The sequence below is a fragment of the Cryptotermes secundus genome, unplaced genomic scaffold, assembly GCF_002891405.2.
Source record: "Cryptotermes secundus unplaced genomic scaffold, Csec_1.0 scaffold643, whole genome shotgun sequence".
Taxonomy (NCBI): Eukaryota; Metazoa; Arthropoda; class Insecta; order Blattodea; family Kalotermitidae; genus Cryptotermes; species Cryptotermes secundus.
In genome coordinates this window covers 574,684-718,862 of record NW_019731276.1, presented here as the reverse complement: position 1 = coordinate 718,862, position 144,179 = coordinate 574,684, and the positions used below count along the sequence as shown (strand labels likewise).

Here is a 144,179-nt window from a genome sequence, read left to right as displayed (position 1 = left end):
TTCCACCTTAAACATGGATTCCTTCTCCCTAGCCTGGTTGGCAGTATCCAGAAATGTTGAAGACCACAACTGCAGGTATTAAGAACAAAAGGAATCCTGTTAAATCCTTGAATGCAACACCCATTTCCACTCAATACATGAACCTGAAACTGTGAGGTTCTCACAGTGGTGGTTATGAAGAATACTGCAGCATGTAGAGCCATGTAGTCCACTGAAAGTCAACTGACATTTCAGAGGAACACATCACCTCCATCTTCAAGGCTGAAGAATAAGCCCAGGAAGAGCTCTGTTTGTCACCTTCTTTCACAATGGTATCTCACTCAGATCATTTTTTGACATTGAGGACAGAGGCCATATGTTCTTCTGAAACATCAGCTGATTTCAACAGACTATGCAGCAGTATGTCTCAGAAGACAGTACTTTCTAATGTTTTTTTAAAATCGGCTGTTTTTAAAAAATCTTAAGTAGTAAGGAATATATTATTATCAGAAGGAGGGTGATGAAATTGTTGTAAAAGGCAGAGTGCCCAAGCTTCCTGTCATGACGGGATTAGGGGATGTACAAAGGAGAAGCTCAAAGTTTCTCCTATTGCCAAGCTTCACACCATGGATGGCTTCCAGGTGTTATAAGTCTTCTTTCTTTTTACTTCACGGAAGGTCGTGGGTTCAAGTCCCGATGAGGTCATTGGATTTTTTCAATTGACCTAATCCTTCCAGCCACACTATGGCCCTGGGGTTTACTCAGACTCTAACAGAAATAAGTAGCAGGAATTAATTAAATAATTTTCCTGGGGAGTAAAGTGCAGCCGGCGCATAAGGTTGACAACCTTACCGCCATTTTTGAGCCGATTGTCTAGATAATGTGGGACCCTCAACGTCTCACAACCCTATGGGCCTTTACGGCCTGGTACAAGGATAGCTTTACTTACTTACTTTTTACATATAAAGCGAAGTTCTGTACAATCCATTGAATTGAGACATGAATTCATGGGGTGAGGAACTCACGTCATCCTTAACACTTATAAGAAAAGAAAAGGAACGACGACTAAGATGATTTACATGCTGTAAGCGTCACATCTGTCCACATACATTATAACTTGCGCAACTTGTACATCTGAAATAATGAACAGAGCCTTCTTTTTCAACCAAAACTTCCACCCAAATTTACCACATGCCTGAAAGCCTGCCTTCCCAGTGAGGCTCATGTGGTGGACATCCTAGGAAGGAGAAAGGAGCAGGTGGGTGGAGACTATTACATAAAAACAGAGCTTCATAATTTGTACTCACCACCTATGATTTATTATTGTAATCAAATCATGGGCTGGGAATGTAACATGCAAGGGAGAGATGAGAAATGCATACAAAATTTTATTTGCAAAACCTGAAGACCATTAAGGAGACCTAGGAATAAGTGAGAAGATAAAATTGAGATGGGGTGTGAGGATATGGACTGGTTCAACTGAGATCCTGTGCTTCTCATGGACATAATGATAAACATCATGAATACTATATATTTCAACTTGTTTTAAAACCACTATTCAATGTCTGAAAATTTCCAACCTGACATTCAGTTCAGCCTTAAAAAGTGTGAGTTTGATGCGATGTGTTCTGCAGTCTTCCTTCAACAAATTTTCACTGAAATTTTCTCCATTTAATTTAAAACTTCAATGTGTTGTGCTTTTCCTTTCTTGACTCCTATTTTTTTAATTTTGTATTTAACAGCTTTTCTCATACAAAAAATCTATCAAAGGTTTGTGTCTGAGTGATTAGTGCACCTGTTTCATAGCTCCTAGCATTGGATATGATTCTAAGTCTCAAGACCAGCTACTATGATGTATTTCATTGCTTTCTTCATCCTTCCAAAGTGAGCTAGCAGCTTCTATAAGCCTCATCATCTGTAATTCATTATCATCGTTTGATTTGACACTGCATAATGCACATATCGGTGACAGTGTCGCTAAATATCTTATATCTATAAAGAAGATTGTGTGCCTGCTTCTTCTTTATACATTTCCACACCATTTCACCAATTTCATTCAAATATGGCATGTTGGTACAGAACCTCACAAGGGAGGTTTTACACATTTGAACCCCCCCCCCTTCCCCTCAAAATTTGTTTGCTCTTTGTTCAAAAACCTTTCAGCCCAGCATTTTAAATTCTTGTTTGCATTCAACACAGCTTAGAAAAACAAAAGAACACATCATTTATTCTATAGGTCTTCCCAAAAATAGCCACTTTTATGATTTTTACAAAAGGTAAAGATTTGCACTGTAGTGAATTAATTAATTTCCTTTGAATGTATTACTTATATTAATATTATTAAGATCAACATTATGACTTTTCAATGTAATACACTTCCTAATTATAAGATCAGCTTATAATTCTGATCAACTTCCAACTTTCTTTAATGCCTCCAGTTACCTACCTCCCTGGCCTCCACCTGCCAGCCAAAAGCAGAAAAGTTGTATCGTGAGCTTAGATTTACTCCTGAAAATCATGGCTGACAGAGGGATCCAAGAGCTCAACACAGTCAGTCCTTAGTATGGATCTGGAAGGTAAACCAATTCCTTACCTGTGTTCTACAGAGTTTCTAAAACTTTCAGATCTACTGCAAACATTAGTAATTCTTAATTTATCTGCCAAACAGCAAACTATTTGAGCCAATATACAAGGCAAAAACATGGCAGGAAAAAAAACATTGGAAGAATTCTAATAATTACTCTATAAACATCAACTAAAATAGACACAGGTACAAACACCACACCACATAAGGAATGTTTTAAAAAATTGAATCTAGTGTTAAATATCCTGATACATAACATTATGACAGGAATGGAGAAGGTGTACTTCATAATATAACACATGAAACTACCAACAGTGTTCTCAGAAGTATGTTAAGCACACTTAAAACAGGAATAATGAAATACAAATTAGTAAAAGTCTCCCATATTGATTTCCAACAAAATGTGTGAAACAGTTAATGAAATAAGTGGAAAACTCCATTCATGGCCTTATGTAAATTCAGCTTTACTATTGATTAATATGGTTTAAAATTGGAATTACTGTCAACTTCTGAAGTCTCCCATATAAAATTTCAACAGAACCTAAGATACAGCTTCTGGGGTAAATGGAAAAGTCCATTTGTGGTCTTAAGTAAATCAGTCTTTATTATGATTCAATATGGCTGAAAACTGGAAGCGCCTGTCAAGGTTTAATTAGTCTTATGTACTGAATTTCAACAGTATCTGCCAAATGCTTTATGGGATATCTGAAATTCAATTATGGCCTTACTCCAATGTACACCAGGATTTATTATGGAACAATTTGGGTGAAAATCAGAATTGTCCATAACTTTAAGAGAAAGTCTTCCAACCTGCATTTTAAGAGAACCTCTCAGATGGTTCAAATGCTGATAACAGGTCATGACCCCCACATAAGGCATTCTACCTTTAATTTGTAAAGAGTGCCTAAAAATATTTAAATTTTACTTTCAGGTACATGAAATAACACTAGGCCCACTGTTCTTCTAGACACATAACATGTGATCATGATAAAACAATGGGAAATTGTACTGCAGGAGACTGGTTTGACATGGACAGTGAGCACCTACTTTGATATACTGCTACTGCTCTTATGTGGTGGGTGGGTTGGTCTACTTACAGGAGCTGCAGCTGGTGCTGATATGCTAGACTGTTTATCTGCAGCAAGCTGCGGCGTGCATTCAAGCTGCCAAAAACACAAAAATTAAACCGAAAAATTAAAACATCTTGCTTTGGGTGAAAAAATAAAACAAACACATTCAAAACATAAGAAAGCAGTCAATATGTCCTTCTATTTTAGTTATGGGTGCAATGGTAATGTTTCTATTATGTCATTATTTTTAGTCTTCTTAGTTTTCATAGATTAAGCCCTGTGGCCTGTCCTGATTTAGAATTAACTCTGTAACCATTCAGTAAGATTGGATGGGATATCAGCTTCTCACTACACAACATAAAGAAAAATGATAACATTCATACATGCACTCAGTTGGATTTGAGCAATGACAGACCATATGTCACTCAGCAGAGCCATTCTGTCAGTTACATCGTTATAACTCTCAAATAACACATTCAGAAAAATTACTCAGTCCTGTATAGGATAAATGACAAACTTGGAAGTCAGAAACATTTAGAAAGTATATAATCCACTTCCAGGTCCCTGAAAACCCTTACAGTCCTTGTATCCCACAAACTATAAGTAATTAACTCACTCACTACATCCCTGTGTGGTATAAAAATGACAGGATAAATTAAATTTGGAGCTTTTGACCATGGAGTTACACACTGTTCAAAGCTATTATTTTGGACTTTGTCCATGGCCTTAGCTTATTATAGCCACAACATTTCAGAAACATATTCTATTTCTGTCTTCAGGTAAACAGAATATGAAAGAAAACATACTCTGTTAGACCTCCCAGTAGAGCTATTCTCTGTGGCTGCAGACTAGATCTACCAAGAGACCCATCACAGTAGGGTTCACTTCATACCCTGTTCAAATGGAGTCTGTGTGCATGTGTGTGTGTGTGTGTGTGTGTGTGTGTGTGTGTGTGTGTGGAGGGATGCATCAGCATTTATGGTTATCTGCCCCTGAACAGAAATCAGACTAGATAACCCCAGTTTAATCCAATACAAAATCAAAATGCATTTATGTCAAACTGTAAAATGGTCCAACACCACACAAAAAATAAATATAATCTGCAACAAATAATAAGTTAAATATCTTCATAAAGCAAACTGTGTACGGGCCAGCAAATGACACCCCTAATCATAAAGGAATGCCATAAAGTTAGATACAGTACCAGGGTCATCCTGACTTACACTTATCATAGCTTTTCCCAGACCTTACAGATACAAAGAATTTACAAGGTAACTTCCTTCCCTCACCCCTCCCAATTATGATACAAATCACCCTCTCCCTTATTTGATATTGTACCATGTAGACCCACTGCTAAGGACATGAACATGGGCGCTGAGGAAGATATGGCATCACCAGCCATTACCAGGTGTCAGATTGAGTCATAAAGCCTCAGTCCAGAAATTCTCTACTCTCCAAGCCCTACACTATTAAAAAATGCCAGAACAAGAACAGACAAATGCAGCCACAGGTGGCTTTAGAATGCAGTATAATGGCAAAGAGTCAACGCACAATTCCTGTGCTTACTGTCTCAGTTTCCTTAACCCACATCAAAACATTCACAAACATGGAGTGAGAGACATGTATCAAAAGGAGCTGGTTCTTCAGCAAGTTTCTCTAAGTACTGAGATGCCACAATTCTGGGAATCACAAAAAAAGCAAATCCTTTTAAAATCTGTAATTAGTTTCTTCACTGTAACAGGCATATATACATATATTTATATGAATAAAAGTTATTCTGCATGCCCAAACAAAGAAGTGCCATGCCACATGTATACATGCATCTGTTCTATACAATATGAATTGCCATCACCTAGTCTACGTGACCAGAGCAAGCAAAAGCAACCAGCTGGCACCCATTTTTGTCTCTCATTCTGCTATATGGGCTGACAATATGCAGTTTTAATGGTAAACCTCAGTCAGAAGGTAACCCCTTTCTCTATGTTTAAAATGAGTGAACAGTAAAATTACAAACTACAAGAGTCCCCTTTTAATGTTACTCTATTTAAGGTTTTTCTTCATTTAACATTCAACTTTAATATTATTAAGTCAACAACCTCAGTGCTAAATTTCTTCCATTTAAGACTGTCCTCAATGTAATGTTCAAATCAATGACTGTGCCCCAAAGAAACAACTGTATTTTATGCAAAAAATTTCAATATCCTCCATCAACATTTTTGTTCCAATATATAATAATTTTCAAACAGGTAATTTTAAAAAGGGCTTTTGGGCTAATGTCCTTGAAGCATACCAATACTGCAGTGCCAACCCTTTGCGGAGAGGGGTGAGGAATACATGCGGAGTGACTGTTTCACTGGTACACACAGTCACAAATTCCCCGCCCAGAGACAACAAGAGGCTCATCTGTTTTTCCTTATTGCTCATGCTTGCTAAGTCATATGTTGGTGTTTGCTTTACCTAGACTTGGCAATGGCTCTCTTCAGGTCCTTCTGTAGCTGCTGTACACGCATCTCAGAACGGTGGTAAGACTGCGAGGTGCGGCGATGTTCCAGTTCACTCAGTGTTCGCTCTCGCTCTGATTCATTAACCTGACAGAATAAATAATCCAACAAATCTTCTAGATTCCTTCACACAAATACAACTTACCCTAATTAATGCCTTGTGACTGCAGTACTGTGTACTCTTCGCGAACTGCATCTATTCTCATTGTTTTGGAGGAAGGCTTATTTGTAGTTCATTCAATGACTTTGTCAGTAACTCAGACCATATAATGTTGAATGACTGGATGACAGTGAATAATGAATTAGAAAAGATGTGAAAGACGGCAGTCATGGACTAATTTAAGATGATATCTCACCATTACCCAGAGAGGATGAAAATTAATATTATAAACCTCAGTCATAACAGTTGGTGTCCCAGCCTAGGTTCAAATTGAGCACCTCCCATATACAAGTAAAAGCATCATCATTTGAGCTAACCTGCTCATTTCTGAGGGAAGTGTATTCCGATTTGCTTACTGTTTGTTCTTTATAAGTAGCAAGAAGACTGGGACTAGGAACTGTAAAGACCACAATACATGTGTGGCAGCCACTGTTCTGCTCAGGCCAGAGAGAAGAAATCATTCTGATATGCCTCAAAATATGATACATCTGCTGCCAGTGCCACCTAGTGGTCAGGGCCTAATTTGTTACTATCCTAGCATTTATATTGAGGGACTGAGGAAAATGATGAAAAACCTCAGTCAGGATTGCCAGTGTCCTGGCTGAGATACTCGTACAAACCAGTCACTTCCTGAACACAAATCAGGAGAATTGCTTGGTGGAATTAATAAATGTTGGGTGATACTTGAATTATCCATTCTAGGTTATACAGTGTCAAACAGTAAGACAATTGTGAATGATACATTAGAAAGTACATAGAATAAAGAAGTTACGTCTTATTCAAGGGTACTACCGCAGAATTTATCTGGAGGGAATGAAGAAAACTACAAAAATTTGCAGTCAAAATAATCATTCTTTATTGTTTGCATCCTGTTGTGTATTACTATATAATATAATAAAATACTATAATATAAAGGAGAAAGAACACGGAACATACACCACTTACATACAGAAAACTGCCATATAAAATGTAAGTAAATGTTTACATCACATCATATGACTATACATCACTCAAAACCGAACAATATTAGAACATTTACAATTTAGTTCTGGGTACATATAATAATTAAAAAAATGACGTAGCCTCCCAGTATACATCATAGGCCGCCCCCCCCCCCCCACCCAGAAAAAAAAATTCAATTTTAACTTTTAACTTCTGAGTTATAACATTTTACATTCTCTGACTAATATTCGAATGTAATGAAACACAAGAATTGTAATGAAATTTATATTTACGACCACTAATATGAATCCACATTAGAAATACAATTCAATAAGAGTAGTACATTTCATGACTGGGGTATGCTGTAGTGTAGTTGGTTGAGGCACTATGCTACAAGCCGGAAGGTCGCGGGATCAAATTCTGATGAGGTCATTGGATTTTTTCAATTGACCTAATCCTTCCAGCCACACTATAGCCCTGGGGTTGACTCAGCTTCTAACAGAAATGAGTACCAGGAATATTCCTGGGGGTAAAGGGCGCCCGCATGTAGGGCTGACAACCTCACTGCCATCTGTGAGCCGATTGTCTAGAAAATGTGACAGCCTCAACTTCTAACAACCCTATGGGCCTCCATGGCCTGTTACAGGGATACCTTTACTTTTTACATTTCATGATTATTGCCTGATGATGCACCAGTGGGATCGAAACATGTAGTAAATATATATGATAAACAAATGTTAATACAGTAATACTCATACTGGTTTATTTATTATGAATTTACTGTGTTGATGATTGTATAATAATATTATAAAATAATTGGTCTTTGGCCCAAGAGTTGATCCTGAGACCTACTAATATGAAATAAGTGTGTTAACCACTGTGATGTTTGGTAAACTGAATTAACACGAATGCATCCTACACATGTCATACTTATACAATACAACTGTGACATATCAAGTCTTATCAGAACCTATCAAAGGACTCTAAAGACATGAGATCAATTATGCCTGGAGTCCTTACAATGAATTACAGTGAACGATATTTATGCGTGGCAATATCTGCATCATCATCATCAGTAATCTGTCAAGACGACAGGTCCACAGTCTCTTTCAAAACAATTCCTCCACTTAATGCGATCTAGAGCTTTCTCCTTCAAATGACAGTATCCTCTTCTGTCCCCAAGGTCATCCAGCATCTTCTTACGTCTTCTTCCTCGTCTTCTTGTCACTTCTATCCGCCCATCTATCTTTCCTTCGATAGCTTCTTTTAGAAGGCAGTTTCTGCGTAAAACATGACCAATCCAATTAGCCTTCCGTTTTCTTATTTCATGTAGGATATTCCTCTGCTCACTGACTCTAATTAGCACTTCTTCATTTCTCACATAATCGGTCCAACTGATCTTCTCCATTCTTCTCCAACACCACATTTCGAAACTTTCCAGATGTTTCTGATCTACTGCCCTAAGTGTCCATGTTTCAGCCCCATACAGAGCTATGCTCCAAATGTAGCATTTCACTAGTTTCTTCCTCAAATTTAAGTCCAATTTGCTGGTAAAAAGATTCTTCTTCTTGCTAAATGCAGCTTTTGCCATGGCAATCCTGGATTTAATTTCACAAGTACACCTTCCATCATCTGTTAACAAGCTACCCAAATATTTAAAACATTTCACATTCTCCACTTGTTTTTGGTCTATCTTTATTGTGACTGGGGTTGGTTGTCTCGAAATTTTCATTACTTTTGTTTTCTCCACATTCATTTCCATGCCATAGCACCTTCCAATTTCAATTAGTCTATCAATCATGCCCTGTAGCACAGTTTCTTCCTTAGCCATTAACACAAGGTCATCTGCATATTTCACAGTTTGAATAATTTGCCCTCCTACTTTGAAGTCACCGAGCCCATCCAGAGCTTCCTTGGTAAGGCATTCGCTGTACAAGTTGAACAGAATTGGTGATAAACAGCATCCTTGTCGAACTCCTCTTCCAATCTGCACACTTCCTGTCTCCCCCCTGTCCAGTCGTACTCTAACTTTCTGATCCATGTACAATTTGCTAATCAATCTTCTTTCATGCCAATCGATACCTGTTTCTTTCAGGATCTGCATTAATTTGGTCCAGTTTACCCGGTCAAATGCCTTCTGCCAGTCTATGAAGCAAACACACAGTTCTTCATCTATCTCCAAAGTTCGTTCCGCTATAATTCTCATCATCCCAATTGCATCCCTGGTTCCTTTTCCTCTTCTAAATCCAAACTGATCTTCTCCAAGTACATCCTCTATTTTCCTTTCAATTCTTCTTTTAAGTATCTTTGCTATTATCTTTGCTGTATGTGCAATAAGACTTATTGTGCGATGGTCGCTGCATTTTGTAGCTTTTGTCTTTTTCTTTAAGGCAATCATTGTAACTTCTGTAAAGTCCTTGGGCCACTCTCCACTTTCATATATGGTGTTCATTAGTTTTGTCAGTGTTTTCAAACCACCTTCTCCCAGTAACTTGAGCACATCTCCAGGTACATCATCATCTCCTGTAGCCTTTCCCTTCCTCATTTCCTTGATAGCTTTTTCCACCTCACTTTGTAAAATATATGGTCCTTTCTCGTCTGTATCTACTTCTTCTTCCGGTTCAACTTCTAAGGTTTCTGGCCGATTAGGTCGATCATATAGTTCTGAAATATAATTTTCCCAAATTTTCAGCACTTGCCTCTGATCTACTATTCTATTCCCCTGGGAGTCTTCGATAACAACATTTTGAATCCCGTGATTCTCTTTCCATCTGCATAACGTAATATAATAAAAATTCTATCTATTAAATACAGTAAGCATCTGCCAAATAACTAAATACATAAACATTTAATTTGGCCCTAACATGTATGACCTCTATATTGAATTAAACTGAAAGTTACATATCATCATCTAAGTATCAGAGTTTACAATATCCATCAGCACCCAATTTTCAGGAAACTGGATTTGAAGTTTGAAAATCTGTTGCAATTTAAATGTAACTTAGACAAAAAAAAAAAAAACAACATTCTGAAATCTCACACTTGCAAGTAGATAAACCTATGGAAGTATATGGAGACAGTGCAACAGAATATGGACAATCATCTTATTTTGCTTGTGGAGACAGAACACTCCAATTCTTGAGCAATGATATGATAGTAACCATAGAGTAGAAATATTTAAATTTTCAAAAAATCTGTCCATGACTCAAAAGATACATGTAAACATTCATTTATACCCCTTACTATATTTGCCATAAAATAAGACACACTAAATGAACATGAAAGAGGACTGACACAAAATACAATGCATGTCCACTGTACTGAGTTTGTGCAAGATCAGTGAGGTAGTTTGGCATTGCTGCTTATACACACATACACATGAAATTATTAGGTAATATTCAAATTTATTACACACCTTCAGCTTCTTAGATTTACGCAAGTCTACTGTTTTGAAGTTTCATAGGTGCTATCAGAAAGTTTCTGGGCTAGGCCAAATAAGAAACTTGCTCAATTTTGGCTGCCATCTCTTTCAAAAATAAAGAGGTGCACCATCCTGTTGAAGAATAAGACTGCTGCTCCTGTTGAGCTGTGAAAGCAGGTTTTACCAACGTGTCTAGGAAAGAATTTCTTGTAATTATGTCCTCATCAAACAAAAACAGGCAATGCCTCTTCCATGTGTCACTGCACAGCAGATGCTCACTTGGGGACTATTCTATTTTCAAGGTCTAAATGTTCTCTGAAAGGCTCACTGTCCCATATGACAGTTTTGCCAACTGACACTTCCAGAGACATGAAATTTTGCCTCATCAGTGAAGACAATATGATTTAAGAAATTATCACTTTGTGAGTATACGTGTGCCACAAACTGTAATGTAAGCTATTTATCATGTGCTGTAACTTTCTGGACTACCTACAATTTGCATGGTTTTAGACAATAGGCTCCTGCAAAGAATTCTGTGGACAGCTGTATGCAGCATCTGTAACTCTGCATTTGCTCAGAAGATTGACTTCTTCGGACTCAATGTGAACGCATGCCTAACACAATCCACATCTTCATCACCCTTCACTGGCTGCCCAGTAGAATAGTTTTTTCTATATTTCCAATCTCTCTAAACTGCTCATACCATCTCTAATGCTCCTGGCAATAGGTGGTCTCAAACCATACTCACGCCTAAATTCACACTAAACTCAAATAATGGATTCAAATTTTGTTTATCACAACATGGTTTGTGCTTTCTGCTGTATGGCAGACATTGTACTGATCACACAGAACATATAATCAAAGCTGCTGTCCATTAATTACAGTTGGGATGCATGAACAATTTGTGTCAGTAAAACTGTTTATTTCATATTTTATGATTATACCGGCAGTACCAACATCATACCTGTTCTTGTTCCTAAGTTGCAGGTGTTTAAAATAATGGCATTGTACTTGGCGGACCCTGCATTTTAAACATACAAGGGGAACCAAAAGTGCCATACCAGAGATCTGATTAACACATGGGACTTATCCTCTGCAAGGTTGCCTACTCAAGGTATGACATACCCTCAAATAAGTTTCAGCCTGATAATAATGGCCCTGTGAAAATCATGGGTTTGCCACAAGCCAAGCAAACAAATAACCCTGTAGATTCCTCTCTTTTTCAAGACATAAAATGCCTGTCTCTTGCAATCAAAATATTGAAACAAGGTACATTAACTGAAGTACTTACCCTCATGGTGGCATGATTAAGCATTTCCTGCCATGCATGGTCAAATGTTCGCCCTTCTGTACTGAGTCCCTCCTCTGCCAAGTACACCATCTCCTTTGCTGCTGCATGTGCAGAATTTGCACGCTCAAACCTCACTGCAGCTTGCTGAGTCTCTTGCAGGGCCTGCCGCATTATGAAATTGTTCACACAGGACACACATGTTCACGTATAATTAACATTATGTTTAATTCAGTGTGACAGATTTGAATAACAGGAATACTAATATACGCTGGTCACCAATTTCTCACAAAATTTTTAACTCTTTTAGTGACTATCAGTGCCAGTGTGCATGTGTTACATAGTAAATTCTTCCTCTGAGGTATGTCTGCATGATCAAGCAACGTGCATGTGCAAGCAGGTTCTTTCTATCCTAAAGTCCTCATCTCTGTCTCTACTGATCCCAGCCAAAGCTACCCACCATCCTGTGTGACCTTACCCAAAGGACTGTACAAACCTTTAGCCATCAGACCAATGTCTACTGGGGCCCAACCATCCTTCTACCTTCCCACCCTGTCACTATGACAACAGAGAAAAAAGAGCAGGGAAAAGAAATAAGGACGGTACCCCAGACAGATGAATCATCAGCATCATCATCCAAGGAAGGCAGCAGTTACAACTAACATCTACAGATCACAGCGGTAGTGAAACAAGAAGTAAGTCCAGTAGAAAGCGACTACACCCCTTACATTTCAAATAATGGGGAATTTACTGCAATGCAATTGGAACAGACTAGAAGCCATTATTATTCATCACCTATATGATCAAAATAATAGAGAAAGGGAGATCAACTGGACACAGAAACATCTCAACTACCAAAAACTATGCTACTTGCAGAAATCTGGTTCTTCTGAAAATGATATAGAATAATCAGTACATCATCCAAATACTGCAGCTGCATATTTAACACAAGAGTTGTTCAAATGAAACCCATTTGTTGGTTTTCCTGTGAATACTACTGGTGGATGGTTGCAGGTGATCATGTGGCTGTGTATATGACACACCAACAGTTGAGCAGCTGTGCAGGAACAGCATGACAGGTTTAAATACAGCATTCCAAGTGCAGAATCTATCCAAACAGAACCAATGACCTGTCATTCATTTACTTGGTGTCAAGGGCGGTAAACCAGCTGAAATTCATGGAAGAATGCAGGCTGTGTATGGAAATGCCCGTGTCTCAAAGAAAAAAATGCTGCAGTGGCACTGGAAGTTGCATTCGGAAAGGCAGGCATGACACATGTCTTCATACCACATAAATGTTGCAAAAGTGGAGAAAGCTGTTCATGCAAACAGATGTCAGAGCATTTGTTCAATATCCACACAATCTGATCATCATTGGTACAGGGCACACCATCCTGTGATGCCTCTGCATGCTCAATGAGTCTACAGATGATGAGAAGCCGCACATATTGTCCTACTGCTGGAGCACTTGCATTGCTACCTGGCAGAGGGCTATGCATATTTGTGACGAGTTTTACTGGGCGATCAGACATAGTGCCACCACCTTTGGCCAAAAGAAAAAGCTGTAAGCATGCAATGCATGAAATTCAAGTCCAAACATCTCCTTGAAAGGTCATGCTGACCATTTCCTTCAAGTTCAATGGACCACTGATACTGGCATTCAAGGACCCTGATATTACATCGACACATAGCATTACTTTGGAACCATCCATGACCCTCATACCACCAAGAGAAGAAGATAATTTGGCATGCTCATGAAGGGTATCATCATACTGCATGATGCCAGTGCCCACGTGGTAAACACTGTCCAGAACATGCTGCACTCCATGCATTTGAAGATGCCTGATTATCTCTCATGTAGCTCAGACTTATCATGATGAGAATTTGATGCATCTGGCCATCTCAAAAAAGTGCTAAAGGGTCACAAAGTCAGGTTAGATGAAGACATCAGAGCCACATTGGTGCAGTGGTAGCAGCTCAGAAAGTTCTTTGCAGAGGGGATCCATCAGCTGGTGGGTCAACAGGATGCCTGCCTCAGTGCCCATGGGATCTATTTTTTAGTGAACTATGCTCCCTTCCCCAGAACAGTCCCCAAGTTTGTTTAATCTGAATAATGCTCATATATTCCTATTTATTTTCTGGTACTACTAAAATGGCTAATGGCTTTAGGCCACAGTTGTTCATATTATTCTGTTAATTCGCTTAGTGGGGGGTGGAGTCCAACTGTGTCCACTTGGCACAGTGGCCACTTATTGGCCTATTGTACCTGCCCTGGGTGATTATGATGATGAAGAATTTGGTGGAATAAAGATTGGCAGGGGAAACCGAAGTACTCGGAGAAAACCCGCCCCGGCACCACTTTGTCCACCATAAATCCCACTTTACCAGACCCGGGAAAGAACCCGGGCTGCCACATTGGGCAGCCAATGGCCAACCGCTTGAGCTATGGTGCAGCCTATATTATTCTGTTAGTGAACACACATTTAACAGGGGAAACAGGAGGCAGACTAAAAGCTGACTCAAATATTCAAATATGTCTTGCACACATGGAGATGCGAAATGAAGAAGCAGAATATATTGCCGTCAAATTCCTCTAGTCAAGCTTAACACATCAACACATCATTTATTGTCAAATACAGCAAGGCACCTAAATATTCTTATAATAACCCAACCTGATGGGTCAGAACTGCTGGGTGAGGCTGCAACAGTCACTACAATGCATTGGCTGTGTTACCACTGTATCAAACCATGTCTCAGTTTGCCATGTAGTGAGAGAAGAAGCAGATATTAGAAGCTTAAAATAAGTGGCGAATGTTTTTAGCTCACAGTGACCCACTTGATCTACAGTTGATATTCACACTCCCCATGTCGTCACCCACACCACATGATATGCTGAGTACAAAATACACTTGTTGCCAGTAGCTATGCACACTTGCCAAGAGGAAGCTTACTTTCCCATTTGTGCTTCTGGCTGAAGTATGCTTTCAAGTCTCTTAATCAAATATCATTCTGCAATGACATGGCTGGCACTGGGTGAGCACACACTATACTGCACTGCTACTGACTCACCTAACATTGTGTTCCTCATTACCTCTTTGGCCTTCATGCGGGCCTCATAGTAAGGTCGCGCCCTATCCACACAGGCTCCAAGTTTCTTGGCTAGGCTGTCAATACGAACTGTTGACTCACACAGGAGTTGACGGAATGTAGCTCTTGCTTCCTGGTGGCAAAATTGTAAGTATCTCATAAGAAAGTTGGTAATGTCTATGTAAGAAATTAACTTCTCTCATCTATATGATGGCAGTAAAGGTAAAGTTATCCCTGAGCTTAATTAAACATAATGCCATGATAGGTGCCAAATTTATGCTATTAGGGTCATGCAAAAGAATCATTCAATAAATCCTTAGCACCCAGAGTATTTCATTTATAATGTAACATCATTTAGTTTACAAATATTACCATTAGGATTGTCAATCAATTGAACAGTGCCATTAATCAGTAAATTAAATTATTAATTTGTTAAAAATAATTCTATCATAACAATGATAACTCTTATTACTATAAGCGTAGGAGACAAATCATTTGCAGTATTAATGTACTCAATATGTCTAAACTTACTGATCTAAAATTCAATGAATCACATTTGAGTTTGCAACCTAAAGCCACTAACTTTACAAGTATCAATGTGTTAGTTATTCCAATGTTCCAAAAAAGAAATACTAAATCTAATACAATGGCATAATACAGAATATTTCAAGGGGATGTGAACAGTCTCAAATGTTTACATCAATATATTTAATTTAGAAGCCTTAACCAATCGAATGTTGTAGGTCTTGGACAAATACAAAACTTCCTGCAAAGGGAACAGTTCCCTTTTTGTCACAGACTGGCACTGGATGTGTCAAGGAAGGGTGTTGTGCTGTTTCCAGTGCAACTTTACAAAACCTACGGCAACATTTACCTAGGAGATTGAGGAAAGCCACAAAACTGCTCAGTCAGGACAGCTGGTTTCTTAGCCAAATGGGGCCAAATGAGTAAGAAATGCCACAAACTCCATTGTGGCATTCAGTATTTTCAATTAAGCCTGTACATTACCTGTGTTTCCATTCTAGTTGCATGTCTCAAGTCTTCAGACAAATGCAACAATATGACAAGCTACTATTACATTTTTATTTAATATATTTAAATTCATGTGAAGTGAGTGCAACTTGCAAGTCTAATAATGCAAGAAGGTAGCATAATGTTGCATTAATAAGAAACTCCAACATGCTGTAAAATAACAGCAAACATTCACAATTATATATATTATTTCTGTTTTGACTTTGTCAAAACTATAAAAATACAGTAAATTCCTCCTAGTTTATCTACGTTCCAAGCAAGTTCATGTAGCCGTAATGCTCTAGTTGCATATTTGGGAGATGCTCAGTTCAAAAGTCAGAAGGTACACTAAGTATCCTCAGGTTTATTGAACTCTTCTCAGTCCCTTTAGGCAAATGCCAGGACAGTATATTGCTTAAGCAAAAAAACACTCCCTTCCAATTCATTAGTTGCCAACCATCCTACCATCCTACCATTCAACACCCTGCAGTCTTAGATACAGATAGAAACAAATAAACCCTCTGTGGTCTAGTGGACAGAGATCCTGTCTACAGATCCAGAGGTCCTGGGTTTGATTCCTGGCACTACCATATTTTCTGAGAAGTAATGGGTCTGGAACAGGGTCCACTCAGCCTCATGAGGATAACTGAGGAGCTATTTCAAGGAAATAGTGGCTCCAGTCTAGAAATCCAAGATTAACGGTCATGGAGATCTGTTGCACTGACCATGTGACACCCTCTATCTGCTTAAGTTGGCACTAACTTCGCCGACAAGCGGAGGTCGCTCAGTCGGTATAGTTCACTTGCAGACTACAGGCCACGGAGTTTTATTCCTACTACTGGTCAACACTTAATTACAACAGATCTCAAATTAGTCAGCAAAGTGGTTAGTACATTTTGTTTTTTAGAGATCCCCCATTCATGAATTAGGCACAGGTTTTTTTTGTACATAAGAGAATCATCTCAGCAGTTAAGAGGGTAGAGTCTGTTAGTGATAGGATTTCATACATAATGCTATGAGGTCGCTGGTGTGATATCATCATTCTGAATGTTCATGCCCCAACGGAAGATAAAGTTTATGATATGAAGGGCAGGTTCTATGAAGAACTAGAACATGTATTTGATAAATTCCCTAAATACCACATGAAAATTTTGATAGGAGATTTCAATGCCAAAGTAGGTAGGGAAGACATTTTCAGACCAACAATTGGGAATGAGAGTTTCAACGAAATTACGTAGTAATGCTAATGAAGTCAGAGTAGTAAACTTTGCCACATCCAAAAATCTTATTGTCATAAGTACAATGTTCCAACATCATAACATTCATAAATTTACTTGTACATCTCCTGATGAAAAGAGACACAACCAAACTGACCACATTTTGGTAGAAAGGAGACGGCATTAGAGTATACCTGATGTCGGATCATTTAGGGCAGCAGATTGTGATACTGACACATACATATCTGTTGGTGGCAAAAGTTAAGGAGATACTAGCAGTGAGTAAGCAAACAATGCACAGACTTCATATGGAGATGTTCAATCTCAAGAAATTAAACAAGGTAGAAGGTAAAGAGTAGTAGCATGTTGAAATCTTAAATAGGTTTGCAGCTTTGGAAAACTTAGACACTAAGATGGATATTACTAGAACTTCTAAAACTATTAGAGTGAATACCAAAATTTCAGCCAAAGAGACTCTAGGTTATGAACTCAACAAGCATAAGCCATGGCTCAATGAAGGATGCTCAAAATTATTGTATCAAAGGAAACAAGCCAAACTGCAGTGGTTACAGAATCCAATCAAAATAAATGGGGCTAATTTGAACAATATAAGACATCCAGAAATCAGGCTTTTCAGGAATAAAAAGTGGGCATATCTGAGAGACAAAATTAAAGAGAAAAATTTACATAGGTATTCCATCACCTTGTTGTGGTTGTTACTCTTGTAACACTTATTAAATTGGTTCATATATATTGCCAAACAATGCTTTAGCAATGATTTAATGGCATGACAAGGTCTCAATATCTGGTAGGTAAATGTAGAACTGTCCCTGTGCTTAAACAATGACCTTGCCATGAGGGATGGAGGCATGACTTTACACATGCAAAACCTCAGCACTGTATGGAAATGAGTGGTCAACTTCATGGCCCAGTTTCTTTAACCCTGCGGGAATATACCCCAGCACCCAATAGACAGAAGGCAGGGTGGGGTCCAGAACTGGTCTAGGCGCTCTTTGTTACACACATTTAATTCAATACCCCTGCTATGAAACACCACGACCACAACACAAATAAAATATATATTTCTAAATACTTATTCATAAAACTTCTTTGTAAACATGAATGATTTAATATTATCATAAATGGCCTACGTTTGGTCCCTACTTACATCTAAATCTACTTCAAGTTTATTAATATCGTCGGTAGCAGTGTTCAGGCGTTCCAGTTCAACCTGTAACAAATTGCAGGATAAAATTAATTCAACTGATGAACCACCTTCAAACTAAGAGAAAATATAAGTTCATTATTTTGAAATATCATGAACATTCATTATTATTACATACTGGTACTGGTGATTCTAAAATTAAACTATTCTCATTACTGATGGCATCTGACTTTAATGTTACTATCTCGTAAATACAGCAGCATTAGTTCAGATCAAATTGAAGTGGAAACGTGACCTGCACCCGTGGATCCACTTCATCAGTACATTTATCTATGTCCGAAACATCGGAAGAAACACTAGATTGGGTTTTAGTTGTCATTGTGGAACATTAACAATATTTCCAACCATTTAAGCTATTTTCACGTTGCCTGCAACATTTGTGGAAGCCATGTTCACACAGAACTACGGCGTTCTGAAGGCTTCTGCAATGTGAATTGATTGCAAGTTTGTGTCTCGGAATTGGTGGGCTGCGTATCTTCATAATGGTGTTATTTATTTATATATTGATAGAATTGTGCAGATTTATGTTAATTTGAAGAAGAAAATTAGGGAACATTTGTTTGTTTCAAAAGCGCAACTCTGTGTGAATTAAGTTCCTATAAAAGGTAAAGTTGTCCTCATAATTAACTAATTAAGCACTACATCATGAAGACCTTTTGGGGTAGTGGATGTATAGATCCACGTATTCTTGATTTCTTGATCTCGACACTAGTTTGAGGTGAGTGGTCAGCTTCACTCCCCGGCCGTTTTAACCCCCGAAAAAGTCCCCGGTACCCACCGGATAGGAGGTTGGGTAGGCCTCAGAACGGATATCGACAACTAGGAGAGGAAAAAGTCTTGTCCTTACTGGGACTCGAACTCCGACCCCTCGACCGTCCAGCCCATAGATAGTCGCTATCCCTGCTCCTAGTCAGTTCCTACGCAAGAACCCATTTGTTTAGAGCATATTTTGTCTGTAGTTGTTTTTATCTTTGATTCGAGATTGAAAATTATAAGATTTTGTACATGTCATTTTCATTGGTTGCATCCTGTTGTGTATCTCAGACAATATATAATATGTTGGACCTATGTTACCGTCAGCACAACAAATTTTTCAGTATTACATTTAGATCTTTATTTACTGCGACATGTTTCGGTCATAGTTGTTAATACCTTTTATATACTTCTAACATACCTTCAATATATTTTAATAATATTTCAAAAAATTTTTATATAGTACACCTTTACTCTGTTTTTTAATCTTGATCATGTATTTGCTATTTTAACTATACACTAATCTGAGGCAAAGTTTTTATGTTAATTTTTCATACGGCGCGTTGCACCGATAAGGTTCCGTATCGGCATTTCAACAACTATACGTATTCCTGCCTGATGATGGTCGTGTATGACCGAAACATTTGACTGTATATAAAGATCTAAATGTAATACTGAAATATTTGTTGTGTTGACGGTAGCATAGTTCCTACATATTATATACTGTAAGATTTGAGGTTTTCACGGCGGTGACTATGAAGAAAGCAGTTTTCTGGGATGTGGCACCGTGTATATGTGGTGTTAACCGACGGTTCTCACGGTCTCTTCGCTTGCGGATTTCTTATATTTTTCTTTCTACCCTGAAGATGGAGGCGATACGTTCTTCCGAAACGTCGGTTAACACCACATATACACGGTGCCACATCCCAGAAAACTGCTTTCTTCATATTATATATTGTTTGTACATGTCCCTTAGCAAAGCCTTAGGTGCCTTAGTTATATTGCGAATTTACCGTAATGTAGGAAATTACGAAGACCTTGTACTTCGCCAGAAGAGAACCTTCCTATCACTATCCTTTACCGTTTGTAGTGGGTCATGTTGTGCTAGTGCTGTCATCTATCGGAAAGTTATGCCGGAAGCAAGTACCACAGGAAATGATCAACAGATCGGTGAAGAAAAGTACGTGTAAATCGGTGATTTAGATACAGAAGTGCACATAAGTCTTACTATCGGTTACCGTCACGGATCATCAAATGCTTGCTACAGACACGAGATGTGTTGCTCAGTATGTTATTGGACAATAACATACTGTACTTAAATTATAATTGACTTTACATAATGCGTTAACAAAACTGTGGTGTGCATGCAAAGGATTTTAACGATCTCTGCACAGATGTAAAAAAGTGCGAAGTGGTTTTCGGTACGTCATTCCAAGCAGTCTATGAAAATATTAATTATATGAGTTTTCTAAAATATTTATATTATTATTATTGGCATTAAATATATTTCCAATATAAATTAAGTTAGTGTTAAGAATTATTGACACATTACCGATTATAATGAAAATGTTTGTGGGATGTACAGTATAATCAGTAATCTAGGCCGAGTAGTAATTGGCTGCAGTTTGTGGATTGTGGATAGATGGCAGTGCTGTCCTGCAGTTCAGTAAAAGGCAGAAGTGTGCTGCGGAGTGGACCGGGTTTGGGAGCGACTGAGACCGATTGAGACTCAGTGCCGCAGGAGGCGAGACTTGGGTAGTGCGAGTGTGACGTTCAAGTGTTGACAGGTGCGCCTGGGTCTCCGTTATTTTGCTGGTAGGCACAGTTTGTGTATACTATTCTAGTCATGAAGTGCTTTATGAATAGCTAATGTGAATTGATATGGGCATTAGTGACCTTACGTAGAAATTAAGGTAGTTTTACTTCTGATCATATCGTTTTCTCGTGAAATCCACTTTCAAAGATTGTGTCTGAGAGGTTTTGTTGGCCTGAACAGCTGAATGGAATATGGGACAACAGACCTGTTGTCATTTCTTTGCATATGTTGCTGTTATTATTATCATCATCACAATCACCATCACCATCATCGATGTTACTGTATACCATGTATAAATGATACGCGACGAATATGTCTCCATACGCTGAAAAACAAATCAGTCGCAATCATTGTTATAAAGGTTGAAACTGTGACGCATGTTTTGGGATTATATACTGTATGTTGTGGTAGGGTACGTATTAGGCAACAGTTTGCCCATTATTGTGCCTTGAGTTCGGTCGAGAAACTTTTTTGTAATAAAAGTCAAAATGCAGGTAAGTCGAGTGGCGAGGCCCCTTTCTATTTCGTTGTCTTTGTATGTCTCTAACAAAATCTGGTGTTGCATTGTGTAGCAGGTCAGAACGACTCGGCCGATTTATGTACAGTTAAGTCGGTACAAATGTTAGACATGTTTATATTATTAATGATTTGGTCAGGTCTTGTATATGAACCCCGAGCAGTCGAACGTCAGCAGTCTAGTGAATGGAGCTCATGCTGCGTATTTGGGAGGATCCAGCTTCGAACCTCGGTCCAGAGGTCAGCCATTCGTTGTTTAATTCTCCCTGCAGGCAAATGCTGGTGGGATAGTACCTCAAATTACGTGCGGGCCCCATCCTACATGGTCGTTTCCGTTTGTTTACTCATTCAACCGCACCACGACATGTAGTCTGAGCGACAGGCATCATAATGAATCATAAACAGGTAAACAAAAAATCCAGTAATTGCTTGTTACCAGGCTCCTGTCCTTTTGAAGTGGTATAATATTTTATTTGCCCCATTTATCGACCCAAGTGAACTGTTCTGCTGCAGTCCTGTGGCAAGGACACATCCGGGTGCATAATACCATCACGCGGTTTGTGTAGGGCAGCCTTTGTAGGAGGAGTTTCGCTGCGCTTTTTAGTTCCACGTGATTTCTAAACGGTATGGCAATGGCAGAAACTTTGATTACGTTGCATAACGATACAGGCACAGCACTTGCGAGTACAGACTATATGGCGTGATTGATTAGTATCATCTTCTAGAATGTTATGCCGTGTAATCTGATACAAGTTTACAGACGTTTCGAAGGACTTACTACATCCATCTTCAGGACCGAATAATAAGGCAAATAAGTATCAAGCAGTTGACAGGGCAAAAGCGGTTTAGTCATAATTTTGTTATTTAGTGTAAACTTGCATAGAGGGCTTATAGCAGTTTCCCCAAAACCGTTAAATCTGAGGTTCCCTTGATGGAAAATAGCAAGTTTGATCCCCCCCATACATTGTACACTTAATTTAATTAATTCGTCAAAATTTCGATCGGAGTATTGTAGGATTAAAATTAAATCATCCTGTTTATCGACCCATTTTTCGACGGACTCCGGAAGCAGCTTCGGGGGCCCGGGGGGGGGGGCAACTCCAAATTTTGGAAACTGTGCGCTAGAAAAGTGTCTGCCTACTGAGGCCTATGGCATCAGGAAAGAGTTATGATACAGGAAGTTAAACCACCGTTATTTTGACTATGGTTACTGGCGCTATACCTTCATGAACGTGGTGCCTCCTCGGTACTGCATACGCTTGTGTTGGGTAGGCTCTATCCCAGCAATGGAATGAAGTTCATCAGGCGCCCTCAACGCTGCTTGTGTGTACTGCACTGCACTTCTACGAACAGTTCTCTTTTCGTATACATGCAATATTACAAGCTCCCATCCTAGTGACAGCACTGGCCTGATCTCCCTTCACGAAAGCAGCTATACGATCACATACAATACTATAGGTGGGATTAGTTGCCGTTTATCAGGCGACAGCGACGGAGTAGACCTCCTTCCGAACGTAGGCCACATGTCCCTGTCCCGACGCAGGACATCCCAAGAAGAGCCCCATCATGTTGAAGCAGCAAATATAATCATGATGAGATCTTAGGTATTCGCGGCGGTGGAAATTTCTTGAGGTACAATCAAATGTAAGCGAGCGAGACTCTACGAAAGCGAATAGTAAGGTTATTAATCATCGCCAGGAACTTCGAAAACGCTTCTTGCGACCAGGTAGACACTGAAGATGACCATTTAAAGATTGAAACCTGCATGGCTAAATATGGAAGTAAATATGACCATTTGCTTCCATATTTAGCCATGCAGCGTTCAAGTATACTTGATGTCCGATCATTCAGGGCAGCAGATTGTGATACTGACCACTACCTGGTGGTGGCAAAGGTTAGGGAAAGACTGGCTGCGAGTAAACAAACAACGCACAGAGTTCATATGGAGAGGTTCAATCTCAAGAAATTAAACGAGGTAGAGGGTAAAGATCAGTATCATGTTGAAATCTCAAATAGGTTCGCTGCTTTCGAAAACTTAGACACTAAGGTGGATGTTAATAAAGCTTGGGAAACTTTTACAGAGAATATAAACATGTCTGCCAAAGAGAGTCTAGGTTATTATGAACCGAAGAAGCATAAGCCATGGTTCAATGAAGGATGCTCAGAATTATTAGACCAAAGAAAACAAGCCGAATTGCAGTGATTACAGGATCCAAGCAAAATAAATGGAGATAATCTGAACAGAATAAGACGCGAAACCAGCAGGCGTTTCAGGAAGAGAAAGAGGGAATATCTGAAGCACAGAAGTGATGAGCTTGCATCGAACTGTAAGAACAAAAATATTAGAGGAATAAATGACTAAGTGGGGTTACCAACCTAGAAGTAACTTAGTGAAGGATGAGAATGGTGATCTGCTTGCAGATTCCCACAACATACGGAATAGATGGATGAACTAGTACTTCTCTTAGTTATTGAATGTACATAGGGTCAGTGATGTTAGGCAGATAGAAATATAACTGAGCCGTTAATACCTGATCCTAGCCCATTTGAGGTTGAAATTGCTATTGCAAAATTGAAAATGTATCAATCGCCAGGTAATGATCAAATTCCTGCAGAACTTGTTCAAGTAGGAGGTGAAATATTACGTTCTAAAATTCGTAAACTAATTAAATCTATTTGGAATAATGAAAAATTGCCTGATCAGTGGAAGGAGTCTATTATTGTACCACTTCACAAGAAGAGTGATAAAACTGACTGTAGCAATTATCGGGGGATATCACTGCTATCAACTTCATACAAAATTTTACCCAATATTCTTCTCTCAAGGTTTAGTCCATATATAGATGAAATTATTGGGGACCATCAGTGTGTGTATCGACGTAACAGATCATCTACATATCAGATCTTTTGCATTCGTCAGATTCTTGAGGAAAAAATGGGAGTACAGCGAGACAGTACATCAGCTATTCATAGATTTCAAGAAACCCTATGATTTAGTTAGGAGGGAAGTATTGTACAATATTCTGATAAGAGTTTAGGATACCCATGAAACTAGTTAGGCTGATTAAAATGTGTTCAAACGAAACGTAAAGTCCGTATACGTAAACAGTTATCTGATAATTTCCCTATCCAGAAGGTCTAAAAGAAGGAGATGCTTTATCGCCACTTATTTTCAACGTTGCTTTACAATATGCCATTAGGAAGGTCCAGGAAAAGCAGGTGGGACTGAAATTAAATGGGACACATCGGCTGTTGACTTATGCTGATGATGTGAATCTACTGGGTGATAAAATAGATACAATAAAGAAAAACAAATTTTAATTGACGCTAGTAAGAAGGTTTGTCTTGAAGTAAACACAGAGAAAACTAAGTATATGTTGCTGTCTCGTCACCAAAATGCAGGGCAAAATCATGACATAAAGATAGGAAACAGATGTTTTGAAAATGTGGCATCATTCAGATATCTGGGAACAACGATAACAGATCGAAACCTGATTCAGGAGGAAATTAAGAGGAGATTGAACTCGGGTAATGCTTGCTACCATTCAGTCCAGAACCTTTTGTCTTCTCGTCTGCTGTCCAAAAACATAAAAATTAGAATATACAAAACTATAATTTTGCCCGTGGTTCTGTATGGGTGTGAAACATTGTCTCTGCCATTAAAGGAGCAACACAGACTGAGGGTGTTTGAGAACAGGGTGTTGAAGAGAATATTTGGATCGAAGAGAGATGAAGTGCTAGGAAGTTCGAGAAAACTGCATAATGAGGAGCTTCATAACTTGTACTCTTCTCCAAGTATAATTAGAATGATCAAGTCAAGGACGATGAGAAGGGTAGGGCATATAGCACGAATGGATGAGAAGTGGAATGCATGTAGGATATTGGTGGGAAAACCGGATGGAGAGATACCACTGGGAAGAAAAAGGCGTAGTTGGGTTGACAGTATTAAAATGTAAAAATATTATATTTTTGGACATTATCCATCGTCTTGACTTTATCTAAAAACCGCCCTGTTTATTTTTCAAAACACGACGCTTCGGAGACTGGATACTGTCTCCGGTTTCAGGTAAAACCTACTCATTTGGGCCCAATCGATAGAGCTTCCTGACGACGGAGTCAGTATCCAGTCTCCGAAGCGTTGTGTTTTGAAAAATAAACAGGGCGGTTTTTAGATAAAGTCAAGACGATGGATAATGTCCAAAAATATAATTTTTGTACTAATGTGCTATCGTCACAAACTTTTAGATCTTATTNTCGGTGATTTAGATACAGAAGTGCACATAAGTCTTACTATCGGTTACCGTCACGGATCATCAAATGCTTGCTACAGACACGAGATGTGTTGCTCAGTATGTTATTGGACAATAACATACTGTACTTAAATTATAATTGACTTTACATAATGCGTTAACAAAACTGTGGTGTGCATGCAAAGGATTTTAACGATCTCTGCACAGATGTAAAAAAGTGCGAAGTGGTTTTCGGTACGTCATTCCAAGCAGTCTATGAAAATATTAATTATATGAGTTTTCTAAAATATTTATATTATTATTATTGGCATTAAATATATTTCCAATATAAATTAAGTTAGTGTTAAGAATTATTGACACATTACCGATTATAATGAAAATGTTTGTGGGATGTACAGTATAATCAGTAATCTAGGCCGAGTAGTAATTGGCTGCAGTTTGTGGATTGTGGATAGATGGCAGTGCTGTCCTGCAGTTCAGTAAAAGGCAGAAGTGTGCTGCGGAGTGGACCGGGTTTGGGAGCGACTGAGACCGATTGAGACTCAGTGCCGCAGGAGGCGAGACTTGGGTAGTGCGAGTGTGACGTTCAAGTGTTGACAGGTGCGCCTGGGTCTCCGTTATTTTGCTGGTAGGCACAGTTTGTGTATACTATTGTAGTCATGAAGTGCTTTATGAATAGCTAATGTGAATTGATATGGGCATTAGTGACCTTACGTAGAAATTAAGGTAGTTTTACTTCTGATCATATCGTTTTCTCGTGAAATCCACTTTCAAAGATTGTGTCTGAGAGGTTTTGTTGGCCTGAACAGCTGAATGGAATATGGGACAACAGACCTGTTGTCATTTCTTTGCATATGTTGCTGTTATTATTATCATCATCACAATCACCATCACCATCATCGATGTTACTGTATACCATGTATAAATGATACGCGACGAATATGTCTCCATACGCTGAAAAACAAATCAGTCGCAATCATTGTTATAAAGGTTGAAACTGTGACGCATGTTTTGGGATTATATACTGTATGTTGTGGTAGGGTACGTATTAGGCAACAGTTTGCCCATTATTGTGCCTTGAGTTCGGTCGAGAAACTTTTTTGTAATAAAAGTCAAAATGCAGGTAAGTCGAGTGGCGAGGCCCCTTTCTATTTCGTTGTCTTTGTATGTCTCTAACAAAATCTGGTGTTGCATTGTGTAGCAGGTCAGAACGACTCGGCCGATTTATGTACAGTTAAGTCGGTACAAATGTTAGACATGTTTATATTATTAATGATTTGGTCAGGTCTTGTATATGAACCCCGAGCAGTCGAACGTCAGCAGTCTAGTGAATGGAGCTCATGCTGCGTATTTGGGAGGATCCAGCTTCGAACCTCGGTCCAGAGGTCAGCCATTCGTTGTTTAATTCTCCCTGCAGGCAAATGCTGGTGGGATAGTACCTCAAATTACGTGCGGGCCCCATCCTACATGGTCGTTTCCGTTTGTTTACTCATTCAACCGCACCACGACATGTAGTCTGAGCGACAGGCATCATAATGAATCATAAACAGGTAAACAAAAAATCCAGTAATTGCTTGTTACCAGGCTCCTGTCCTTTTGAAGTGGTATAATATTTTATTTGCCCCATTTATCGACCCAAGTGAACTGTTCTGCTGCAGTCCTGTGGCAAGGACACATCCGGGTGCATAATACCATCACGCGGTTTGTGTAGGGCAGCCTTTGTAGGAGGAGTTTCGCTGCGCTTTTTAGTTCCACGTGATTTCTAAACGGTATGGCAATGGCAGAAACTTTGATTACGTTGCATAACGATACAGGCACAGCACTTGCGAGTACAGACTATATGGCGTGATTGATTAGTATCATCTTCTAGAATGTTATGCCGTGTAATCTGATACAAGTTTACAGACGTTTCGAAGGACTTACTACATCCATCTTCAGGACCGAATAATAAGGCAAATAAGTATCAAGCAGTTGACAGGGCAAAAGCGGTTTAGTCATAATTTTGTTATTTAGTGTAAACTTGCATAGAGGGCTTATAGCAGTTTCCCCAAAACCGTTAAATCTGAGGTTCCCTTGATGGAAAATAGCAAGTTTGATCCCCCCCATACATTGTACACTTAATTTAATTAATTCGTCAAAATTTCGATCGGAGTATTGTAGGATTAAAATTAAATCATCCTGTTTATCGACCCATTTTTCGACGGACTCCGGAAGCAGCTTCGGGGGCCCGGGGGGGGGGGCAACTCCAAATTTTGGAAACTGTGCGCTAGAAAAGTGTCTGCCTACTGAGGCCTATGGCATCAGGAAAGAGTTATGATACAGGAAGTTAAACCACCGTTATTTTGACTATGGTTACTGGCGCTATACCTTCATGAACGTGGTGCCTCCTCGGTACTGCATACGCTTGTGTTGGGTAGGCTCTATCCCAGCAATGGAATGAAGTTCATCAGGCGCCCTCAACGCTGCTTGTGTGTACTGCACTGCACTTCTACGAACAGTTCTCTTTTCGTATACATGCAATATTACAAGCTCCCATCCTAGTGACAGCACTGGCCTGATCTCCCTTCACGAAAGCAGCTATACGATCACATACAATACTATAGGTGGGATTAGTTGCCGTTTATCAGGCGACAGCGACGGAGTAGACCTCCTTCCGAACGTAGGCCACATGTCCCTGTCCCGACGCAGGACATCCCAAGAAGAGCCCCATCATGTTGAAGCAGCAAATATAATCATGATGAGATCTTAGGTATTCGCGGCGGTGGAAATTTCTTGAGGTACAATCAAATGTAAGCGAGCGAGACTCTACGAAAGCGAATAGTAAGGTTATTAATCATCGCCAGGAACTTCGAAAACGCTTCTTGCGACCAGGTAGACACTGAAGATGACCATTTAAAGATTGAAACCTGCATGGCTAAATATGGAAGTAAATATGACCATTTGCTTCCATATTTAGCCATGCAGCGTTCAAGTATACTTGATGTCCGATCATTCAGGGCAGCAGATTGTGATACTGACCACTACCTGGTGGTGGCAAAGGTTAGGGAAAGACTGGCTGCGAGTAAACAAACAACGCACAGAGTTCATATGGAGAGGTTCAATCTCAAGAAATTAAACGAGGTAGAGGGTAAAGATCAGTATCATGTTGAAATCTCAAATAGGTTCGCTGCTTTCGAAAACTTAGACACTAAGGTGGATGTTAATAAAGCTTGGGAAACTTTTACAGAGAATATAAACATGTCTGCCAAAGAGAGTCTAGGTTATTATGAACCGAAGAAGCATAAGCCATGGTTCAATGAAGGATGCTCAGAATTATTAGACCAAAGAAAACAAGCCGAATTGCAGTGATTACAGGATCCAAGCAAAATAAATGGAGATAATCTGAACAGAATAAGACGCGAAACCAGCAGGCGTTTCAGGAAGAGAAAGAGGGAATATCTGAAGCACAGAAGTGATGAGCTTGCATCGAACTGTAAGAACAAAAATATTAGAGGAATAAATGACTAAGTGGGGTTACCAACCTAGAAGTAACTTAGTGAAGGATGAGAATGGTGATCTGCTTGCAGATTCCCACAACATACGGAATAGATGGATGAACTAGTACTTCTCTTAGTTATTGAATGTACATAGGGTCAGTGATGTTAGGCAGATAGAAATATAACTGAGCCGTTAATACCTGATCCTAGCCCATTTGAGGTTGAAATTGCTATTGCAAAATTGAAAATGTATCAATCGCCAGGTAATGATCAAATTCCTGCAGAACTTGTTCAAGTAGGAGGTGAAATATTACGTTCTAAAATTCGTAAACTAATTAAATCTATTTGGAATAATGAAAAATTGCCTGATCAGTGGAAGGAGTCTATTATTGTACCACTTCACAAGAAGAGTGATAAAACTGACTGTAGCAATTATCGGGGGATATCACTGCTATCAACTTCATACAAAATTTTACCCAATATTCTTCTCTCAAGGTTTAGTCCATATATAGATGAAATTATTGGGGACCATCAGTGTGTGTATCGACGTAACAGATCATCTACATATCAGATCTTTTGCATTCGTCAGATTCTTGAGGAAAAAATGGGAGTACAGCGAGACAGTACATCAGCTATTCATAGATTTCAAGAAACCCTATGATTTAGTTAGGAGGGAAGTATTGTACAATATTCTGATAAGAGTTTAGGATACCCATGAAACTAGTTAGGCTGATTAAAATGTGTTCAAACGAAACGTAAAGTCCGTATACGTAAACAGTTATCTGATAATTTCCCTATCCAGAAGGTCTAAAAGAAGGAGATGCTTTATCGCCACTTATTTTCAACGTTGCTTTACAATATGCCATTAGGAAGGTCCAGGAAAAGCAGGTGGGACTGAAATTAAATGGGACACATCGGCTGTTGACTTATGCTGATGATGTGAATCTACTGGGTGATAAAATAGATACAATAAAGAAAAACAAATTTTAATTGACGCTAGTAAGAAGGTTTGTCTTGAAGTAAACACAGAGAAAACTAAGTATATGTTGCTGTCTCGTCACCAAAATGCAGGGCAAAATCATGACATAAAGATAGGAAACAGATGTTTTGAAAATGTGGCATCATTCAGATATCTGGGAACAACGATAACAGATCGAAACCTGATTCAGGAGGAAATTAAGAGGAGATTGAACTCGGGTAATGCTTGCTACCATTCAGTCCAGAACCTTTTGTCTTCTCGTCTGCTGTCCAAAAACATAAAAATTAGAATATACAAAACTATAATTTTGCCCGTGGTTCTGTATGGGTGTGAAACATTGTCTCTGCCATTAAAGGAGCAACACAGACTGAGGGTGTTTGAGAACAGGGTGTTGAAGAGAATATTTGGATCGAAGAGAGATGAAGTGCTAGGAAGTTCGAGAAAACTGCATAATGAGGAGCTTCATAACTTGTACTCTTCTCCAAGTATAATTAGAATGATCAAGTCAAGGACGATGAGAAGGGTAGGGCATATAGCACGAATGGATGAGAAGTGGAATGCATGTAGGATATTGGTGGGAAAACCGGATGGAGAGATACCACTGGGAAGAAAAAGGCGTAGTTGGGTTGACAGTATTAAAATGTAAAAATATTATATTTTTGGACATTATCCATCGTCTTGACTTTATCTAAAAACCGCCCTGTTTATTTTTCAAAACACGACGCTTCGGAGACTGGATACTGTCTCCGGTTTCAGGTAAAACCTACTCATTTGGGCCCAATCGATAGAGCTTCCTGACGACGGAGTCAGTATCCAGTCTCCGAAGCGTTGTGTTTTGAAAAATAAACAGGGCGGTTTTTAGATAAAGTCAAGACGATGGATAATGTCCAAAAATATAACATTTGTACTAATGTGCTATCGTCACAAACTTTTAGATCTTATTTAATATTAGAATGGATCTTAGAGAGATAGGATGGGATAGTATGGATCTNGTTGACAGTATTAAAATGTAAAAATATTATATTTTTGGACATTATCCATCGTCTTGACTTTATCTAAAAACCGCCCTGTTTATTTTTCAAAACACGACGCTTCGGAGACTGGATACTGTCTCCGGTTTCAGGTAAAACCTACTCATTTGGGCCCAATCGATAGAGCTTCCTGACGACGGAGTCAGTATCCAGTCTCCGAAGCGTTGTGTTTTGAAAAATAAACAGGGCGGTTTTTAGATAAAGTCAAGACGATGGATAATGTCCAAAAATATAACATTTGTACTAATGTGCTATCGTCACAAACTTTTAGATCTTATTTAATATTAGAATGGATCTTAGAGAGATAGGATGGGATAGTATGGATCTGATTGATCTGGCGCAGGATAGGGACCAGTGGAGGGCTCTTGTGAACACGGTAATGAACGTTCGGGTTCCATAAAATGCTGGGAAGTTCTATACAATTGGGGCTTCTCAAGAAGGGCCCAGCTCCATGAGTGATTTATTCATATAATGTGACAATAGTAGCTTCATAGGAAAATAATTTCGTTGTGTCACTGAAGCCACACTGTATGAGACTCCCTTCCAGTCTACGCCCTATACACTACCAGATGTGTGTACAAGTGGGTGCTCTTTTCGTCTGTAATGTATTTTATCGTAATGTTTCTAATAATGAGCTACTTACGAAATGAGTTTCATTTTTATGTGTTAAAAAAAGGTAAAACTGCCCCTATAAGAGGCAGTGAAGGCTCATAGGGATGTGAGAGGTCGAGGCTTCAACATTTTCTAGACAATCGGCTCACAGATGGCGGTGAGGTTGTTAGCTTTACGCTCCCACCCCCCTATACCCCCCAGAAATCTTCCTGGCACTCATTTCTATTAGAGGCTGAGTCGACCCCAGGACCATAGTGCGGCTGGAAGGATTAGGTCCGTTGAAAAATCCAGCGACCTCATCGGGAATCGAGCCCGCGACCTTCCCGCTTGTAACATAGTACCTCAACCAAACTATGCTATCGCTGCTGTATTTAAAACCATGCAAATGCCCCCAGCTACCAACAACAATATTCCGCTACTCCTGTAACATGTCATGTTATGTGACGTAACATTATGTTGCTACGAGGGCTGTCATCAATGTGTTTTACAATAGCCAAGATATGTAGCATATTCCGTCTTGTCATCGCCGTTAAATTTCTTTTATGCAACTGGCCAGCCGGTGCTGCAAAATTGTCATCACCCTTCGTAGTCTGAATAATATTAATAATAATGATGATGATAGTGCTGCGACAGCCATAGCAGTAGTAGGGTTACAAATCTATAGGTTTTGTCATATCGAGCCGGCCCACTATTGTCGATCAGCTCGAAACAAAAGCGCTGTGATAGAGTTACCATGACAGATCCGTTACACTAACACCCCCTGTTAGTGGCAACTTAATACGCTCCGCCTCCAAAAGTGTCGGGTTGCGAACGAGATAATTGTGCACTTGTGTTTAACCTGGGGTTGTACATGGACCTTTTTTCGTTGGCCGATCAGAGACATCTGAAATTCTCAAATCTAGAGCAGAAAAAGACGACGACCCTCAACTACTGCATTCCGAACCACATGGACATACACTCTTGTTTGGTAAGCTTGACAGTACTCGAAGTGAAATTGGCAATGTAACTGAAAGTTTCCCATTTTGTAGCACTCATCTAGGCCCACAGAAACGTTCGGCACAAAATAATGTGAAGTAGCATCTGTGGTCTAGTGGACAGAGTTCCTGGCTACAGATCCAAAGGTCCGGGTTTTCTGAGGAGTAGTGGACCTGGAATGTGGTCCACTCAGCCTCGTGAGGATAATTGAGGAGCTGTTTCAAGGAAATAGCGGCTCCGTTCTAGAAAACCGAGGTTAACTGCAGTGGGGATCCGTTGCTCTGACGACGCGACACAGTCTATCCACTAAAGTTGGCACTGACTTCACCGACAAGCGGCGGTCGCTCGGTCGGTATAGTTCGCTTGCGGAATACAGGCCACGGAGTTCGTTTGATTAGCGGCTGAGGAAATGTTACGTAGGATCTGACGTTCTCACAACTGTGGTTATGAAGACCTCTCTCTTCTGGGATATAACGCCGTGTAGTCCAGTGAAAGTCAACCTACGTGTTAGAGGAGCATGTCATCTTCATCTTAAGGTTGAAGAGATAAACCAAGCAAGAAACCAACACGGAGCAGGCAGCAAGCAGAACTTCTATATCCTGCTTCATGTTGGTTTCTCGCTTGGTTTCCTCTTAAGCGAAATGTCAGTTCAGATGATAAACCGCACACTCTCTTCACACATAGTACATTGTGGGGCCATTTAAGTGTCACGGTGTTGCTTCGGTCATTTCATGCATGATACAGAACTCGGTCCCCGCGATTTCTTACTGAAATGAGCACAGACGCATAGGGAGATGAGTGCAGGATTGTGTTGCAAATTCTACACTCTTGATTTTTCACGTTTTGCTTTACACATAACAAAATCCGGGATAGCTCAGTCGGTATAGCGACTGGCTGCGGGCTGCACGGCCGAGGGATTGGAGTTCGGAGTTCGAGTCCCAGTAGGGGCAAGATTTTTTCCTTCCCAACGCCCAAACCGCTTCTGGGGCCCACCCATCGAGTCGGTATTGGAGGCCGTTTCCCCGGGGGTAAAGCAGACGGGGTGTAATGTTGACTACTCACCTCCAGCTAGTGCCGAGGGCAACAGTACGTGGATGTATACCCCAAGTCCCCCATGCGTCGTCATGGCGTAGTGCTTAGTTAAACACAGAGACTACTTTACCTTTTTACCCTGTTTACAGCCCTTTTTGGAGAAAGTGACCAAGTTCGAGAGAAGTCATTAATGTCCATTGTTGCTACAAAAATTGGCTTCGGCGTAATACTTTGTAATGGACGACAAAGCAAAAGACTGCGCGTAATCACAGAAAAGCAGAATTGATTAGCCTTACTGGAGTTTGAAGGTTGGATGAAATGTTCAGTACATCTGTATTATACGTTATGCATTTTCTTCAGTCGTTGGTTAGGCTTTGATAGTGTACTTTCAGAACCTTTTAATTTTTCCGTGTACCAGCTTAAGTATTTGTTTAAACAATTACCAAATTATTCTCTCAGATACCACGTTTCCGTAAATGCACGATGCAGTCGCGTGTTGCAGTTCTCTTTCTCCCATGCGTGCTACTTGTTTAGCACATCTTTAATTGCCTCACCGATTTTATGAGAAGACTAAATTATGCACGAAATTTCTCATTATGATGTAACTTTCACCATTCTTTAGTTACGTCATTTCCATGAGGAACAAACATTTCCTCCTTAAACACTGTCAGTTTCACTTCTCTCTCATTTTCTCATGCCCTTTGTTCCCGGAGAAATTAGCAGAGGCTTGGGGGGGGGGTAACGGCTCCACCCGGGGTCCGATCCACAGGCAACAGAAATATGAATGTAAATGTTATTAATATTTCATATTTATCTCTCTGTAATATCACTTACTGTAAGCCTGTTTTTTTTTTCTCTTGTAATTATATTACGTAATAAGTTATTAATTGAAGTCTTTAGAATTACCAAGTACAGTAGTTGTAACTTCCGTAAAATAATATAAAGCGAACAAGTGTTTTTTTTTCTAATTTAAATTGATGCCGCTCGTCTGAACGGTTCTGCTTTGTTCGGGGTGTTTTCTGGTTAAGCCGCAAGGACAGGCTTTCCGCTATGCACGAACACTGCGTTGGTTGCCGCATTGCCTACTCAATCAGCTCCGGTCAAAGTGAAAGTGCAGCAGAGGTGCTGAAAACATTCTCCGCCCCATCTGAAACAGATTTTGGGTCACACAGTATAGTTATTCTCTGAGTATACGACGCAGATGAAGCCGTGTGTGGACTGGTTCCGCAGACTTCATCTCCTAGATATCCTACAAATGGAGAATTAAGCGGAGTAATGTCAAGACAACGACATGGCCGTAAACCACGACTTATAACCTTTTCACCCAGTCCTCTGTTCAAGGCTTGCATTTAATGCCAGAGAGTATGCGCTGTTGTAGAATCCCGTTGAATTGTCCTTACTGTTATCCTTCGTCTGTCAATTACCCGAAAACTACAGCAATATCTGCCCGGAATGTCTGTCAGAATTAATAGGTTCTCCATAAAAGCATAGAGCCATTTATCCTGGTGTTAGGGCGCACCGAAAGCCAAGTTTTGTATCACTGAGAAGAATTTCGTAGTAAAACATTCCTTCTTATAATGAACGTTTACATGTCCATTTAAATAAAGACAAGCGTCGTCTGGAAAAAAAAAAGATCAAGTCAAGGAGGATGAGGTGGGCAGGGAATGCAGCACGAATGGGGGCGACGAGGAATGCATATAGGATATTGATGGGAAAGCCAGAAAAAGGAGACCACTGGGAAGACCAAGGCGTAGGTGGGTGGACAATATTAAAATGGATCTTCATTGAATAAAGCCGGCCATGATTGCAAATACTGCTCCTATTGATAATACATAATGGAAGTGGGCTACAACGTAATAAGTGTCGTGGAGAATAATAGAGATAGGTTGTGATGGTATTGTTTGGATTGAAACTCCTGATGCTGTGATGTAATGGTGTTGATGTCCAGCAAGGAACAACGCTACAATAACATAGCATTCGGGCCGCGCCATAGCTCAAGCGGTTAGTCGCTGGCTTCCCACCGCGGCGGCCCGGGAAAGTGGGATTTGTGGTGGACAAAGTGGCGCTGGGGCACGTTTTCTCCGAGTACTTCGGTTTCCCCTGCCAATCTTCATTCCACCAATTGCTCCACTATCACCCTCACCTATCATCTGGGGCTGGTACAATAGGCGAGAAGTGGCCGCAATACAAGGGACTTAGTTCCCACCCCACTAGCAATAAAAAAAAAACATAACAGAGTTCACTTACTCTTACCAGCGTTGCTGGTAAGATCGTGATCGTGCATAATGGAAAATCCGTGCTTCGGCTCAGTCCGCACCTAATCTCCGCCAATAATAGGATAAGTAGGACGATTTTCGTTGATCGGAGACCGTCGGCGTCCCTGCAGTTGCGTAGATCATAATTTCACAGCAACCGGATAACATTGTAAGCTGAAGAGTTATTGTTTTTCTGGGGTGTAACATTATGTAGTCCGTTGAAAGTCAACTGCTATATCGGAGGAACATGTCGCCTCCTTCTTCAGGGTAAAATGTTAGCTAAACAAGAAACCAACTTGAAAGAAGATGGCAAGTGGAGTGTGGAGTGTCAACGGACTACAGCGAGTTAAATCCCGTTAAGATAAAACTTTTCATAACCACCTCTGTGAGATCCGCAGATCCCACGAAATTATGAACCACTTTCGTTGCGTGTGAAGTCTACCGCGATTAATCTTGGAATTTTTTTTGTGTGGTGAGAAATGACGTGACTTCGCACAAACTTCTTTGCACTTGTGTTGAGATTCCTACTGTTCAGTTTTCCGAAGAATGCTTGCATGGAAAACGCAATGAATTTCCAAGGTTTCTCGAATTATGTACACTTGGCTATACCATTCTGCGGGTTGTGTTGCCACGTGAGGACATATCACATTTTTGTGTGTTTCATTGTAATAAAACCGAAAGACGAATAGTCTTCGCGTTGTGAAACGAAACTTGTGCAGTCTTCTGAGGACGCCAAGGGCTATCCTTGCTGCTGACATCACCTGCATGCACGTAAACTGAACCGTTACTGTGTATCACTGAACTTGTAACTTAGCGTCACTGCTAAATACATATCACGGGTGTAAAGGTACATGACCCGTGGCATATCATTTTCTGTTGAGAGGGGTGCAGTTGTACTAGGACTCTGAGCTCGGGGGCGGGGTGACTCACAAAGAGAGCAGAAAAATACTTTATAAAAAAAGTCACATAAGATTAAATCTTTTCAGATGTATTTAACATTACGCATCTCATGTAGTGAAATTAATATATTTAAAATATATTTGTTTATATCACAACCAGTGTATCAAAGGAAACAAATTCATATTTAAACGTAGTTTGATGTTTGGATAGACCGCCTCTGTGGTCTAGTGGGCAGAGCTCCTGGCTACAGACACAGAGGTCCGGGTTCGATTCCTGGCGGTACCAAATTCTCTGAGAAGTAGTGGGTATGGAACGGGGTCCACTAGGCCTCGTGAGGATAATTGAGGAGCAATTTCAAGGAAAGAGCGGCTCCGGTGTAGAAAACCGAAATTAAAGGCCGTGGGGATTCGTTGCTCTGATCACGCGACACCCTCTATCCGCTAAGGTTGGCATTAACGTAAGCCCAAAACAGTTTTTAAACATTCGTAGATGTTAACGTTAGAGTTTAGGCGAATATGCTGTTCCGAATTACAGTTTCTTGCTATTGTTAGTGAGGTTTACGCGTACTCGCATATTCTGAGTGCCAGTAATACCAACCTTTCTTATGTATCAGTGACCCAGGTCGGGTGAGTAGACCGGCTTTAGGAAATTTTAACTTTATTATTATTATTATTATTATTATTATTATTTTATTATTATTATTTTTTTTTTTTTGTAATTAAGCTCCTTACTTCCCTTCAGTGCAGTGGAGCAGTTGTGGGAGACATGAATGAAGCCGCAGAAGCGCTAGTCATGCAGCACGTCTTTTCAAGGTATCGCAGAGTAATTATTTAGGGCAACATCACGAATTCGGAAAATGGCCAAACCGTATTCACCCCTGGGAACAAGAACCGTTCGGCTTTGTGAAGTAGTGGTCATCCTATTCACCCATTTTCACTCACTGGCCTTCGGGTGGATATGACAATGTACAGAATCCCCATAATTCGATGCAGCACTTCAGGTTGGAGTGCAATCGCAGCGGAGTAGATACGTGTTATGGGGGAAGGGCCAGCCCTGCTGAACATGGCGAACTATCTGATTTTCTTTTTTTATGGTCCGATTCCTTTTAATTTTACTCGTCAGTTGCAAACAAATTAATTTCCTCGACGAAGATTCGAACTTGTGACCATCTGTTAATGCGTGCACCCCCCCAAACATGTGGAGTAAATTTTATGTCATTGGATTGTAAACTGAACATTATCTAAATGTGTCGGTAAGAACGCGAAAGTTGTAGAAATGAATGAAATAGTAAAGTAGGCTTTGTGAGTTCTGCCCCAAACTTCTTGTTTACTGAATTACAGAACGGGAGACACTCTGCGCCTTAGTGCTTCCGAATGCAACCCGCCTGCAGTAATTCTTGTCATTAGTTTGTAAGGCACTTTCCAATTTTGTTAAGACACTTGCATCACTTTGTGTTAGTAACTGTTATTATGATTATTAAGATTTAACATGGTGCGAAAGTTACTTGGTATCGTGGTGCAAAGTAACCCCCATAATCTATAATTTGCGACTCCACCGAAACTCATTTCTATTTCTTCTGATATTAAAAAAATCAACACGTGCTCGTTCGTAAGGGGGAGGTAGATAATGTACACAGTGGAACGGAGTAGAGGGCCGCTGGAGATGAAGGGTTTACATTAATTAAGTTTGTGTTCGACAATGACTTTACTTGTGAAGTTATCTCCAACTTCAGGATGCAGTTGAAGGCTGCATGTTCCTGACCGACTACACGGCGTCACGCCTTGAGAACCTCAGTACTCGCAGGAGGGTACGAGACTACGTTACTTGGTGGGACATGCAGTGGAAGGTGACAGTTCGCGCATGACCAAGTAGAGCATTCGGAAAGTTTTCCGTATATAGTGCAAAATAATCTTCAGAGAACCAGAGGAGTCTCCGTCTGAGGTGCTCGAGAAGTTTTCGCTTCTGAAGTCTTTATCACTGGCATTGGGGTTTATATTTGAAAGCAGTGCTAGTAAGCCAGTCCTCACAGTGGGCGCGTACTGGTTTTGAACCCAGATCTTGAGAATATCCATATGATGCATCAGTTAACAAGAGCCTGGATAGCTCTCGCATTGTAGTTACTGGTTATGGGTAGGCCGCGCCATAGCTCAAGCAGTTAGTCGCTGGCTTTCAACCGCGGCGGCTCGGTTCTGGTCAAGTGGGATTTGTGGTGGACAAAGTGGCGCTGGGGCAGGTTTTCTCCGAGTACTTCGGTTTCCCCTGCCAATCTTCATTCCACCAATTGCTCCACAATCACCCTCACCTAGCATCTGGGGCTGGTACAATAGACCAGAAGTGGCCGCAGTACAAGGGACTTAGTCCCACCCCACTAGCAATAAAAAAATACTGGTTATGAGTTGTGCAACCAGGGTTTGATTCCTGGCAGAGGGAAGGATTTTTCTCTTCGCCGTAACATCTGAGACCTGTGCTGGGGCTTCATCAACCTCACATCAGTCATTACAGGGCTTTCTCCCCGGGTGTAAAGCGACCGCAGCATGAAGCCAGTGACTCACGCCCATCTAGTGCCGAAGTTAAAAGCGTGTGGAGCTGTACTTTCATTCCCCCATGCGTCTTCGTTGCGTGGTGCTTAATTAAGAACAGGGGCGTCACTTCTACTTTAGTGAACGTCTGTAACTCTTGCACTATTTGCGAACGCTGTCGAAAGAATGTTACCTTGTGAGGCTCATCTGTTGGGTTTCCCTACCAGATGGCCTTGTGTAATGTAGCTGGTTTTTCTCATCTGACGTAACAGCCGGAGCTACAGGCGTCCACACGATCTTGACTTTTTTTTTTTTACATTTTTATATCACTGTAAAATTGGTGTGAAATTGAAGTTCCACTTAGTCAGCTTAAATACTCTAAAGCAGATAAGGAATTTTCTCTTTTTGTACTTTTTTAAATGTTTCGTGACCGTTTCCATGCTACGCTGAAGTTAAGACCATTCTGCATTTATTTGATATTTGAGATCGGTGGAAGAAAATTGTCCTGCCATCTTACAGAGGTCTGAAGCATTTATTCGTGGCTTTTCAATTATACCCTTAAATTTTGTTACCGAAGAAGTAGTATAACATGAGATTTGTTTGTTATAAACCAATATGGGAAGTGTGAGAAAGAAAGGGGGGGGGGGAATGGAGTCGCAAAGAGCTGACATGAACCTAGTCCTATAGGCATCCGAGGCTTCTTGAACATTTTCGTAACAAGCTTATCTTTTACGGCGAGGAGGAGTTAGCCTCGCGTTCAACCCCCAAGCTGGAGAACCACCCCTTGTCGGCTGTCCGCGACTGCTTATTCAATATATTCGCAGCTTCCCTCCATACCTGGAGGACGTCTCCATCCGCAACCTGAGGACGCGCCATGTCATGGTGACAGGGACCCACCGATCACTACCTGACGATTTATAACTTCAATTTTGCAATAGCATTTTGATGTTGAAAATGCTATTGCAAAATTGAAAATATATAAATCACCAGGTAGTGATCAAATTCCGGAAGAAATTATTCGAGCAAGAGGCGAAATATTACGGTCTAAGATCCATAAGCTATTTACGAGGGTCGTACTAAAAGTCATGAGCAACAATTCTTTGTAAATTAACATGCTTTATTATTGACAAACCAAATACACCACCTCAATCTACAGACCTTTCTTTATTTTTCCACATAATCGCCACTTCTTTGTACACATTTCTCCCAGCGTTCTGGGAGTTTGAAAATTCCCCTTCTGTAAAATTCCGTTCCAGCCATCCGAAGACACTGACGCACTGCTTTCTGAATTGCCTCCCTTGTCTCAAAACGTCCACGCAGCTGATCCTTCACAAATCCGAAAAGATGGTAGTCGGAGTGTGCCAGATCAGGCCTATAGGAGGGATGTGGAAGAACTTCCCACCCCATCTTCGCAGTTGCTTCCAATGTAAGGCGATCGTTGTCATGCAGGATGATGATGTTTCGTCCCGGACGTTTATGGCGCACTGCACGACGGAGCTTGNTGGTGAAACCAGCTTTCTTCACCTGTCACAATACAGAGCAAAAAATCATCGCCTTCGTGTCGATATCTCTGCAACAGTTCTGAGGTGATGGCTTTTCGCTGACCTTTGTGGTCTTCGGTCAACCGCGGGACCCAACGAACACAAACTTTCCTATAACCCAAGCTTTCAGTCATCTCCTGTACTGCACTGTGCCCTATTCCAAGTTTTCGGGCTGCTGTGTCCACAGTCACACGCCTGTCATCTTGAATGATCTCTTCCACTCTTTCCTTGTTGCGTTCAGTTGAGGCTGTTCGAGGACGACCGCTCCGAGGCTCATCTTCGATGCGGGTGTTCTCATCTTTAAAATGTTTCACCCATCTTCGAACACAGCTCGCACCCATGCACACACTTCCATAAGCACGTTGAAGTCTGGTGAATTTCTGCAGCAGGGATTTCGTCTTTCACAAGAAATTCGATGACAGTGCGCTGGCGAAACGACATATCGTTGTCGGCCATTTTGTTAGGAGTGATACTGGTCACGTGATGCAAGCTATTGACGTCACAAGACACTCAGGGTTAGCACAACAGCTGGTTCCACCTACCACCATACTCTCCTTCGTCTGATGTTCCCAGGTTGCATGCAAAAAAAAAAAGTTGCTCATTACTTTCGGTACGACCTACGTACTTCTGTTTGGTATAAGGAAAAATTTTCTGATCAGTGGAAGGAGTGCATTATAGTACCAGTGAACAAGAAGGGTGATAAAACTGACTATAGTAATTATCGGGGGATTTCTTTTATTGAAAGCCGTCACAACACAGCAATTAATAATATATTGTGACACATTGCGCTATGAAGGACATCCCCTCCCCTGCCAGCGGTGACATGGTGGCTTCGGAGCGCTGTCACTACTACGGTAACAGGCCAATCAACACTCCACCCCCCTCCCCCGCGGTGACGTGGCAGAGGAGCGGTTGTGTCAGGCAACCATTGCCGCTGTGACGTGGCGGGGGATGCCGCGGTTACTGCACGATGTTTTCGAAACAGGAACAACGGAATTGGATAAAGATTGAATGTACCAGAGGCCGTACAGCTCGACAGTGTCATCAAGGTCTTCAAGAGGCTTGCGGGGAATCTGCATTGCCTTACAGAACAGTGGCAAGGTGGAACCACCACGGAAAAAAAAAAAAAGATCGTCAGAACCCAGCAATGTGAAAGTTATTGTGATTCTCGTATATGGCTGTGATGGTATTATCCTAACGCATACCGTTTCCCGACAGCAGACCGTCAGTGCGCAGTATTACTGTTCATTTTTGGAACACAACCTGCGACCAACTTTGAGAAAGAAGCGGCGACACTTTCTGCAGAACCCACCCATCATTTTGCAGGACAATGCTCGGCCGCATGCAGCACAAGCTGTGGCTGGGAAGTGCTGTACCATCCACCATACTCCCAGGGCTTAAGCCCTTGTGACTTCGACTTGATTCCTAAGATGAAGGAGCCACTTCGTGGCATTTGCTTCAGAACTGTTCCAGAGATTCTTCAGGCAGCAGACCGCTCCATTCGACTATCAACACAACAGGCGCTGCTAAAGGTATCCTACGACTTCCACATCGCTGGCAACGGGTTGTACACAATGAAGGACAGCAAAACTTCGAAACATGCATCTATTTTGTATCAGTTGTAAATAAATAGTTGCCACTATCAAAGTTCCAACCCTCGTATGTAACATAGTTCGTGCAGCATGATAATTTTCAGCAATGCGTTGTTATGGTAACCCGAAATTACGCAGTTTCAGAGCTTCCATCTCACAGGTACATAATTTTTATACATATACGGTTCTAAGATTGTGTAGAAGTTCTTTGCATGAAATGCATAAAAATGAAGAGATAACAGGAAAGTTGAATTGCTTCGTCTACTTATGTAATCTTTGTATTGAAGCCGTATGATTCATGTTCTCAGAACTCTGGTTATGTAAAGTTCTGTCTTCTGGGACATAACGTCGTGCTGTCCGGTGAAAGTTAACGTTCGGAGGAACATGCGGCCTCCATCCACAGGACAGAAGAATAAGCCAAGCAAGAAACCAGCATGAAACAAGCAGCTTCCAACTGACTTCATGCTTGGCTTGCGTCGCTGTATCCCAGAAGACGGAACTCTCTTATTTAAGCTGATTTAGATGAAATCCCATTTTTTCTTTTTTGTATCGAATTTTCTACAGAGACTGGATTTTCCATTTATACAATTGAATTCATTGAATACCGTAGCTCTCAATTGATTCTTATGAGATAGTTATGGAGGAATGGCGATAAATACGCTGGATCGTAAACCTGACCACTCTCCTCCATCCATACACGGGTTTTGGAGACATGGACGTGGGTGACGGGATTGAAGCCGTCCGCCCGAACTCTCGCTCTGCATACCTTCCGGGCGTCAATGTACTAGGCTCACCTTCCCAGCAGTAGAGGTTGTCAGTGTTCAGTGTTATGTTACTGACACTGATTGTAAAGAAGTACAGTACATTATAGAGTAAACGTAATTAATTTCAATAAAATGAAATTGCACGATTTGTAAAAGGAAATCTTTAACATACAAGGCAAGCAGCGGGTGAGTAGCTGTTAGATGGACTCATGGGATAAGAATTTGTGTTCCTTATTTCCCTCACATGACTGCTTGAGGTTAAGAAGGCGGGGATCTATATATTCACCTTGATATACCTCTTAAAGCCGGTCACAGAAGCCGAGCGGTCTAGAGCATGTACTGTCTTCACTCACTCGGAAGCCGGGATCGTGGGTTCGGTTCGAATCCCACACAAAGGCATGGATGTTTGGTGTGTGTATGCGTTTATTATTTATTTGTGTTGTCCTGCGTTTAAGTAGAGGCCTTGCGACGAGCTGATGTAACCGTCCATTCTGACTGGAGGAGTGTTGTGTGAAAATTAAATTTTGTATTAAGTTAAGATTAACAATATTACAAACAAAGAGATCCGGCAGATAGCCAGCTCTTACACGCGGAAGGGACATAGTTCAAGTTTTGCTATGTGAACAGGAAGTAACATCTGGTACTTTCCTAGAATTCTGGCAGTTTCAGCAACGTCGGAAAGGCTTTGAGAAAATGAGAGCTGACAGCTTGGGACAGCGATAACTTAGAAGTGGGACGGCCGGAGCCTCACACCCTGACCGTAATGCATCAAGGGGCTGTCATCCTTAGCGTCAGGTCAGCATCTGCCAGAATCACATAGCAGAGCCACATGATTGGGAATTCAAAATTTAGGGAACCTCCTAGTTTGAAAAATTAACCAATGGCAGAAGTGGAGGAGTGGATTTCTCTTGGAGTCTGGGGTTCGTGGACCTCAGAATTCAGAGAGAGGGCATTCCACCTCGGGGAGTCTTGACACTACTTTCGGCAAAGTCGGACACTAAATTTACCACTACGGCCCTTCCGTAAAATAGTATAAGTACAGTTCAATTCAATAGTATTAATAAATTCAGTTGTATGCAGAAAGCTGGAAGGGATTAAAGGACTACTAAGTGCAACCGTCGAAAGGTGGGTGATTGTAGTGAAGTGTTCTTCCTGCCCTGTCCGAGCCAGACCCTTATAAGACCCTGGGATAGGAACCCAGCTCTACTGATTAAAGTAAAGAACCCAAAGAAGTGAGCGGTGGTGGAGTGGCGCACAACGAAAAGGGCACAAGGGAAGTGAGCGGTTACACTGATCACCCGTCCAAGGAGTCCTACCGCCTCATGAAACAGAGAAGTCAGCCCTATGCTCTAAAGTTGGAGCAAGAGTAGAGAAAAAATAACTCTTAAACGTGGATCTATACATCCTCTCCCCCATACGTCTTTGTGGCGTAGTGGATGGTTAGTTAAGCACAGGGACAAGATTATCTATTTATACCTCTTAAAGGGATGGCACTTAGGCACACAGGAGCACTTCTAGCATATAATTTTACCTTACACACAGAGTTACGAGACATTAACGGCAGTTCCTTCGACAGGTGTACCAACCGATGAATGACGGCGTTGTGAAACTTGACTGCGGATTTCAGTCGCGCTTTTCCACGATTTCTGTTGTTACGTCTTACAGTTTCACTTAGTTTGTAGCTGAACGGTTTCGTTAGATGTTAACTAATAGTTTCTATGAATTAGAGATAAGAAAAAAGTGACTTCTAACTAAGCAATTTTGTTGACGGCAACTTAAGTATTTCCGTCTGGTGAAGATAATGGAGTAGGTGTTTCTTCTTTTTCAGACCTGTATATTTTAAAGAAAACATACGACACTGATTACGGGTAAAGTTGTCCCTGTGCTTAACTAATTAAGCACTACGCCATGAAGACGTTATGTATAGATCCACGTATTATTGACCTCGGCACTAGTTGGAGGCGAATGGTCAGCTTCGCGCCCCTCACTGACTACGGACGAAATTATTCTGCTTCCGTGTGGCTTACCGAAAGCCGTCCCTTCTTTTGCGAACGTCCCCAGGTTTTAACAGACCCCAATCTTTAGTTCTTTTATTAGGGGCAGTGAAAATATTTTTGAATTGCTTCAGGCTTACTAACTAATCACACTGATTGTATAGATTAACATACCGACAACAGATATCGGTACTTGAGTGAGAAATTACTTTGTGGCCTGATTTTCTTGCATGAGAAGGAAATAGAAAAGAAGCATCTGAAAATTCTAACTAATCCAGTTAGAAAACTGGGACTCGAATCACTGTACCTCTGAAATTTTCTACGAATACGAGATCGTTTCTAATTCGTATTATGAATCTGACAAGTTAAAAGAAAAATCCTGATTGTTTTGAGGGAACAAACAGACATTGAAAGCATGGCAGGACAGAAACAGATGTGAAACGCAAACCGCTAGTCACGTATGGTATGGTTCTTTATATTCAGGAACGCACTGTCTCTTGCATGTAAACATCGAGTGCTCGAAGCACGGACAGTTCGAGCGCACCTGCTATTTACGTTTGCCGGTAACAGCGGCCGGTCAAATGTCCCTAATTGCGCATAGAATTTGAATGGGTTACTCGGCAGCGAACAGGCCTGAAACCTGAGATTTGAATTGTGTTCTGGTCTTTGTAATGTCCATGCAGTCGGCAGTTGTAACATACATAAGATCAATAGAGGATGTCAGTTTCCCGGAGCTAGTACAGTTACTTAAGAGACGTCTTTTAAGTGCAATACTGACATCTTATGCGATTCAGATATTTCTTTTGATAACAGTTTCATGCGTTGAAAACTTTAAAATAGACAGACTTGTAAAGCATACATAACACGAAGCAAAACCATTTGACGTCTCAAAATCGTCTTAGGACAACTTTAATTCAAATGGGCTTCAAACGGGACTTAGGGGGGAAAATAAACTTAAGAATTTCTGCTGTTTATCTGCTCTAAATTTTCCGTGACGTCTACGAAACTAGATCTCATAGCAGGTTAGAAATGTCCGTTTAAAATCGGAAGGAGTCTACAGAAACCTGCTTTTGTAGTTCCGAAGGGACTGGAATTGAAAATATTAGCCAGGTCTCCTTGCCTCGGTCAAGCTGAGGTAATGGTGAAACCCTGGACTTGTATCTGGGAGATGCTCGGCTCGAATCTTGTCCCCGACACAAGTGGTCCGGACTAAGGTTTTTTTTACGATTATCCTGTCACTTCAGGTAAATGCCGGAGTATTATTTCGATTTGGCCATGCCCTCTTCCTTATAAAAAGTAAAGTTATCCCTGTGCTTAACTAATTAAGCACTACGTCATGAAGGCGTATGGGGAAGTGGATGTATAGACCCACGTTTTCTTGACCTCGGCTCTAGTTGGAGGTGAGTGGTAAGCTTCACGCCCCTACCGCTTTACCCCCGGTGAAAGAGCCCCCGTTACCCTATGGATAGGAGGATGGGTGGGCCCCAGAGGCGGTCTGGACGACATGGAGAAGTGAAACTTCTTGACTGTGCTGGGACTTGAACTCCGAACCCTCTGTCGTCCAGCCCGTATCCAGTCTCTGTACCGACTGTGCTGTCCCGGTTGTTACAAATTCATCATTTGTTAAGAATCCTACCATTCTTATCCGTATAATGTAGACACTGACAGCATCCTCAAATAGAAACAAAGCTAAAGCATTTGACAAACCACCATAGTCCTCTTTACAAATTCATCGCGAGCCATTGCCAGAACGCAGTGACAAACGGATAAACCGTTACAAGTAGAGATATCATTTCTTTATGTGGTGCGGGAGCGTGAGTATGCGTAAGTTTCCTGTCGATAAACATCTCAAGTTTTCGGGGAACGGAACTCAGCTTGTACGAGATTGGGCCCTTAATGATCTACCTAACTTCTACACGTAAGAAACGTATAGGCCTACTTTCCCATCTCATTAATTTTTAATTTGGGGAGAAGAGGCCAGCGCTTGTTTCAAATTGTCCCAGCAGTTGCTTGGTATAACGGGCCATGCCACAAATTTGAAGCTTCGCGAAAGGAACAGGAAAAGATGACAGATATGGCTGTTTGGCATAATCTCACAAAAGAAGCTGCGTTCAGGACGAGATGCAGTCGTCAGCAGCAGTGTTCCGGTCCAAAAACAGAAAGTCTGTGTGTGTGTGTGTGTGTGTGTGTGAACCTGCCGAGCTAGCTGCTAGCTGCCTTGCCCATCAGCTGTTGTGATGTTTGGTGCTGCAGTCAGTTGCGGGCGGGGCATAGAGGAGGCAGGTTGTGCTAGGCGTGTGTGCAGGAAGCCTTGTATTCTTTTTTGCTTTTCATTTTTTTTTTTTGCGTAAAAGTGAGATAAAAACCCATGCGCAAGGCTTAAGACACAAACTGTGACATGTTTTTCATACTAGGACACTGATAAATTCATCTCTAACGGAATAAATCCTTTGTGTTAGCGACGTATGTTCTGAAAATTATATAAGGTTTGCTTCAAATATTCTGTGCATATTTCTGTTACAGTTTAGATAAATATTTACGAGTTGAATGAGAATCGTGTTTGTGGATAGTGTTTTGTTCCTGATTGTCAGTGCAGCCGTGGGTATCAACAAGACTGTAATCTCAGGTCAGTGTCACCAATAGTGCAGTACATACATACGTGTAAAAATGACGTCATTCCATGCTCCTGCGGACTAAAGCGAGATTATTTAAGTCACCGTGTAATAGTTGTGAATCTTTCATTAAAGTTGTGTGGTAGACCGTAAGTGGAATAGACTTTGTCCACAGATTAATACGAGAGCGGGGCTTGCTGTTCTGATGGATGCGTCAGTATTCTTTGTTTGGATGTCTGCTCGAAGTTTTATTTTAGGTATTTCACTGTTCTCACATAAAGATATATGCAGATTTTTTTTTGTGAGCCGGGATAGCTTAGTCGGTATAGCGACTGGCTACGGGCTGGACGACTGAGGGGTCGGAGTTCGAGTCCCGGTAGGGTCAAGAATTTTCACTTCTCGTTTTCGTCCAGACCGGCTCTGGGGCCCACTCATCCTCCTATTCAATGGGTACCGGGGGTAAAGCGGCAGGGGCATGAAGCTGACCACTCACCTCCAGCTAGTGCCGAGGTTAAGAAAATGTGGATCTATACACCCACTACCCCATACGCCTTCGTGCTTAATTAGTTAAGCTCAGGGACAGCTTTAACTTTTTTCTTTCGACTAATTGGCAGAGAGCATAATAACAGACCGTTAACTTTAGGGAAAATTGTAGTTGAAACGTCATATGTACGTGTGTTTCTCGAAAGAGGAGCTGATAAACTACAGCTTGGGAGGAGAGGAAGGTAACGTAAACATTCCAGCCCGACTTGTGTAATAGAGTTCCGCGGGCGTTTCTTTGCAGCGGCTTTGCTGCAGGATTGACAAATATGTACCCGTACAAGCAGCTTTTTTATTGTGCGCCCAAGGACTGTCAAATTACAAATCCCGAATGCTGCTTTATTGAAGGGAAGCATCTGGGTTTAAAGTGTAGCATGGCATGTTTGACTCTGGGTTTGAAGTGCCTCACACTTCTGTCAAGTATTTACTGCGAACGGGTGTAGTGATTGTGCTCTGTTAACCACAGTCCCATATAGCGACTGGCTACGGGCTGGATAGCCGGAGTTCGATTCCTGGTAGAAGCAAAATTTTCTCCTTTCCATATCGTCCAGACAGTCCATATAGCGACTGGCTACGGGCTGGATAGCCGGAGTTCGATTCCTGGTAGAGGCAAAATTTTCTCCTTTCCATATCGTCCAGACCGGTTCTGGGGCCCACCCAGCCTCCTGTTCAATGGGCACCGGGGCCTCTGTCCCCGGGGTAAAGCGGCTGGAGTGTGAAGCTGACCATGTACCTTCATCCAGTGCCGAGGTCAAGAATACGTGGGTCTTAACACCCACTCTCTCATATGTCTTCATGTTTAGTGCTTAATTGGCTAAGAACAGGACAACTTTTTTACCACAGTTCTTTAGGCTGAGTTGATAACGCCATTCACCTGTACACAGATTCTAATCGGGTGGCTTGTTGAAGCCTCTGTTCGTCAGTCTTCCTTCGTTATTCATCATCTTAAAGATATTACAGACATTTAAGCTGACCACTCACTGCCGCCGATAGGTGCCAAGGTTAAGAATGCCTGGAAATTTGCCTTCATCCAGAAACTTCCCTGGGGCAGAGCTTAGGCAAACAACTTTACATTTTCCTTGTAGTTCATTGTATGACGAAGTCAGAGCCCCCTGAAATCGTACGTTAGACGCACAGTATGTAGTCACGTTAAGACTACAGTGGCACCATGTAGTCTAGTATTTTTTTATTGCTAGTGGGGTGGGACGAAGTCCCTTGCACTGCGACCACTTCTGGCCTAATGTACCAGCCCCAGGTGATAGGTGAGGGTGATTGTGGAGCAATTGGTGCAATGAAGATTGGCAGGGGAAACCGAAGTACTCGGATAAAACCTGCCCCACCCTAAACTCGTATTGGGAATATGTTGGGTTCGAATCTGGACCGAATTGTCGGTTGTGCTGACTGAGGTTTTCCGTAGTGTTCCTCAGTACCTCCGGGAATATACTGGTGTAGTACTTCGATTAGACTTCGTTTGTCTGTCCTACCGTTCGACGCAATATAGTCTGGCAGTGACGGCGTTGTTAGATCTCCCGCAAAAGCAAAAGAAAGAATATTGTGAATTACGTTCCTGCTTTATGCATTTTACTTGCCTCGTGCTTTACGTAATGGGTGTTCTTGAGTTAAGTGCACTGAAGATTTGGTATACCATTTTTTTTTTCAGTTCGTATTGTCACGTGCATGAGTGACGATAGACGGGGTTCGGGTTGGAGATTGGATTTATTGGCCGCTTTGACACGCAACTTAGTGCACTTAATTGTAGCACCATCGTTGATCTCCAAACTTTACAAATCACTACAGCGTACGCTAAGTCTTTTCAGTCTGCTGTCTTTTCACCAGTCGTTCCCTGATAACGGCTTCTAACAGTTGAGATTTTTTCAACTGCACCGACCATGTCTTCCCTTCATACACTCCCGTACACCTGTTGAACTATTCTCGGTTATAACATCTCGGACCGCGTAGGAAATACCGCTCATTGTACTCCAATCGTTTCCGTGGGAACGTGTTTGTAAAATCGTTACCCAGTAACGGCTATATATACTTAATAAGAATCTGTTTCCTAGCAGCGAATTTTGTTTCGTTTTTTTTTCCGAGGTTGTTACCCAGTAATGGGCCCCACGCTACAGTATGTTACGTGATTGTGTTGAGCGGTTTTTGCGTATTGATCGTATAATGAGATCGTGTCCGTCCACAAGTTTCATAGGTTAAACTTTTAAACTATTTCGATTAAATTTGCTACAGGTGATCTTCGCCAAATATGTCTGGCTAATTTAATTTCCGCTGGTATCGGCCTCCTGCTTGACGTTAAGCTGAATAAAATTATGTGAGCCTAATAGAAATGCCTTATCATGCGAGGAAGTGGCACGTGATGTGAATAATAGCGCTCATTGAGGTCAAGTTTTATTTAAAACCATTTTGACGTGCATATTTATCGAGATACAAGTGAATCAGGTTTCTCAGTCTCTAAAAATAGCCGACTAATAGACGCTTTACTTTCCTCTACGTTACGAATTTTTAGCGCCAATTTGTGCCACAGAGTTCAACTTAAGTTGAATAAGACGGAAGACGTAGAAGCAGTCTGTTTGTGTCTGTAACAAGAGAACATGATGACCACAAGAAAGTGCAAATGCACAAAGAACGCCTTAGGAAAGTGGGTACTCCATGCAAGTTATTTTACGAGTTTATTTAGCGTCTAAGGGTGTGATGATTGCGACTATTGAATTGGAAAAGGCTGGACAGAAGTGATCGGCATACCATTCCTGAATTTTCCTGAAGGGGCTGAGAAAAATTACGAAGAACGTACCAGGGCAGTCGGTGTCTCGTCAGAGATTCGAACCGAGAACATACTGAATACAAGTACAGTGCGTTACCGCTACACTAACCCAGTAGTCACCCGCTTTTCGATTTCCTTTTTCTTTAACACTGGAAATGCATGTCTCTTGGATGGAACTGTACGTGTTTGACCCCGTTAGGACTCGATCGTGTGAAATAGAACATAGGACAACTTCATGTTGTTTAGAAGTAGGCTCACGACCGGTGCCCGCAGTTGCTTATTGTGAAGGCTGCATTGATGTGTTTCGTATGATTCACGGAATAAACAGCGATTATTTCCCTAAAGTGCATTAACCAGTTGGCCATTATAATGGAAACGCAGTGTATTTCCTGTGGGACAGAAGCTGAAGCCATGAATGTTATTGAGAAGAAATTCGTGCTTCAAAATGTTTGTGTGTGAGTGTGTGCCCGCGCGCACGCGTGATATATATGTGTATGTATATATATATATATATGGAAAATCTTTTTCTTTCTTTTGGCACTACCTCTTCATAAGTCGGTTTTAGTGAGGTTGCCTAGAATAAATTGCTCTAGTTAATCATAACCTATTCAAGTTTGTTGGATCTAGACCCTTGGATAACATGTGAGACAGTAAATTAAGCCGATGATGCAGACTTCTTGATGGGTTAGAATTGACCGCCCTTATGATCTAGTGGTCAGAGTTCCTGCCTACAGATTCAGAGGTCCCGGGTTCGATTCCCGGCGCTACCAGATTTTCTGAGAAGTAATGGCTCTGGAACGGGGTCCACTCAGCCTCGTGAGGATAACTGAGGAGCTATTTCAAGGAAAGAGCGGCGGCTCCGGTCTAGAAAACCGAAATTAACGGCCGCGGGGATCGGTTGTGCTGACCACATGACACCCTCTATCCACAAAAGTTGGCACTAACTTCGCCGACAAGCGACAGTCGCTCGGTCGGAATAATTCGCTTGCGGACTACAGGCCACGGAGGTTTATTAGTTTATAATTGACAGTTTTTTTGTAGTTGAGAACCCTCACCATGTTGCTTCTGGTATCAAATGAAATGTATTTTTTAAGATTATCTTCTGTGATGTGACGCCGTGTAGTGTGGTATACATGTACGTTCTTCCTATAGTCTATATCAGCCAGACTATACGGCAACGCATTCTAGACGGCAATAAGGATCCTCATAGTCTCACCAATCTACACTTTTAGTTATATAAAACGACACGATCAGGTTTAATGGAAGTTCGGATAGCCCAATAAGAGGCAGTGTACGTATTACGGATCTCCTCAACCGGCTTGAGTTCCAAGGAATTGAAAGCAACGTAGTATTTCGAACCTTGTCGTCCCATAAGCTTCGTTTACCTTAGCGGTATACCGGCCATTGCAATTCGGTAGCCCAGGCGGAAGCGTGGAGAGGTGTTACTGAACAGCTTTGCTGCATTTCACATGACGCGTTGCCACTTAACTATGCGTATCATCGAAACGGTATGAATAAACTTGCATGAACACAGAGTCGCTGTGTTCCGTTTAATCTGGCGTAAAGCGTTTAGGCGCCTTTCAAAATTGCGAAACAGTTCAGTACTTACTGGGGATAATAAATACACAGGCCGTGATCACTTTTCTTGAAACGTGGTGTAGGATGTGAGAGATTTTCTTATAGCGGTAACTGTGAAGAATGCCATCTTCCTTGATGTGGCGCCGTGTAATCCGCTAGAAGTTTACAAACGTTCCAGCAGCCTCCCAGTTTAACTGTAGAACTCTATTGTAGAATGTATAACCGTTGAGGGTACTGAGCAAGATTGCATCAATGTTGCAGCACTTTCCCCCTTATTTTGGAGGTACCTGGTACGCTTTGGAGTGATGATTATTCAGGCTAAACTACCCAGTTAACTTAGATTCCAAAGGGTTCTGACTGTGGTGCTTAACACACGGAATTGCTACGTATTTTATGGACTTTGTCCATCGTCCGGTCTTCTAAAAAAGAACTAAAGAGCACAATGTTTCAGAAAGATCAGTGATTGAGGAACCCAACAGAATGTCTCCCCCCCACCTGAGGGTGCTAACAAATTCAGTTTCTGAAACGTCGTGTTTTGTAGTTTTTTAGAATACCGGATAAACAAAGCCCAAAAACGCAGTTATTCTGAGTAAAAAAAAAGTAAGTAAAATATCCGTGTAACAGGCCATGGAGGCCCATAGGGTTGTGAGATGTTGAGGTTCCCACATTTTCTAGACAATCGGCTCACAGATGGCGCAAGGTTGTCAGCCCAAGCGCCGGCCACCTTTTGGCCCCCAAAACATTCCAAGAATATTCCTGGTACTCATTTCTGTTAGAGACTGAGCCGATCCTAGGGCCATAGTGCAGCTGGAGGGATTCGGTCAATTGAAAAAAGTCCAATGACCTCATCGGGACTTGAAACCGGGACCCGGCTTGTAGCATATTGCATCAACTACGCTACCTCCTGCCCCCAGTAATTCTGAGTACCGAGTTAAAATTTTCAAATAAATTAACGTTGTTTCTAGACCCACATGAACATGACTTGTTGGCGATTTGTGTCCAGTACGAGCAAGCTGGATGATCGGAAACCTGAGGTTGAAGGTTGCTCTGTGACCGTGATGAGTTACAGAACGCCTTGTTCTAGTACTCGAGTCCAACTCCGCACACTGCGTGAAACTTGAAGACTTAGGCAAACATCACGTTGCTCTCTCGGGTGCTGCTTATTTTTGCATCACGTTTTGTGTTGCTGATGATTCCGAAATGTGAGTTGTGTAAACAAGTGAGAAGTTATTGTACGCAGTTAGTGCGAAGTTGTGGTTTTCTTTTGTGTAGCCCCTTCTGACTGGATGTACGCTTGCGCGAATCACAACATGCTCGGCACGTTTTTTTTTTGAGACCTTCATTTTGGTCACTGTTCTGCACCGCAAGTTCGGAAAGAAAGGAAGGAAAAAACTTAATACTTTTTACAGTGTCGCAGTAGTCTTATTGTTGAGCAGCCGCCATTTTTGAACTGAACGTACTGTCTCATGATTTGTTTGTTGCTGTGTATGAAAGGCGGCCAAAACGCTGTGACCGCGCGATGTTTGGAGCCCATCGCTGCAGGAAGTGACGCAAATTAACGCTGCAGTGAGGTCACAATATTTAGAAATCTTGGGCAGTAATTACGAGACTTGCCCTGCCAGGCCTCAGATGATAGCCGTAAGATTGTCGCTGATTACTCGGTGTTCACGGGGCAAATGTAAAACGTTGGTCCGCTAAAGCAGCAAGAAAAAGAAAATAAATAGGGTAAAGCGTTGCCGATGTTTATGTACTCGCTTATTGAACCTGTTTGTAAAGCAGCTTATTTCTGTGTATGATTTGAGGCTCTCACAGCGGTTGTTATGGAGAGTTCTGTCTTCTGAGATATAGCGCCTTGTAGTCTCTTGAAAGTTAACAGACGTTTAGTTGGAATACGTCGCCTTCATCATCAGGGTCAACGAATAAGGCAATTAAGAAACCAGCATGAAGAAGGTAGCAAGTAGATGCGAAGGCGGAGGCGACACGTTCCTCCGAAACGTCGGTTGACATTCGACGGTTTACATGTCGTTATATCCTAAAGGAAAAATCTCGGCTTGCTTCCAGGCCTCGAAGAGAAACTAACAAAACATTAGATTGTGGTTTCCTAATTGGTCGGGGTGTAGATACACGTTTTCCAGGATCCGAGCATGCTCACTAGCCTGGAATTTGTAATAGGCTATTGTGTATTTTGGTGGGAAGGGCCAAGTTTTGGATTCGGGCAGTAAAAACAGCATTCACTTAATTCCCTGCTTCGGAGAAAACAGTGTTTTGTTTGCGGGAACAACCGATGTTCATTCTTTCAGGTCCAACCCGAGCTTGCACAATTATGAACGAAATAGTTTGCTTTTCGTTTAATATGCCCATGTAGTGGGTTAAATTCGCGATAAACAATATCCCTGACGCAAAATAATGCCTGCAACTGTCAGAAATATATTTCAGTTCGATGTACACATAGGCTAGAAGCATATTTGCCGAAATATGTATAAGAGCCAATTTACTACGTTCTCGTGGTGTTCGGGGCTCAAATAGACAGAGCCCACCCAGACTCTTACGTTGTAGAAGGGCCTCCCATACAAAATGATTTTAAAATTCGACAAAGTGTTCATCTGGCGTAGTGTCCATGTAGCTTTCATAATTGTTTCCCTTGAGTGAAGATGGCGAAGTGTGTTAGAAGTTGTATAATCGTCTAACAACAAAAGGACTGTTCTTATGCTAGTTCCTCCGGAGAAATCAAGATATCTGATTGATCACGTTACACCATGCAGAGTGTTTTTGCGTTTAAATCGAAAGATAACAATGTTGGTGACGTTGTGACTGAAGAAACGCACGGTACTGTAATTCACGAGAGTGGAAAGGCGAATTCCCCAAATACTTGCTTTGCTATTTGCATACCAAGTACCAGATTCAATTGAAGGCCCACTGCAGATACACTGCGCAGAGTAAAACGTGTTTCCAATGGAAACTATAGATCTGAACTGAAACTTCATTTTATACTGTGTTCCAGCCGTATGTACGGCGAGCTGTAATTGAGACAGCTCTGTTTCTTCAATTTGGAATAATGTTGCACAGACACGAACCGAATTAAATTAATCTGATAACTTAAAAATTAGGCCTAGAAGAGATTTGAGGTTCACACGGCGGTGTCCGTGAAAAGTACTATTTTATAGCACTGTTATCTTCAGAAAGTGGAGGCAGTACTTTCCTTCGAAACGTCGATAAAATACTGTTAGACTATACGGCGTGGGCACACGGTAGCGTAGTTGGTTGAGGCACTATGCTACAAGCCGGAAGGTCGCGGGTTCGAGTCCCGATGAGGTGGGTTTTTTTCAATTGACCTAATCCTTCCAGCCGCACTATGGCCCTGGGGTCGACTCAGCCTCTAACAGAAATGAGTACCAGGAATCTTCCTGGGGGTAAAGGACAGCCGGCTCTTAAGGTTAATAACCTCAGCGCCATCTCTGAGCCGATTGTCTACAAAATGTTGGAGCCTTGATGTCTCACATCCCTATGGGCCTCCACGGCCTGTTGCAGGGATAATTTTACCTTTCTTTACCTGTTTATGCTTTTACTATGGCCTCCGCGTCGCGTAGTCACAACCCAGTGACGGCATCTTAACGGCTAGTACTGAAGAAACAAGCAAAACGCAGGTTACAAGACCTGAATTGTAGTCTTTAAATGCAATGCTCTATTACAGTACGACTTTGAAGCATATTCTTAATTTATATTTTTTTTTTCCGTAAATGGGTAATAATGAGCAGCGAAGCCTCGTTGTTAATTTTTTATTCATTAAGTCATACGTCAATTAAAAGTGAATTTAACCTTTATCGTATGGAAAATGCTCGTCATAGTCATTTTATATGATAGAATGCACCTTCTGAATCCCAGAATATTACGTCCCTTTCCCACGTAGCTGCATTTTCAGGCTACTTTCATCTGTGGAACGCACCTGTTGAGTGTGCATTGTGTACAGTTAACAGTCACATCGTGTGGCAGGGTCTCTCCGAATTTCGTAATGCGTGTATAGAGAGAAAGCGCACCGAAAATACCGCCGTGTGGAAAGCGGACTCCGCCCCTGTAGTTCCGTTCTGCAGTATTTTATTCGGAGCCTTATTCACGTGACTGTATTAGTTATGTTGTCCGGAAGACGTTCCGTTTAGTGCTAATTAGCAGTGCTCTTTTAGCTCTAGCCCACTTTCTTTATGCCTGACTTCTGTCTTTGTCTCATGCACGCGCGTGTCTACCCTCTGGGTCCCATCGATGTCTCAACAATTGACCGCGGTTTCATTACGTTTGTTATGAATAGTATACCATTACGAACCCCCTCCCACTCGTTATAATTACCCATTGATTTTATACCACCGAGCTGAGTGTTCTAGGGGTAGTGCTATATACACATGTTCAGGGCAGACGGAACTTCGTCGGCTTGACAGCTATCCTGCTGAGGCCAGCGTTTCTACATTCAAACAGCGTCTAATCACATGTCCCGGTACTATTCACGGCAGTCTCTCCAGCTTATTCCAAGCATACTAACCTGTGCTACTGAAACAGCCAAATAACCTCAAAATTGATCTCTATTATCAACAAGGTAGTTAATGCGAACTCCTGTGAAGGCAGCGACACTTGGCCGTGTTGAATACTATTGTAGATCCAGAAATGCTGTATGCTGATGGCAGCTCTTCTTATGTACTCCTATGACGTAACATGAGATGGTGTCAAGCGTACATTTATCTTCGCGTTTGACAACGAGAGGAATTGAGTCATTACAGATAGGTGGAAGGAATTTGGTAGGTTAGAAATCATGGCGAACTTGCAAATCTTACGTGAATTGTCAGGTACTGGGAATCCATTGTAGTAGCTGAAGTAATGCGCGGAGCGGGCTGCGTATGTTTACAAAATCTTCTTTCTTGCAGACTTTACTGCCGTTTGGAGAGTTTTAAATGTCATAAGGTCGTCTGAAAATCCTTTAATCATCTTCCGGCAAAACCGGACGAAACAAAACAGGGTTCAAGACTGACAGAAGAGCGTGCCATTTCTTGGATACGTTACTCGACGGAGGAGATAAGACTAGCAATGCTGGAGCGCGCAATGCATTTACGTATAACCCTTTTTCCCTCTATAATGTTTTTTTTTAAAGGAAGCTTACTTTTTTTTGCAGGACTTGAGGTTCTCACAGCGGTGGGTATGAAGAGTACTGTATTTTGGGAAGTGATACCATGATTTATACAGGACTGCACAGCGTCACATCTCGGCAGATAGTACTCTTCACAGTCACCGCTGTGAGAACTTTACATCTAGCATAGATATCCTGTATGGGGAGACTACGCAACGTCTAACTAACTACATGGAACTGATCCCTTCTTGAGAAGCAGCCACTTGTGCAGTTACTCAAGAATTTCCCAACAATTTATAGAACCGAAAGTTTATTACCGTGTTCTCAAGAGCTCTCCACTGGTCCCTATCATGAGCCAGATCAATCCAGTCCATATCACCCCATCCCATCTCCCTAAGACCTATTTTAATATTATCCACCCACCTACGTGTTGGTTTTCGTAAAGGTCTCTTTCCTTCCGGCTTTCCCACCAATATCCTATATGCATGCCTGCTCTCCCCATACGTGCTACATGTCATGCCCATCTCATCCTTCTTGTCTTGATCTCTCTAATTATGCTTGGCTAAGAGTACAAGGTATAAGGCTCCTCATTACGCAGTTTCCTCCAGCATTCTATCACTTAATTCCTCTTCGGTTTAAATATTCTCCTCAGCCCCCTGTTTTCAAACACCCTCAGTCTGAGTTCTTCCCTAATGTCAGAAATCAAGATTAACACCCATACAGAACCATATGGAATTTATATTTTGGTATGTTCTAGTTTACACCGTCTGCCGACTCGAGAATAAATTCTGTTGGACTTCACGACACATCTCAGAAGAAAATACTTTCAAAATTTTCTTCTGTTGCTATATTCCCCTAGTAACGTTAACAGTCTTGAATAATTCTTTCAAACGCCAAATATATTGTCACATATATGAGTGACTGTAGACGGGGTTTCGATTGATGACTCGATTTTTTGACCAGTTGTACACACGACTGGGGACTACAACCAGTTACAGGGCTACCGCTAATCTCCACAATTCACATATCACCACAGCACCTGCTAAGCCTTTTCCCGGCCTGCTGTCTTCACCAACCGTTCCCTGGCATCGGCTTCTAACTGGAGATTCTTCAGCTTCACGCGCTCAGGTTCTGTCTTCACAGTTTCTTGTGAAAAACTGCCTAACAAAATCAAAATAAAACTTACTTTACGACTGGCGGTTTACTGCCAATCAGTTTGTCTTGGCGTCAAGTTCTTTTAGAACCACGACCAGAGCCCCCCCCCCCCCAACTGAACCCTTGCGGTATTAGTCCTTGTGTAACATACTCTCTGTGGAGAAGATAGGGTTGACGATTACGAATATGCTTGGCCTTTCGTCAAGCGTACATTGTGCACGTATAACATGTTATTGAAAAGTTCTTGCTTTTGCACTACACCCAAGTCCTCTGTCAGTACAGGCTTTGCAGAGCAGGTCATCCCTGTCTTACATATCTTATGCTACAACGGCAGCCCAATCACTTGGACGGTCGTAAGCTTACCGCTTAGCAGCGCGTCTCTACGCCACAATATGAAAATCAGAAGGATTTGGAATCTACTGTTCATGTAATAGGTAAAGTTGTCCCTGTGCTTATCTAATTAAGCACTACGCCATGAAGGCGTATGGGGGAGTGGATGTATACACCCACGTTTTCTTGACCTCGGCACTAGTTTGAGGTGAGTGGTCAGCTTCACACCCCGGCCGCTTTACCCTCCGATACCCATTGGATAGGTAGCTGGGTGGGCCTCAGAGTCGGTCTGGACGATATGGAGAAGTGAAAATTCGTGCTCCACAGGGACTCGAACTCTGACTTCTTCGTTGTCCAGTCCTTAGCCAATCACTATGCCTACTGCACTATCCTGAACTATCTGTTCAGGTAATGGTGCTTAATTAGGCACCCTTACTAGCAGGGCCAGTGCTTCAGCCTCGTGTATAGCATTGTCTTGAAGAACACTGTTATAAGCTCTTAGTTAGATGAACTCCCATGAGAGCGGCCAGAATGTCATCATTGGACGCCACGTGACTGTTGCATACCTACTGCGTTGCTGTAGGAGGATCGCCCTCGGCGAGGTTACAGCTGTTGCCCGCCTGCTTAAGGGCGGCTCCGAATGCACGAACATACGCAACTCTTCAAACTTTCTCGTGGTTCATCGTAGGCCTTTAAATATGAAGAGAGTGTACTGACAGGGGCCTTGCATACAGTGTATATAAAGAAGCAACTAAAATGTATTGTGCATAATGCAAAATTGTAAGTACTATGTATATGTATATGTATATGGACTCGTGGAGCTGAGCCCTTCTGGAGGAGCCGCCAATTCTGCAGCTACTCAAGAATTCCCAAGCATTTTATTGAACCCGAAGGTTCATTACCGTGTTCACAAGAGCCCTCCACTGGTCCATATCCTGAGCCAAATCTATCCAATCCATACCATCCCATCCTATCTCTCTAAGATCCATTCTAATATTGTCCACCCACCTACGCCTTGGTCTTCCCTGTGGTCTCTTTCCTTCTGGCTTTCCCACCAATATCCTATACGCATTCCTCGGATCCCCCATTCGTGCTACATGACCTGCCGACGTCATCCTCCTTGCCCTGATCATTCTAATTATACTTGGAGAAGAGTACAAGTTATGAAGTTCCTCATTATGCAGTTTTCTCCAACCTCCTGTAACTTCATCTCTCTTCGGTCCAAATATTCTCCTCAGCACCCTGTTCTGAAACACCCTCAGTCTGTGTTCCTCCCTTAATGTCAGAGACCAAGTTTCAGACCCATAGAGAACCACAGGCAAAATTATAGTTTTGTATATTCTAATCTTCATGTTTTTGGCCAACAGACGAGAAGACAAAAGGTTCTGGACTGAATGGTAGCAAGCATTACCGGAGTTCAATCGCCTCTTAATTTCCACGTGAATCAGGTTTCGATCTGTTATCGTACCCAAATATCTGAACTGTGCCACATTTTCAAAAACATCTGTTTCCTGTCTTTATGTCACGATTTTGCCTTGCATTTTGGTGACGAGACAGCAAGATATACTTAGTTTTCTCTGTGTTTACTTCTAGATAAACCTTCTTACTAGCGTCAATTAAAATGTGTGTTTTTCTTTACTGTATCTACATTATCACCCAGTAGATTCACATCATCAGCATAAACCAACATCTGATGTGTCCCATTTAATTTCAGTCCCACCTGGTTTCCCTGGACCTTCCTAATTTCATATTCTAAAGCAAAGTTGAAAAGGAGTGGCGATAAAGCATCTCCTTGTTTTAGACCATTCTAGATAGGAAATTTATCAGAGAAATGTTTACCTATGTATATATGAAGAGATGCATCTTGTGGGATATAACGTCGCATAATTCGTTGAAAGTCAACCGATGTTTCGGAGGAACACGTCTCCTCCAGTTTTAGTGTTGAATAAGTCAAGTAGAGAACAAACATAAAGCAGGGAGCATGCATATACTCGTATCTGCGAGTGACAGAGACTCTCTACAAGAGACAAACTGTATACTATAATGTATCAATGTAAAACTAAATATTGTGAACATGGGCAGTTTACAAGGGACAAACCCATCCTCTCGCCAGGGACGATGTGTTACAACGATGAAGCTCTAGCTGTCCAGACACTAAAGCCTAGTCATAAACCCCAGATGGGGCTCACAAGACATAGTAAAAAGGTAAAGGCATCCCTGTAACAGGCCTTGAAGAGCCATAGGTTTGTGAGACGTCGAGGCTGTCACATTTTCTCTAGACAATCTGCTCACAGATGGCGGTAAGGTTGTCAGCCTTACGCTCCGGCCGCCCTTTACCCCCCCCCCCAGGAAGATTTCCTGGTACTCATTTCTGTTAGAGGCTGAGTCGACCCCAGGGCCATAGTGCCGCTGGAACGATTAGGCCAATTGAAAAGATCCACCTCATCGGAACTCGAACCCGCGACCTTCTGGCTTGTAGCATAGTGCCTCAACCAACAATGCTACCGCGTGCCCCCACAGTACACTGTGTTGCTAGTATTAATGCTAAATTCAATAGTTGCCTTCTCTTTTCTGAAGCAGATAGGTAAAAGTTATACTTCGCTTCCAGAGTCCTCACGGTTTCGAAGACAGTTTAATGCATATGTATTTTGTCGGCCCCTGTAAGACCTTCGCAGAAATGATTTAGCGAAGACGGACCAGTGCCAAGACGGTAAGGTGTTGGCAGGTGATACAGAATGCCCACTGTCTCCCTTTCCGATCAGCTGTATGGTTTTGTAACGCAGGATTTCCTGCCATTGCATTGTGCAGACACGAATGGCCTTCTGTTTCTCTGAGCGCACATTTCCACTCTGCCCACTGTTGTGTGCCAGGTACGGTCTGGTACGGCAGGTCTGCATATCATGCCGCCCCTTCACTACATGTCTCGTCTCATCTAGTCGGTCCGGGTTCTACACTCTGGAGTTGTAACTCGTTTGTGGATCTCCCTCCCAAGTTCAAGTCCCTTTACAACTAACAGCAGTCAGTCGGTCAGTTTTGGTGTCAAGCCCCTTCGTTGTGGACCATGACCATATTTTAAGTCTCAAGTCTGCGTTACAGTCATAGTCCTCTCAGAATAGAGGACAGGAAATCTCTGTACTTCTCTCCCCTCTATGCCCTGAACGTGGGCGGATTAGTAAATGCCAGTATCCCGGAGGCCCGCTGTTAGAGGCGAAGGAAATTTCGTTTCATTCCTGAGCCAGCCGTCTTGTAAAGCAAGAGTACATATGGCAGAGTTTTCAAGATGCTAATAGTCCTTGAGTTGCTCAATATACTCCTATATTGTAAAGGGTTCTGACGATGTTGTGTAACACTCAGAATTAGAATACCGGAGGATGGACAAAGGCCAAAAACCCGTTAATTCTAAAATATTCCTAACATTTTACGGAATCCGAAGGCCTATTAGCCTACCATGTGTACACCTATCCCGAGTCACTTGAATCCAGTCCACACCTTCTAACCTTATTTCTTTAAGATCGTTTTAATATTATTCCCATGTCTAGATCTAAGTTGTCCAAAATATCTTTTCCCTTTAGGTTTTCCGGCCCAAATTTGTACGCGGTTCTGATCTCTCCCATTCATGCTCCATACCCCGTCCATCTCATCCTCGATTTGATCACCCTGATCATGATCGGATTGAAGAGTACAAATCTTTGACCTCCTAATTACGCACATATCTCTATCCTCCTGTTACTTTCCTCTCTCACAGATCCATATGTTCTCCTCAGCACCCTGTTCGCAGACACCCCCAGGCTCTGTTCTTCAATCTGAGGGACCAGATTTCACGCCCATATAAAAACCACGAAACATTTTGCATTTTCGATATATGTAGTAGTATAGTTCATATCCTAACCTTTACTGTTTTTAGATAAAACACGGGAAGACGATAGATTGATAATTGTGTGGTGGCATGGATTCCCAGAAAATAATTTGTTTTTTGTGAATGCTGTTTTGATCTGTTAGTGCATCTGAACTTGGCCAGAAGAAGTGTATCATTCTGTTTTCATGCTGTGGTTTTGCCCTGCATTATAGTGAACAACACATGAAGATGCAATTAACTTTTATACCGATCTCATTACTGGAGATAAATAGAACTTCCTTTTCTCTTTTATTGGTATTTGCGTTTCTATCCAGTAAATTAACATCAGTGTAGACCAGAAGTTGATGTGTTCCAGTCCCTTCTGATTTAATTGGAATTTTCTAATGGCGTATTCTGAGGCACAATTGTAATAAAGTTTCTACTTGTTACAGACTGTTTTTGGTAGGAAACACAGCAAGCAAATGTTTATCTGTACGGATATTAATGTAGGTTGCAGTTTTAAGACACTTTAATTAACCCAGCTTGTCAGTAGGTCAGTAGGTACTAAATTCACTGAGAATTTTGTATAATACGTACTTACCACCTATTGACATCTATAAATGGTTAATGTGATGTGCCATTCAACCCCCCCCCTTTTTTTTTCATTATCTGACGAATGAAGAATTTTTGATCGGCAGTTGAACTGTTACGTCGAAATCCACACCAATGACCCCCCCACACACACACATACAGACTTGGAGTTAACCTTGAGAAAAAAATGTTGGATAACATTTTATATGTATGTGATAGGTGATACTATTGTAGTCGCTTGTATCGCCCTTGTCTAATAGAATAGTAGATTCCTTAGACTGCTGTGAGGATTCTTGTTCAAAATACAATTAACGCCCTTATTAATTCAACCGAAATTTGGTTGTACTTAGCTTTTTATACCACTTCAGCGTTTCAATAGCAGTCTCAAAAGGACTATTCTAACATGCGTGAACAGTTTACCATTTTCATGCTTTAAACCCTTTTTAAGTTCCTGACGTTCTTATCTTTTTTGTTTCGGGGTCATTGATGTTGTTTCAGACGTATCCCTCGTTTTCTAAAATGTAAACTAGTTTTACGTCTTAATTTCTTGTGATTACCTCCATTTGGCTCGAATTTTGTAACTACTACAGTTTAGCCTGCATCCTTTGATCTAGAAATTTCAACTGTTTTTGTCAAACTACCGCTGCAGTTGATTATTGGTGAGGTTCTTGGGCACCACCCTCAAACAGAGTATCTCCATTGCCCAAATTTTCTGTCAAAATCAATCGTACAATCTCTGTACTGGCATTCGAGTCTTCTGCAGTATTTCGGAAAGTAAGACATTTCTCATTCCTCATCTGTCGACATTGACGGACGCCTAGGTCGGTTTCCACACTCAATTGTGTTCCTTCCTATGGGAAACCGATCACATCATTCAAAAGCACACGCTTCTTCCCTGGAGCATAACACATGCATTAGCGATTCAGTGATTCAGTTGGCTATCTTCTAAGTATGAACAGAAGTTTCATGTTTGTTCTTTATTCGGGATATATTCGTGACGAGTTATGGAAATGCTACTTCATTTTGAAATACGAGTACAACGGCTTTGCACTCGTCAGACTTATGTTTGTTCCTGCGTGGAGTTCAGACATCCACAAATAGATGATAGCACTGGCCATCGAGCCTAGACTCATGCTTCGCTGTGTTTGCCTTCTTGTTATTGAATTAGGAGACCTCAGATGCTGCTGTAACTCTCCGCCTGAAGTGTTGATATTGTCACGTAGTGTGGATGTGACTGTCGACGGGGTTTTGGATTGGATAATTGGATTTACTGACCACTTATACACCCAACTCGGAACTACAAGTAACCAAAGCGCCATCGCTAATCTCCACACTTCAAAAAGCACTACATCACACGCTAAGTCTTTTCCAGCCTGCTGTGTCTTCACCAGCCTTTCCCTGGTAACGACTTCTAACAGTGGAAATTCTTAAGCTTTCGCCTTCAAGTCCTCTCTGAACGTCGGCTCCCTTCCAACCGACTCATTTCTTCACAGACTTGCGTACAGAACTGACTCGGTTGCCCTAGTTGTATTCCTTATGACCCCTTCGCACGGACCGAGTAGAAAACACCGTGCCCAACAGTGCCTCTATTGTTGCATATGTGTCCGTTGCAGTGGAAACGTGTTTATCGAGTAGTTGCCTAGAAACGAATGTTGTTTTAGATCCGTTCGCTAGTAACGGCTGTTTCTCTGGCTCCACAGTTCTTGCTTTGAGCAAATACGCCAGAATATTCTCTCCAAATCTTATACAAAAGCCGTTGGTGCCCACGTTATCATCCAGGATTTCCAAATTTGCAAAACCATTTCAGATTTTAACCTGATACCGTTCATTAACTTTCACATGTTTTAGATTTCCGAGACTATCTGGATACGGAACTTGCGTTGCCTATTTTCGTACCGACTGTTGGTTCCTAACTATTGCAGCCAAGTTCACTGTAATTCTGTGTACACAGACCAGTTAACGTAATGCCTACATGCACAGACCGCCCCGGCAGCGTGGAAGAACCTACAGCCGAAGGTGCGCACGTAACAGAACTGAAAGTAACAACTACATCGACATCCTCATGAACAGCACAAATCACACGCCGCAAAGGGAGCGCTGTGCAAATAAATACGAAACGAGATACTCAAGAAAATACGTATCTTTCGAGTGGACGACGACCGCAAGGAAGACATTGGGATGCTAATTACTTTTAATTGTCGTTAATTTATTCTAATTGAGGGCACGCGGTAACGTAGTTGGTTGAGGCACTATGCTACAAGCCTGAAGGTCACGGGTTCGATTCCCGATGAGGTTACTGGATTTTTCAGTTGATCTAATCCTTCCAGCCGCACTATGGCCCTGGGGTCGACTCAGCCCCTAACAGAAATGAGTACAAGGAATCTTCCTGAGGGTAAAGCACGGCCGACGCATAAGGCTGACAACCTCACAGCCATCTGTGAACCGATTGTCTAGAAAATGTGGAACCCTCGACGTCTCACAACCCTATGGGCCTCCACGGCCTGTTACAGAGATAGCTTTACCTTTTTTACCATATCTTAATTAAGAAATATCGCGTTCACACGTGATGTGTAATTTTGACATACAGTACAGCAATTTTAGCAAGATATAAGACATCTGATGCTGGCGAATATATGTATAGTGAGGAAGAAGGGTGACTGGAGAATAAGTTGCATTTAAGACGGAAATAAATGAGAATAAGGTACCGACTGTAGTCTGTAGTGTATGGACTGCAGCTGATGGTTGTACAGTGAATCATTTGCAATTTATGCGCATACAGTAAAATAGTTAGCTGCCGACGTGAAACTAAACAATGACTTAACTGTGCTCTGACGCAGGGCATATCATCGACACGCTGTACAGCGTCGTTTCCACATCGCTGACCAACACTTTCTCCTCGTGACACTCTTTCAGCTGAGGATGGAAAGCGCTGATTTAATGTAAACGGCTTCTCACGGCTGAGTGTACGATCCGAAATCCTGTGGGGCGGCTGGTTTTGAAACGATGCAACTAAAACGCAGGCGTCTATCGCCAGTTGTTTTATGTGTTGATACAGAACGTTTCAGCTTAGTGGCTAGCGTTCAACCTATTTCCAGTCCTAATCTCGCTCCTGCAATCGGTTATACTAACTGAAGCGTTTCGTGGTTTTGCGCAGTCTTTGAGATTAATGCAGATCCTGTTACCTTGAGACAGGGCACGATTTCTTCCTTCCATGTTGTTCCACATTCTTCATTCGTAATCATATCATTTGACGCGTAGCACGCTGATCCCCAAGTTCGGATGGAGGTTAGCTTCGGAGATATTTAACCAACCGTCTGGGACAGCCGACGAGGTGTGTTCCTCCACTTGGGTGTTAGCCTGGTGTCTAAACCCCCCGTTACTTTGAAGACCGTAGCATTTTGTAGAATGTTACCCAGGACCTGGGGCTGCGACATAAGCAAAGGATGCGTGTTTTGACTGAATTCATTTGGCTTCACGTAGCGACCAGTGGCGGGCTTCTGAACCTGTACTGAATCTTCGGAACCCTACAAAGGTGGAATAGTTCATAATGCTTCTTGAGTAACTATTAATTTATCAAGAGTAGGTAGCTAAACATGATTATAATAATCAAGTCAAAGAGGATGAGATGGGCCTGACATGTAGCACGCATGAGGGAGAAAAGGAATGCATATAGGATTTTGGTGTGGAAGCCAAAAGCAAAGAGACTACTAAGAAGACCCAGACTAAGGTAAGAGAGCAATATTAAAATGCATCTTAGAGTGACAGAATGGGGCGATATGGACCATTGGAGGGCTCTTGTGAACACGGTAATGAAGTTTCGAGTTCCTTAAACTGTTGGGAAATTCTTGAGTGGCTGAGCGACTGGCAGCTTCTCAAGAAGGGCTTAGCTTCGTGGAGTTAGGTACGTAAGGTGCCTGTGAACGAGTGATCTCCAATGCTGAAATCGTTGCACCTATTGCAGAAGAACTGAGGCAACGGCGAACACAATATGACTTACTTTCTTACTTAAACCAATCAGAAACTCCAGCTCTTGTCAACTTCATCATGATTCGCATAGTTCATTTATCTCTCACAACCTTGTTCAATTTTTTATTTCTTGGAAAGTTTTGTGTTACAAGACATCTTAAATTCCGAGAGATGCAGTTGATACTCATTCAGTGACCTTACCAAGAACCAGCCACATTAACACTCGAAAGGCCAGTGTATATAAGCGAGATATCACGTGATTAGCATATGCAGAGTTAATATGGTGTTTTTAATGTTGCCTTCACCTGTGCTACAGCTTCTTCTGTGCTTTTCTCTTCGCAAGGTGAAGTATGAAATATTGCCGTGCCAACTTGTTTCATGGTCACATCTCCATTGCGCAGTTGCTCCCGTTCGCCAAAACTTTTTGCTGTCAGGTAGCCTCACTAAAATCCGATAAACACTCTCAGTTGTTAAATCTCCTCGCCCGTAACTGCGTCCTAAAATTCTTGGCGGCAGACCCAGCTCTGGAGTCCTCCTTGTTCAATGCCATGTTGTAATTGTTCAGTGAAGTATATGAATTGTCTTCCAGTGACACAAACAAGAAAACATTAACATTCAGGACGGTATTCTTAAATACACGAACCGTGAAGGTCGGGGCTTCTTTGTCTTTATTTGGTTACGTTTATATTCGGGTTTTAGCTAGCGTTATTTTATATTTATTTCTAACCCTCATGTTTTAAAGGATACAAACTGTTTTGCGTCATTTAGTGCGCTTGAATTAAATACTGCTATCTTTGGCATATGTAATTACACGTGTGTATACAGAACAAGTTATGTTCTCTGCATGAATTGCATGACGTACACGCATATTGGGATGGAAGTACCCATTCGTCCGTCTGTCCACGTTTCATTTCGGAACTACTGAAAGGATTTCGATAGTGATAGCTTAAGTAGAGTTTACAACTGCATACAGGGTGGCACACGAAATGATCTAGTATTTGATTTAGTATTAATTATTCAGCCATGCAGTGAAGAATGTTTTTTAATGTGGTAACACAGATTATGGAGATTAGTTCTTACTCTTCCCGAGCGCGTTAGTGTTGCGATGTTCCTGCTCATGCGCCAGTTTACGCAAGATGGCTGACAGAGGAAGACTTAAACTGTAGAGCAACGCATAAAGACGGTGTTTTTATTGAAATAAGAAGTGTTGTCACACAGAGGCGGTTTCGTGCCCATTTTCAAACGCGATGGGCGCCTTCATTCAAAACAATTGATAAACTTTATAACCAGTAATAATGATGATTCAGTGTTGGAGAGGAACCGTCGCCGACCTTCATCTGTGCGTTCTCCGGAGAACATTGACGCTGTCAGGGTGGCGCTGCAAAGAAGCCCCGGCAAATCAACAAGGAAGGCTGCATCACAACTGAGGATATTCAGACGATCGGCGCAACAAATATTGAAAAATGATTTGCATTTGTATCCATACAAAATGACGACAGTGTTGTCTAAACTTACAGTTCAAAATAAATATCAAAGAATGGCATTTGCTGAATGGGCTCAGAATAATGAGGTATTGTTCAACAATGTTTGGTTTTCGGATGGGGCACACTTCAACTTGGATGGTGTCGTTAACGAATAAAATGTGCAATTTTGGGCGTCAGAGAAACCACGTGTGATTCTCTACCGAGAATTATAGTGTGGGTCGCCATCTCAATTCATGGACTACTAGGACCAATGATCTTTGAAGAGACGGTGAACAGTGAGCGCTATGAGCATGCTGCACAATACTTTTGTGCCTCACCTTCTTGCTACAGGTTCGCCGTTAGAAACTCAGTGGCTCATGGAGGATGGAGCCAGGCCTCACACAGCAAATGTTGTTTTGGAATTTCTCCATGGCATTTTCGACTCTCGTGTCATCTCATCCTGATCTTTTCGCATGTGGACGGGACTGGCCTCCGAATAGTCCTGACTTGAACCCATGTCACTACTTTTCTTTGGGGATTCTTCAAAGCAAAGATTTTTCGCCAAAAAGAACCGCAAATAAAAATGCAATTGAGAGCACTAATCATTCAGGCCTTCAGCAAGGTAACTGAGGATATGTGACGTCAAATTATCTGCAACATCACACTTCGTGTTGAAGTTGCCAGACCTAATGGTGGGTCATATTCAACGCTTGATTCTCAGAGGATAAATCTCCGTGCAGTGGGCTTTCTTTTTGTATATTATTTTCTAGTATTGTAATTGATATAACGATTTTATTAATAGATCACAGACTGGATCATTTCGTGTGCCATCCTATGTTTAAAATTTTGTAGGGGGTTACCATAAACATACTCGTAATAGGGCATGAACATTTTTGTACGCTAACAAATGCAAACATGCTGACAGTGCGAAACATTGAGTATGTCGAGCAAATTTAATGTAGTCGGAGTCTTCCAACAATTATGCACACAGAATGAGCCAAAATAAATGAAGTCACTTTTAATTCACGCCTTCGGGTCTAGATTCGCTGACTTGCGTCAGGCCTGGAGATTTAAACGTTTGAAGAAAAGCAGGTATAAGTTTGTCACGGAGTGTCATTATTTAGCAAGTAACAAAGTCTTCCTATAATTATGTAGTGTTGTTTTCTGTAACTCGACCGCATCTGTGGTCTAGTGGCCAGAGTTCCTGGCTACAGATCGGGTTCGATTCCCGGCGCTACCAGATTTTCTGAGAAGTAGTGGGTCAGGAGCGGGGTCCACTGAGCCTCGTGAGGATAATTGAGGAGCTATTTCTAAAACATATAGCGGCTTCGGTCTAGAAAACCGAAATTAACGGCCGTGGGATTCGTCACGCTAACCACGCGACACCCTCTATCCGCTAAAGTTGTCACTAACTTCACCGACAAGCGGCGGTCGCTCTGTCGGTATAGTTCGCTTGCTCACTAAAACAACAGAGTTTGTTTGTATCTGTAACTCATTACAAGTAATGGCAATGTTCATTAAGAAAGCAGTCAGAGGTGAAACCCACAGTTGCTTATGGAAGATGGCGAACGTGAACACAATTCTGGAATGTAAAACGTTCGTTTCCTTTTCGGCAGGCGATTTCTCTCTCTTCTGGACATGCTTTAATAATTTCATTTTTAGGTTTTGTTGCACATTGTTTATTCAGCGCGGAGATGAAATCTCATCGTGACCTACTTCATTGCTACTGCGTAATGACCAAAATGATGCCTCACCTCTCGGTGGTGACAGTTCACCTCTTCTCAGCTGTGTTGCTGGAAACCGTAATTTGTTCTGCTAGACGTAACTAGGCAGGATGAGGTGGGGAGGGAATGTAGCACAAATGGGGGAGACGAGAAATGCATATAGGATATTGGTGGGGAAACCAGAACGAAAGAGACCACTGGGAAGAGCAAGGCGTAGGTGGGTGGACAAGATTAAAATGAAGAAAGTCGTCTTCTGGGATCTGGCGCCGTGTATTCTTCGTTTTAGCCGACGTTTCGGAGGAACATATCGTCTCCATCTTCAGGGTAGTTGAGTTGCATGCGAATAGAGATAGCTGTAGCAGCTGATGGCTGATAGGTAGGCTGATGATTGTTTAGTGATATATTGGAAAGGATTTGGAAGGAAATGACCGCCTTCGTGATCTAGTGGTTAGAGTTCCTGCCTACATATCCACATGTCCCGGGTTCGATTCCCGGCGCTACCAGATTTTCTGAGAAATAGTGAGTCTGGAACGGGGTCCACTCAGCCTCACGAGGATAATTGAGCTGTTTCAAGGAAATACCGGCTTCGGTCTAGAAAACCGAGATTAACGGGCCGTGGGGATTCGTTGAGCTGACCACACGACACCTATCCACTAAAGTTGGCACTGTCTTCGCCGACAAGCAGCGGTCGCTAGGTCGATATAGTTCGCTTGCAGACTACAGGCCACGGAATTTTTTGTTTGGAAGGAAGTGGCTGTAGCCATATCGAGCTGTCCTGAAATTTGCTTGAAGGAACTGAAGAAAACCATGAAATACTTCAGGATAGCCCTGGCCGTGATTGAAACCGAGCATCTCCAGGCTACAAGTCGAGAGCTTTAACCTGTTTCAACTGCTCCAGAAAGCCTAGTCTTCTGAGCACTCTACTGTCAAGTGCTGTCGGATTTCTGTTTGTCGGTCTGGATTGACGCTCGGTGTTTTCAACATGTCGCCAGTTGAGCCAACATGTGTCTACGAAGACAGGTGGCTGTATTCCGAATCGTGTTTTAATTTCAAAACACGTCCGTGCTTGAGGCAGCTTGACCTTCACTGACTTAATACAAGTCAGCATCATCTGTTTGCCGACTCATATTGAAGTCCGGAGTTCGACACTGGTTCAGTTTACCGTGTTGAAATCACATTTGTAAGGTGGGCCGTTGTCGAGTTGGACGCCTTATCAACTGATACGTAAACAGACTAATGTTCTCTCATGAAGGTGTCCAGTATATTTTTATCCTTCATGTTAATGTGGTTTGACCGCCTCTGTGGTCTAGTGGTCACGAGTTCCTGTCTACAGATCCAGAGGTCCCGGGTTCGATTCCCGGCACTACCAGATTTTCTGAGAAGTAGTGGGTTTAGAACGGCGTCCAGAAAACCGAGATTAACGGCCGTGGGGATTCGTTGCGCTGACCACACGACGCATTCTATCCACTAAAGTTGTCACTATCTTCGCCGGCAAGCTGCGGTCGCTCGGTCGGTATAGTTCGCTTGCGAACTACAGGCTACGGAGTTAATGAGGTTACTTTAACCTGAGTTCCATGGGATATATTCCGAGAAGGTCCACTGGAAATTCAATGCATTTGAAAGTATCCCCGAAGAAGTAACAATATTCGTCACATAAACAAATTGGTGAATGTGGTGTATATATTCGTTACTTTTTGCTGTGAAGACAGTGTCACCCTGTCTTCCCGGCTCACCGCCAGATGGCAACACCAATAATGACATGCCGAGTCAGTTTTTGACCGCTTCGTTACCGATCAGAGAACGTTGTATGTGTGTAGCATTGGTGATAATGGAAGTCACTGATAGGTTCAGTATAACCTGTAAGAGTGACGAGTGAAGCCTTTTAAATCGGGCTATTTCGGGCGTATTGTGTCTCATCTCTACAGTCTGCAAAATTCAACGCCGGCATATCTTTTGCAGCAACGTAAGATGTAATTAGAACGAATTGTGCTCTCGATTAAATTAATTGCCCAACATGCCCCCCCCCAAATGAAGAGAGCTGCATCGAATTTGATTTTATCTTCACCGCTGACCCTGACGGAAGCTGGAAACCGCAGCATTTATCTGTGGGGAGGTTCTCTGTAAATGGAGCATGAAACCTGCAAAGCTACAAAAAGCGTCTGGGGTGGGGGATCGTGAACACACGAAGATGGGTTGAATGTTTTCAGCCAAATGAAGGCTCGATTTGAATCATTTGGCGCTTTATCCAAATTCGGATTTTCTCACAGCCGTACGAATTGGCCTACTTAATTTCCAGAAACAAGGTAGCCACGCATGACTGAAGAAACCTTTATCAAGCCATTTACTCGCGAAGGAAATTGAAAATATACCTTTATAGCAGGCGGTAGACATATTGTCCTCCACTTTTCCTGCAGTAAGTTGTCGGAGAGCATACGAGTATATGTTCCACTTTTATATTTTCTTTTCTGGATTTATTTTAAAATGCCTGCTGTTAATGTGTTTACATGGCAACGTGGAATTGATATCTTTGAAAATCACGAATAGTTGACCTAACTGTTGAGAAATAACGGGGAACTGGTTTGCAGCGGTTAAACCTCAAACATTCAGACTAGTAGGGCCATTTCTTCTACATAAAATATCTTAAAGATGGCATATAAGGGCTTGGTACACTAGGCCAGAAGTGGCCGCAGTACAAGGGACTTAGCCCCACCCCACTAGCAATAAAAAAGGTCTTAGTACGCTGATATCCTCGTTAGAAAAAACACTTTTCCAGTTGCAGGATTGAAGCCAATGTCGTGTAAGCGTCGGATATACTTTCCCCTTGAGGTCTCCGAGTTTTCCCGTGTGTTTATTTGCGTTTCCAGTCTGTGGCTTGCACTTTCTCTAGGTGGCCTGCACTTCGTTTACACATAATGTTAGGGAGGTCTGACGGTGTGGATACTGCCTCTACAAAATATATTGGTACGGTGGCTGTTAAGTGTTACTAATATGTTGTGTTTTCTGCTACCACCGTAGTATGCTTTCCGTATTCTGTAAGGAAAACTTTCGGTATTACATCATACTTAGCGGTCGCCTCTGTAATAACATTAGAAGGGCCGCGCCATAGCTCAAGCGGTTAGTCGCTGGCTTCCCATCGCGGCGGCCTGGGTTCCATCCCGGGTCTGGTCAAGTGTGATTTATGGTGGACAGTGGCGCTAGGGCAGGTTTTCTCCGAGTACTTCGGTTGCCCCTGCCAATCTTCATTCCACCAGTTGCTCCACAATCACCCTCACCTGTCATCTGGGGCTGATACAATAGGCCAGAAGTGGCCGCAGTACAAGGGACTTAGTCCCACCCCACTAGCAATAAAAAAATAACATTAGAACAAAATGGCTAGCTGTTGTGAACGCCGGTATAAATGCCCTGGCATTCTAGGGACTGTGGGTCTATCCCATTCTATATTTTACTTCTGCCTCTACGTTTTGGTGGTAACAGAATTTCCATTGTTTGAATATTGCAAATGATTGGTGTGAGCTGCAGACACAGGCCTCATAACCACTGACTTTACAGCAGTAAACTAGTCTGGGAAGAGATGCTCGGTTAGTAAAGTTATATAGGTCTAAGCATGGAACGTGCTACCTGCAGATCAGCGTGATTACAGTGGTTGATGGTGGTAACCGTAGCTCCACTATGATGCCTCTTCTGGGACTTAATTTTTGAAATATTGAAATCTATTGTGTGAAATTCTGATGGGGGTGGTGGTGAATTAAAATGAACGAACAAGTTGCACACTTCTGGGGGACATTGGTATTAAGGCGATGTTTTATTTTCACGTGGCTGCTGTCTTTGTAGCCATATTTAATGCACTGTAAATCGAGCGGATAAATATACGGTTGTAGCTTGGACAGCGCTTTAGGTTATATTTGGTAAGCTGTAACCGAGCCGTTAGTAAAGCACTTTGGAAGGATCCCATTTGTAATGTGAAAGGCGGGAAATGTTTTAAAACTACACAGACACTCCAGACCCGCAGGAAAGTGTGGAATTAATTTAATGCAGGTTCTGCAATTTGTTCCCACAGCCATGGAGCCGGCAGAGGGGCAAACTGGCTACCAATCCCCCCGATTAAAATGATGAAAACTGATGGGAAGAAGGATATTTCTAAAATATTAATAATTAAAGTTAAATGTTTGTTTAATTGATGAAAATCGGCTGAAACTTCGTATGTATGTTAGTACCTACCTATCTGCCACTCGGCACTACAGCCCTGGGTGAGCCTTGGCCTCGTCCTCATCTTCTCTGTCCATCCTTTCACCTCTGTCTTCAGGTCATTCTCACCATCGTTTAGCCATCTCATCCTGGGTCTTCCTTTTCTTCTATTGGAATATAGCCTTGCTTTTAACATTCCCTTTGGCATTGCATTATCTTCCGGGGGGCACGCAGTGGCGTAGATGGTTGAGGCACTATGCTACAAGCCGGAAGGTCGCGGGTTCAGGTCCCGATGAGGTCATTGGATATCTTCAATTGACCTAATCCTTCCAGCCGAAGTGTGGCCCAGGGGGCGACTCAGCCTCTAACAGAAATGAGTACCAGGAATCTTCTTGGGGGTAAAGGGCGGCCGGTGAGTGAGGCTGACAACCTCACCGCCATATGTCAAACGATTGTCTAAAACGTGGCAGCCTCGACGTCTCAACAGCCGTATGGGCCACCACGTCCAGTTACAGGGATACCGTTTTTTAGCTCTTCAGATATTTCCCTAGGGGTCGAGTAATATGAAGCAGTAAGGTAAAGCTATCCCTGTAACAAGCCATGGACGCCCGTAGGGTTGTGAGATGTCGAGGGTTCCACATTATCTAGACCAAGGGTCTGCAAACTAGACCCGCGGTGATTTTATTCTGCCCGCGAAATAATTGTGCAGAAATGCGCCAATTGAACTAATTTTCCAATGAGTACTGGTAAAAAAAATACTTGTTCATAGATTTCAAATTCATTAATTAAGTTTGTGTTTAAAATATATTGATATTCCATATTATGTTAATATTATTCACAATTTTACTAATTCTGGACCGTATACTGCGCGGCATTTCTTCGTACTTGTTCGGCCTTGATCGGCAATGTCACTTTGTGGCAATGTAGATAGCGCGAGCAGTTCGTTACTAGCCGTCTTGTGCACAAGACTTCTTGCAGTGGTGCAGTGCAATTGTAACAGATCATCATCACCGCCGGTGTCGTACTTATTACCATTTTTGTATTAAAGGAAACTTATGCCCAGTTTTGCTTTAACTGTTCCGAGAATTGGTAGCGAGGAGTGTTGAAAAGGCTACCGGAACTTTAGTCCATTCTACGACGGCCGGCTTGTAAATTTATCTCCATTTTTGGGACGACATATCTGTGTGAACAAACTTTTTCCCAGATGAAGTACATCAAGTCGAAATACAGGGCAAATTTATCCGATGAACGTTTGAAGTCGCTGCTTGTGATTAGCGTTTCAAAATTTGAACCTCAGTTTAATCAGATTTTAAGAATGCAAAAAGAGTTCCATCGTTCACAGTAATTGTTTTATTATTATTTGTGATGAAAATATGAGCATTTGCTGCTACTGTCTGTTGTCATCAATATACGATAATTTATTCTCACGTGCTTTGTATTTAGTTTATGAAATTCTATGCTTTCAATAAAACTCATATACCTAGAGTTATTAATTTCTCATTTTATCCGGCCCGTTGAAAGTGCTGAATTACCTAATGTGGCCCGCGTTTCGAAAAGTTTGGAGACCCCTGATCTAGACAATCGGCTCACAGACAGCGTTAAGGTTGTTAGCCTTACGCGCTGGCCACCCTTTACCCCCCAGGAAGATTCCTGGTACTCATTTCTGTTAGAGTCTGAGTCGACCCTAGGGCCATGGTGTGGCTGGAAGGATTGTATCATTTGAAAAATCCAGTGGCCTTATCGGAAATAGAAAACCCGCTACCTTCCGGCTTGTAGCATTGTGCCTCAACCACCTGTGTTACCGCGTACCCCATACGAAGCAGTAGTTAACAATATTTTCTTTACAGAAAAAAATAACTGTTCGGTACGACGGTTGGTGTTGGCACTTGTCTAGAATTCAGGGAATGTGACCTGTTTCACTACCTCAATTGGAGATGTAAACACACTACATGGCTCTTGCCATGATAATGCACATCCGTCAGTGTCACCTGTCTCGGCATATGCACATGACTCGCTGGTGAAAGTGCCTTATCCGTCAGATTGTGACCACAGAGAACATCCGCTTCTATTACATAACAATATGAGCCATCTGTGTCGCATTATTTAATTTGTTGTTCGAAGATATGATTGGTACCGCTGACGCAAAGCTTAAGGAGGTCGATTTAACTCGATTTGCACGCTAGACACGTGAGTGCTGCCATCTGGGTACAGTTCTCTGTAAGAAAACTGCAGCAATTTTTCAATTACCTCATCACCAGCTGTATCAGTAATAGTGATAAATGGTGATAATGCCGGTGTATTACTTTTATGATAATTGGTCGATCGTTTGATTTAATTCTGAAATTTTATCTTCCATATGTCGTAAAAGTACAAAAAATGCTCCGAAGGTCGAATATATATTATTTTGAAAGCACCCATGATACACAAAGCACTGACATAAAATAGTCAGTGTGTCAAACAGAAACTGATTATTTTTAAGTTCGGCTTCATTGTCATAAAAAAGTAAAAAAAAAGCTATAGGTTTGTGAGCTGTCGAGGCTGTCACATTTTCTCTAGACAGTCTGCTCACAGATGGCCATAAGGTGAGCCTTACGTGCCGGCCGCCTTTAAACCCCCATGAAGATTCCTGGTACTCATTTCTGTTAGAAGCCGAGTTGACCCCAGGGCCATAGTGCAGCTGGAAGGATTAGGTCACTTGAAAAATACAATAAATAACCTCATTGGGACTCGAATCCGCGACCTTGTGGCTTGTAGCATAGTGCCTCAACCAAGTACGCTACCTCATATATTTATTTTATTGTTTTTAACAACGAATTTGCGATCTGCAGTTTTGTTATTGACTGGACAGAAATCTGAAATTTTGCTAGCATGTAGGCCACATCAGTTTTTTTTAGAAGCTTCGGTTAATTCGAGTCATTAAATATTAATTGCAGCCCTGCAGTAGGGGAAGAATCGTGCCTGTCAAGTTCGTTTACTACAAAAGAAAATATTTAAAAGTTGCCTGCATAATACACAGTGGCATCGAGCCACTTTACTATAAATACAGTGTTATTTTGGGGGGCACGAGGTAGCGTAGTTGGTCGAGGCACTCTGCTACAAGTCGGAAGGTCGCGAGTTTGATTCCCAATGTCACTGGGTTTTTCAGTTGACCTAATCCTTCCAGCCGCACTATGGCCCTGGGGTCGACTCAGCCTCATAACAGAAATGAGTACCAGGAATATTCTTGGGGGCTAAAGGGCGGCCGACTCGTAAGGCTGATAACCTCACCGCGTTCTGTGAGCCGATTGTCTAGAAAATGTGCGAGCCTTGACGTCTCACTACTCTGTGGGCCTCCACGGCCTGTTACAGGGATAGTTTTTTTTACAATATTTATTTGAAGATTACAATTACAGTATTATTATGCGAACTACATTTTATCATTTTATTCAGAGTTCTTTCTGCATCCGCGTGTCTATCCTCCTCTCGTCCCAGTCCTTCCCAATTCTCCTAGTCTCCTGGTTACATATGCGTTAAATACCGCAACTCCCTGTCTGCTGCTTATGCCAATCTTCCTCAGATAAAACTAAGAGAACATTGTCCCGAAAGTTAATTAAAAAGAGTGGCACCGCTTAAGTTAGCGTATCGAATAGAGAGGCTCCTTCATGACTGTTCGCAATATTGCGTAACATCGTGGTTCAGAGTTGTCATTCGCCCAACATAGGTCTCCTCTGTGAGCACAAGAACTGCTAGAGCTGTTGTTATTTATATGATGCCTGTTGGCTAGATTGCCTCCTCTTAGGGCGAGGGCACATCAAGGAAACTGGCAACCGCAACGCAACCGTAATTTCCGAGAACTGTTAACAGCCTTGAGTTGAACACATGTTACTGAATCAATTTGCGCTGCTCCATGTAACATATGTTCAACTCAAGCCTGATATGAGATCACGGAAATTGCTGTTGCGTTGCGGTTGCAAGTTTCCTTGGTGTCCCTCGCCCTAATTGTTCATGCGATATGAGCAGCAGCTTCTAACAAGATCGCTGTCTCGCTGCTTCCTCCCTAAAGCATGACGTCAGTCTGCCCAGAGCGTGATAATACTGAGCTCAGAATATCATGGAAGCAACACATTCTGTATACTCTTTTTCTGAAATTAAGAGAGACCTTTTGGGGCACAACAGCTGGAACCGCGAGCTGGGGATCCCCGCGTCAAAAGAAATTTAGGTATTTTCCGGACATGTGTCGCTTGTCTTGGCGTTCTGGTAACAGGCTGCGCAGACACGTGAAATATTCATTTGTTCATGTAGCAAGACGTACTCTATTGTTTTATCTATAAATCCCAGAATATTTGTTTGCAAAAAATGTGGAAATGTGTGTCTTTAGGTGAAGTAGAACTCGCAGTAATCCTAGTATTAACTGAAACCCGGAAAAGCACCGTTGGCTAGAATCCCGTTGGATAATTATGGTATTAGGCCTACATATTTTTTTTTTCCTTGGCACTACAGCCCCAGTGGGCCTAGGCCTACCTCCATGAACTTCTCCGTTCACTTCGATTTTTCTAGATCTTACACATGTGGTAGGACTCCTTGGGCGGGTGATCAGCTCGTCGCAAGGCCTCTACCTGTACACAAACACAGAAAAACGCACACACACGAACTAAACATCCATGCCCTGAGTGGGATTCGAACCCACGATCCCGGTTTCCAAGCGAGCGAAGACAGTACATGCCTTAGACCGCTCGGCTACCGTGACCGGCTACATCATAATTATTATTATTATGTACCTTTTAATCTTACTGTGTAGGCATGTGTCATCGTGTGTTAATTTACAACATAGATCGGATTTAAAATTGTTAAAACACTAAAAACAGCAAATGAGCATAGGCTGTTGCATAAAGCAGTGCTCAGCAATCCCCTCATTCTTTATGAGGGCTGATTTTAGGGCCCCAGAATTCTACGCGGGCTGCGAATCAAGTGATAACAGTGAAAAATAACATCTTTATGCAAAATTCTGCATTTATTTTGTAAGCAACTGAAATTATATGTCATTAAAATATCAGTACGAGTTACTGGGACTTTCTGTTTTGAAAGCCTGAGAACGGGACTATGACGCTTGCCACCAAGTTCCCAATATCAGGACGAATGGGAGAAGTAGCTACATAACTTTGCAGTCTCTCATCGTCGGGTCAGGTCTTAGATTTGCTCTTGATCACGTTCACAAACTTACGTGCTTCCGAGATGGTGGCCTGCCATTCACTGTGCATGGCCACTGAGCATTGGACATTTATCAGCAAGAAAGCGGAGTTCAACATGCACTTTATTTCTCTGGTCTGTTTCACACTTGAAATGGATCATCTCGATATGAAATTTGTGTGAACAGTTTCGCATATATCTTGAAAACTGGACTTGGATTCTTGTTGAAGTTAAATGTGGTAGCGTCAGTGGGCTATTCAGTTTCACACTGGGAAATGTGTCATATTCTTCAAGCGCAGTTTTATTTCTCACAGTCGAAGCCTCCCCTAGAACGCTGTTATTTTGTCAGACATTTCATTGATAAGGTGAGTCGGGCCGTGTACATCCGAAGTTTATGCGTTGAATGAGAAACGCATAGTCCCCACTCATCAGAAGCCCATGTCAAGGTCCCACCCTCCTTATGGTATCTAAAAATAAATCAGTTTCTGGCTTCAAGTTTAAGCATCAACCCACGACTCAATCATTGAACTTCTGCAGAATGAGCACAAATCCATTCTCAGGCTCCCTATCACTGTCTTTAAATTAGCGGTGAGCCATTCCTTTCGATCAAATGAAATTAACTGGTTTTAAAACCACTGTAACAACCAAAGTGCTTTAATTTGGGAGGATTTCACACATAGATTTTCTTGGTGATCAAGAAGTGGCTTGTAAGTTTTAAGGTTTTCACGGCGGTGACTATGGAGAATGCCGTCTTCTGGAATGTGGAGCCGTAAAGATATTTTGTTAACCGACGTATCGCCTCAAGACACCTCACGCTTGTTCATCGCTAGCGGATTTCTTATACCCTGAAGATGGAGGCAATACGTTCCTCCGAAACGTCGGTTAACAATATCTACACGGCCCCACATCCAAGAAGACGGCATTCTACAAGGAATGGTTTATTACCAGATCGCGACTCACGTATTGTTCACGCCGTTTGCGGTAAGCACAGCCATGCTAGGCGCTTACTCCAGCATTAGGCCAGCTAGTCTATGAATGAATGTATAAGGGGTGGGCCTTCTTGGCCCTTGCACCGCGACCACAGTCTGTATTGAGATATCCAGATTCTGCAGCTCTTTCTGTACTTAGCATCAATGTGCAGGTGTAGTGGCCCCCTCAATTGGCAGAGCCCGATGGCGGATCTAGGAACGAAGGCAGCAGATTGCTTTGTGTTGTCCCCCAACAGCCACTTTAAATATTGTACTAAACTTTGAATCGCCTTATACGTAATTGTAATTTCGGGTTTTAAATCTTCTTTTCCTTCAATTTGAATACAGCATATGTTGATCTAAATTATTTTTTGGAATAGTTTTATTTTCAATACTTAGTTTTTATTCTTATTTATTTTTTTGTAATTAATTCACTGGCCACACTGGGAATGCCGAGGCCGCGGGTTGCATACCATTTATATAAAGGAGACACGAATAATTTTAGAACGCAGTTATAGTTCTGTACTGCACAGCTATCTTACTAGAAGTAATGAGATTATACCCGTACTTTACGTATTTCACAAGTAATATTAGACAGTTTCCGGAACGTGTTTCCTTCAGATTACATTTCTTTGAGAGTTCTAGTAGTTCCCATGTTTGAAATTCGAATAAATTCTTCAGTCCATATAGAGATCTCCGTAACCGCATTTCTGCCTTCGTCAGGCTATCGGAACACGCTTCCTCCCAAGTGCTTCGAGTGTGTCTGAGTAGAAAAGCAGACTGTAAGGAGAACAGGGAAGTACTAGTTAACAGTTATTTGCCGTCCCCCCCTCTGCCCATAAAACCAGTTAACTGATTTTTATGAAGCTGGTACGAGCGACATTCCACATGGCGCCACCATTTCAGTTTCACACTACCGGTGTAATGTGGAGAGGATTCAGCTGGCCAAGGATGGACCAGTGGCTTTTTTTATGAATACGGTAATGAACTTTCGGGTTCCATGAAGTGCTTTGAATTTCTTGAGTGGCTGAGTAAAGGTTGACTTTCCGGAAGGGACTCACCTCCGTGGATTTGGTTAGTTACTGTGAGTACTGTATAATCAATAATAATAATAATAATAATATATGCCTTTGAGCCCTACGTCACGATAATAGAGAAGATCAGCATTAATAGCCACCAGAACTTCTGAAGCGAGAGCAATATCATTGTTACTTAACCTGAGCTGTGGTAGTGGAGTTTTGTGAGGAAATTCCAGGAAGCAGAACCGTTACTGAAAAATTAATAGGTCTGGTCATATTTGTCGCTCTTTATGGAAACCAGTAAGTTCATTACCATGTTCACAAAAAAGTCTGTCACTGGCCTTTATGATGAGCCAAGTAAATTGAAACCACGTTCTCACACCTTATTTTCTTAAGAGCCATTTTAAAATTATTCCCCCATTAACGCTTCGGGTCTGCTCTAATGGTTGTTCTAATCAAATTTTACATTTCAGATTTTGTACGGATCTTTTCAGTTCTCCTATGCATGTTACATTCCCCGCTCATCTCGTCCTTCTTCATAGATATTCGATATATATATATATATGTGTGTGTGTGTGTGTGTGTGTGTGTAATTTGTTTACGCGTTGTATATTGTAAAACAGTACGATGGTGTTCACATGAGATCTGCATGCAAGTTTCGGTCTGTTGCTAGTAGCTGTAAAACCATCAGGACTGGACGGTGAAATTTTGTACATAACATCACAAACTTATCTCTAAGTTATATGTGAAATATATTTCTGTATGCTGACAGTTGCAAACATGGCGAAGATGAGAAGCGTTCGGATTTTACGTGACACGTCTAACGCCGTTATCATATATGTTCTTATACTGTGAAGCTCAGCCATTTGTCATCTAGCTTCCTGCCCTAAACCACGTGCTCCCACCTTAGCAAAAACAAACTCCGTGGTCTGTAGTCCGCAGGCGAACTATACCGACCGAGCGACCGCCCCTTGTCGGCGAAGTTAGTGCCAACTTTATCGGATACAGGGTGTCGCGTGATCAGCGCAACGGATCCCCACGGCCGTTAATTTCGGTTTTATAGACCGGAGCCGCTATTTCCTTGAAATAGCTCCTCAGTTGTCCTCACGAGGCTGAGTGGACCCCGTTCCAGACCCACTACTTCTCAGAAAATCTGGTAAGGCCGGGAATCGAATCCGATATCTCTGGATCTGTAGCCAGGAACCCTGACCACTAGACCAGAGAGGCGGTCGGTCCCACCTTAGCAAAATCACAGCTTTACTTTTTTCCATAAATTGTAGATTTCGAGATGTGACACTTCAGTGTGACAGTTATCAGTGATGGAGGTTTTCATTTTAGATACCTCACGTCCTATCCAGCCGCTTGTCCAAGTCCAGTCAGTGAGAAGCGCAACTGTGGCGGGAATTATGGACATAAACGGATTCCTTAAATTATACTCGTATAAGTGTAGTTTTTGCTGTCATCACCATCATCGTCGTCGTCGTCATCATCATCGTCATCATCAATCATCATCATAGACGGAAATATTGTGAAGCAAATCATGCGTATTGCCTGCGTGCCAGAGGCCCTCGTCGGGAGAGAAGTGATTGAAGGTTGTAGCGGCAGAACACCGCTCCCATTGCCTGTGAATAGCTCGTGATTTTTGAACTCTTGCCGTATTAAGGACGGCTGATTGCTTCAATGCCGGACAACGCCGCGGACTGTAATGATGTTAAGTACAAGCAGCATGAGTGGTCGGTCTGGTGGACGTTGCGTGTCTTGAATGGTAGATGAGTTCTAATAATAGAAGGCTTGAATGACTTCTTGGTACTGGCTCGGTTGTTAGGCCCAGTAACGTGGTCCCATTTTGACACAATAAATAAACTGCTCCCATTCAGCCTCTCTTAATGGTGTCACGTCGAAGTCTGCGCAGGGATTCGTGTGGAGGATGCCGGGGAATAAATACCGCTATAATATAATTTAATAGAGCCAGGATAATGTATTCGGTATAGCGACTGGCTGCGGGCTGGACGACAGAGTGGTCGGGAGTTTGAGTCCGGTGTGGGCAAGAATTTTCACGTCTCCATGTCGTCCAGACCGGCTCTGAGGCCCACCGAGTCTCATATCGAATGGGTATCAGGGGTTCTTTCCCCGGGGATGAAGGGATAGGGGCGTGAAGCTAACCACTGATCTCCAACTAATGTCGAGGTCTAGAAAATATGGATCTATACATCCGCTCCCCCATACGCCTTCATGGTGTAGTGCTCAATTAGTTAAGCATAGGAGCAACTTTGCCTTTATTATATATGCTATGGAGAGCAGGGATAGCAGGGATAGCGCAGTCGGTATAGCGACTGGCTACGGGCTGGACGACCAAGTGGTCGGAGTTCGAGCCCCGGTAGGGTCAAGAATTTTCTCTTCTCCACGTCGTCCAGACTGGCTCTGGGGCTCACCCTGCCTCCTATCCAATGGGTACTTGGGGTTCTTTCCCCGTTGATAAAGCGCTCTGGGCGTGAAGTTGACCACTTACAAGCGAAATAAATTTAGACGGGGAAATGAACAGAGAGGTCGGCAGGGAAATACAAAATAGTTCTAAATTCTTTCATTATGAAGATATTGTGGGGCACACAGGTCTGAGTTTACTGAGCAGGTTGACATCACTGTGGACTCTTATTCAGAGTTGCTCGGTTTGAACTTCAGCCGGGGTACTTGGTATCCTGACCGAGATATGACTTGGTTTTGGTCACTGCAGGCAGATAACTGTGAAACTGTTTTGATTAGGCCACAACCCGAGTTTCTAAAATCATTTCCAGTTCATTACGCTTCTGTCGTACTCTGTAGCTACCTACTGACGTTTCCGTGAAACGACCCACACAAAGAATGCTTCACACCTGTATAGTAGGCCACGGAAAAATTGTGGTGACTGTGCAGGCCTTTCAGATGTAACCAACTATTGAAAAGTATCGGTATTAATGTTACTTAGTTTTCACTATGTGGTGACTTATTTCCTTCTCCAGTATAAGTAAAGTGAAGTAAGTAAACTTGTCCTGTACGTAACTACAGCACTACGCCATGAAGGCACGTGTATAGATCCACGTTTTATTGACGTCAGCACTAGTTAGAGTTGAGTGGTGAGCTTCACTCCCCCGTCGCTTTACCCCGGGGAAAGAGCCCCCGGTACCCATTTGGATAGGAGACTGGGTGAGCCCCAGAACCAGTCTAGACAACGTGGAGAAGAGAAAATTCTTGACCCTACCGGGACTCGAAATCAGGCCCCTCAGTCGTCCAGCCCGTAGCCAGTCGCTATACCGACTGAACTATCTCGGCTTCAGGGCAGTAACAAAATGGTATCATGTCCATCTCTTTATTAAAATAAATTAAAACCATGCATTTTGCTAAAAGTTGCCACCGAAAATTTGCCTCTTCATTGAAATTTCTCTTTCAAAAATCTGTATTACGTTGGAAGTTATTTTCCATGTTTATGTACATGTAATAAACTTTGCATGGTTCATGTTAGTATGTTATTTCCCCTTCAAACCTTCAAAATAGCAGTACGCTTTATTTTCTGTGGCGATTTAAATCGGATCGTTTGTGTTTGTCGTCATTGCAAGAGACGGAACAATTATCTCCAAGGAAATGATTATAATATGTGCAGAATATTTAGATACTAGACTGCAAGAGGAAAGTATTCCTTTAGTAATGTGCTCCTGTCTTTTGCAGGGAAGTGCCGCCTGTCGAACCGGGATGAGGAACTCTACGCTGCTCAAATGGGCGCAGAACAACAACAATAACAACAACAACAATAATAATAAGCAAACCGGTAAGGCAGGAGGTGAGTTGAATTGAATGATGGTGCAGCGACAGCGTTAAATATCCTACACGCTTTATTGTAACTTACGCGCCATGCCATGAGATCATACCAAATTACCAGCGCTTTATTATATCGACGCTGCATAAGATAATGCAGGAAACCTATATAAAGGCTTGCTCGGATATCTTCATTGCCTCCAACAATGTAGAAGTCATTCCTACCAGTAGAACTTAACGAAGTGAACCTTTGACTTTAACAAATTTACATTGTTGATAGCATATGTACTCGTATTCAATGAAATCGTGATTAATAATCAGTGGTGGAGTTATCAGTGGAAAGTGTAGTTACGGATGGGAATTGTTTGTTTTGAAAAGTACACATTTTATTACATATAAGACCGTAGTTTGCTTGCGGGCTACAGGTCACGGAGTTTATAAGACCGTACAGGATAATGTGCGTGAGAAGAAATAGTGCGTATGGTGGTAATGTCGAAGTAACATGTATTACTGAAATGTACGAGTAAAAAGTGTTTCGTTTCTCGTTGCTTATTTATATATGGAGTAAAATAATTCCAACTCCCGCCTGATATGTAATTGGTCTAGCTGTACCCGGTATCTCCGTTGTTTAGTAGTGAAATGGATGTTCTCTTGCCGTTTGTCTGTGATATACTACAGGCGTGCCTTTTCCCAGTTTTCCCAACCGTTTAAGTGGTTTTGGTAGTAGATCTGCTTGTGACTGTATGACCTTTCGGGTTCCATAACACGGAATTTCTCGTTCACCTAACTAAACATTATCATGACGAGACACTTGGTCATGGCACTGTGGAGGAATACGGCAAGTAAATACGTAAAGGCATTTCTGAATCGAAGTAAAGCGTACTGTCTCAGCCAGGCGCTTAAGGGCCGTGTAAGTCTTTCATACAGCCAGGAGCTTTGGCACTGGTTCAGCCTCATGCTTTGCCGTCGTGCTGTAATGCTTTCATGGCGTCTTCTATTTAAAGAAACCGTCTAGTAATATATTTTCGTTGTAGACGCCCACCGTTCAGACACGTGAACATTTGGCTACTGAATGATGAGAGATGTCAGGATAAGTGCGCGTTAAGCTACTATGCAAGGGAGGCTTAGGCTAATGGCTATTGGATAGAGTGGGCACAGTGAACTTGAAGCAGGAAATCCTACGATCCTTATGTAGGCACTTACATTACAGCACTGCGCGGCTCATTATGTTACATCGTAGAATGAGCGAAGGCTGAAACTGTCGGCCTATAAAATATTCGAATTAATGAAGTTCTCTTTCTATGTACTGGGTAAGATGCCGTTGTATTATAGCTGGATGTATTGTTACAAAGATTATCATAGTTAAATTTCAGACATAAATTAAATATTTTTATTAAAATGACTACGCGTGTTGTTAACCCTAGAATTATCATTCAGGGGTGTGTTCTTCGTAGCAAACGTTGGACATCGAAGCTTCACATGTTTATATATATCCATAGGCATATCCAGTGATTAAGTTTTAAGGGTGAAGTAGTTTATATGTACGATAGATAAAAACAAAGTTACGGTTGTAATGTTTCAGTGTATTCCAATTCAACATCGTCATTGTTGTATGTATGTACGATTTTTAAATATGTACATAAAGTAACATGCCACTTATTAATGACACTAATGGTCATTCAAGTTCTGATACGTATTTGTTTCAAAACTGACGTGCTTTGCAACTGTATCAAATGAAAATTTACGAAGGATATCCGGAAAGTAAAGATACAAACTGCAGAAAATATTTGTAAAGCATTTCTTTTTTGGAAGGATTCACTTGTGGAACTTTTACAACACACCTCTGTTTACTTTTCATTATAGTGACCGTGAATCGCAATGCACTTAATGAGCCTGGGAACGAGTTTTTTTATTCCAGCGTCGTAGAGATCTCCCGCTTGCTCTCTTATCCAGGACACTTCTGGACATTGTTGATGAACTTCATCGATGGCTAAAACGTCTGTCAGCACGAATATTTTCATCAAATTTTTTGGATGATTTAATCAGTGGCAACGGATGGCCTTCCACTTCTTGTTTCATCATGTGCACCACTTCTTCCCGCTTCAAATTCACGTCACCATTTTGCCATGTTTTGCCTGTTCATAACATCTTCGCCGCAAACAGAAACAAGTTAGCGATGAATTTCAGCAGCATCTCCCACTTTCGCGTGAAGAATTCGAATTACTGCACGAACCCCACATTTGGCGGGATTTTGAATCGACACAGCCATTTTAAACACAAACTGCGAGCACACCGTTGCCGTGACTGTGACCGGTGAACTCTGCCCTGTCATACGGCTCACACGGCAGCACTGCCATTTCTGGAAAAAAGAAAAAAGTAATCCCTTGCAGTGTTACTGGACTTGTATCTTTACTTTCCGGATATGACTCGTATTTATATGTATATCTTTTAACCATTGTCCGTAAATTCTGTTTACTCGAAAGATAAAATTCTTATATTCTCTTCGTATAATTTTATAAGCAACGCATTTTACCCTAAACATATTTCGGGGTTAAATTTCAGTATTAATAAAATTTTATGAGCCTATATGAAGATTATTCTTCTATGTACGTATTACGGTAGCATATAATTTGTTTATATCCACTTCCTCTATTTATTATTTTTAATGGTTCTGCTTCCAGTTTTAAGTATTTCTCAGGTTATAAATGTGTTTAATTTCTTACAGCATAAGTGGGGCACTTATCCATGATTAAACTAAATAAAATCACAGCAGAAGCTAAGAATGCAGTTTTCTTTGTTCTCTTTCATGCTTTAAACATTGTGTTCTTGGTTTCTCTGTTCCACAAAATGTGGAGATAGAATGATGATGAACTAAAGCAACGAAATACTGAAATTAAACTATTTCATTTAGCTTATTCTAGTTTCTATACAGTATCTCCGTAATACTGATTTAATGTCTCCGTTGATGTTAGTTATATCACAGTTTTATCCTTGCCAGCACGCTATGTTTATCAGTATTTAGCACTTAATCACCATTAATTTTATGGAACTAGCTTCGCTTACTCAAAGGTCTGAAGCTCTTATACTTCTGTAGAAATTACCATTGCACAGTATCAGTTGTTTATACTCGTACGTCGGGTCATGTATGAAACTTAATCTCATGTAAAGTAGAGGTTGTGTCAGCTTATAAGAACTTAACTTAATCCGCTAGACAGTGTTTATTGTAGACCAGTAGTACCAAATTTCATCGAAACACGGTCAGAAAGTCCTAAAATAACATGTTGAAGGATGGACACATACAGCCCCTCTATTGTGCGTAAATTTATGCACTCCCTACGAAGTACCGTACTTAAACACTGCACACGATTAATACAGCGATGTCTGTTGCAGGCAACAGAAACTGGATCCACCCGCCGGATGCTCTACAACGAGGTCATATAGCTTATCTAGTCAAGGTAAGTTGAAGCGATTAGTCGTCGTGTTTGCATGTTTCCCCGCGTCCATAACTCCATTTTTCATGAATGCCTCATGTTAGTGAATGTTCAAAAGAGTCACCATTACCAGGAACGTCCGCTTGGCAGTATAGTCGTCAGTATTTACAAAATATTTTCACCAAATTTGAAAAAAAAATAAATGGTGAGGCAAATGCGTGAAAGAATCTGGTTGCTGGCGGAGAGAGGGGAATGTAATAAAAAGGAACCGGGTCAGCATCGTGAAGACTTCTTTTGTTAAATTATTGGCAATAAAGAAATGTTGCACCAATTGTACTTCCGTGCCAGCCGTAGCCTTTATTTAGAATTGCAGTGTTGTTCATCTGTTGTGCAACGCTTCACGGACATTTGTCATGTTGCAACTGCTGCACACACCTTTAGAAACTGCTTCTATCCGTTGACAAGGGGTTATGCTTGATTGCCAATTTCTATCTCGTGTCCCATTTCAAACCCGACTAAAATTGTTTTTTTATTGCTAGTGGGGTGGGACTAAGTCCCTTGTACTGCGGCCACTTGTGGCCTATTGTACCAGCCCCAGATGATAGGTGAGGGTGATTGTGGAGCGGTTGGTGGGATGAAGATTGACAGGGGAAACTGAAGTACTCGGAGAAAACCTGCCCCAGCGCCACTTTGTCCACCACAAATCTCACTTGACCAGACCCGGGATCGAACCCGGGCCGCCGCGGTGGGAAAGCAGCGACTAACCATTTGAGGTATGGCGCCGCGGAAAACTGGGTTACAGTAAATCCAGTGAGTCGTTCATTATGTGTAAACACATGGGAGGAACCAGACCTACTAAAACGAAGCAAGATGGCTCAACGTTTCTGACTTGTGTTCGAGAAGTGCCCATTTCGAATATCAGGCGGGACAACGGCTATCGTGAGTTAACATTTCGTGGTTTTCTTCAGGCCTTCCAGGCAGTTGTGGAAGTTTTGCCTCTAACTACATCACGATCGCTTCCGTCTGAATCATGTCCACTTTATTATTCTCTTATCCTGGCCATTCACCGCTGTGCAGTCCAAGAACTGACAGCATAGTTAAACTGTAATCGATGTACCACAGGCAAATTGTAATTAGAAGGCTCACGTAGCCCCCGTGTTGATACTTTTCAACACAAAAATGTTTTGTTACGGCACTTATAGCCATGTTTATAACTCCAACTATGCAAAATTTCACGTGACCAATCACAGTGATCACTGTTTGCCTAAGCGAATTTCTCGCATTCAACCGCCCTACAAGGTATCAGAAAATTTCCCATGGTGCACCCTTGCATCTCGCCATCTCTTCGATGTGCCCTGCATCACGATACGTGAGAGTTGGCGCCTTGTTGTACTGCTATCCTCTCGAAAAAACTTAGCGTGTTTTTGTTTTATATTTTCCGCTCACCAGAGGTTTGCCCCAAGAAATGTATGTTGGCACTGTAAGTGGAAATGTAAAAGCTATGAAGAGAAGAGAATAGTACGACGTAATACGTTAGAAAGAGACTTATTTATGTTTATTAAGAGTCCATGACCCCTCTACGAATTTCACAATTCACGATCATGTCAGAAGCATAGCCTATTCCTCGTGAGTAGGCCTGTACGTGGCACGACTTCCATGCTTTTCATTTCTGCTGTTGACAGAGCTGCAGTAAAACAGAATGGAATCCCATATTCTGAACGCTCTTCACAACTCAGCGCCTCTGAGCACTCCGCAAGGGGCAACAGAGTCAAGTTCTGTTGCTGCGATGCGCATTCTTGAATATCCCTCACTATACGTGAAGGGAATTCTTAGTGCAGTTTGTCTCTACCATATTCGACCTGTATCTATTAAATAAATTCGTAACTTACTGTTTGATAGGCATTTTTGTTGGTGACAAGAGACCCCCACATCACCTGCGGGAAGAATTACACTCTCGGACATACCTCGCCAGATAGTCATCTCTGAGAACAGTGTTACAGAGATTCATAAAATGCACACTTTCATAGAACAAAGTAGTTTCGAGAAAAGCATTATTTTATATACAGTATATATAAGAGGATATCTGTTAATTACGTTATCAGAAGGTTCACTATCGACCTGCCATCTGGTTTATAATAGTTCGATTTACAGTGCATTTTATATACCTACGTAACGTGTCATTTGAATCCATCATCGCGAGTGTATTCATTTCTTCAGACCGGAACAGAATACGTACTAGCCCACTGAACTGTAGTGTTGTGGAGACTTGAATGCTGGAATAAGAATAGAGATTTCAATGCTGGCTCAAACGAGGAACCATGTTGCTTTTTACGTATTTTAACTGTACACAAGGTCACCGTTATACATTCTGTTAACTGTTTCTTTCTAAAAGGATAATTACTCGAATCTCGGTACCAAGAAGGATTTTCTTGATTTCTCGCGGTTTTTCCGTCGCTAACTTCAATACGGAATCATAGGATATCTCTGTTGATCGGTTGTTCTAGTTTCTGTTACTGCACAGAGGTGTTTGCAGTTACAGATTTCTTCGAACCACTTCATATGAATGGCTCCAAATTAAAGAAGACGGGTGTGGGTTTGCCCACTTGTCTGTCACTTGTTCTATTCCAGTTGAGTCCCGGAAAAATGTAAGACTTTCCCCGGATTATCGTATCCAAAACAAATGACCTGGATACGGAGACGAAATTATCCACTTCTTTGCTACTGGTACTGCCGCCGCCGCCGCCGCCTCCAAGTTGGAACGGATGCATCGAAATATTTTGGGCTGAAAATGAAAGTTAAACAATTACGATCGTGGTTAAAAATTGACAAGTACACAAAATTAGCGATTGAACGTTATCTGTATGATCATGTACTTTTTCTTAACAAATCTGATTGCGTATTTTATAATATCAGAGGAATTTACTCGTGATACGATTTGATTACAACCGTGCCTTGTAATTCACCAAGCAGTGGTCCCGTATCCATTTATGAATCGGGGAAGTAAGGGTGGTCGACATTCAGGTTTCTGTCTCTGAAGACTGATCACATATCTTCATCCGTTTCCTTTGTAGATCCAACAGGACCATCATTATTTCGTACTCGGTTTTACGCTGGATTTTAGTGTGCGTGTATTCGAAATTTTGTCAGCTATACAGTTGTGAAATTTTGTAGGATTTGGGGTTCTCACAGCATTTGTTATGAAGAGATGGATCTTCTGGGATATAACACCGTGTAGTCCAATGAAAGTCAACCTACGTTTCGGAGGAACACATTGCCTCAAATAAATCATTGTGAAAGCAGGTGGGAAACAGCTGGAAGTGGAGGCGATATGTCCCTCCGAAACGACTCTTACCTTTCAACGGACTACACGGCGTTATATCCCAGAATATAGAAATCTTCAGTTCATATATTTTATTTACAATGTCAGAATTTTCTGCTGCTGCATATATTCAGCAAAACAGATTTTATATGGCAGGAAGGAGTTTCTCCGGTTGGTAATTTGGTAACAGATTGTACCAAGGACTTGCCCTGTTGCTGATACTACAGTATGCTTAATTACAACATCTTTCAGTCTCCTCGTATGCTTCTTGAATCTAATCGGTTAATTGAGCTGAGAAATGCATATCACTTTTTAGTCGGCAAATCGAAAAACCATTTGGGAAACTGGACGTAAATTGGAAAAAAATATTAATGTGGGCCTTTGCAAGGGTGTGACGGTGTTCTGTGGATTCAGTTATATCAAATTAGGGTCCATTGAGCGGACTCTTGTGAACACTACTGAACATTTGGAAGTTACACAAGCGGCAAGGAATTTATTTAGCTGAGCGACCATTAGCTTGCACCATCAGTAAGGCAAACCGCCTTGTTTTGTTAGTATACATATTATTATCATTATTATTGCGTATTTGCTCAAACCAAGAACTGTGGAGCCAGAGAAACAGCCTTTGCTAGGTAATGCCCACACGCAACGGTAGAGTTGTCACTGTACTTGACGCTTACAACCGTTGCTGTGGAGCGACTGGGTAAGCACTACGCGGTGACGTCACGCAACAGTAGAAGAGGTGTTACAAGCGGCGTTCTCTATGGGTCCGCTCCAAGGCTATATGACTCGACCGACTAAGTTAAATTCAGAGAGCTGTCAACACCAAGCCAGACAGACTGACTGACCGTCAGTTGCAACGTGAGTCTGTTTTTTTTTTTTTAAATTCAGAGAGCTAGTGCAGCGCAGTTGAGTATTTAAGTTGAGTATTGTGGAGTTTTAACGAGTGTACAACGGAAGCTGAAAATTCGTTACAAGGAAAACATTGCAGAGGAATAGCCATTGCCGTGAGCGGTTACCAGGTGAAGTCTAGTGAAAGCAGACTGAGAAGACTTAATGCGGAGTAATTTGTAGTATTGAAATCAGCACTAATGTTAAAGTTACAACCTGTAAGTGGTCAGTAAATCTATTCCCCAATCAAAACCCAGTCTGTAATCACCAATACACGTGATATTACTATTGCTGCCGCTGCAGTGTAGCATTGGATTCTCGTGTGTCACAGGTGCTGTTGAGGGAGCGAGCAGAGAATTTATGAAAGGTTTTCGTCTTGTAGGGTCGAGGTCCATGGGGACCTGGTCGACCTTGGCGTGCGGTCCGTACTTTTCCTCTCTTCGATCCTACAGTTATCAGCATGTTCGTTACAATCTTCCTGTACTGACAGCCGACCTGTTAATATCTACCATTAAAAGAACAGATCCGAAATAATGTAAACCTAGAATTCCGTGTTATGTGCACTAGACCAGTGGTTTTGCAACCTTTATCAGACCGCGGCCCAGTAAATTCTTTCTTCTACATGACGAATGCCCAGTATAATTGGTGCCAGAGCCCGGCGGTTGAGAAGCAATGGATTAGACGACGCCGTTCATAAAGGCCTAAAATTTTGAGAATTTGAACTTGTTAATGGTCAGGCATACAGTTGTTAATGCACATACATAAAGTAGGTTAGAGTATGTCTGTTGCAGAAGACTTCACTGACAGAGGTTTCATGTGACTATTATGTCTAGGAATGTAACTCTCCCGCTGGTACTGTTTGTTACCATGCAGCGAATGGAGGACACCAAAAGATAACGAAATTTGTTTTGTGCTGTTTCCAGCATATACAGCCGAGGTTGCAACGGAGATGCGCAAGTCTTGCTTCTGCTTCTGCTTCGAATCCTCATTGTCGGGTTGCTTTTAATTATGCTAGTAGGTAAAGGTAAAATGTAAAGCTATCCCTGTAGCAGGCCATGGAGGCCCATAGGGTTGTGAGACGTTGAGAGTCCCACATTATCTAGACTGGCTCACAGATACTGATAAGGGTGTCAGCCTTACGCGCCGTCCGCCCTTCACCCCACAGGAAGATTCCCGGTACTCATTTCTGTTAGAGACTGAGTCGACCCCAGGGCCATAGTGCGGCTGGAAGGATTAGGACAATTAAAGAAATCAACCTCATCGGGACTCGGACCAGCCACCTTCCGGTTTGCAGCATAGTGCCTCAATCAACTACGCTACCGCGTGTTCCCTATGCTAGTAGGACTAATCTTTAATTTTCACCTGATCGCTGTTCTTACAGGTTGTGATGAAAAGTCATTTAAATTAATTACATGTAAACTTTTATGCTTAAATAGTGTGTTGAAAAAATTCCCTCTGGATAGAATTTGGTGACCATTGTCTCCTTTGGCATAGGAAGTAGTTCCTAAAATCCATATGCTTCACGTGATAGTTACTGCATTTCCTTGTGTTACGGTCAACAGTGTACTATATATTCGTTTCCTGAGAAGCCACTTGTTTTTGTCCATTTCCATCATCATGTATCGTCCCTGTTTCTTTGCCAGAAACCCGTACCTTCATCTATTCATTGTTATTCTGCGTGTTACCGATTGAAGTGCCGAGTGCGTGGGCCGAATTTTATAGTGTTTTACCCTCTGAAGGTTTGTGCAGGTTTAAATTATAATTACAAGAACGTGTAATCCCAGCTTCAAAGATGGACAACTGTTTATTTTGAATTTTTACGAAGGAAATTTTTATACAATGACCAGGCATTAATTAACACTGAATATAATATTTGAGTGTTCTTGCTTCTTTAACGTTTTAGGCTACCGTGGTATTGTGATATAACACGGATAACTCAGTCGGTATTTCGACGGGCGGCAGTATGGACACCCTGGGTTCGATTCCCAGCAGAGGAAAGAAATTTTTCTGTTTTCCACAGCGTCCAGATTGGCACTGGAGCTCAATCAGCCTCCTATCCAATGGGTAGCGGGTGCTACCTTCCCCGGGGGTAAAGCAGCTTCCACACTTACGTCCATCTAGTGCCGAGGTCAAGAATGATGGCACTGTGCCTTTACTCCTTCACGCGTCTTCATGTCATGGTGCTTAATTAAGCACGGGGACAGCTTTACCTCCTTGCTGACATACTTTAACCCATATAGTAAATAAATATCAAGTTTGCATACACGATACTCAAATTGTTGATAAACGGAAAGTGCATAAGCCTACTGAATGAGTGTGAAATTAGTATTGAGGCTTCAGCGTTTGCTGTTATTACACTATATTTATCTGTGGCTCTATAGCACTTTGTTGGACCTTGGCCGCTTTTTCAGTTTCTTGATCGTTTGCACAGTGGATTGGACTCCTTGGACGGGGCATCAACCCGTCGCAAGGCCGCCACCTGCACACATGGCAGTAGGAACACAGAATAAACGCACACAGACATCCATATCTCAAGTGGGATTCGAACCCACAAAGACAGTTCACGCCTTAGACCGCGCGGCCACTGTGATCGGCTGTTGTTGTACTCACTAAACGGAAATTAGATATAAATGATTTAAGATAAGTTTCAAAGTCGCACATTAGAAGAACGGAAGGAACATTGTTTTAAGGCACTCCTTTGTTATTTTCGCAATTGTTACTATGGTGAGGAGTCACAGTTGGTTGTTGAGCATGAAAGTTTGAAAATTCACTCATAGCCGTATTTGTATTCATTTATTTGGAAAACTGTAAGACCTAACGGAGAAAACGCATTCCCTTCAGCGCTGCTGCTTTTGTAAAATGTTTTATGCCCTGTTAGTATTCCACGAAACCTGCACAGAAAAGTACGCATGATTTCATGAGAAGAGGTAGTTAAACTTGTCTGATGTGAAAGAAAATTGATAACACTTAACAGTTTTCCCTAAAATTCTGAATATTAGTATGAAACCCATCGAGTGGCTCTCGAGTTGTTTCATACCAACCGAAGGACGACCGTAATGCCTGACCTAACTTAATAGACCGTCCGCCGGGTTGTGAACGTGCCTAAACACGACATAAAAAAAAAACAAATCAGTGGCGTGTAGTCCGCAAGCGAACTATACCGACCGAGCGACCGCCGCTTGTCGGCGAAGTTAGTGCCAACTTTAGCGGATAGAGGGTGTCACGTGGTCAGCGCATCGGATCCCCACGGCCGATAATCTCGGTTTTCTGTATTATCCTCACGAGGCTGAGTGAACCCCATTCCAGACCCACTACTTCTCAGATAATCTGGTGGCGCCGGGAATCGAACCAGGGATCTCTGGATCTGTAGCCAGGAACTCTGACCACTAAACCACAGAGGTGGTCCCTAAACACGACATAATGAGACAAATACAAAGTGAAGACTTCAGATGGAACTCGAAATAGCCATAAAACCGGTCGCATTGTAAACGTTCAGGGTCACAGCGGTGTGGCTGTAGTGGAGCTCCGCACAGCTATACTTGTATGTGTATGAAGTGCATGCTAGGCATGGTAATCTCACTTTGAAGCACTGCCAGTGCTGACTGGTTGTAGTCGTCCTTGCAGTAGAAATGAATGTTTCCGTTGCAAGACATTTATGACCGTGTGACGAAGTATTTAACAATTTCTGAGGGTTTGCGCAGCAGGAATACTATGTGGAACGCATTGCATCGATACATTGCGCAAATTGTAATAGATAAAGGAACACACATCAATATATAAAATCATTCCTGTACATCATGTTTTGACCATAGTCATAAGAATCATAAAATAAGTTTGTACGAATTTTGAAACTGACGGCTTTTGACAACAGTAAATCTAGACTTAAAGGATTCTGACGATGGTGTATACACTACTTCTTTTGGTTTATTTTGGACTTCACCCATCGTCTGGTATGTGAAAGACAAAAAACCACGAGCCCAACTGATTAGGTTTATCCTTCCATATCCACCTGAAGACAGAGACAGATCCAGTCTCCGAAACGTCGTGGTTTTTTGTCTTTCACATACCAGACGATGGGTGAAGTCCAAAATAAACCAAAAGAAGTAACAATAAAGCTGTTTATGTCCTTATTGGTTTTATGTAGATTGTGATCGTGATTTACAGAAGACGCTGATGTTTTGCGTCAGACGGAGCTTCGGTTACGTTTGGAAAGAAACTAGAGTAGCGCCTGTGTTGCAGTGTGCAGTTAAACATTTCTTTGACTAGCACTGAGTAGCGTGCACAGAGTATCCTGGTTTAGGTGACGGTTGGAAACAGGAATTAATAATTCCAATGTACTGAAATTCGTCTATGGACTGTGAGTACCGCGTACGTTCTGTTCGAAGAAGGAACACTCCAGTGACGTCAAAGCTGTAGTCACGCACTGGGATTTCGAGCCCTGCAAGAAATGAAGTTCACAGTGAGGGCTAATACGGAACTACAGTCTCTGGCTCGGCTGCTGCCAAAGAAAGTGAATACATGTAATGATCCATTAAACAAGCAGTGTCTGAAGATGCTCATAGATCCACAGCACCGAGCTGAATTGACAGTTCTGAATGACGCTGCAGGCGAAGGGTCACCAGTAAGCAGATTCTTTCAGAAAAGCTATTTCATAGCAATCGAATTTGTCGTTCACAGAAGCTAAGGTTAATAAAGTAAGGACTGGGTATCTAGGTAAGATAAGGTAGAGATGTTCCTCTGCCATAAAGACGTATGGGGGAATGGAGAAATAGCTCCACAATTCGTGACATCGGCACTGGATGGAGATGAGTGGTCAGCTTCATACTCTGGCCGCTTTATCCACCGATTAGAGTCCCCGGTACCCATTGGATATGTGACTGGGTGGGCCACAGAGCCGGTCTGGACTCTGGGAAGTAAAGAAAGGCTCTTGCATCTGCCGGGATTCAAACCCCGGCCGTCCAGCCCGTAGCCTGTCGTTATACCTACTGAGCTATCCCGGCTCCTCAGTATCTAGGTGAAGTCATTTATTTAAGTGACGAAGTCAGAAAAGTTCAAGTTAGACATTTCAGTGATTTGGTGAGCTGTACTCAGAGGCGACCAGTTTCTGGAAATGTCCGTTCTTCTGGGCACTTGTGCTACATTGCGGGCGTCGCGAGTACTGACGGTGAGCGTGGATTTAACCTGAGTAACTTGATTAAATTTAAATGTTTGATCATTGGACTTGATATGAATCATATCTTACATTTCAACTGTGCGAAGTATGGGCTGAGATTGCGGTATACAAACATTGGGCAGCAAACAAGGAAGTGCGCAGTAAAGAACGTCTTGTATACCAACAGTGCATAATATCCGAATGGACTTACTAAAGTGATTTATAGACTCGTTTGTACAATTATTATTCTGCATTGTACACACAATTTTGTTGACTTTAGCATGCAGAATAATTACATTATATTCTAACAAGTACCAATCCATATTTTTAGTGTTAATTCACTGCTAAAAATAGGATTCCATACAAGTTCCGCTCAATGGATGGTATGGGTTCAAACCGCCCTGACTGCTCTACTCAGCAATGTTACGTCATCATACAGAAGAAGAAAGTGATTCCTGGAAGCTGCTCGCATATCGTCCTAAGCCAATAATCCGCTCAGCCACAGGTTGCACTGTGATCTGCAGTTTATGCAACTCTGTATTGTGGGCAGGTTGACTGAACACCTGGAACTTCCAAATGTGCCAGATGGAAACCATACGAAGGTCGCTGTCATATCCGTGCTTTACGTATGCGAAATTATCGAATGTCTGCATGTGTTCGGAAGAAAATAAGCGGTGTCCTTATTCGGTGTACGTAGCATTTTGATCTCTTAATAGTGAAAGTCGACCACTCATAAGGTATTGGACGTATAAAGCAGTTTATTTATATTGTAAACTTATTCGGTGTACGTAGAAATGTTTTCAGTAAAGTAAATGTGAAGTTGTCCTTCTGCTTCACTAATTAAGCACTACGCCATGAAGGCGTATGGGGGAGTGGATGTACAGATCCACATTTTGTTAACCTCGGTATTAGCTGGAGGTTAGTGGGGAGCTTCGCGCCCCGGCCGTTTTACCCCCTGGGAAAGAGTCCCCGGTACCCATTAGATGGCTGTGAACTCCAGAGCCGGTCCGTACGACGTGGAGAATAGAAAATTCTTAACCCTACCGGGACTTGAACTCCGACCCCTCAGTCGTCCAGCCCGTAGCCACTCGCTATACCGACAATGCTGTCCCGGCTCCAGTGTTTTCAGTAGTGGAAAAGAATTTTGCAAGTTCGTTAAACCCCATTACTTCTGAGTTTTTGTATTCATTATATAATTGGTTCCCGCATTTCATGTGTGGAAATAGTATTACGGGGGGCACTCGGTGGCGTAGTTGGTTGAGACACTATGCTACAAGCCGGGAGGTCGCGGGTCAGAGGTCATTAGATTTTTCAATTGACCTAATCCTCCCAGCCGCACTATGGCCCTGGTGTCGACTCAGCCTCGTAACAGAAGTGAGTACCAGGAATCTTCCTGGGGTTAAAGGGCTGACAACCTTACCGCCATCTGTTCTTTGAGGCCCCATACGTAACACCTGACTGGTGTTTGGTTTGGTGATTGGTTTCTTGGGAACCCTGTCTTTATATGCATTTATTAATTTTTTGTTCATTTTGTGACGCTGTCAGTAGCACAGACTGTAAACCATTGGGTCTGTTTTTTTATATGGGATTGGGGTATTGGAGGGGGGAGGGGCTTTGAATTTAACCCACAAGGTGGCGTTAGGACGGTCCGTGTCTTTCGTGAGGCTGCAACCCATGTCAATAGGAATAGGCTTGTGCTTGGTATAGTGACTGGCTACGGGCTGGGCGTTGAGGAGTCTGAGTTCAAGTCCCAGTAGGGTCAAGAATTTTCTCGTTTTCACACTGGCCAGACCGGCTCTGGGGTTCACCTAATGGGTACCGGGAGCTCTTTTTCTGGGGTGTAAAGCAATCTGGGCGTGAAGCTGACCACTCACCTCCAACTAGTACCGAGATTAAGAAAATGTGGTTCTATACATCCACTCCCCCATACGCCTTCATGGCATAGTGCTTAAATAGTTAAGCACAAGGACAACTTTATTCTACTTACTGGAATTGCCACATACCTTTATGACTGGCGCCATTTTTCACTGCTCACCGGACCCTTGACGTGAGTGGCCGCGGCCCACCGCAGTGTGTATACCGGCTTTGGGGCCCAGCCAGCTTCCATCTGTTTTCCAGTGTGTACCGTAACGGGATGGTAACCACTCACTTCCGTATCTTTTCGAGAATTAGAATGCTTGTGCTTACCTCCATACCCTCCTTACACCATCATGACAAGTTACCTGGCAAGTTTGGTCTCTAGGTGATGGTTTTTATATTCTGAAGGTGCCTTGTTCGAATCTCGACTGGGACACCTTTTGTCCTGACAGGGATTTTATGGTTTCTGTCAGTCCCTCAGGTGAATGCCTGTTTGTAAATTTGGAACGATTCCAGTGGAAGAGGAAAATACTGAATCACATACAAGAAATTTGGTGTTGGTGTCTATACTGGTCGAATTAAATTCTGATGCGTGTTAGTCAGTTGTGATACATAACTTCAAATCGAACACTAGCGATTTTATCAGAAGTGGCTTATACGTAGGAGGTGAAAACGGATTTTATTTTAAACATGGCAGGCCGAATATTTAACGAAATGCAAGACAATTTNACACCACATATACACGGTGCCAAATCCCAGAAGATTGCTTTCTTCATAGTCACCGCCGTGAAAGCCTCAAATCTTACATAATGTAATTCCTGATTGCATGTAGTGTGAAGAGTTCGCAACAGAACATCTTATTAGCGAAGTAACGCGACCGTTGCCGTGTAGTGGTAGTTCGTTCTGTTATTGATCTAAATACATAATTGCATATTTACATAGTAATTGTTGTAATATTATTTCGGTTTCATATATATAATGGTAGTTAATGTGATGTATTACATATAGGCCCTATAATATTATTTCAGAATTCAAAATTCTGCCTTTTACGAATGGTTGTGGGATAGTTATAGTCACTAAAGGGAATTAAAGATAAATTGTTGAAGTAAAGAAGTCCAGCCTTTCTTCGGAGAGGTATCCTGCACTGTACTGAATTCACTGAGATTAGTGACTTAAAGAACACATGTTTGATTTCTTCCTTCAAGATTTGTACCAGCCATACAAGAAAATTAAAAGCAGTGAGGTATGTAAAATCACAATTAATTTATTTGGAAAATGTGTGCATGGCGGTTTGCATCACATCTGAATTCTCTTATTTGAAACGGGGAACTGTACTCACGAAAGTAACATAAGCTAGTGCTTAAAACTGGATTGCCAGGCTAGTTCTGGATCTTGCTACGAAGAGTGATTAGAATTATAATAAAAAGGACAAGGGTGAGGTAATAAGCTATTTTCTTTGTTTTGTGTTTGTTGAAAGGAAACGTAGAAGACTTATTTTCTCGAGAGTGAAGTTTTTTTGTGAGTGTCCAGCGATAGCTTTGCGTCGGATCATTGCGCTCTTTCTGGATCCCCAAGTGAACAGCTGAACGCACCATGTATACAGATGTTGCTAGCGGCTGCATTTGAACGAATAGCTGTGTAGATTGGCCCAGGCCGGACTATATAGGTACATTCAACTGCTGCACAGGAATGTTTCGTTATGAGTCACATTAGTACTCATGTGCTGTTTGAAAATAAATCAGATGGAAGTCGTGTAACAGAAAATGGGCCGGCAGTGAGACATTAGTACTCATGTGCTGTTTGAAAATAAAACAGATGGAAGTCGTGTAACAGAAAATGGGCCGGCAGTGAGGAGTATCACAATATCTCCACTGTTTGGTGGCACAGGACATGGGGAAATATCGAAACTGTGTACAGATGCTGCTACAATATCACGATGTTTTCCCCAAATGAGTTCTGTTATTTGGTGCAATGTGAAATATTTTTTTGTTTATTTTGTTGTTTTGTTTTGGCAACGTATTCGGAGGTGAGGCCCCATCACTTGGCCTCGAAAATCGCCAACTTTGACGTCCCACGGCCTTTTTCTTGTAGTTTTACTTCAGGAGTTGCGTGTGTGAGTGTAGTGGACAGGAGACCAAACAAGACTGCAGATCACTGCAGCTGTTGACAAACTCCACTTGCCCGCGAGGTGTCATGTCATGAAGAGGATGCACGTGGAAATTTAGTGCAGAACTTTCTGAGTTAAGCTGCATTTCGGTGAATTGTGCCCGAAATATGTGCAATAGTTCAGAAATGTAGCCTCCTAAAGTCCCAGAATGACTTTCTGAACCTTCTGTATTATAATGTCGTACTGTTCCATAATGCCGATGCTTTCAAGGTACTAGATTCATTTACATAATTTTATCATTTGATTTTTTTTCCCTTGGCACTACAGCCCCAGTGGGCCTAGGTCTACCTCCATGAACTTCTCCGTTCACTTCGGTTTTTCTAGATCTTACACATACGTTAGGACTCCTTGGGCGAGTGATCAGCTCGTCGCGAGGCCTCTACCTGTACACAAACACAGAAAAACGCACACACACAAACTAAACATCCATGCCCTGGGTGGGATTCGAACCCACGATCCCGGTTTCCAAGCGAGCGAAGACAGTACATACCTTAGACAGCTCGGCTACCGTGACCGGCTTATCATATGATTGCATACCAGAAATATGGAACTCCCCTGTGTGACAACGTTAATAACTCATTATATAACCATCCCTACACGCCTAAGCAAGAAGAGAGGAGAATCTATAAAGGAGAACAGTAAACAGCAAACATCAATCAGCTTGTGTAAGAAAAACAGTAGGAAAGACCACTAGGAAGACCTAGACGAAGATGGGACAATAATATTGAAGTGGATCTTAGAGAAATAGGATGGGGGGGTACTGGATTAATCCTACTCATCATAAAGACCAGTGGCGGGCTGTTATAACCACAGTAATGAACCTTCAAATCCCGTAAAATGTTTGGAAATTGTTGAGTAGGTGAGCGACAGTTGGCTTCTCAAGGACTCGGCTGAGTAGAGGTAGTTGTGTTGCAAGGTGACAAAAGTATGTTCCAGCAATAATGAATATATTAAATCTAATCCATCAGAGCAAAGAGATTGTATGTTTCTAACTTTTTAAACGTCCCTCTAAATTTCTTCTGCCGTTGTAGGATGCATTTTATCTTCATCAGTCGAGTGTGATTTAAATTATACGTACCATTGTTGATTTTTTATATTATTTATTTGAACTGTATATTTTACCGTTTAATTTACGGTCTTCATAATTTTATTTCCAAGTTTCTCCGTGCCATGCACAACGTTTTCGATTATGCTTTAAAGTCTTCCTTCTCTTTCTTTGTGAATTTCTTTTACTTTTCTCTCAGCGGTGTTTATTTTATTTTATTTTTAATTTTCTGCTTCTCTTCATTTTTATATACGTATAATTTTTGTAAGCCTCTTGTTTTTCTTTCATGATACACTTTATTTATTTATTTATTTATTTCTTATTTTTAATCTTCTTACCCCATCTGTATTGCTTGATGATTAATTTGCAGCCTTTTTATAAGTCTGTTACAGATATCTTTTCTTCGTTAATATCTTAGCCTATAGAAATATGTTTTATGTAACCTGTCAAGCCTTTCTTCACACAATCATCTAGTGCTTTCTTCTTGTAACAGATACAGGGCAGTCGTAATCACTCCATTTTCATGTTTCCTTTCTTGCATTATTTCTTTTTACATCTGGCTATAATAGATATTTTAGAAAGTACTTAATAATGATTAGACTCGCTTCCTCTATGCACTAGTTGCTCACTGTTGTCCAGTCGATGGGACATGACGTCCCCCTCGAATGCCACGTAAATTTATGAACGCATTTCTTTCTAAATGATGTATTTATGCCTTTCAAATTATCATGGGCCTCGAAGATCTTAATTCTCGATCATATTCATTTATCTTACTCCAGAAGTTGCATCTACCGTAGGAATAGTTTGTCTGTCTGCCCTAGCGTTCAAGTCTCTGGCGATGCATTGGTCGCCGTGAAGCGCAGAGCCGTGGAACCGGTCAACAAAGTAAAAATCTTCCCTGCACATTTCTCATAGTTAAGTTACGACAGATGTTTGATGTGTCCGCCACGTGCTTGTAGACACGTATATACATGTGTTCTCTTCTTTACAAAGACACGCGACAATTCAGTCGGAAGGAAGGCTGTGCGTTGGGCCGCGCCATAGCTCAAGCGGTTAGTCGCTGGCTTCCCACCGCGGCGGCCCGGGTCTGGTCAAGTGGGATTTGTGGTGGACAAAGTGGTGCTGGGGCAGGTTTTCTCCGAGTACTTCGGTTTCCCCTGTCAATCTTCATTGCACCAATTGCTCCACAATCACCCTCACCTATCATCTGGGGCTTGTACAATAGGCCAAGAAGGGGCCGCCGTGCAAGGGACTTAGTCCCACCCCAGTAGCAATAAAAAAAAGGCTGTGCGTGATGAAGTTTGCGACGACTTCCTTCACTTCAAGGAAAATGTGAGGATTGCCTTTGTAAACTTTGCCCTTCATTGCTCCCCACAGATGATAATCAGGGGCGTAAGATCGGGCGACCGCGGTGACAAAATTTACTTTCAAATTATTCCGTTCCCGAACACATCGCGCAGTAGCGTCACGGAAACACGAGCTGTGTGTGCAGCAGCACCGTCCTGTTGGGAGCAGGCGCTGCCACTTTCATCCTCATTTGGTTATCCGTTAAAGGGGCAAAGAATCACTTCACAATAACGTACCGAGATGACAGTGTCATCGAAGAATATCGGGCAGATTTTCGTATTTCGTGACATGACGCACCACACCACACCCTTGAGATCCTGCAGTGGTGTATCCTTGATCTCATGAGGATTCGTTGGTGACGAAACGCGGCTGTTGGAGTAACCGGATAACCGAAATCAATTCTCATCGGCAAAACATGTGAATTCCAGAATATCCTCTCCATTGGCAGTAATTACGTCTCTAAACCATCGTAAATGTTCAACACGCTTGACGAGATCCTTCTTTCAATTCGTGCGCTGTAGGGAACTATTGCAGGTTCTTCGTCAGCAGTCTACGTGTGCTGCCATACGGGACGCCCGTCTGCTGTGGTAACTTAACGAACATTAGTACAGAGTTATTCATAAGTCCGTGAAACATTTAAAAAATTCAGAACAAATAAACTATGCATCGGATCATGGTAATTCTTACGCTGATAGACGGCTGTCCGGCTCACTAGCACAGAGACTTGCAAGGGTACCTCAATCAAATGTTGCCACAAAGGTGGATAGGACGCACAGGCCACCCCGATCCCCAGATTTAACCCCGTGTTACGTTTTCTTCTGGGGGTTTGTGAAGTATACTGTCTTTGTGCCTCCATTTCCTGCTAATATCATGGGTCTTCGCAACTGTATCACCGCTGCTGTGAATCTGGTCAACCGTGATATGCTGACACGGGTGTGGGACGAGTGGATTAGATGTCTGCCGTATCAGCAAAGGTGGACACATTGAATATCTGTGAACTATGTAAAAAAGAACTTCCTGAGTTTATCTCTATTTCAGTATAATAAAATTTGGTATCCGTTAAGTAGTGTATTTATTGTAAATTTTCAGATTATTTCAGGGACTTGTTAAGAACGTGGCGGTTTTATCGTTTGTAGTGTGGCTCGCCCTGTGAAGAACGTGGCGATTTTATCGTTTGTAGTGTGGCTCGTCCTGCGTACGTGCTGCGAACTTCATCTCGATAAAGAAACCGAATAAGGTAAACCCCTCAAATACCCCGCAGCAGCTGAGCACAAGGTGAAGGCATTGCGCAGATCTACACGTATTTTAGCACTGTTAACGGACACGCTTCACACCAATTACTGTACGCATTCGTTCTTTCTCCCATCCTAGCCTCACTGGCGTCTTCATTTCATCCTGTCAATACCGTGACCTGTAAGCACCAACTTCCTCAGTATGCAATAATTGAAATCATTCCGTCATCATCACTAGTTTAATTAAGTGTTTGAGGAACAGTTCTTAATAAATGAGAGGTTTAATCCACTGGATGACTGCCTCTGGTCTAGTGGTCAACGTTCCTGGCTACCGATCCAGAGGTCCGGGTTCGATCCCCGGTGCTACCAGTCCACTCAGCCTCATGATGATAATCGAGGAGCTATTTCAAGGAAATAGCGCGTCCTGTCTAGAAAACCGAAATTAACGGTCGTGGGGATTCGTTGTACTGACCACGCGACACCCTCTATCCGCAAAAGTTGGCACTAAACTTCGCCGATACGCGGCGGTCGCTCGGTCGGTATAGTTCGCTTGTGGACTAAAATCACGGAGGTTTTGTCAACTGGATGGAGCTTCATAACTTGTACTCTTCGCCAGGTACGATTAGAATGATCAAGCCAAGGAGGATGAGATGGGCAGGGCAGATACCACAAATGGGGAATTAGAGGAATGCATATGATACTAGTGGAAAATATTAAAATTGAACATTGATAGGATGAAGTGGTACGGACTGGGTTCATCTGATTCAGGAGAGGGTCTACAGTTCAGTTTGAGATTCATGAAAAGTAATACTAAACTGACGGGAAGAAAAAAAAAGTTTGTCCCACAATTTTGGTGTAAATCCCGGATACCGTATTTTATCGAGATATGAAAATTTAGTTTCGGAGCTCGAAGCATGCCGACTGCCTTTCACTTTGGAAGTTTGCGGAGCGCTGTTACCGTTGATTGCTTCTGAAATCGAATGGTTTCATAAAGTTACTTCGCAACAGTGCCGCCGCTTTATACGAGGTGACGATCCTGAGTTACTGTGGACAAACCAAAGCGTTTCTTTACATTGCACTCAGCATGCTCGTTCCAACTCATATGGGGTCCTCTCATACCTTTAGTTTTCAATATGTAGGACCTACGTAAATGGGAACATCGCCCTCGCTTTTCATCCTTGAAATATTTGAATGGATTTAAATGAAATTTTGGCATTTTGGCAATCTGTTGCACAGCGTGGCCCGGACATCTGGACAGTGACAGTAAAGAGTCTGTTCTTCAAATAACAGAGCCACGACGCGGCAGACACTCATCTTCCTTTATAAAGAGAAGCAGTACAAAGGACACGAACCAAATTGGTTCTAGATTTTAACAGAGTTTTTTAAACCATACTTGTAAATAAACTAGTTGTAATAATTTATAAATGTTTTAATAAATTCAAGCACATCGCTGTAATTGTTATAGGGTAATATGTTATACTCGACGGTCACCGTAGCCGAGCGGTCTAAGGCATGTACTGTCTTCGCTCGCTTGGAAACCGGGATCGTGGGTTCGAATCCCACTCAGGGCATGGATGTTTAGTTTGTGTGTGTGTGCGTTTTTCTGTGTTTGTGTTTGTGTTTGTGTTTGCGACGAGCTTATCACCCTCCCAAGGAGTCTTGCCGAGTGTGTAAGATCTAGGAAAACCGAAGTGAACGGAGAAGTTCATGGAGGTAGGCCTAGGCCCACTGGGGCTGTAGTGCCAAGGAAAAAAAATATATGGTATACTCATGACATTGTAACGGTGGTGTCTGTATGTGTTCGCAGTGAACAGAACGGTTTCCGCGTGTATCGGTATGTCTTTCTGAAGATGGTCACTCCGGCCGAAACATGTGAAGGGTGATTTTTTGAAGAAAGAAAGAAAGAAAGAAAGAACATTTATCAGCTACACTGGACGGCGTTGATGATCTCTAATTCTGTTGACTAAGTTTGAATTTAATTGTTGCTGGTTGTGCATTATGTCCGGTGTTTGGTGTTTCCTAACGGCGTGTTCCGTCCTTAACACCGAAAGGATAAAATATATTGCTGGCTTAATTACTCATTTTATTGTGTGATTTCTGCGTCGTGAATTATGGCAGTAGCTAATCAAATGAATCCAGACAACTTAGATAGGTTAGTGTAGCGGTAACGCTGAAGACTTGTATTCGAAAGTGATCGGTTCAAGTTCTTAGCCGGTCGCTGGCACAAGCTTTTCATGATTTTACTCAGTCCCTCTAAGGATATGAAAGGACAGCACCTCGATTACGCCATCACCACGTCCTTTTAAATCCCTGTTCAATTTATTATTCATCACTCATCCCGCAATTCGAAGCTATGTCGTTTACCTGACAGCGTCGTAAATACCCCCCCCCCAACAAGAGGAATCCAAACATGGGCCCACTTGGGAGGCACATCCTGCTAATGGAGCGTCCAGTTCCACCTAACTTATATGGCCAGAATAAGAAACATTTCTCAGAGCTTTTGCTGAGTGGTTTCGGCTTTACAGCCACTTCGGACCGGCGTCTGATAGCGTTGCACAGTGTCAAGAGGATGGGTCCGCATAAAGGAGTCCCAGAGACATGCTGACTTTCGATTTTACTCTTAAGAAACGAGATGAAACTGGTTTAATTAAACAGGCAACCGGTATCTCTCTTCCAGCCCGCTCACAAAAGCTATCGAACCCTGAGGCCTAAGTACTAATGATAACGTCATCTTATTTGATGAAGAAATGTTTTCAGAAAGAGTAGTATCCGGGTCAACAACCCGGCCGTCTCGGTGAAAACTGACACAAGAAGCAGCGCCCCACCTCAGTGCATTCCACCGTGTCCAGTAGGTAACGAGCCACCATTCATTTGTCTTGCAGCATTTACAGAAATCTTGGATAGAGACGAGTTCCATGCAACTGATATGCACACGAATTATTTTATCTGTTGTTTTGTATGGCTGCGAAATGTAGATTATGGCGTTGTGTCCTGAGGAAAGAATGTCGCATTAAAAGGAAACGGGGATTTGAAATGTTTGATCTAAAATAGGAGATGTGAATGGGAAGTTTTGTAAAATACGTAAGGAGGGGGCCGAATCTTAAATTGTTGGCGCCGGTAAACCACAGCGGCTGCAAACGGTTGCGCTTGTAACTTGGGTGGAAGGTAGCATAATGTGGGCATGTCCCCACTGCGATTGGTATCCACTGCATTAATGCAGAGGCCAGTGAGGCCGCGTTTGTAATATACACAACATGCAGGCCAGCCCTCTTAGAGTACATCGTTAAGCTCTTGTTTTAAACCTAATTGTGACAAACATTTACTGCTCTTAGGAAGTGATTTATTGAAGAGCAGAAAAGCTATTAATTGGAAGAAAATTGTGAACCAACTAATAACTCTTTGCGTTCCACTCCATTTTCTCTAATACCGCTGGAAAGAGTAACTATTTTTGTGGGCATCCTGTTACCGCCTTTTACTATTGTGGTGTTTCCATAGTGAAACTGGTAAGTGTATAAGTAAGTATACGTGTCATATTGACAAAAACAGCACAGAGGTTTGCAGAAGAAATTCGTGAACTTTTCAGAGAAACCAGTGTATGGCGCAGATCTGTGCATTACATAAAGACACAACAGCCTAGCCGCGATTTAATGACCCCTCCTATCGGCGCTGAGCGCTGTTAGCCACACGACAGCATTGGCTGACGATGACATTAGGGATGTCCGGTTCGAAACAGCAGTGGCCAACAGTCACGTGTTGGTCAGGCGCGTTTACCAGTTGTATGATTCATTTGCGATCATTGTTCTGTTCTGCCAGACAATGGTATGTTCTCTGAACTGTGGAACTCTTCGACTGCACAATGAAGATCTGGCGGGGTTAGGAATCATTAAAACGAGGTCGACCTATAGCAGAACGGACTTAGACGTTTTACGAAAGTATTGGAAGTTCTTCTGGTGGCATACTAGAATTTGTGTGATGGATGATTTTTGAAATCCGACATTGGTTCGGATGTGTACCTCACTCTATTTTTAATTTGTAACGTTGAATTTAATCGAGGCTCATTTTGGAAAATGCGCTTACTTGATTCTGTGACAACATATCTCGACGCTGGGACCAGTAGGTCCACTAAGCAGGATGTCTGATTAGTACTGGTGGCAGACGACCACCTCTGTGGTCTAGTGGTCATAGTTCATGCCTACAGATTCAGAGGTCCCGAGTTCGATTCCCGGCGCTACAAGATTCTCTGAGAAGTAATGGGTGTGGAACGGGGTCCACTGAGCTTCGTGACGATAATTGAGGAGCTCTTTCAAGGAAATAGCGGCTCCAGGCTAGAAAACCAAGATTAAAGGCCATGGGGATCCGTTGCGCTGACCACCACACACACTATCCGCAAAAGTTGGCACTAACTTCGCCGACAAGCGGCGGTCGCTTGGTCGATATGGTTCGCTTGCGGACTACAGGCCTCGAAGTTTGTCTTTTATTGGTGGCAGACATTCGATATGAAGTTTTCATCGCGCTGACTGTGAAGATCATCTTTAGAGAGATGGCACCATGTAGTCCAGTAGAAGTTCGCCGACGTTTCGGAGGAACGTACTGCCTTCGTCTGCAGAGTCGAAGAGTAAGTCGGCCAAGCAGCCATACGAGGTATACTTTCCGTCGTTTGAAATCTGCGACCCACACATAGCTTCAGTTGTTGAGAGATGGCCGGACGCCATATAAATCCAACACGTGATTTTGCTAGGCATCTAATAATGAGTCGCAGCGGTAGCCGGGATAGCTCAGTTGGTGTAGCGACGGGCTACGGTTTGGACGGTCGGGGTTTGATTCCCGGCTGTACTCCACAGCGTCCAGACCGGCTCTGGGGGCTCATACCCATCGGTAAATCGCCTGGGGCGTGAAGCTGGCAACTAACATCCATTTAGTGCCGAGGCAAAGAATGGTGAAGCGATACCTTCATCCCCCCATATATATCCAAGGTATAATGCTTAATTAATTAAGCACAGGGATAACTTTTACCTCTGGGGGGGGGGTGTTAATGCATATTTCACTTAACAGTATAAGAATTGTGGGCACGAGATACATGCCCTTGGCAATTATCCCTGAAATTCATTGGCTCTAGAACTGAAATGATTTTTCCACCCCTGTGTAAATACAGTGAACATAAAGAGGTCTCGCGTGTGGAATTGTGTGAAATCTGTTTTGCAGGAACTTGATTCATTGTTGTCTTGGAATTACTAGGGAGCAAAGACCTCAAGAGCGGAGATGAAATCACGTCCACCGTGTAACAATGCACACAATTTATGTAACTGCAGATCTGAAGGTTGGAAAATTCCGTGAAATGGAATGCTGTTATATAAGTACCCGGTAAAATGGAACAATGGGTCGCGTGTCATGTAGGTGTGTTTGAGTGTGTGTGGGCGGGGAGAGGGGGTATTTACAGGAGGATAATGTATATTTCATTTCCGAATCTTGATCTGCTTGACTGAGTTCGATTAAATTTAATTTTAGGGTGTAAGTGAATCTTGTAGGATTTGAGGCTCTTACAGCGGTGGATATAACTCCTTGTAATCCGTCGAAAATCATCCGACGTTTCGGGGAACATGTCGCCTCCATCTTCAGAGTAGAAGAATACCCAAGCTTGAAGCATTGTTCTATCCAGAAGGGGGAGGCGAAATGTTCCTCAGAAACATCGGTAAATTTTCAACGGACTACACGACGTTATGTCCCAGGAGACGTAACTCTTCGTAAGTGAAGACTGATTGAGCGTGTGTAGTGCATAGCGGTGCAGTATAACCCCTGCTTTACGTGCAAGTCAGATTGAACATAGTTTTCCTGAGAAACAAACTAAAAGTTGTATATGACTGCTTGTCTGCCTCAGACATTTCACGGCATGACGCGAACACCAAGAAGAAATTCTGGTACTCCAAAACGTCAATTTCTGTGGAAGCTTTTGTCTATAAATTTTGGCGTTTTTCTGCTAGTGCAGTACTTATGCCCAGACAATAATGAGGCCGGAACCACATGCATAGCTTAATTAACAAGTCTGGAATATTGGCAATCTTTCGCTGAATTATTTTGAAAACTGTAAGATAACGGGAAATATGAAGGGGCATAAAAAGTGTTTCATTTTCTCTATAGTGTTCCTTCCAAATTTTTTTTTCTCGATAAGTTACTTAGTTGCGCTCGAGATGTCCGCAGGAACTCGTGTACTTTACTTCGGTTTTTTTAAAGGGGGGGGGGCTTGTTGGGGTTGGGTGAGACTGATTCCACTTGGTGCGTCGGCCACTAACTGGCTTATTGTACCAGCCCTGGATGATATAGATGATGAGTGTGGAGCAGTCAGTGGAATGAGAAATGGCAGGGGAAACCGAAGTAGTCGGAGAAAACCTGCCCCAGTGCCACTTTGTCCATACAAATCCCACTAGACCTGACCTGGGCTCGAAGCCGGCTACTAGCCGCCTGAGCTATGGCACGGCCTCATGTAGGTCTTTATGTGTGAAGTCTGTGTAACCTTTATCCGATTTGAACAAGAATTGGAATTGTCAACAGGTTTTAGTAAAATACTCAAATTTAAAAATTTCTTTTAGGTTCTTCCAGCAGTTCTAGAATTTTTGCATGCGGACAGACAGGTAGACATGGCGAAGTCAGTAGGAGTTTCAGCAGAGGATGTTCTGAGGTTTTAAGCTATGTAATTTGTTAGTGGATATCACATTCTGCTACCATCCTCAGCGTAGAAGGAAAACCGATTGCTGTTCACAGGGCGTTACACACGCATATCAAACCGAATAGTCAGTGAGCTCCGCTCGACTCCCTCATGCTCCGTTACAAATGTAACAAATAAGAACAGTAAATACTGGTATTATTACGTACCGCCAGAACTGCACTTCCCGCCAGCATCCACATTTTAACATACGTGTATTTCGTTCATTTTTTGCTCTTACTCGTCTTTTTAGTGTGTATTATAAATTAAGTATGCAGTGTGCACTGAATAGGCGCATACGGCAGAAGAAATTTAAAGTAAAATGTAATTAAGACTACGGACAGGAAGTTATCCATTTTGCTAGGCAACCGTTCATGCACGTTTCCGAGACAGCGCGTACGTAACAGACGTTACCACGGAGGTGAAGCCAGAACTAATGTACTTCCCGTGGCAACGACTACACCAGCGACGGGTGCAGCATAGAACACGTAAAACAGAACCCTTGAAGAAGGTGTCTTCTATTCCGTCCAACGGTGGAATATGAGAGACCAGACTAGACCTCCACCGTGAAGTCGTAGGCGGCGACTAAAAGGGAAGTCTCAAATCTGAGACAGTAAAATATGATCGCGAGTTCCAAGGGACTCGGACCCGAGAAAGACTGCGCTGGTAAAGGCCAGCAGCATATACAAATGACAGACCCGTCCTCTCGTCAGAGAGGGCGCCCCCACAAAAAAAAACCGTAACTGTCAAACAGTAATAAATATCATGGGGGCTCGGCACCAAGACTTACTGAATGTCCATCAGTCGCAATGTGACTTGGACTTGGATCAGAAGAGGTCAGACAGAGAAGAGAAGAGAAGAGAGGCGAACGGAGCAGAGCTGAGAGCAGAAGAAACGAGTTCAGCTAAGAAGACCAAAGACTAGTCAGGTCGCATCGTCTAGAAGACTGTAACTGTAAACAGCTTCGTGTAATCCTGAACCCATTCATTTCTTGTCGCGTTACCTGCAAACATGGCAGATTTCAGTGATGTGCGTGTAAATCTTCATGTAAAATGACCATTAAACTTGCCCGATTTAAATGAAATATAATATCACGTGTCATGAAAATCCGTCCAGCGTTTCTCGAATTGTTTCGTGTTGACGGACGGACTGAGGTATCTGCAGTGTTGCCAACGCGCCAAAAATCGAAAGGGCAGTGTTGTTAATATGTGATTATCGCAGCCACTGAAGTTCTCGCGGGACCTGGGTTGCCCACGCGTGCTTCAGGCGAATGGCGGAATATTGCGCTGCCTCCTTTAGAATCTATACCAGTTCACGCTTTATGACTGTTTTCCAATTTTTGCAATATCAGTTAACCAAAGAATTAATCAGCATGATCCTTCGTCCATCCGAAGCTCTGAACTCCATGCACACCAGCAGGCTGACACTGCTTGCTTGGGCACAGCGGTGGATGAAGGAGCTACATATCCACGAAAGGATGATTGTGCATGATTGGCATAGCTGTTGTGCAGCAGCAAGTACCGTTAGCGTCGTGGAATACAGGTCAATATTGGGGGGGGGGGGGCTTGTTTCATATAATATCACTTTCATTTCGTCCAGCAATCGAGGTCATGGTGGGTGGAAGTTCTTCGTCACAAATTTTGGCGGAAACAGATGTGCCTTCAGCGTTGCGTCTGTTTGCGTCCCCTGATTCGTTCAGAGACACCAGTAACACATTAAATGACTGGTTTATGTTTCTATAGTTATTTCATTCCGAACGTCTCCATCTGTGAGCCGGGATACCGTAGTCGGTATAACGACTGAGGGGTCGGAGTTCGAGTCCCGGTGGGGGCAAGGATCTTTTTGGGCTCACCCAGCCTCCTATCCAGTGGGTGCCGGGGGCTCTCTCTCCGGGACCAAAGCGGCCGGGGCGTGAAGATGACCACTCGCCTCCAACTAGTGCCGAGATCAAGAAATGTGGATCTGTACGTCCACTCTCCCATACGCCTTCGTGTCATAGTGCTTAATTTTTTTGAACACAGGGACAGCTTTATCTTTACTCCTCCATCCTCTTACAATTAGCTTCGTCGTAAAGAATGCCATATAGTGATCGTTTGTTCGGGGTTTTAAGACGAACAGTACTAAGGCAATTCGTTTAGGACATCGACAATTTCGGTGATGTAGGAGTGCATATACGTAGTATATATATAAAATAGTTAAAATAGTATATTGGTATTTAGTAGTGAAATTAATTATAGCGGATGAGAGTCAGCCCCAACTAATAATTACGGCCTGAGGAAAACTTAACGAAATATATCGAGGGAGTGATCTCTGGATTCATTGCAGAGACCCGCAGTGCAAGCTGAGCAATAATATTTCTGACATTCGAAAGGTGGGAATATTAGGCCAAACAGCATCAGCTTTAAAAAGAAACATCTGCACATTTGCGTCTTCCAATTATTAACGGTAAAACTGTGAAGTGTCGCGAACTTTATGATAGTCCCCTGGGACTGTTCGAATGCTTAAATTAATTTTGATTACTAGTATTAAAGTTGCAGTGAAATGGACATGAAGTCATATCTTTAATAGAACATTCATTTCGTACTCTTGTGAAACGTAGCTGCAGATAAATTGAACAAGCAGTCGCAGTCGGTTGCAAAGGGGTGGTCCTCAGATAGGAAATTTGACCGGCGGCTGCTAGCCGCGTACAGTGAAAAGCTAGAATGTTGGGAAATGTTGCACAGGCAAAAAAGAATATTTGGAACCTAACATGTCTAAGGATAGATTTCAGTAGCGGGATGTGTTTGAGCGTGGTAATGTTCCTTTAGAGTTTCATGGAAGAATTGTGATTTCTTACCTAGCTGAGCGAATATTAGGTTCTTGAGAAGGATTGTACTTCATCGCTTTTATGCATTAAATGTTGCCAATCGGCGAATAGATCACTTTTACATTATAGCAACCGGTTATGAAGAAACAGAGAGCACTTTAAAGGGTTTCAGAACCACCGTATAAGGTTTAGGGAGCATGACTGATACTCTTAAAGAGAGAAATAATCCTAGAATACCACACAAAAGATGACGAGATTCATACTTGGCGAAAACAGGTTTAAACTTAAGGGTTTGGGAGAGACTAAAAATACTATTTCAGGGTTTGGATATTTCATGGTTCACCAGTTACAGCAGCGCTGTTTGACGCTAGACACTCACCTCCATCAAGTATCGATGTTAAGAATGAGGGAAACAGTTCTTTCATTTCCCCATACGTTATCGTGTCGTGATGCTTAATGAATTAAGCACAGAGACAACTTTATCCTTGCCTACCTACAGCCCTGGGTGAGCCCTAGCCTCCTCTACAACCAGTCTCCACTGCTCTCTATTCCTCATCTCTATCCATCCTTTCACCTTCATCTTCTTCAGGTTGTTCTCAACATCGTCTGGCCACCCCATCCTGGGTTTCTTTCCGGGTTGCAGCATTGTGCATACATTCCAAGTTGCCGTCACAATATCATTGTTCCTTGTCCTTTGCTTTGTCCGTTTCCCATATGTTCCACTTATCTGAGGCTGGTTGTTAGGTTTCTGAACATTCTCTTTTACAGGATGAGGTTGTTAGCCTCATGTCCAGCCCCAAACCTGGAGGACCAGGGTATCTCTCTTAGTCTGGACTCTACCCTTTGACCTTTCCGGCATGGGTGACTACCGGTAGTTAAACTACAGAGTCACGCAAGCCCAACCACTATGACAAGGTGGAGACACCTCTGGGGGGAACTTTACCTTTACACAAAAATTGCCCTAAGAACGTTATATATATATTTTTTAAATCCATCAGCTTGCAGACGAATTAGTACCACAGAAGAAATATCGCGACATCCGCCGTGTTGTTTGTTGATAAGGAATTCAAGTACGGTCGTGGAGTAACCCCTAATGGCATGGCATTCATTCCTAATTTAGTGGTACCATGTCTCACTTTCTTTTTGAATTAGGAAAGTAGGCTAAAGGATGAGGTCCAATGAGCAGTTGTGCTTCCAGACTATGGACAGTTCCCTGAGAAACCGACAGAACGTGGTGTCGAGTTCAGAAGCTTACCCCGCGTCAGACTTCTGTGGAGGTAGGATAGTTATGAGCATAGTGTCAGCAGTAAATGATGATAATTATGACGAAAAGCGCGTTTATAAAGCGTTCGAAACGAGGACTGCCGCCTAATTGCACAGCATGTCACCGTTTTGTAATTAAATGTATTTACAGGCTAATGAGTGAAAATGAGACACTAATGGAGTACACGTAAATTGCTTTTCCAGAGGTGCTTTTCGCTATGTTACATACCTGACTGGCTTTGACACTATTTCACCCGTATACGTTCACTTTATACAGAGAACGCGTATTTTCGTTAATGTTTCAGGCTTGTGAAAGCCTGTGTAACGAAGGTCCTAGGAACTGTAGTTAGAGATGGTGTTCCACAAAAATTGCTGTGGCCGGTGAAAGTGAAGAAGCTTCAGGATCAGTGTCCGGAAATTGAGCATGAGAAACAGAACAAGCCGCCTACAAGTTCTTACTGCCAGTACACGAACTTCCGAAGTTCATACTTGGCGTACATGGTGCAAGAAGTGTGTGCTTCAGTTTGGGAAGCTTTTGTTGCGAATTGTGGCTTGTACCACCTGGAAGGTTGGGGGCACGCGGTAGCGTAGTTGGTTGAGGGGCTATGCTACAGGCCGGAAGGTCGCGGGTTCAAGTCCCGATGAGGTCACTGGATTCTTTTCAGTTGACCTAATTCTTCCAGCCGCACTAGGCCCTGGGGTTCACTCAGCCTCTAACAGAAATGAGTACCAGGAATTAATTAAATAATTTTCGTGGGGAGTAAAGCGCGGCCGGCGCGTAAGGCTGACAACCTTACCGCCAGCTTTGAGCCGATTGTCTAGATCAACGTCTCACCACCCTATGGGCCACCACGGCCTGTTACAGGGATAGCTTTACCTTACTTTACTTTACTTACCACCTGGAAGGTTACTCACAGAATTACTGGGTTTTTGGACTTTTTCCATCATCCGGAATTCTAGGTAATAGAGGACACGAATTTTCGGAAACTAGATCTGTTTCCGTTTTCAGGCGAGAAAGGAAGACACCTACTCAGATGGGCCCCTTAGAAAGAGCTAATCTCAGTCACTGGACCAGTGATCTCACCTGAAGACGGAAACAGATCCAGTTTCCGAAACGTCATGTCCTCTATCACCTAGAGTGCCCTCTATTAACAAGAATTCCGAACGATGGAAAAAGTCCAAAAACCCAGTAATTCTGTGTATCATCCCCCGTCATCAGAACCCTTTAGAATCTGCTTTGAAGGTTGTTGTTAGACATTACCACTCAGTACTGGGAAAAGTGGACTATGCCAAACTGTGCAGGTTCTGTTGATTTGAAGTTTGTCAGGATCGAACATCCCACGCAGTCTGGCTTCATGTTCTGTAGCTATGAACAGTGGTGCTCCATTGTTTTACAAGCTGTACCAGATGCCAACTATAAATTCATAAGTACAGAAGTGGAGCACATGGTAAACATAGCAGTGGTGGAACCTTTAGTTCTTCTGGAACATATGTTTTACTACAAAATTAGAACTTAATTTGTCAAATGAAAAACCACTTCATATATAGACATATTTTTCTTTTTATTTGGTCAGATAACAGGCTACATGCGCTGTGGAACAGGTTGATTTTAATTCCCTTCTGTCTTGAGGTTAGGGACCAGGATAATGCAGTCGGTATAGGAACTGGTTACGGGCTGGATGGCAAGGATTCGGAGTTCGAGTGCAGATAGGGGCGAGATTTTTCTCTTCTCCTTATCCAGACCAGTTTTGGGGCCCATCAAGCCTTCTATCCAATGGATACCGGGAATAAACTGTCAACTCACCTCCAACTAGTGCTGAGATCGAGAATATGTGGATCGCTACATCCACTCCCCCACACGTCTTCATGGCATAGGGCTTAATTAGATAAGCACAAGGACAGCTTTACCTTTAGCTATCTCGGCCTAGATGATGTGCGGAATGCGCGTGTGATGTACTTCATACAAAATGGAAAATACTGAATAAAGCTGTAGGAACAAGTCGCAGTACAGCGGAAATAATCATACCGTGCATGTGTTTACTTCATAACATTGTAATTGACCACAAAACAATTAATTTTCCAGTGATGCTGCAAATTCTACCATATATCATCCTATATTTGAAGTAAATAATAAATGAATAAATTGAGCCTATCAGTCAAATATTCTCAAAATTGCTTCAGTAACAAACCATTACCTAATAAGTAATAACCGATATTTGTGACTGATGGACTGTAATGTATTTTTAGTGAAAATTTATCCAGATACAGACAGATGTCTTTTATTTCATGATGTTGCATTCCCAGACTTTGGTATATCAGTAAATGAACTGGAAATAAACGATAATTCTGCTGACATGAAACATTTCAGTTCTTTAGCCTTTTCCTCTTATAACTTATTAGTTGTTTCCCTGTTATTATGATTGTTGGTACATTGGTCAAATAGTGGAGACCGAATTCACACTGAATTTATTAATTTTTCCATATCAATTATCATTGCAAGTTGATTTATGACTAGCAGAGAATACAAACATGCTTGCATTCAAACTGTCACAGCTTCTGGGTGCTAGTAATAGCTTAGCGTTGCTTGTAGTAGCATGCAGTCTTAACACCCAGGTACTGTGAACATGTTTGTTTTCATCATGCAGATAGCATAGCATCACATCACATAGAAGGCTATGTGAGTGTACACTAAAATGAAATACAGTGGCTGAATATAGAATTCCAGGATTGATGTTATTGTGCCAGTAACACAACAGGTTCAATGAATGACATGCATTGACAATTGCTTGTGTAACTTTCAGCTTAATCAAGGGAAGTCACAGCTACATATCAGGTGTGATACATAACAGCACTGACCTGTGTACACCTGTTCATGATGGTACTGCTTGTATTTCCAAACAAATTTTAAATTATTTTTTGTTTCTTTACAGTTTCTAGGGAATACAGAAGTGGACCAGCCAAAGGGTATTGAGGTGGTGAAGGAAGGGATCCGTAAACTGAAATTCAACCAGCAGCTGCGGAAAGCAGAAGGAAACAAGACGCCTAAAGTAGAACTCACCATCAGTATAGATGGAGTTGCAATACAGGAACCGAAGACAAAGGTACTGTCCAAGTGCATACAGTGTAATTGCATAGCTGCCACACCATGTAGGCATTAGGAGTGTAGCTCCACACACTTCAGCACTAGATGACTGCATGGTCAGCTTCGTTCCCCAGCCACTTTACTCGAAAGTGAGAGTCCCTAGTACTTATGTGATCAGAGCAAGTTGGGTTCTGTATCTGGCCTGGACACAGTGCTGACAAAGAAAACAGAAGGAACCTCAGTGTATATTTGTGTAGTATGTTGCCGCATATTGCTGGATTTTTTCTTGCTGAATTAGATGTTTATTATGAATTCGTCATTTCTGAGGTAGCAGCATTTAGTTACATTTAAGCCCATTTTGGGACATTTTGAGTTAAAACTGGAAGAATAAGACACTTCCAGCCCATGGTAAAGATGTGAGATTTGAGGTTCACACTTTGGTGTCTGTGAAGAGTGATAACTCGTGAGATATAACATTGTCTCGTCCTATAGAAATTTACTTGCTTGGTTAATTTTTCAACCAAGCAGATGGATGCAGCATGTTCATCCCAGTGAACTTGAGACTGTACAGCATTACAGCCTAGAAAGTACTTCTCATAGTTGAAGTTAGTTATTGTTGTCTTTACCTACCCACTCACTGTAATGTTGCTTCTGGTGACAGTTTTTAAATGTTAATAAGCTCTCTGAATAATAAATTAAAATGTCAGAAAACTGCGCTTTTCACAAAAAGCCACAACAAAGCCTTCATTTATAAAGTGACTGTTTCCCACTGCCTTCTATGACCCTATTATAATGTTCAAATGTTTCAGATACTTTTATGGTGTCATATTTGTATATGAAACCGGTATCTCAGGCAGCATGTTACTAACACATTTCAGAGTTTCTGAATGAGATTTAAAAAATGGTTTCAAAACTTTTTTTTTTTTTTTGTAAATTTCTGTCGTTATTTGATTGGGTATGTTTATCTTCTCTAGTAATTTCCATTAATTTGTTTCTCTTGACTTTATCAGATGCTTTCTGTAGTCTGTGAAGATTGTGTGGGTTTCAGTATTAAATTCTCTGTTTTGTGTAATGATGAGCTTCAGAGACAAATATGCATCATAACAGGATCATTCTTTGCACAATCCATTTTGTTCTCCAATTTTTTAATGTATTATTCTGTTGGTTTCTTTTACTTTAGCACAGACTTCATAGCCAGCATACCAGCATTAAATTAGTTAATATAATCTCTACCTCCATTACCCAATATATCTTAATTGTGTGGTGCATAATTAAGCACAGGGACGTCATCTTTATAATTTTATAGCTTTGTAATTTTCTTGACTCCTTGTGGTCTCTTTTTATGTACCAGAATCATAGCTTTGTATCAACTTTTGCATATTTGTGTCATCATAACAGATAGAAATGTGTTGTGAAACAACGTACTGACATATTTAAGGTGACATTTCCAATTTAACAGCATTGTTACTAGTCAGTATTAGTGTTAATCCCCCCCCCCAAAAAGAGATACTTCTAGGCTGTTATACTTATTCTATCAAGCCATTTTTTGGAAGTCCATAGCATTCTTATCAGAGAAGTCATCATTGCAAAGCTTTTGAGTGCTGGAGAGTGTGGGAGTGGATCATTGGATAGGTTTGCCTATGGAAATCATACTAGAGATGGAAATTTTCAAATTTCCCATAGATTTTCCAGTAGGTATTCCACTGTTTGGTCTAAATACGTAGTAATAGTCCTGTAGTCTAAATAACGAGTCTTCACACAATTAAGACAAATTTGGCCATACAGGGGCTGTACAGAGCACATGTCTCATTGGTGGTGCAGATAGCTTTGTTTTGTAAGATTTGAGGCTTTCACGGCGGTGACTATGAAGAAAGCAGTCTTCTGGGATTTGGCACCGTGTATATGTGGTGTTAACCGACGTTTCGGAGGAACGTATCGCCCCCATCTTCAGGGTTGAAGTCAACCCTGCCAACGGTGCCAAATCCCAGAAGACTGCTTTCTTCATAGCTTTGTTTTGTTTACACCTAGTTAGAAATGTTTCACAAGATTATCAGTACTTGGTTGATTTCTTCTGCAGCGCATCATGCACCAATATCCACTGCATCGCATATCATATTGTGCTGATGACAAGGGGGAAAAGAGATTCTTCAGCTTCATTGCTAAGGAGGCTGACTCAGAGAGACACATGTGCTTTGTGTTCGTTAGTGACAAACTGGTAAGTATTTGGGGAAACCAGTTTGATCTTACTACTGAGGTGGTGACAAAAGGTACATTTCATAGTGGAAGATGTAATATGCAAAAGGAAAATATGGTAGAAAGAACTTTCAGTTTTATGATGGGAAATTAAGTTCTGAAGCTTTTCTTTGGGTGTTAGTAGTGCGGTAGTGTGAATCAGTAGTCTGCTAGGAGTTCACTGATTTTGGAGGAATGTACTGTTTTATCTTCAGAGTTGAAGATATGCCAACGAAGCAGTAGCAAGAAGGAAATGGTAAGCTAATTTAACATAGATTCTGTACCAGTGTAAATCATGCACAGAGATGAATTTTTAAATTGTATATAATTGTTTGATTATAGTTCTTGGTAAACTAGCCATATAGATTGAAACATTAAAGGAAAGTAGATCACACCTTTTTTTGGTTTTTTCTAATGTATGATTGAGTTGGATAGATCATAATAATATGTCTCAATGGATGAACAGTTTTTCTGAATCTAAGGCTAGATCATCTTAAAATTTATATAGAAATGCAGTCACTTGAAAGACCAAGGATGAGATGGGATGTTAATATATTAAGATGTATGTTAGGGAAATAAGTTTTGACAGTGGAAAGAGAATGGAATTCTTTCAGAATCATGTCCAGTTTCAGGTCTTGGCACTGGTGGTTTTGAACCTTCAGGATCTAGTATAAGAAAATTGTATCGCCAGTAGCAGTAGTGATAAGTTGGTATCTAAATGGTGTATGGTAATATTTCCATATTCTTGTAACATTAAATGGCATATTTTAAGAGCAATTCCAAGTATGTATGAGTAGTTTTCAATACTTGTTTGCACCACTTTATGCTTTCAGTGTTGAAAAGGTAAAAGCAATATTGTCTGTGTTCTTAAGTACATGTATCATACAATATGTACACTGGGCCATGTATTCTTCTCAGTACAGGATGGAGTTGAGTGATCAACTTTGCTCTCTGGCAGCTTTTGTGGCTGGGTAAAGAGATCCCAGTGCCTGTTGAATAGGAGGCATGGTGGTCTGCAGGATGTGTGTGTGGATTCTATGGCTATAAACAGAAAATTCCATCATCTTACCAGGAATCAAGCTATGGTTGTCCTGCAATACAGAAATAAGTGACAAGTGGGAATTCCTGACATTTACGACTGTATGGTTTTTAATGTGGTGATTATAGGCTGAAGAGATCACACTGACAATTGGACAGGCATTTGACTTGGCATACCGACGATTCTTGGAGACATCAGGCAAGGATTTGGAAGTACAGCGCCGGCTCATGTTGCTCCAGCAGAAGGTAAAGCGACTGGAATCGGAGAACTCGATGCTGCGGCAGAGACTGAGCGACATTGCACAGATCAAGGGACAGGTGAGTAGCTACTTGGGAAAGTTCTGATCAATGGTCATGCATTTGCCCTGGGTGACATACCATAGACAGGTGGTAAGAACATTTTAGTCTGCTTAAACATTTTACAACTTTAATAAATTATTATCATGTGTAAGATGCAGAAATGAAGATTGGTATTACTAGTCTCTAGTTTTGCCATGTGAATTGAACCATATGTAGGAAAGTGGGCCTAATTAATTATGTCATTATTAAAAAAATCGTAGATTTTTAAAGAAATCACATAATCCATTACAGTATAATTCTTTTAAAATGATTCCTACAACAGATTTCAGATTTTTAACTCATTTGGATGTGACATTTCCTGTAAAACTGATTATGATGTAAATAAGCCTGAAGGAATTTATGGGCTGATAAACACAACATTAAGGTAATGAGCAGAAGTGGTCCTGCAAGAGGTTTTTCTGTGGGCAGTTCAGTTTTTCCCTGCTGATTATTATTCCACCAGCCCTTCACACTCTTCTATCATCTGGGGCTCGTACAGTGGGCCTGAGGCCACAGTACCAAGGGATTTAGTTTGAGATGCCGTTTACATTTTACAGACTGATTGAAGTTCTTACTCTTTTAAGTGAAATGAAAATTAGGTAACAACGAAAATGTTTGTAAAATTGAAGCAGTGTAATGACATTTTTAATAACTGTCAAAGAGATTTGTGAGATAAAATAAAATTAAAAAGGAAGTTGGATTGGAGAATCTAATAATTTATTTGTTTAGTAAGGGAATAGATTACTAGGAGGATTAAGATTAATCCACAAAGGATGGGCAGCAAGAGACTTCAAAACTTTCCCTTTAGTACAAACCAGAAGATGGCTGTGAAATCAGAACATGTTTGAACATAATCTGTGCAGGAAAAATAAGATAAGGATCTCATGTGGTATGCCTGTCTGTGAATTTCTTTAAATTTGACGGTTCATTTTTTAGAGTGACGTTGAAGAGTATATGTCACGGAATGGGATCACAGATCTCCTGAGTATTGACAGCAGCTCAAGCAGCAGTGGGACTACCACCTCTCCTTCCAGTAATGATTCCAACTACAGTTCTGACAATATACACAGTGGACAGAACAAGGTAAACACAAACTTTTGCAAGATACAGGGTCACTTTAACTGCTACTTAAAGAACTTCTCCACCTGTATGTTATCTGGTGTTCATTTATATGAAAGATTCTAGATGTCACTGCATGCATAAACATTATTTCTTCATACAGTCAACTCTCGATTATCCGGGCTAATGGTGGGGATGGAAGTCACGGTTAATCGAAAACCCGGTTAAGCCAAATTTTATTATACGGGCTGGACGACTGTGAAGGGTCGGAGTTCGAGTCCCGGTAGGGTCAAGAATTTTAACTTCTCCAAATCGTCCAGACCGGCTCTGGGGTCCATCCAACCTCCTATCCAATGGGTACCGGGGGCTCTTTCCCCGGGGGTAAAGCGGCCGGGGCGTGAAGCTGACCACTCACCTCCAACTAGTGCCGAGGTCAAGAAAATTTGGATCTATACATCCACTCCCCCACACGCCTTAATGGCGTAGGGCTTAATTCGTTGAGCAGAGGAACAACTTTACCTTTTACCTTTTAATACCTTCATAATACTATAGACCTACCTGTATTTAAATTTATTCATCCTCATTTCTATGTCATCTCATGGCCTATTTAATACTTTCTTTACATTACACTCAGTATGAATTAGTTATTTCAATCACTGTTCAACAACATCCAGCACTTTTTACGGTCACACTTAACACTTAAAATAATTTAATACTGTCTTTTGCTTTTTCGCGGCATTTTCCTTTTTACGGATATCCGTACGAAGCCTACGTAATATTAGCTTGTCACTTAATAAACTGTCCTCTTCACTCTCAAGATAGTCTAGTAAGGATTCCAAATGATTAAGCGCAGCACCATGTGATACTTTCTTACTGGCAACACTGTCCACCTCTTCCTCATTCTCACTTTCTTCCCGCTCTTCTGGCTGCACCCCCATTGAAGTTACGATTTCGTCACTGCTTAACATTTCGAAGCCCGGTTCACACGAGTCACAGTTAAACCACTCTCTTATATTTTCCTCGTTGACTTCTTCACCACCATGAACTTGGTTAGCCACTTTTGTCAATTTTATGGCTATCTCATTTTCACTGAATCCAGTGAATCCATGGATTTCGTCATCTTCATTAGTGATGAAAGGCATCAGTTTCTTCCATGAATTTTTCAATACAGATGGCTTTACTGTATCCCACGCTGTTGAAATCTCGTATATGGCATCTAATACTGAAAAGGACTTCCAGAAACACGTCAGATCATTGCCTTCATCGATGTACTTTTGTAGCAAATTTGATCTGTAGATTCTCTTCATACTTGAGATAACTCCTTGATCCATTGGTTGGATAAGTGCGGTAACATTAGCGGGAAAATATTTCACAAAAATATTTCCATCATCTGACCTCAGGAGACTTTCGTTAGGATGTGAGGGCGCATTGTCAATGAGGAGCACAGCTTTCTCAGGTAGGCCTTGGGATTTTAGATGGTCACGAACTTGAGGCACGAATTTAAAATCAAACCATTCTTTAAATATCGCTCTATTCATCCAAGCTACTTTCTGGTTAAAATAATGGATAGGCAGACTTGAAGCTACTGTTCCTTTAAAAGAGCGTGGTCTTTTCGCTTTGCCGATAACTACTGGTATTAGTTTGTGTGTTCCTGATGCATTAGAACAGCACAAGACTGTCAATCTCTCCTTACTGGATTTGTGACCTGGAGCCTGTCTTTCATTTTGAAATGCCAATGTTCTGGTTGGCAAGCATTTCCAATAAAGACCCGTTTCATCGGCATTATAGATTTGTTCTGGCAGCAGATTTTCACTTTTCACAAAACTATCAAAATTGGTGCAAAATTGATCTGATGCTGACAAGTCCCCTGACAATTTCTCACCTTGAATACTGATTTCTCGTATTCCATGACGCTGCTTGAAACGTGTTAGCCAACCGGAAGAAGCGTCAAAACTCCCTTCTAGTTCAAGTGCTTCGAAAAAATATTTAGCTTGTTTAGCACAAACTGGTCCTGTTATTGTTGTTCCCTGTGCCCTTAGTTGATTAAACCAGGTCAGCATCGCTTTGTCGAGATCATCGTATGTTGATTTCTTCATGGTTTTTCTCTTCTTCATTCCGCTTGAATTAGAAGACGAAGCAAAGGAAATTAACTCATTCTTTTGTTTTTTCAAATCACGAACAGTTTGTTCTCCAATACCGTATTGCATTGCTAATTGTTTAACTACAGCTCCTTTTTCCAGCTGATTGATAATTTCAAGTTTCTGTTGAATACTTAACACAACACGCTTCCTTTTAAACCCCGACATTTTGCTAACGCACTTGAAGATCTATATTAAGAAACTGATACTTACTTTCACAATGCACTCTCACACTGAGATGGTACCGTTAAATAACCTGGGGCGGTGTATTTGTCCTTGAAACTTTCCAAAAATTCTTGCATTCTTTCACCCCCACCCTAGAACATTGTGTTCGCATAACGGGACGAAATAATGCAGAGCTCGGTTCACACTAGTGCGAAAATAGTGTTAAACTCACCATGTGAAACAAAAGTGAATGAATATTAAACAACATATAAACTTAAAAAAAAAAGCCCCGGTTAAGCCGCAAACCGGTTAATCCGCCCCCGGATAATCGAGAGTTGACTGTACTTCTAAAACTCAAAATTGTATACATGAGATTAATTTCTTTCTTTATCTTTATGTATGGTGAAACAATATTTACGATGCACAGCAGTGGAAATATTCTGACGGTATACATGATACAATTAGTGACAGTTTTTGGGTAAGATGAAGCGCACAAACTTACAGAAGTGCAAGAACAAGCACCTCCCCATTCTTAAGTAACCACTATCAGAAGTTTGTCATTGTGGTTTCATGTGTGTAGCAATTTTTGTACCACTTTAAAGACAGCCATAGGAGCATTTCAAGAAGTTTGTGTTATTATCAAATGAATTGACAACACCATCCAGTGTGTCTCAGTATATATTTATATAGTGCCTTTACATATTTTGGTCTGTCATGACCATCTTCAGAAGGCAGTAACAACATGCGAAGGAACTACTATTACATAAATCGTAGTACATATGCTTAAAATTTTGTATAAACATTTTGTAATTATTAAAGTTAAAAATATGTTTAAGTTAATAGTATATTATTAATATTCTTAATATGTACAATCTTGAACCATTAAGGTTTGTGTCTCTGTGCCTCTTCTGTTAAAATGGGAGATTGAGATGATGTTTACCATCCTCTGAGGTGTGGGCAGTGTTCCCCCCCCATGATTCTTTAAGGAACTGCAATTATATTATGGGTATATTTATATAAAAATGTATGTATTTACTTCATATTTGTGAATGTTGATTGGGATGAGGAATGTTTCTTTCCTTTTCAAATTTGGAGACAAGGAAGGATATTGCCATGAAGTATAACATGTTCACATTGCAATTTATTCGTGGCATTTTGTTTTTGGCATTAACCAAAATTTCAGGCAAGTTAGTTTAAGGCTTAGTCAAAGCATGTTCACATTATATAATATGTAAACATTCCATTTTATTGTTGGCATTTTGTTTTTGGCAATTGAAAATACCCATTCAAAATTGTCGTCATTATATGAAGGCTGAGAAAGGCAAGATGTTTTATGATATATGAAAGAAAAAATTCACATAAAAATTATGAGTGGAAGAGCTGAAATAAACAGTCCTCTAGATCAGGCATGTCCAACATGTCGATCGCGGGACGATTTTTGGTCGATCTCATAGGCCTATAAGGAAATTATACGTGAAAAGCGCGTAAATTCACTTGTAATATAATATGATTATATTCAGATTTTGAAGGAAAAATACGTATTAGTCATTCCTATTTCTCTATTCTTATGTAGCTTACATGAAAATTGCTTTACACTTTGATAAGTGAACTGTGGGGAAGTCCCTACTCCATCCTTATCATGTGAACTCTTATGTCATCACTCGTCATCAGCCATGTGTGTTCTGATGCAAGAGTGACTGACAGAACGTTTGATTCACTTCGTTCCCTCCCTCCAGTCAACTGTGAATCCCCGTACGTTGAACTAACAAGTGAGACGTATTATATTAGTTATTAGTGGAGATTTGTCGCTTTGCTGTGCATTAAACAAATATAGAGTTTAGGGATGAACCCAGTGTAATCAAAGGGACAGTAAGTGCTCTTCCCACGTTATTTTATTAATTTCGAAAGCGTCTGTGTACGTGTGTCAGATAAAACTGTTACTTCGATATAGTGGAAAATGCAATGCCTCAGTATCCTTGCCAAAAAATGTTAATCTGGAATGTCATTAAAATGCTCTCCATAGCAGTAAGTATGATGATGATTTTCCAACAAAAAGTGAAGTTTGTAAAGTTAAGCTCAATGAACTTATATTGAAATTAGCTGCTCAACAACAGTTGATGGCAAAACCAAAGTCACTTTATAACAATGCAACCAAATCATACTTCACGGTCAGCAATCTGATCATTAAAAAATGCAAACCTTTCACTGAAGGTGATTTGTAAAAGATTGTTTTCTGAAGTAGCTCACACTCTTTTTGAAGGATTTAAAAATAAGAAAGAGGTCATAGCTCCTATTCGAGATCTTCACTTATCAAGAAACACCATTGTGTAGCGAATAGAAATGATGTGTGGAAACATAACTGAACAGTTGCTGAAAGATGTTTCCAATTGTGTTGCTTTCTCCCTCCAACTGGATGAATCTACATACATCAGAGACACAGCCCAGTTACTAGTTGCTTTTACAACAAACATCATGCGTCGTGTTATTTTTACCAATATTTTTGCTTAAAGCGAGATATGATGATAGGAGGGGGTGGTAGATCACTGGCAGTTTTGACACTAAAAGTCGATCAGAATCTGTTTCAAGTTGGACATGCCTGCTCTAGATGTAAATGAAAGATAAGTTTATGTAGTATATATGGCTATAGATGGGGTTTGGATTGGCAACTCAATTTATTGACACTTAAACACACAACTCATAAGTAGAAGTAATTACAGTGCCACCGCTAATCTCCACAATTCACAAATCACCACAGCACCCACTAATCCATTTCCAGCCTGCTGTGTCTTCATCAACCATTCCCTGGAAATAGCTTCTAATAGTGGAGAGTCTTCAGCTCCACATGCTCAAGTTCTGTCCTCACAGCCTCCCATGCAGAACTCCCTAACAACTGACTTTGTCCCTTGCTTGTAACATATCAGCATGTACCACACAGAAACACGTAATTTCCAACAGTAACTCTATTATTGCGTGCATATTTGTTCATCTTTACCGAGCTGTTGCCCAGAAATTGTTGTTGTTTACAGAGTTACCACTTAGCCATGGGTCTATACGCCACAGTAATATTAAAATGTGTCTTAGGGAAATGTGATATGAAAATGAGAACTGATTCTGTATAAGGTCCAGTTTGAACTTCTTTCAAGATGACTGTGAACCTTGAATCGTCTTAATTTTGTTGGATTTGACGTTCCCATAGTGGTGACTGAGGAGTATGGTCCTCCGGGTTGTAATGCCATGTAGTTTCAAAGGAACCCGAGGTTTGTAGAGGACAGTATCACCTCCATCTTCAGGGTCAAAGAGTAATCCAAGCCAGAAGCCATCAGAAGCAGGTGGCGAGCTCAGTTACACACAGAATACCATAACCTTCATATCATCTTTGCTGCTAATGCTGTTACTAAGTGAGGACTACTCAATGAAGGCCATGGTAATCTTTCAGTGTTTATTAACCTTGCAGTGGATATCTGGTTGTTTAGTAACACAAACCTTGCTCAACAGGAGAATGGCAATCTCCTGAACTTGAGCACTGGGTCCAGTAATGGGATCAGCACTCCACCCTTTTCTGCAAGCTTAGCCCAGCCACCTCCTGTGCCACCCAGAGCCTTTGAAGTCGGTAGCGGCAGCAAACCATTTGGAGAGAGTGATTTCATCGGTGATATGCTGTCATCATCGGCCCAGCCATCTGTTGGAACAAAGCTGGAAGGGTTGCTACTGGATGAACTGGAGGAAGATTTCAATCCACGAGCATATGAACAGATGCCCAGCAACATTAACAGCAGTGGGAGTGTTACATTATCCAGCTCAAACGGCTCTGTTTCTTCTCCACCTTTATGTGAGTATAGAAAGGTTACAAATCCTTGTTGTGGCTCCTAGTGAAGGCTGCAGCTTTGTGTTAGGTGATTTTCTATACAGTAAACCCTTGTCCATCACAGCTGATGCATTCCTCATAAGTGGTGCATTCAGTGAATTTGCATTGGACAGACTTAAGGGATTAATGGGGATGTGGAATGCAACCATGAAACATAAAGAAAGAAGGGTAACCATTAAAGCATTAAATATTTTTAGACCACCTCTGTGATCTAGTTGTCAGAGTTCCTGGCTACCTTTGCATGGAACACATGTTTTGTGTTTACAAGGGGAACCTAGTGTGGTCTACACATAAAAGATGGCACTACAATACTATTTCCTGTGATTTGCAGCTGTGAAAAATGACAGAGGGTTGTTTTTGTTCTGAGCAGTGCAAGTTTATTTTTGAAGTGGTACTGGAAATTCGAGGTGGGGCACACAGTAGCGTAGTTGGTTGAGGGGCTATGCTACAAGTCAGAAGGTCGTGAGTTCAAATCCCGATGAAGTCATGGGATTTTTTTCAGTTTACCTAATCCTTCCAGCCGCAATATGGTCCTGTGGTTGACTCAGCCTCTAACAGAAATGAGTACCAGGAATTAATTAAATAATTTTCCTGGGGAGTAAAGCGCAGTCGGCGCATAAGGCTGACAACCTTACCGCCATCTTTGAGCCAATTGTCTAGATAATGTGGGACCCTCAACGTCTCGCAACCCTATGGGCCTTCACGGCCTGGTACAGGGATAGCTTTGCTTTTTTCTTTTTACTGGAAATTCGAGAATGTGCTTGAAGTGCAAAGATGGTGGAACCTTCAGTGTGAAAGCAGACCTCCAGTATGACTAAGAGTTACAGGAATTTAAAGTAAATTTGAAACATACAGTGCTCTGACTGATGTATATAAGCAACAGTCTTGTAGACTGTGCCCATCAATGAATGAGGACACTTTGACTGGGTTGTTAACAGTAGTTCACACAATGCAGCGATTGAAGGCAATCCTGACCACAATGTATGCACATAGCCAGCAACACTACAAGAGCTCATGAAACAAATTGAACAATCATGCATAGCCATCCCAACACAGACTTCAGTGGCCAATGTGAATGGTGTTACAAAGATAGTGGTTGTCATTTTGAGCACCTGCAATAGGTTCACTGAATGCTAAGTGCCAATGTGAAAATAGTTAAGGGTTTAGCTTATTAAAATGTTTTATTTCATGTATTGAAATATGTCTACATCTTTGTGGAACACCTTGTATGTAGAAATTATTTAATATATTTTATACAAGTGATGTGTACAATAGATGCTTTTCTTCTAAATTTGGGTGCAGGTTATATTTTGGCACATACATTAACTGATTTGAAGTAGTTTAGCTTTCATTTTAAACACTTATGATATGGTGAATATTTAACAGAATATAAGCAGAAATGTTTTACTGACCATCATGCAGCGTGACTATCATCTCAGAGATTAATGTTGCAATTAATAGAATATACCATTGCACTTGTGTTCCTGCATGACATGATTTGGTTAGCCGTTGTTTATAATTGTAGAGAACCTAATTGCTGTTGTGAAATACCAGATCATGATGCAGGTAATTTTTTTAATTATGTTGAGTTGTCTGGTTTGCATGTGTGGTTGTGTGTACATGAAATCCATGTGGACATGGTTCAGAGTCAAATTTGTCCTGACATTCTGTTATTTGTTTATAGCATAAAACTGCTGGTGCAGAAAATATTGTTTTACACTTGCATGAGAGTTGGTTTGATTTTTGGAAATTTAATGATGTTCAGTGTGTTTATTGCATTTTTCAAAGCAGTTGTTGCATATGTATACTGGATCATTAATATGATGGGATCATTTTTTTTCACAGTGGCCCCACCTCCAAAAGTGCCCAGAGACTCATCCAGACGTACGCACACACACAACAATGGCACAGTTGCACAGAATGCAGATCCGTTCAAGGAGGACCTGTTTGGCTCCACTCCATTTAATCCTGCTTCATCCTCAACATTGTCATCACCCTCTGCTGCCAGCAGGTAGGATGAAGTATGCCTCTTATTGTGCACCATTTTAATGTTCATCACTTCCAGATTCATTCTTTTGCCCCCTGTTCCCTTATGTAATAATTTTCATGTATTTAAAGGCAGATGGAGTAAGTTGGACAGACTAGAATTTTTTAACATCACATATTGAAATGAAGAACTTGGTAAGTTTAGGAACTGCTTATTATTATTAAATTCAGGATGTTTTGTTCTTCCATATCCTGTCAATAATCACAAAAGATTAATTTACAAATGATGTAATACTTTAAAGCATAATGGTTATTATATTGTCACATGTTGGGTGTTGGTAACACAACAAATAACTTCACGCCATCTTGGATCTTAGCGAATTTATTGTCCATTCGCTCTCACACTTATACAATTCACAATTTCCCAATTACTGCAAGCTGCAGTATCACAGTTAGTTCTCCTGTTGGAGTCACTGCCATTCACTCGATGCAACTCAATAACAATGGACTTCAACTCACTCTGGCAAATGCTAGACTGCAACTGACTGGTTACGCATTCCAGCCTCCCTTACATACCCTTAGTCGGGCAGCGGAAAACCCACCTCGCATCACTGTTGCGTAAACATCATGTTCACAGGCGTTGCTGGGCAACGCTGCTGAGGATTCTTTATTGTTGTGTAGCAACCAGTGTGCTTTGGCTCAGCTAGGCACGCCACGGAGAAACACAGTTTTCCTTACTGTTGCGTAACCTCGTTTCCACTGTTGTGCAACCCGGCAACCAACCGTTTATCCAGAATCTGTCTTCGTGGTAACTCATTCCACCTCCCGTTGCCCACCAACGGTTAGACATGTCACAGTATCTACCACGTGCTTTAATATATAAAAACTGCATAATTTATTTTTCCATCAGTGTGTGTTTATAGAATTTGTATGATTCTTAGAACAAACGTTGATGATATCACTAAACAGCTCTCTAACCATCTAACTAGATGGTGTGCCATGCCATGTTGACAAGGCATCTAATAACATGACCATGGACCAGTTATTTCCATTTTAAGTAAATATGATATTGTCATCGTCATCATGAGTCAGCAAAGTGAGGCTGCAGGAGTCTGTCACACTCCTAGAGGGACTGAAGAAAACATTGGAATCTTGGTCAGAACAGTTCATCTGTTGCCAAAATTTAAAACCGCTAGCTCACTAATATTAGTACGAGTGAGGTAAGGCGGACTTTCACATGCTTATTTAAGTTTAATTCCTGCGCCTCAGGGCTGCAATGAAGCAACCAGTGCCTTCAGCAGTAGGCGTTCTGTCTGATCCATTCGGAATGGGAGATTTTGGCAACCATGACAGTGGGGACCCATCTCAGCAGGAGCTGGAGAATGCCATTGGGCTTTTAGACAAGAGACTTCTGGAGATGAAGGTAAGGCAGTCTCAGTTCTTGATATATACAGGGTGTCCATATGAAAGGTATCCAAAATAAAATAATTATATCTCAGAAAACTAATTAAGCACTACTCCATGAAGGAGTATGGGGGAGTGGATGTATAGATACACATTTTCTTGACCTTGGCACTAGCTGGAGGTGAGTGGTCAGCTTCACGTCCCTTACGCTTTATGCCTGGGGAAAGAGCCCCAGTACCCAGTGGATAGGAGGCTGGTTGGGCCCTAGAGCCAGTCTGGATGACTTGTAGAAGAGAAAATTCTTACCATGCCAGGACTCAAACTCCAACCCCTCTGTCATCCAGACTGTAGCCAGTTACTATACTGATGATGCAATCCTGACTCCCATTTTAATCCAGTACTACACTGATATGTATGGCTCTATGTTAAAAATTCATTAGTATCCACTTCTCTAACAGACATGCACTAAAAGCCAGAGACGAAGAAGAATAAGAAAAATTAAACTTTCTGTCATGTCCACATTTTTGTTGTTCAGGGAAAGATCATTCCTTCAGAACTTCGCAAATTTCTGGTTACTTTGGCATAAAGGAGTTTAAGCAGTCATTCATTACAAATAATTACACATGTGTACAGGCCCCATTTTAAGACCTGTCCTGTGGAATGTGTGAGGAGAAATATGGCAAGAGTAGGGGGCAGTCATTTCAGCTCAGCTGTTGGAGTGAGGGAAGGTGATTCACTGTAACTAAGGCCCTGTTATAAGGGCCTGTTATAAGGAGGAGGAAAAGAAGTAAAAACTACAATAAAATTTGTTGCACTTAAGACGGTATTTATCCATATATACCCTGTTATAACTTGTACACACCCCACATTCCTTATTTTAGGTGGTTGACTAAGTCCATTGGAAATTTTGTTCAGAATAGCCAAGTCTACAAACATGGACAGTAACTAGGCTCAGCTGGATTAAGAAAACTGTATCTTTTAATTCCATTTTAAATGCTACTTATTGATCAAGACTGTTCTTACAGGATGGTTTCAGTCGAGGACTTTCATTTGGTAATGAAGACTTCTCCCTAGAAAGCCTGGATCCACTTCGTAATTAGGGAATAAAAGAGCACATCACTCTACGGCAGGTAAAAGATACTTTGATGATAAATTCAAGTAAGGCCTGGTGTATATTCCTGCAGATTATTAGTCTGCCATATTGTAATCTGAGTTATGGTACATGAGAAGGACACGGTTATTGAGCATGACCTTGAACTGAGTTTATTCCTCAAGGAAAACTAATATTTGGAATTCCCATTGAAATGAAATTCATGGAACTGAATAGTTAATGACTAAAGAATACACTTAACATGAAAACTTGAATAAATTATAGACTTTTCCATAATTTGAATGAGAGAGTATGCTCGGTGTGAATGGGAATTAGACACCGAAGTGACATCATCTGCTGTCTTTTCACACTCCGTACTAAGTTAAAGTTAAGAAATTATGTAACCAAAGTGGACTTTACTTTTTTAAATAATTCAGCATTTATAAGGCTAAATGTATTTGTTAAATATTAATCGGATAAGAAGTTGTAAATTGAAAATATGTACCTTAGAGATTCTGCGATTTCTTTATATTCTACAACTAAAGATGTACTGATACTTAAGTATTTTTATAGCTTTGTATTCAGTTGGAGATTTCTTTGAAACAATACCGAAATCATACAATTTACAGTAACCCCATTTCCATAATTTCCTTACCATTGATGCTGCCACCAATTAATCCTGCAAATTTGTTGGGTGGAATATATCTTGCACTATCTTCAGCTCAGGGCCCTAATATTTCCTATAGCAATAAATATTCAGAAAATAACATTTTGAAATGTTTTAAATGAAAATAATAATGTGACAACTGTTGCAAATATATATATATGAGGCTGTTCGGAAAGTAACTGCCATTTATTTTAGGCGACTAATGTAGGAGTGAGAGAGAGCTCACACATGCGACTTGAGTCGCATGACTCATTGCCGTGTGAACTATCACATAACTGATGTCCTAGTGTTTGTTCTTGTCTCTACAGAGTGAGTTATTGTGCAAAATTCACACTGTTATCCACTTTCTTCATGCTAAAAACATGAGTGCTGCAGCAATCAATCATGAGATATGCAGGATTTATAGCCAAACTATAATGAAAGATGGAACTGTAAGCCAGTGGTGTAAAAGGTTCAAAGATGGGCGATCAGATGTTCATGATTAAGAGCAAAGTGGTCGGTCATCTGTAGTGAATGTTAATCTTGTTCAAATTGTTGACCAAGAAATCTGTGAAAGATGGTGCTTCGCAATTTTAAAAGTTTTGTGTGAATTTCAACAAATTTCATACACTGTTCTGTATGAGTTTATCTGTTAAGCCAGGCTATCACAAGTTTCACACAAGATGGGTTCTTAGAATGCTTGTGGTTGCACATAAAATGCAGAGAATTTGTGTAGGACCATTCAGAACAAAAGGCATGGAATGCTGACATCTGGTATAGTGATCCTCCATGACAGTGTGCTTCCGCATACAGCTGCTTACACTAGAGCACTGTTTGGAGAATTTAAACTGGGAGTTGTTTGACCACTCTCCTTACAGCCCTGATCTCGCTCTGAGCAACTACCACCTATTTACGTACTGAGGATCACAGTGCTTCAGCAATAATTGGGAGTTGATGGAAGGTGTTAAAATGTGGCTGAGTTCACATGCTTCTTTGACACAGGCATACAAAAACTTATTCTCCAATATGCTAAGTGCTGCAACACTGGTGATGACTGTGTTGGGAAGTAGCTTATGTATGTACATAACACTTCATGTGGATTCCATGTTCATTGACATTGTATAAGTACCTAAACCATTGGACAGATTTCTTTAAATTAGTATTCATGTATACGAGGTGTATCAGAAGGTTCCTGGACTGTTATTGTTTTAAGTGGCTCAGTGAAAGAAAATGAGAAGGGAGTCTGGGGTCACACTTCTGCAAGCCTATTGCATCAGTCTGCCACATGACACCATGCTGTGAACACGCATTAGTTTTACAAGAGTGCTGTTTTGATGTTGTGTATCGTTTTGTCTGCAATGGATGGCAAAATCGAGCAACGTGTCTGCATCAAGTTTTGCGTGAAGCTCAGTAAATCTGCTACCGAAACCCTTGAAATGCTTCATGGTTGTTTTGGAGAATATGCTTTAAGCTGGACAGCGGTTTTTGAATGGCATTCATGCTTCAAGACCAGTCTAGTATCAGTTGAAGATGATAACTTTCAGGGTGACCAGGCACCAGCAAAACGACAGAAAATTTTGAAAAAATTTGAGAACTCATCCACAAAGACCGTCGCTGAACAATCCATGAGCTTACAGACACTGCTGGCATCAGTTATGGAGTTTGCCAAGAGATCTTAACAGAAAATTTGAACATGCACCGCATTGCCACGAAGTTTGTTCTCTGACTCTTTGACAGATTATCAGAAGCAGTGGCACATGAACATGTGTCTTGAGCTATGAGAGAAGGCTAACAAAGACCCAACTTTTATCCCTAGGATCATAATGGGTGTTGAAAGTTGGATTTACTCGTACAGTTATGATCCAGAAACAAAGCAACTATCATTTTGCTGGAAGAGCCCACAGTCACCAAGAACAGAAAAGGTACGGCAGGTCCGGAGTTCAACAGAGAGCATCCTCATTGTATTTTTGGACATGAAGGAGATTGTTCACCATGAACTTGTTCCTCCTAACTCTGTGGTCAACTCTGACTTTTACTTTGACATTTTGAGATGCTTGAGAGAATATATGCAATGAAAAAGACCGGAACTTTGGTGCAACTACAACTGGCTCCTTCATGATGACAATGCACCTGCCCACGTGTCCTTGAATACCACAGAGTTTGTTACTAACAACATGGTTATCGTTCCCTGTCCTCCCTACTCACCAGACTTAACCCCATGTAGTTTCGCTTTGTTCCCCAACTTGAAAATGAAACTGAAAGCATGATGTTTGGGAGCAGTGTCTGACATCCAAAGAAAATTGCAAGGAGTACTTGACAGCATTAAGGAAAATGACTTCCACTGTGCTTTTGAAGTGTGGAAAAAACAGTGGGATCCCTGTATACATTCCAAAGGAGAATATTTTGAATGAGGTGGTAGCCAAAATTGAGTAAATTAAGCCAGCATTTCTTTTTTGACACTCTCCGATAGCACCTTGTATTAATCAGTTGGTTATATTTTGTTGCAATTTGATGTCTCAGACCTCTGCATAACATTAGTTGGCAGTTTTCATTTTTAGCTCTTCTTTACACAAGGACATAAATGGATTTTTCCATATACTGCATAAATCATTCCACAGATTTTGTTTTAATTCATTACTATGCATTATTAGGCTACTGAAATATAGATTTTTCTTATTTTAATTTTAATTGTTTTTCTGAAATTCAGTTATAAACTGGCTGCAGGTAACATGAACAAACTGCAAAGATTGCTACTGGGCATTTCATGTGCTACATTAGGGAGTGTGTTTCTTTCCAGTTCTGTTTCTCAAAAAGATGGGTACTTACCTCTATGTGGGCAAGGCAAAAGGAGGTCAAGTGAATTACAGGATTTTTGACAGAAATAAATTAGGAAGTTACATTTTTTTTTTCAACTTTTTATTCCATTACAACTTACTGTTTGCTTTTAAATGTTCTCTGAAGGGAGATTTCAGTACAGTGTGCCTTTCCACAATACCAGAAAAAAAAACTGATTGTTAAAATCTTCATTACTACTGCAGTGCCATTCCATTTCCTCTCAGCAACTGCTTAAATCATTTGGATTTTGTAATCAGAATCATAAAATCAATAAACACTGATAATCTGACCATAATTATAACTGAAGAACCATAGTAATTACTTAATGGGAGATCCTAAATTTGAATAGGACATGTGATATATATGTGTTGATAAATATGGGTGAGGTGGTAGCATTTTTGATTGAGGTTCATCAGATGACAACATTTTAACAAGTTAACCATATCTGTTAATTTGTCACTTATTCAGATTTCCTTTTTTTCCTTTGGCGCTACAGCCCTCATTTGGGCCTAGGCCCACCTCCATGAAACTCTCCGTTTCACTTCGGTTTACTAGATCTTACACATTCGGTAGGACTCCTTGGGCGAGTGATTGGCTTGTCGCAAGGCCTCTACCTGTACACAAACACAGAAAAACGCACACAAACATCCATGCCCTGAGTGGGATTCGAACCCACGATCTCGGCTTCCAAGTGAGCGAAGACAGTGCATGCCTTAGACCGCTCGGCTACCGTGACCGGCCACTTATTCAGCTTGGTTATGCCATTATTTTTAAACTTAACAGTAGTTTAATTTCTGGGTTGCTGGAATGCTTTTGTAAAGGTTTGCAATTTCAAAGGGATAGAGAGAAGTTGTAAACTTAGCTTTTGCATATTGTCAACCAGTACAAACTTCAATCCCATAGGTGATTTATTTTTTTGTTTTCAAACAATATACAGATAAGCTTGCAGGTTTGTAGTTACAATGTTGGTTCTTTGGCTTAGATGAAGTTTGACAGGCACTGTATCATTCTGTCTTTGAGATTATGCCAGAAATGAATTTTTCTTGCAGATGTTGTATGTTGGCATGGGAATGTTCTCCTCAATCAGTCTGTTGGCATAAGTTGTCACTACTGTTGCATCGTCATCTTTAACAGCCAGCAGTTCTGCTTTGGTGGACATGGAAAGAATGAGAGTCAAGATATTACAGTTAATATTTTGTGTGTATGTACATGATAAGTTTTAGCTTTGCATATGTATGTTATATAGCAACTTGATAATATTCCTCTCTGTAAGTATTCATTATGATTGTATGCAGCGTGTAAGTTGAATTAATTTAAAGAAAATGGCTGAGGACTTGGTGCTGTGTTTGCCTAGTGGTAGATAAAAAGACTTGGACAGTGTATCATCTCTCTTCAAGAGTAACATAAGTTGTTAAAAGAGTTGAGTATTGAGTCTTCTTACGAAGTGACTTTTAGCTCATTGCTGTTGTGCCAGATTAAATTGAGGCTGTTTAATTAAGCTGTATAATTTTTGGAAGAAAGCAATGACTGTTTAAGAAAATGGAATTTTGCCATATCATACATTTTCAGTTAAGAATGTATGTACATTGCCGTGTATGAATGCTTCAGGAAAGCTGTTTGGCATTACAGCATATCAGATCATTAGGTCTGGAGGAAAAAATGGTAGTTACGAATTATGGAACTTGCAGTAGGAAAGGTTTTTTTATAGCCCTAACTATGTGCAGTAAATTTCACAGTTGTTTTCTGTCCAGGGACCATTAACAATTTTGTTTATAGGGCAGATTGAACTGCTGTATATAGTAATACTCTAGTATAATTATCCAAAATGGAAAAAATGTAAAGACATGGGACCAAAATATGTATTAAAAATGCTAGCTTTATTGTGTATTTGTACATGATAGTATTGCTGCTATTTTTGCAGCACAATTGTTTGAATTCAATGATAGATTTAAGAAGGAATGTTGCATTTAATATGGAAATTATATTGTTAGATTTAATAATAAATATATTTTCATATAAAGTTTTAGCATATTCTTAAACATTGAGGAGATAAATTTTACCTCTTTGTAATATTTGTTATAGTTACATTTTCTGTCTTGAGACATGAAGTGATCTGCTGTATATAATGACTGTATGAAATGATCCATTTTGTTATTGTAATGAAAATATTTTTCCTTTTGTTTATGATATGCAAGTACTGTTTTCAGTTTCTGATCCACTAAACTCCTAACCATACCCTGAGTGAAACTTTCCAGTCTGGCCCATAGCATAATTTCATGAATGAAGGTGACATTCTTGTATAAGAACATTGACACTGAAAACATTTCAGTGGTGTGGTGTTCCTGATTGCAAGGTATTGACTGGTGAAGTACCTAACAAACACAGGGCCAGGGGAATGGGGATGAAGAAATAGCATAACATACTGGCCTTTAAGCAACTCATATGTTGACTGAAGTGTTAATAAGTCATTCAGAATAATAAAAGGGCATGCAGTTTTCCAACAAACAGGAATACCTGCTAGAATTCTAAAGAAGTATTTATATGCTGTTCTCAGTTTGTTGTAATTCTCCACTCCATTACTGCAGATAAAGAGTTTACTGTAGGCTACTTATATTTTGTAATAGTTTACTCTGTGGTCCCAGCACTACCAGATTTTCTGAGAAGAAGTGGGTCTGGAATAGGGACCACTCAGCCTCGTGATGATAAGCGAGGAGCTATTTCAAGGAAATAGCGGCTCCAGTCTAGAAAACCGAAATTAACTGCCGTGGTGATTCGTGGCAATGACCATGCGACACCCTCTATCTGCAAAAGTTGGCATTAAACTTTGCCGACAAGCAGCAGAAATTGGAAACTTCGCAGAGTAGTGTTTAAAGTCTTCTGAGTCGAGAAGTGAAATGAAATGTGGTTTGAGACATTCGGAGAATCGACTGGTCAACTGTTGTTTCATAGTACCAATTATTTCTCAGAACAGCCAACGATAAGATTTTCCATCATTTTCTGTCCTTGTGATTCATTGTCTCCTGGCTAGCAGTTCTGAGTGCTCTCTGTCTCCATGTGAGCATCACTTTCTTTGTGTCCAAACATCGAACTTATGGCGTTAGTAATTTTTTATTATTTTTTTGGAACAGAAACTGATGTCGTTAGTTTGGGCATGGATAATTTCAAAAGTTTTTTGGCTTGCAGTAGTACTCCAGAAAATACTTTCAGATAGGAGTTGAAGACAGAATCTTAAGGGATGTCATGATATCCTCAAACAGAAATAAGCATTTCGTTATTATATTCTTGTTTGCTTGCCAGGTACCTGCGTGCCGCGTGAGTATCAAGCAGCTGAACTATGTTCACTTTCCTCGTTTTGTAGTTTGGAAAGTGATTTTTGCTTAGAATGGCCTGCAACTCTTCATGCCCTCAACTTTACACTATATTGTGTGTCTTCCAATTGCCCCTGCCCTAACAAACTGCTGTCCTAAGCTACGAGGTTCTGCCTCACTTGCGTCTGATGGGCTCACTTTCTGGATATGGCAGACGATTCATTGTCTGATCGCTTCTTCTGCAGTATGTTGTTCAAAGTGTTATCCTGGCTAACATGGTTGACGTGAAACCTCCGCCACTGCAAGTTGGGAAATTTCTTAAATAAGTGATTTATGGCTTCCCACGAAGGATTCTGGTATATGCAGTTAGGCATATGATAAATGACTCCAATTTAGAAAAAACATGACAAGGAATTATTTTCTTACATATAGCAGCATTACTATATCCGGCAGAAAGCATATTACTCGTATTTGGACAGCAGTAGGTGTGGGTGCGATCTAACGGGAGTGTACCGCCATAGTAGACCTTCAGTTTGCTGACATGTCTAACATACTAACATTCCTATCTATGTTTTCAACATGTTCTTTGAGAATCAAATGCTGTTCTGCCTCAACTGAGGACGTCCTCTAATAAAGTAAGGTATCTGAGGCTTGGATGCATTGTTCTGTCAAATGTGATATATCAGTAACAGTAGCTGATAACATTGGGTTATCTTTATCACATCAGAAGGCATTTTCATGTACTGAGCCGAGTGCCGACAGTATTTTTTCGTTCTGTTCCTTTCACTCTCGACTTAATTATTCTTTCTCCTTCTTGCTTTCTTTGTTTTTCTACTTCCTCTTATGTAATATTCTTAAGTTTCTTTTTTCTTATTAATTAGTGTTATCTTTTTCATTTTATCTCTAATAAGAGGTTGAAAAAATGGCATAGTGAGGGCCGCTGTATCTTGTACACTTCGCCAAATATAATTAGAATGATTAAGCCAAGGAAGATGAGATGGACAAAGCACGTGGCACGCATGAGGGCAAAGAGGAATGCTTACAGGGTGTGGTCATTCATATGCATAAATAACTATCCACCCGCCTTGCCCACTGGATTTGATGGCAGAGAAATATACAGGTCATCACGTGATTAAATTCAGTGATTAATTAGGTTAGTCGGTTTGAAGCGAGGTTTTTATAGGTAATAAGGGTAGGATTAGGTGCCAAAGGTTGAGTAACCTCACAAAGTAAACTAACTTCAGGTAGCCTCATCCTGGCCGTTGAAACGAGCGGGAGAACGGATGATGATGTGGTAGAATTAGCTCAGCTTAGTAAAGTGGTGATGACTTCGTCCAGGGAGACATAGGTGGAAAATAATTGATCTTAGAGAAGTAGGATGAGATGGTATTGTCTGGATTCATCTGGCTCAAGATAAGGACCCGTGGTGTGCTCTTGTGAACATCATAATGAACCTTCGGGTTGCATAAAATTTTGGGAAATTATTGAGTAACTGCACAA

General features: G+C 41.5%; 2 protein-coding genes across 9 annotated transcripts in view; one reads left to right on the top strand and one right to left on the bottom strand.

Moving 5' to 3' along the window:
• LOC111866854 overlaps positions 1–22,850 on the bottom strand; it is a 41,441-nt gene extending 18,591 nt beyond the window's left edge. For 3 of the 5 annotated variants that reach the window (XR_002843228.2, XR_002843229.2, XM_023856183.2), the window contains exons 1-6: positions 18,721–18,882; positions 18,429–18,491; positions 15,037–15,165; positions 11,949–12,110; positions 6,091–6,221; positions 3,661–3,726 (exon numbers count right to left, since the gene is read on the bottom strand). Coding sequence is in view for 3 of the 5 variants with exons in the window: in XM_023856183.2 (XP_023711951.1) it covers positions 3,661–3,726; positions 6,091–6,221; positions 11,949–12,110; positions 15,037–15,165; positions 18,429–18,491; positions 18,721–18,804 (635 nt within the window). In the remaining 2 variants the exon portion in view is untranslated. Of the gene's footprint in view, positions 1–3,660; positions 3,727–6,090; positions 6,222–11,948; positions 12,111–15,036; positions 15,166–18,428; positions 18,492–18,720; positions 18,883–22,792 lie in introns of those variants that run through there. The other 2 variants (XM_033752435.1, XM_023856184.2) reach the window with 2 other exon arrangements.
• Positions 22,851–26,166: 3,316 nt separating this feature from the next.
• LOC111866850 (PTB domain-containing engulfment adapter protein 1) lies at positions 26,167–141,560 on the top strand. 4 transcript variants are annotated; one of them, XM_023856176.2, is made up of 12 exons: positions 26,167–26,448; positions 86,199–86,310; positions 89,676–89,740; positions 120,423–120,593; positions 122,652–122,789; positions 123,974–124,162; positions 125,120–125,266; positions 131,041–131,374; positions 133,256–133,421; positions 134,666–134,819; positions 135,826–135,930; positions 140,421–141,560. In XM_023856176.2, the coding sequence occupies exons 2-11, from the start codon at positions 86,223–86,225 to the stop codon at positions 135,898–135,900; spliced, it is 1,527 nt and encodes a 508-aa protein (XP_023711944.1). In that variant the 5' UTR covers positions 26,167–26,448; positions 86,199–86,222; the 3' UTR covers positions 135,901–135,930; positions 140,421–141,560. The 4 variants fall into 4 exon arrangements, with proteins under 4 accessions (XP_023711944.1, XP_023711941.1, XP_023711940.1 ...); XM_023856173.2 differs by lacking the exon at positions 26,167–26,448 and adding an exon at positions 32,741–32,885 and having other exon boundaries at positions 86,199–86,298; XM_023856172.2 differs by lacking the exon at positions 26,167–26,448 and adding an exon at positions 32,741–32,885.
• Positions 141,561–144,179: the final 2,619 nt, after the last annotated feature.

Bases quoted from the DNA above. Each gene is read 5' to 3' on its own strand.
- LOC111866850 (XM_023856172.2), top strand. From the start codon at position 32,769: ATGGACCTTTTTTCGTTGGCCGATCAGAGACATCTGAAATTCTCAAAT. The intron at 122,790-123,973 runs GTAAGTATTTGG...TGGTGATTATAG, and splicing joins TGTTCGTTAGTGACAAACTG to GCTGAAGAGATCACACTGAC. The intron at 124,163-125,119 runs GTGAGTAGCTAC...TTCATTTTTTAG, and splicing joins TTGCACAGATCAAGGGACAG to AGTGACGTTGAAGAGTATAT.